Here is a 144,179-nt window from a genome sequence, read left to right on the forward strand (position 1 = left end):
TGGTAATTGGTATCACATGGTATCAAATGTATTGTCAATTGGTATTTACAGTCAAAGTATGGTGTTGGTGTTGTCTAATGTTGCTAGGAAAATATTGATTTATATGATTGTTTTTCGTGGTGATATTGGTGTCATTAGAATTATACCAAGTGAAGAACAAATTGATTTTTTGGTCTAGGCATACATTGGTGAGAATCCCTCTATGTTTGTCAAAGTGTTGTACTTTGTTGACAATTGATGGTGTCATGCATAGGAAAGGTTGTTCTTGTTGCTAGAGGATAGGTGTATGTGTCTAGGTAGGCATTGTTATGAATGTAATCCTAGTTGAGACTCAGACCAATAGGAATCATTTTCTCATGGCTTAGTTGCACAAGCATGTGTTGTTTCAGCAAGAGATCCCTCTTGTTTTCTTGAGGAAAATATTGGGAGTGAATACTCTTTTCCCTTCTATTCAATCTTCTTCACAGGAAGCTGCTTGGATTATATCATAGGTACCTAAGGTTTTTCAGCATAAGAAGAAGCAGTTGATAGGTCCATAGGATTAAAAGACAACGGAAGATTGTTGACAGGGGAAGCAAATTAGTCTCTTTAACTTCCATGTCAAAGGGGGAGAAGTATTGTTGATCAAAGACAAGATGGTAAATGATCAATGGAAAATCAAAGGGAGAAGTGTCAAGATGGTAATGATCAATGATAATGATGTGTTTTTATCGCGTGTTTCCATTAATTCCAAAGGGGGAGATTGTTGGAAATGAGTTTTAATTGATGGCAAAGATGATTGATAGTAAAGTCAATGGAAAAGAATTGGAAAAGGCAACTACATTGCTAAATATGTTGTCATTGGTGGCCAAGGAAAAGATGATTGATGGAAATGAAATAGAAAAAGTGGCATAGGAAAAATCAAAACCTATGGGAAAGGTGGGCAATGAAAAATATTTGCATAGGCAAAGCAAATGCAAAGGCAATGACAAGGAGTGAAAGGTAAAGGCAATTATAATTTGTAGAGAACTTTGAGCAAATTCTAGATGTGTAGATAAGATCATATGCAGATGCAGGTTACCCAGTTGGATAGATATTTGAAAGAGCTTTCCAACGGTATTTAGAATTCCCAAAATTCCCTCCTGGATTGAACGATAGAGCTAGTTAAAGATCTATGTCCCCAAAGTCAAATAATAGAGTTAAAAGGAATTTGGAGGAGATTTGGGGCATAGCCAACTTTGGCACATTTCCAAAGTGTAGCGGAAAGGATGTTGGATCCTCTAAGAAAGAGCTCTAGGTAGATGTGGAAGACACGTTCACAACAAAAAGCATTTTCATTGGAGCTAGAGGAGGAGCGATATGACGCCATCGTGACAGTCATACCACGGAAAGTTCACCCCAACGTAAACCTTTTAGCGCGCAAAAGGGATGAACCAGGAGAAGGGGTCTAGGACATGGTAGCATGATGTGGACCAATTGAAAATGAGCAAATTTCCCCACTTTGACAGCGCAGCCCACTGAGGGCTAGCCGGGAAGTTTGTTCGAAGAGCACAAAGGAATAGACTAGGAGTAAAGCATTGGGATACGTGGTGGCTTTCTGAGGGCACCAGAGATAGTTTGTTCAATGAGCTTCGTGGTCCTGAAAGTGGTTTCTTGCACAATATGATCATGTATATCAATGACGGAGAGATACTCCAGGGCCACCTCTCCCAAAACCACAATCCACCCAAGAGTGGTGCCAAAGACTAAAGACTTGAACCCGACAGTTTTTAGAGAAACGAAATAACAAAGGAAATGGTCGCAAAACAAGGCCTCAGAGAACCCTTTCTCTCTCCTCAGGAATAAATGTGGTAGCTCGTGATTGGCTAAGACAACCTCAAGTGGTGATGTCATCATGGACACATGGCAAGCAAATTCAAGGTTTTTGGCACCCGAATGGTTGTTTTCTAGCTGACAAGTGTCACCACTCAAAGGTCGACACGTGACAGTGGTGACGTCATTATGATATCATCCCAGAGGTATGACCCCAACAATTAATAAAAAGTGCAAAGGGAAAGAGCAAGGAGGAGTTTATCAGGACACGATGGCAAGTTAATAGAGAGACAACCAATTAGAAAGGTGTCGGGGGAACCCCGCAGGATAGCTAAGCTCACAAGACCCAGCTCGACGACTTTTAAAAGGAGTAGCTAAGGAAATCACCAGAAATAAAAGTGTTGGGACATGTTACCACTAACAGCGCACAAGCAGCAACCAATTACATTGGCATCGGGAGAACCCCACCAAGACAACTCATCCTATAAGGCAGAGCCCAACAGGTTTATTATGGTGTGCACTGTGAAAGCATCAGGCAACGGGTACTGAGAAACGGAGGATAGATAGTAGGAAAGTGATAGCCAATTAAAAAGGTGTAGGGCGGTCCCCACGAGACACGTCAACCCGATGATGGTACCCCAGCGCGTGAATAAAGGGGCACACAAACAAAGTGTCAGGATAGATGGGGCTACGGGCTAAGCACCCGCACAAGGCCTTATGCAACAAGTAAGGACTCCGGGCACGAAGGATATAAAGAGCCATGAAGGCTCTTGGAGTGCCTAAGTGCCAACTTCTTGGCTTGATTCGCTTGGAAAAAAGACCAGGGGTGAGATAAAATAAAAGAGCCAAGATATAGAGAGCTTCGGCCTTTGGGTTAGTGGTTGGTCATTTCATGAAGAAACGTGACCAATGGCATGGAGTCATTAACACAAGGTTTTGGCCCGCGTAGGGCTTGATAGGGCTAAGCACCCAAAGTGCTTAGTTGGTGGTCCCAGAGACCCGATCTTATGGTGGACAATAGGAAGGTGCTAACGACAAAGGGGCTTAAGGCAAAAAGTGGCAGAACTGATAGTTTTGGAAATGTTTATGGTTTTAAATTAGTAAAAACAAAAACAAAAATGCCTACGAAGGCCCTCTCAGCTACAACAAAGTGTTGTGCCTGACAACATGTTTTGGTGATAGCGGCATGGGCCCGATAGCAAGCATGAACAATTAGCAACATGTAAAAATGCTTTGTAGTCTAGCATAGAAAGAAAAGTTAGTAGCGTTTTGAAAGGGTCGTGATGAATAGTCATTAACTCTGTTAAGTGACAGATAAGAAGAAGATCTAGCAGTTAATCCAAACATGAATACCAATGCAAAATGAAAATAGTAGGAATGAGTTGGAAGCTTATTTAAAGTGATAGTTATGGCAGTTTAGAGGTAGTTTTGGCAATCAGGCCAAGTTTGGAGATTCACTAAAAATAGCAGAAGCTCAACTAAGTTTTGTTAAAAATCCAGAATTGCAGAAATAAGCAACAAACAATAGAATTGAGCAAAGAAACTCATTGATTGAGTTACATATCAAAGAGAAGAATTAAAAGATAAAATTGAGCAGTACAAAGACAAAAAATATTAATTCATGCAGTAGATTTAAAGGCAAGTCAGCTAAAGATCCAATTTAAAAATAGCAACGCAAAATTATTTAAAAGCAGAATTCAAATAGCAAAGTGTGTGTGGTGCTGCAAAGGTTAGGGGTTATGTGTGAGAGCAGTAGAGTTGTCAATGCAACATAATGGTGAGTAGAGCTTGGTGATATTATTGGTGTTTTTATCAGTAATTAGAAATTGCTAAAGATGAAAGTGTTTTTATGGTAACTCTGGGGAGCAGTTGCAGTAAGCAAAAAAAATTAGTTATGAGATAAGTGGCATATAGGCCTAAGTTTGAAAATGGGTGAAAGATGGATCAACATGGTTCGCAAGTGGTAAGCTTGCATACCAGGGGTAGCAACTCCTTCTAGCGGGTTCTAGTAAATCTTTGGGGGCAAGAGTCCCTTTCAGCAAAGATTGATAAACAAGTAGGGGCAGGAGTCCCTTCCAATGGGTACTCGTAAACGAGCAGGGGTAGGAGTTGTTGGACATCGAGTTCAACGCTCCTCGTGTGTTTCATGGCATGGACTAACCGCCTCTCGTGGATCCTAAATCTGACGATTGTAGCTGAGACTAACACCTACGAGTTTTGGTCTAATGACAATCGTGATCCCAACAAGTGGTATCAGAGCGACAGATCTCGAGTTTGAAACTCACCTAGCTCGCGCTGGGGGGTGATTGTTGGACATTGGGTCCAGCGCTCCCTGTGTGTTTCATGACATGGACTAACCACCTCTCGTGGATCCTAACTTTGGTGATTGTAGTGGAGACTAACACCGGTAGGTTTTGGTCACAACAATCATGATCCCAACAGGAGTCTCGTCCAGCGAGTACTAGTAAATGAGCAGGGTTAACAATCTGTTTCAATGATACTGATAAACAAGCTGAGATAGGAGTTCCTTTCGGTAGCAGCTGATAAACCTACAAGTGATAGCTTCTGGGGTCGTGATGTAATCAAGTCGAAGCTTGTAATAAAAAGAATATTGTTGAAACTTTAAATAAAAAGAAGATTAGTGTCTTGTGTATATGTTTCTCATCCACTTGATGTTTATGATGTTATATATGATTGAGGTTGAGTTGTGTTGTTGATCCATGAATAATTGTTAAAGAGATTAAAAAATGAAATTTGTGAAGAATTGTATAGTTTGGCCACACTACTGATTCATCCCCCCTCTCAGTAGTGCTCTAGTTTCCATTGTTTCTAATAGTAAGAACTCCCAACTCAAACAAAAGGTTCTTTTGGAATTTCACACCTCTCCTATAGTAGGGCACTCGGGATTTTTAAAAACTTACCACAGGGTCAAGAAGGATTTTTTTTGGGATGGACTTAAATCTAATATTAAGAAGTTTGTGGCAGAATGTTTGGTTTTCCAACAAAATAAAGTTGAGACAATTAAGACCCCAAGTGCTTTACAACCATTAGTCATTCCAAGTTAGTGTTGGGAGGAGGTCTCAATGCATTTTATCATAGATCTACCCAAGTCCGAAGGAAAGAGTGTCATATTAGTGGTAGTTGATAGACTTACCAAGTATGCACACTTTTGTGCATTATGTTAGCTTTTCAAAGCTAGTATTGTCGCTACTACATTTGTGGAACTAGTTCAAAAGCTACATGGAAACCCAAAGATTATTCTAAGTGATAGAGATCTCATTTTCACTGGAAATTTTTTTACAGACGTATTTTCTTGTCTTGGTACTCAATTAGCTCATAACTCATCTCATCATCCTCAATCTAATGGGAGAACTAAGATAGTGAACAAATGTTTGGAAGGATATCTTCTTTGTTTTGTATCTCATAAATAAACACAATGGGTCAATTGGTTACCTCTCACGGAATGGTGGTATAACAATTCCTTCCATATCGCAACAAAAATGACCCCATTTATGGAGCTTTATGGATATAATCCACCATCCATCACACCATCTCTAAGAGACAATTCTAAGGTTCAAACAGTGAAAGATCACATTTAGCATCAACAACAAGTTCTCCAACTCTTAAAGGATAACATGACTCTGGCACATAATCGAATGAAACAAAAAGTTGATCAACATCACAATGAAATAAGTTTTGACATGGGTGATTGGGTATTTTTGCGGTCGCAACCATACAAACAAATGTCCCTCAAGCAAGCTAAGGAGGATAATAAATTATAACCCAAGTTTTATGACCCTTACAAGGTGTTGAAAAAAATTAATACTATGACATACAAATTGAAGTTGCATGCATCTTCACAAGTACGCCCAATTTTCCATGTTTCATGCTTAATAAGGCTATAGGTGACAAGCTCCCAGTTCAAACTAAGTTGCCAAAACTTGACGAGAAAGTAAAAATCATATTGGAGCTTGAAGCAATCACGGAATCAAGAATTTGACAACTACGAAATCGATCGATTTCAGAGTATCTCATTAAGTGGAAGAACTTCCCTATTGAAGATTCCACATGGGAGGATGATTATTTTATACATAAGCATCTAAACTTACTCAAGCATTGAGGACAACATTTTTTTGAAGGATAGTAGCATGTTAGGTCCCTATAATACTAGTTTAACCCCTATATTGTTATTGTGTGCCCCATAGAAGCCCACTATTGTAATTTTTGTTCCCTTATGTTATTATAGTTATGTAGGCCCTAATTATATTTTGACCCTTTAGACTCCTATATATACCAAGGAAGTCTTGTCATTTGAATAATTCAAGAATTATTCATTTATGTGATGTAAAGGGAGGTTTCTCCCTCGAAGTGGCTTATTATCAAATCATTGATATATATTTTCTTATGTTTCTGTGTTATTTTGATCTCGATACATAACACAACTGCTGAAGATAATAATGAAGAAGGGACGACAACCATAGGCTAGATCATTACTTTCTCTTTTGTTATATGTTCTGCAAATATGTATTAGTTATAGGAGTTTTCTGGAAGATATATAAGTGTAATCAGTTTAGGAACAAAGCAAGCAAGAAGTGTAATAGAAACAAAGATATTTTTTGAACTTGACAAAATATATAATCAAAAGAATCTAGTGAATATGTAAAAGGACCTGGCCTTGAAACACATTTTTTATAAATACAATCATAATTGTTTTGTTGAAAAAAAAAGTAATGGAATATATTGGTGGTATACCTCGAAAGAATGCATAAGGCATTTTTTCCCTTATTACTCTCGAGATATAAACATCTAGAGTAGAACTTGGATATAATGTTGATGTTGCCTCATTATCTACACATAACCTTCTTAAACCCAGGGAAGTGATATTTGTTGCAGGTGGGATTAAGACTAAAGAGAAACCTCCTGCTAATTGTGATGAATATATCAATGAGTTGCTTGTTTCAGAAATTAAGAAGGTTTCGATGACACTGTCGATATGCCAAGTTGTTTGACTCTTGTTCATAAATCAAACTTTTCCCCTATAGATGAGAACTTTGTGCCTTATAACTCTCCTCATCATAAGAATTAGAGATATTTTCCCAGGAATTAGATTTCTTGGAATAGTTGTGACCATACTTTCATATCTTTGCATAAGTGTCATGAAAGGATGGATCGTGGATGAGTATGGACTAGCTGAATTGATTGTGGATGGATTAGTTAATGGTCATGGAATGCTTTGAGTGGCTGCTTGAGGACTTCATATAAATGTGTCTCCCCAGTTATTCGGTCATACAACACTATTATTTATTGCAACTAAAGTATTGATAGTGGTAGAATGAGGATTGACTAAAGATAATAGTTGATTGAGTTTTGACTGGGTAGTTCATCAAGTGTGCTTTGATTGTTTTCTCAATTTTGGGAGTGTTATTGAAGTTATTGATTCAAATGACTTATTGAAAGATTGTTTAGTGGGTCATGAATTCGTGTAACACCCCACCCCACATTTACCCACTTTTACAATCTCTCCAGGGTAAACATGAGCTACAATTATGATGCATGACCCAACTTCCAAGATTCGGTTACGGAAATGGGGTCCACTTGTCCAAGACTTATTGCAATAGCCAAGGACACATGATCACCCAGATGTCAAACAAGTTTCACTGGTGACCTTTTCCCTGAGATGGAACCACATTTTGACCTAGCTTACAGCCCAATCACACGCGTGAAGACCAGTCAATGCAGCCAAAGGGCTCCAGCCACACACATAACCCATCCTCCATGGGGTTGTGGCTAAAATTTCCTCTTTTTATGCTTGTGGCCACAGACTCAATCCCAGAATTTTAGGGCTAGACTATAGGCCAACTACCCAGAACTTTATCAACTAGGGTCCTGAGTCTTCTCATCCTATTTCTCATCTATGTTCTTGTTCAAGCTTGTCAAACACATGTTAATAATTTAGACAAACACTTTGTAAACGTAGTACCTATAGGTCATGAAAGCAAAATCTAGTCATTGTTTCATTAGTTTCATCAGAGGTTCATCAAGAAGGTTAGTTGCCCTCTCATACTAGTTGTAACAAACACATATTAGGTCATGTATTCATATAAACTATACAATAGCTTGTCAAACCATGAGCAATATCAATAATAAGAGTGCATCATATCAGAAGAAATATATCATGCATGTAACCAACATTTAACCAGAATGAAGGTATGACAAACTAGTCATATATTCACACAATAAGCCAAAACTTGTGCTCATTGATCTCATTAAAGAATAACACATAATAACATATGCATAGTACCAACCAAGTCAGGGACTTCCATGTACCACCCAACCATAGATTGGGTTGAACCAAATATTTATTTCAACCAATCACCCCCATGCCATATTCCAAGCATGAATGTGGGATCACATGGGATAAACCAAAACATAACCAAACAAGGAATCTGTAGGAAAACCACCTCCACCCTCAAGACACAGTGATTTCACCTAAATCGGTCCATAAATCACCAAACTAATACAAGCTTGGATGCCTCATTATTTCTTCACCATACCTAGATGAATTTTCTTGTCTCCACCCACATGTCAAGAGATTCCAAAAGAAAACCATCTCCACCCTCAATCGTTGGGATTTTCCTGAGACCACCTCAACCAAGATCCAAAATCCACTGAAAATACAAAATCAACCAAATAGGGAACCCACTACATCATGGCTATCCAGGAAATGGCATAAGGCAAGGTTGTACATGACTGTCAATCCAGGAAAATCCCATGCCAATGACAGCAAAAATGACCAAAAAAACCAATGCATGAATCATGCATTTGAATTCTAGCAAGATAATCAAGCATGCACATTGTTACCTACAAATCCTTGGTTATTTTCTACCCTTGCTTGCTATTGTCCAAATATTCTTCTTGGCTACCCTCGATTTCCTGTTACGTTCCTTGCGATACTTGCTTGTCTCTTGCTTGTGTCCAAGTGCTCTTCTCCTCTCTCTTGCTTTTTTCCAAAGTGAATGCTAGAATGTTATTTCTCCCATATTCTTTTATTTTCCTTCTCTTATTTTTCATTTTCCCTTGCATGGAATTTTTTCATTTACCTTTATTTCTTTTGCATCCTTGCCACATGCCCTTGCTAGCCTGTAATAAATAATTTACCATTTATTTTCTTTTTCCTCTTACCAATGCCATTGCAAATTTCCATATCCAGTGGATAAATAATTAACAACAAATGGATCCCAATGGAATGCTTTTTCCCTCATTCAACTTGGAATACATGTACCATTACCTTGGTTTTATTTTTTCTTTTATAATGTCCATTTATATACATGGAAATTCAACTCGGGGTTGTTACAATTTGTGCAATTGATTGCCTTATGTTGTTGATAGATGTGATTATGTACTACTATGATTGGCAAACACTATTGGATTCAAAAATAATGATGTTCTCCTGTCTAGTCAACTAATCGACTAGGACTTTGCATTAGACAACAATATGAATTGGATTACGACATCTGAATGTTCGTGTTTTCAAAATTCTTCAGAAGTGTTACTATACTAGATTATCTATTGAACATCCAAATACATTTAAGTGTATTAGATAGAAATTGGTGTAGGTTTTAATCCTGTACAAATAATTCTTGCAAATATATTCTCAATAAAATAGAAAAGATTCAATAAAAAACACACATTAACACAAAGATTTTATCATGGAAATCCAAACTCGGAAAACCAACAAGATTTTTCAATATATTGTCTTTACAATGTTACAATAGAATATGTATATGTTGTAACATTAATAAAACCCCAATAAATTATCACATAATACATCGCTCTGCTCTGAGACCTAGCCGCTGCTCTTCTGCGCCCCTGCCTGGCTCGGCCCTCGGGCTGCTTGCGCCGCTGGTCCCCTGCGGGCCCTTCCCTTTGCGAGGCGCTCCCCATTACGGTGTCCTGCGCGCTGAGGTTCTATTGGAGGCTTGTTGTAACAGAGATGGCTTGTGGGGTTTGACCAAGGTTGTTGGGTTGCCGCCTCAATGGATCCGCCCCCTCCGCCTCCCTCTTCTGATGCAGAAGCCTTCCTTAAGCTCCTGGAATCCCTGCCAAAGAAGAAAGCTTCAGAGGCTGCGAAATTCGTTAAACGCTTGGATGACATTCCAGAGATCTCGCTCCCCCCTGAGGGTCCGATCAAGGTCGCCCTTTCGTTGGCTGAGAGAGCTCTGGTTGGCCAGTTCACGGGCCTCTGGCCCTCCCCCAAATCCACGGAGAACTGGATTGCTAGAAACTGGGCTCCCCTGATTAAGAATGGTGTCACCTCGTATTTCCTGGGGAAGGGATTCTTCATGTTTGAATTTACTGACAAAGAGGACAAGGATCTGATATTCCGCAACGGGCCTTACTTCATGGGTCCTCAAGGGTTGTATCTCAACAAGTGGATGCCTGATTTTGACCCTTCAGTTGACGTTCCCACAGCCGTTCCTGTGTGGGTTAGGCTGCCCAACCTGCCTGTGCATTGCTGGAACTGGGAATCCCTAAAGCACATTGGCAACACCTTGGGCAAATTCATCGATCGTGCAAATCACAAAGATCAATTCGACTGTGCAAGAATCTGCGTTGAAGTTGACCTGGAGGTTGGCTTGCCCGAGGCAGTAAAGATCAGGGTTGGAAGCTGGTCCCATGTCCAGAAGCTGGACTATGAGCAGCTCCCGTTCAAGTGCAGGAAATGCCAGGTCTATGGCCACTTCGCTCGGAACTGTCCAAAGAATACTGAAATGGAGAAAGGCAAGGATGAAGGCTGGACCCAGGTTAAAAGATCCAAAAATGCCCACAAAGCCAATCGACCAGGCAACATGAAAGGCAATGGTTCGCAGGCTGCCCCTAGCAACCAAACCCCTGCCATGGAAGAACAAGGAAACAAATATATTCTGTTAAGCCCAGCTACGGAAGGTCCCCTAGAACCAGAGCTGCAGAAAGAAGGATCGATCCCCAAAGAACCCCCCATGGAATCAATACAGGTGGAAAGTAATGAAGACAGACCAAAAGAGACTCCCATTCTAGAGACAGAGGAGGTGCAAAGCTCGGAGGAATCAGAAGAAGAAGGCGAAATAGAAACTTCGCAAACCTCAGCCAGAAGATCATTGAGAGGTCGAAAATCTGCGCGGGAAAAAAGAGAACAAGAGACCTACAAAGACAAGCTCCAGGGCAGTCAACCAACCCTTGAGAAGCTTTTGGCAAATACTCCGAAGAAGAACAGAAATCAGCCTCCGAGCTCTAGGGGAGCTCATCCTTCAAAATGCAAGTGATGAAGATCGTCTCCTGGAACTGCAGGGGTATGGGGAGCAGAAAAAAAGAAGAAGCTATAAGAAGTCTGATAAGAACAGAACTTCCCGACCTACTCCTCATCCAGGAGACTAAAATGGAGGACTGCGCCTTCCTTCAGATCGGCAAGAAGCTGTGGAAACAAAGCGAAGGTCTAGCAGTATCAGCTCGAGGTGCTTCCGGTGGACTAGGTTCTATCTGGAATGCAAATAAATTCATAAAGCTCAGAGAAGTTAAAAATATCCATTGGTTGTTCACAAAAATCCATCATATAGATTCAGATATGACATACTCCCTCTTCAATGTGTATGCTCCCGTCAGCTCAGCAGAGAAAAAGCATTGTTGGGATTCCATTAGGAATCTGGCAGATTCTGAAGACTTAGCCAATATTATCATCGCAGGCGACCTTAATCTAACACTATCAGCAGCTGAAAAACGCGGAGGAAGCATCGTCAGGGACCCGGCGCGGGAATGGGTTGAGGACTTGCTGCTCGACTGGGATATGATCGACATCAAGCCTTCGGCTGGGAAGTACACATGGACTAACAAAAGAATCGGACCTGGCCACATCGCTGCAAGGTTAGATCGATTTCTCGTCCAAAGCTCTTTTCTTCTTCTTGGTCTAGAATCTAGAATGCATATACTCCCTTGCAGTGTTTCCGATCACCGCCCCATTAAACTCGAGCTGTTGGCTCATCTGGACCAAGGTCCCATTCCTTTCAAATTCAACACTCACTGGGTCAAGGAGCCGTCCTTCTTGCCTCTGATAAAAGAAATCTGGAAACTCCCTGTCAAAGGCTCTGCATTCTTTGTCTGGGAAGAGAAACTCAGGAGAGTTAAAACTGCTCTAAAGTCCTGGGTAAAATCTTTACCAAACCCTGCTGTGGAAAGGAAAATGATCCAGGAGCGCCTTGATTCGCATCACTTGGCATCGGAAAACGCTGAGATCACTAAAGAACTGATCGACAGGGAGGCTAATCTTCAGCGCATGTTTTTTAAGGCCAGCTTGGCAGAGGAAGAGTTTTGGAGACAAAAATCCCGTAGTCTCTGGCTCAAGGCGGGAGATAGAAACTCTTCTTTCTTCCATAAGCAAGCTCAGGCCCGAAAATGCTTCAACTCTATCTTAGAAATCAAAGTGGAGACCACCATACATAGAGACATCAGAAGCATAAAAAACGTTGCCTTCACCCATTTCAAAAATCTCTACAGTGAAGAAGAAGCTGCCGATCTCCCTCCTTCCATCGTGAATGAGGTGCCCTCCCTGATAACCGAAAGAAATAATCAGTTCCTGGATGCTGAGATCACTAATAATGAAATTAAGGCCTCTCTCTTCGCTATGGAACCGGACAAGGCCCCGGGCCCTGACGGTTTCACTGCTGGCTTCATCCAAACCTGTTGGCAGATAGTGGAGAAAGATCTTTGCAGAATGATAAGGAAATCCAAAGAGTGCCAGAAAATTGGGGGAAGCACCAATTCGGCCTTCCTGGCCCTCATTCCCAAGGAGAAAGGAGCCAACTCATTCAGCCGGTTCCGCCCTATATCTCTATGCAATATAGGTTACAAGCTGATCACGAAAGTTATTGCCAACAGATTAAAAACCATTCTGCCGAATATCATACCTGCGAATCAGGGAGGATTTATCAAGGGAAGACAGATTGTGGACAACTTTGTCCTGGTCCAAGAGGCGATCCACTCCAGTATGGTCCGTAAAGAGAAAGGCATGGTTGTCAAGCTAGATCTAGAAAGTGCCTTTGACAGAGTGAGACACAGCTTTCTTTTCGAGGTCCTGCACAAATTCGGGTTTGGTTCCAAATTCGTCAATTGGGTTAAGGCCTGTATCAGTGAGCCCTGGATAGCCCCTCTGGTGAATGGGAGGGCCTCAAATTTCTTCAAAGCCTCCCGTGGTTTGAGGCAAGGGTGCCCATTATCCCCCCTTCTCTTTGTCCTTCAAGCTTCCGTCCTCAGCTTTCTTCTGAACAAAAAGCAACAGGATCAAGAACTAATGGGACTGAACATTGCGAGAGGTGTTAACAACATAAATCACGCGTTATTCGCGGACGACTCCCTCTTGCTGGGCGCTGCTTCTGTGTCCTCAGCTAAAAGTTTCAAAGAAGTGGTCGAAGATTACTGCGAAGAATCAGGAAGTAAGCTGAACAAAGGCAAATGCCATATCTACTGCTGGAATACCCCTGCCTCCACATTGCAGGCCATTTCCAGTTGCTTTGGTTTTGCGGCTTCCTCGTCTTGGTCCTCCTTCAAGTATCTAGGTCTCCCTATCTTTTTACATCGCGCTGTCAACAGAGATTGGCTGCCCCTGCTTGAAAAGTTCGAATCTAAGATACATTCCTGGGGCTTTAACTGGCTTAATCTGGCAGGTAAGTCAGTTCTAATAAAAGTTGTCCTCAACAGCCTCCCCATATATCAATTTGCAGTGATGCTAGCCCCTGCTGGTATTATGAAGAAAATGGAGGACCATATCAGAAAATTCTTTTGGAAAGGTGGGAAAGCCAATGAAAAGAAAATCCCTCTATTAAGCTGGATTAAAATCTCCATGCCCAGATCGGAAGGCGGACTGAACTTTAAGAACATTAGAATGCAAAACTTGGCGTTGGGTGCAAAATTGATCTGGAGGATTATAGCCCCAAAGCCGGGGTGGGCTCAGATCGCCTTGTGGAAAAAGTACTTCCGTGGGCAGAGGAAAAGGTGTCTTGATCAACCAAGAGCAAACACTGGCTCGCCTATCCAAAAGCTTTGTGCAAAATCCTTCTCCCTAATCAATGATCACGCTCACTGGATCCCTGGCAATGGCAAGCAAATCAGAATTTGGGAGGATCGTATTATGGGCTGCGACCCTCTGGCTGATGATAGATCCCTGTCTGCGCTGAAAGATTGGATGCATAATTCGGGGTTCAATACTCTGTGGGACATATCTAAATGGGAAAATGGATACTGGCTCAGCTGGATAAATTTTGAGACTCCTCAGTCCCTAACCAAAGATCTGCCTATTTTCTTAGACTTCCTCAATGGTAAGGCCCCTACGTGCAGCAGAAAGCAAGACACTTGTGGTTGGGGATCGTCGACTGGGTGCTATTCGGTGTCCCAGGGATACAGGCAGCTGCTATCGCATCCTCATGTTCCCTCAGACCCGAATCCATGGAAAGGAGTCTGGCAACAAAGCTCGCTTCCAAAAATTGATTATTTTTGTTGGCTTCTCTGCCACCAGTGCATTTTGACGGACGATAGACTCCTCAAAAGAGGCTACCATGGCCCCTCTCGTTGTTCCTTGTGTGGTGAACAGTCAGAATCCGCTGCGCATTTGATGCTGCACTGCAATTTCGTGGCCAAACTCTGGAACGCGGCCTTAGGCTCTTGGCAGGCGGGCATCACTCTCCCAAACAACATTCCAGAGTTGTTCTCGAACTGGAGGACGTCGTACCCTGGAGGCTCTCCCCAAAATGGTCATCTCAAAACCACCTGGTGTATCCTCCCCAAATTAATCTGTTGGTTCACCTGGTTAGAAAGAAACCAGAGGATCTTCAGGGATAGGAAGAGAGACCACAATACTGTCTGGATTAAAATTAAAACTCAGCTCAAGGAATGCGTTGGGGAGCAGTTGGATGGGGCAGGTCTGAGCGACCTCGATACAGTTTGGAGTGACTCCCTGGACCTCCGTTTCAACGAAATTGCCAGGCCCTCTGTTCTCCCTAAAGACTGGCAGATCCGTCTTAATGCCTCTGATTTCTTGGTTTTTTGTTCAAAGCAGGCTCACGCTACCCTCTTCTTTGATGGGGCTGCCAAAGGCAACCCGGGCAGATCCGGTGCAGGTGGAGTTGTCAAGAGAGCGGATGGCAAAATTGCTCTCAGATTTGCCTGGGGAGTGGGCTTAAACACCAGCATGCAAGCTGAAGCTCTGGCCCTCTACCAAGGACTGAAGCAACTTATATCCCTCGGAATCAGTGATGCAATAGTGATGGGAGACTCGCAGACTATTATAAAAATTTTCATAGACAGCTCTACCCCATCAGATCTAAGATTGTCCAGGTTGATCACCAGAGCAAGAATCCTATCAAACTCCTTTCAGAGTTTGAAATTCTACCATGTCAAGAGAGAAAATAACAAAGAGGCTGACGTTGAAGCTAATAAAGCAGCCCTTCTCCCCCTCGGAATCATCCTCAGAGACGGAGAAGAAAGCCGGGACCCCATCCCTTAAACTCCTGGAGATTATGTTTTACTGTCTCTTGCTGAAGCAGTTTGTTTGCATCTTTAATTTGGGAAAAATAGAGGCGGTTGCCCGGAAACCATATTGTAAAAATTTCTGGTGTAGCATAGGAAAAGAGACCTCGGACCTGAACAAAGAGCTCTCTGAATATTGCTCTGCATATTGTAATCAGAATTATGGCATTTCGACCAGAAAGTAATACATCTCTCTAACCGTTTCTGTTAAAAAAAAATAAAACCCCAATAAATTAACCTTGGATTAGAATACAACAACAATTCCTTTGACTGGACCTACAAAACCATTGGCAAAACCATCATGCACCCAAAAATCACTAAAAGTGACAACTGTTAAAAATGGACGCAAAAAATTGCCCAAACAATTTTGGGTCACTTCCTTGAACCCATGCAAGGGGGCTACCGCCCCCTTAGATACCCCATTTGAACACCCATGTTCATGTTTCATATAAATCGCGTAAAGGCATTAGTTGTGGAAAGAATATAATACATACCCAACAATTGGAAGTAATATTCACCTCATCACTAAGTTTATTTCTAATGAAGGTTTCTATAAGCAAGGCTTTCCTTAAGTGGACTTTGATCACACAAGTGTTTCCATTAGTGAGTTAATATTAGTGGATTTAGGTGGGAGGGTAAGTAATTAGTGGGTTTGCAGTGTTAATGGGTATTAATGTTTTTCGGTGGGAGGGTTAGCACCAAAGCTTCACATAAAACTACAACTTCAAAACATGGTTTATATAAACTTTAATTCCATTATAAAAGGGAAACATGGAATCATGCATTAAAAATACCAAAAAATGTTATATTTACTGTTTATAATGATTGTGATGGTTATTTACATATACATAGATCAACTTTGGTCTATCTAACCTTAGAAAGGTAAGCAATTCTTTGGTTTGCTTTAATTTTGTTTTTATGTGAGAAGAGTTTAAAAAAACATCTTTAAATCACCCTAGTTTTGATGAGTTTAAAGTTTAGGAAGGTTGGTGTTGAAATAAATACTTTGTAATTGAGATCTAATTTGTGTGTATGCAAGACATTTTAAGAGAAGGTGTTTTTCATCTCCAGCCCTTTTTAGTGTCACAAAGATGACAAATCCTTTCAATCCATGGCAATTTAGGAATTGTCCAACACCCTATTTCACTATGGATATCATGAGAGTTTGTTCTTATATATATATATATATATATATATATATATATATATATATATATAGGAACAAATAGCATTTCATTATAATGACTGGAAATGGGCTAGGTCCCTTACAAAATTTAGACTTGTTCTATCTGCATCTTCCCTCTCCTTACATTGAGTATGGACCTTCTTGCTACCCCTATTATTTACATATTTTCTATTGGGAAAACTATAGCTATATATTCTCAAAAAAACTCCTGCATATTCTATACAACGATATTGCATAAATGGAGATTAAAACAAACACAATCAGATACTTCCAGTCTCGGCATCATCACCTGCAGGCTCTCCCACAGACTTGTTCAGTTCCTCTGTTTCAATCTCTTCTTCTTCCTGAACCCTCGCAACGGCAACAACAACATCCTCGTCTTCTTCTAGAGCTCTTGTAGCGGCCTCCTCGATATTATCAGCGTTAATGACCGATGAATTTCCAATCCCAAACACTTCCTTTAAAAACCAACCATGGTTGTCTCCACCATGATTTCAATATTATCAACCTTCTGCTGGACACTTTGAACATCCATGCACAGACTTTCCATGGTTTTTTGCATTAGTTCCGAGTCTTTACCTAGCCCAGATAATTGGGCATAAATTACCGCCATGTTTTTGTTCAATTATTTGACAAATTCTGTTATGAAACCAGCTCAAGAAAAGATAGAAAAGAGAGATCAACACCTTAGAATTCAGCCTCTTCGAGGGGGCAACCTCCTTTACATTACATAAATGAACAATTCTTGGATGATTCAAATGACAAAACCTCCTTTCTATATATAGGAGTCTAAGGAGTCACAATATAATCCAGCCGACCTAACAATAATAATATAAAGCCACAAAAATAACAATAGAGGGATTCTATGGGCACATTAATAACAATATGGGGGCAATGGGGGCACAACAATATAAATAAGGGGTATAACTACAATAGTAATGGGGTAATCACTAGTATTATAGGGACCCAACATGCCCCTCTCCTTCAAAAAAGTGTTGTCCTCAACGCTTGAGTAGTTCTGGATACTTCTGCATAAAATTCTCATCCTCCCATGTGGAATCTTCAGCGGATAAGTTCTTCCACTTGATAAGATACTCTGAAATTGATCGATTTCGTAGCTGTCGAGTTCTTGTTTCTATGACTGCTTCCGGTTCCAATATAATTTTTCCTTCCTCGTCAAGTTCTGGCAATATTGTTTGAACTGGGAGCTTGTCGCCTATAACCTTCTTTAAACATGAAACATGGAAAACTGGGTGCAATCGAGAAGCTGCAGGAAGCTCCAATTTGTATGCCATAGTACCAATCTTTTGCAACACCTTGTACGGACCATAATACTTTGGTGATAATTTATTATCCTTCTTAGCTTGCTTGAGGGACATTTGCTTATATGGTTGTAGCCGTAGGAATACCCAATCACCTACATCAAAACTTCTTTCACTGCGATGTTGATCTGCCTGTTGTTTCATTCTATTCTGTGCCAACACGAGGTTATCCTTTAAGAGTTGGAGGACTTGTTGTTGATGTTCGATGTGATGTTCCACTGCCTGAACCTTAGAATTTTCTCTTAAATATGATGTGATGGATGGTGGTTGATACCCATAAAGTGCCATAAATGGGGTCATTTTTGTTGCTGTATGAAAGGAAGTGTTATACCACCATTCAGCCAGAGGCAACCATTTGACCCATTGTGTCTGTTTATCAGATACAAAGCAACGAAGATATCCTTCCAAACATTTTTTTACTATCTCAGTTTGCCCATCAGATTGAGGATGATAAGATGAGCTATGAGCTAACTGAGTACCAAGACAAGAAAATAATTCTGTCCAAAAATTTCCAGTGAAAATGGGATCTCTGTCACTTACAATAATCTTTGGGTTTCCATGTAGCTTTTGAATTGTTTCCATAAATGCAGTAGAAACTGTACTGGCTTTAAATGGATGTGATAATGCACAAAAGTGTGCATACTTGGTAAGTCTGTCAACTACCACCATGATGACACTCTTTCCCTCAGACTTGGGTAAACCTGTGATAAAATCCATTGAAACCTCCTCCCAACGTTGGCTTGGAATGGATAAAGGTTGTAATAGACCCGGTGTCTTAATTGTTTCAACTTTATTTTGTTGGCAAACCAAACATTCTGCCACAAACTTTTGAATATCTGATTTAAGGCCATCCCAAAAAATTCCTTCTTAACCCTGTGGTAAGTTTTTAAAAATCCTGAGTGCCCTCCTAAGGGAGAAGTGTGCAATTCCATAAGAATCTTTTGTTTTAGCTGGGAATTCTTACAGAGGTATAAGCGATCTTTGTACCATAACGAATCATTTTTCCAGCTAAATGTATCAGACGTACTGGAATCTTGTTGTAGCTTTCGAATAAGTGCCCACACTTCTTCGTCATTCTTCCATTCCTCCCTTGCTTCATTTATCCAATCTGGTTGGATAATAGAAATAGCGCACAACAATGCTTCCACATCCTCATCCTTTCTTGAGAGTGCATCTGCCACCACATTTTGCTTCCCTTTTTTGTAGATGATTTCAAAGTCATAACCCAACATCTTTGTGACCCACTTTTGTTGCTCTTCAGAGGATAATCTTTGTTCTAAAAAGTATTTAAGGCTATCATGATCCGTTTTTACCTTGAAGTGTCTTCCCATTAGGTAGGGTCGCCATTTCTTAAGTGCATGGAGTATTGCCAACATTTCCTTCTCATAAATAGCTTTTCTTAAAAACTTTCCCTTGATTGGACGACTTTCAAAAGCAATGGGTCTTTCATCTTGCATTAGAACAGCACCAATTCCATTTCCTGAAGCATCACATTCCACAATAAAGGTTTTTGTGAAGTCCGGTGTAGCTAAGACCGGTGCTTGGCACATTGCCTCTTTAAGATGTTCAAAGGCCTTTGTTGCTTCCGGAGTCCATGAAAATGCATCTTTCTTCAATAATGTTGTTAGAGGTGCTGCTATTCTCCCATAATTCTTAACAAACTTGCGATAATACCCTGTCAACCCAAGAAATCCTCGCAGATGCTTTATGGATGTGGGGATTTTCCATTCCTTAATGGCTTTAATTTTGCTAGGGTCTACCTTAACTCCTTCATGAGATACAATATGACCCAAATATTCCACCTCCTGGACTCCAAAAAAACATTTGGATCTTTTGGCATATAATTGTTTCTCCTCCAATAGTTGTAGCACCCTGTCAACATGTTCAACATGATCCTTCCAAGACTTGCTGTAGATTAGTATATCATCAAAAAATACTAACACAAATTTTCTAAGGAATGGTTTGAAAATTGAATTCATCAAACCTTGAAATGTTGAAGGTGCATTGGTAAGGCCAAAAGGCATGACCAAAAATTCATAATGACCCTCATGAGTTCTAAATGCCGTTTTCGGAATGTCTTCAATCTTCATTCTGATTTGATGATATCCTGAACGAAGATCCAACTTGGTGAAGTAAATTGATCCATGCAATTCATCCAGTAATTCATCAATGACAGGAATGGGGAACTTATCTTTAATAGTGAGCTTGTTGAGCTCCCTATAATCCGGACACATGCGCCATGATCCATCCTTCTTGTGCACCAATACTACTGGAGCAGAGAAAGAACTTTGACTCGGTTGAATTATACCAGCCTCTAGCATTTCTGCAACCATACGTTCAATTTCACTTTTTTGGACATAGGGATATCTGTACGGCCTGATGTTTGGAGGAACACTTCCTGGAATCAGATGAATAGCATGATCATGATCACGCATAGGTGGGAGACCTTTGGGAGTCTCAAATACCTTGGAATGATTGTCCAGGACTTTTTGGAGATCTGGAGAAATAGATGATTCCAATGTGGAAACATCTAGCGAACATAATTGTGCAATTACACCTCTTTGCTCCTTTTTTAGAAGCTTTGTCATGCCATTAGAGCTGATTATCTTTCCTGGTTTCCCTGCAATACCCCTTAATTCAACTTCCTTTCCTTCCACAGAAAATTTCATGAAAAGTTCTTGAAAATTAAAAGCTATTGTACCCAAGGATTGTAGCCATTGGACTCCTAGTACAACATCAGCACCTCCCATTGGAATGGAAAGCATTGGGCTAGTCAATACATATTCTCCCATGGATAGCTTGATATTATGGCACTTTCCAGAACAATTTATTGTTCCTCCATTTGCAATCATCACTTGACACTCTGGTGCTGGATATAGGAAGCAATTCAATTCTTTTGCTACCCTACAATGAATAAAATTGTGGGTGCTTCCTGAATCAATCAACACTATTACCTTTTTCTTCTTGATTTGTCCTTCTATCTTGATGGTTTGAGGAGTGGTAATTCCCGCCAATGCATTACAAGATATGGTCGGATTTATTTGTTCTTCATCTAGGCTTTGTTCCTGGAATATATCCTCTTCTTTTGACCTTTCTTGCTCCTTTTCTTCTTCCTCTTCACAATCTATGTAGAATAATTTCTTCTCAGCACACTTATGACCTTTTGTGTATTTGCTATCACAATTGTAACAAAGCCCTTTTGCTCTTTTTTCTTCCAATTGTTGTGGTGTCAACCTTGTAGGTTGTGGAAGACTATGGGCAACAACACTTCCGTCTTTATAGTTGTGAATGGTATGCTTCCTAGTTGCCATAATTTTGCTTTCCATTTTTCTTGCTAACCTGAATGCCTTCTCTAATGAATCAGGTTCCCAAAGGCGCACATCATGTTGGATATTATCCTTTAAAGACCCTATGAACACATCAATCCTATGCTCCTCTGGAATATCTTTTACCCTTATGTTCAATTTTTGGAACTCCTCAATGTGCTCCATTATTGAACCCTTTTGTTTGAGACTTATCAATTGGCTAAAAAAAGTGTTGCTTTTTGTATCCTCATAATGTGCTATCAATTCTTCCGTAAAAATTGCCCAAGTGATAAATTGTTTACGAGAACAAAGCCATTGATACCATACAAACTGATTTGGTTCCAAATATAAAGTTGCCATACGTACCTTTTGTGTGTTTTGCACATTATTGAGATCGAAGAATTGCTCCATCTGTAATATCCATGTGGCGGGATCCTTGCCATCAAACTTCCTCATATCGATTTTGGAACATGGTGAGTCTTCGATCCAACATTAGAGTCTATGGAATCATGATTAACATTTCTTTTGTTCTCATCATGAGTTTCCTTTAGTACTCTTTCACCCTTAGTGACCATTTCTTGTAGCAACTTATTCATATTTATCTTCAATTCTTCCATCTTATCATCCATGCCATCAATTTTACCGTCCATGCCATTCACCTTAGCTTCCATGCCATCCATCTTAGCTTCCATGCCCTTTATCTTAGATTCCACGCCATTTATCTTAGCATCTGTTAGCTTTTGTGAGCGTGACATTTGTTGCACTTGTTCTTGTAATTTTGATATATCATGTAGCATTTCTTCCTCTTCTTCATGAGTCATGCTAGAGCTTTCAGGTTCCTTACTAGGTGTTTGCATTTTCTTTCCTCGGGGCATCAGTTACCGATAATAATGCTTTACTATGCCCTTTGAATTCCTTCAAACCAAGCTTATGCAAAAATTTAAAAAAAAACTACACACCTTTTTTTCTTTGTAGAAGCCTGATATTGAATCTGATGTATCTCTGTAATTTCGAATCATCCAGTTCTGAAATTTTGACTTGTAGTAGCCTTCTATGTCCTCTTTCCAATGCCACTAGTCTGATCCAAATTGGATTCTCCAAGAAAGAGTTATGCACAATCTCCCGCAGTGACCTTATTATAGACTAGTTCAGTAGAGCGAACTTGTACGAAGTGCCACGTGTCACTGTTTCAACCTTTGACTCTAAAAAATATATAAACGAAAACTAAAGTCCGTCCTCTTTCTGTACCTTCTTACGAAATTTCAATCCGATGCTCAGAAAGAAAGTTATGACGATTTTCCCCAGGTCACCTGTTTTGAGTGTAATTCAGGAGTCTGCAAAAAGACCAACTTCCTCAGATCATATCTTCGAAAATATCGCCCGAAAAGCTCTGAAATTTGGGCCCAAGGTTCAGCGCGATTTCTTCTCAAATGGGTTTTTTTTGCGACTTCTGAAACGTCACAGAAAAAAAGTTATAGCGAAAATGCCACGATGACCTGTTTGGAGCAGCGAAACCTTAGAATCCAAAGCTCTGATACCAAATGTTATGAAACCAGCTCAAGAAAGGATAGAAAAGAGAGATCAACGCCTTAGAATTCAGCCTCTTCGAGGGGGCAACCTCCTTTACATTACATAAATGAACAATTCTTGGATGATTCAAATGACAAAACCTCCTTTCTATATATAGGAGTCTAAGGAGTCACAATATAATCCAGCCGACCTAACAATAATAATATAAAGCCACAAAAATAACAATAGAGGGATTCTATGGGCACATTAATAACAATATGGGGGGCAATGGGGGCACAACAATATAAATAAGGGGTATAACTACAATTTTAATGGGGTAATCACTAGTATTATAGGGACCCAACAAATTCCTTAATCACTTGGTTGCAATAGCCCTCCACCAGGCTCTCAACTCTTACATGCCCCACACCATGGCCAAATCCTAAGCTTCCAGGACCAGATCCTCCCCCACTGCCATTTCTCGCAGATGACATTTTTGCAGCAAGACGCTTCTGCACAATGAAGATCTTGTGGTTAACTGACCGGAGCCAACTGAGGTATATAACGACCTGATCCATCCCGATATTCCTCCCAAGCTTGTCTTTCATAAATACGAAACAATGCAGAGTCTTTTCAATTCCTATTCCTTCCATGTTTTCCATCATCCGAAACCAAAATCGAGCAACAATGGTTCCTTCATCCCCAAGGGAATCAATTATATTGCAAATTTTGGTGAGAAAATGATGCCTCATCACCCACCTATCCACATACATGAATTGTCGTTCGACAGCACCACAACTGTGAATTAACTCACCACCTACTGACCTTGTATCCAAGATACAACGAAGGTACCTCGGGGGACTATCCTTCTTAACTACCATCGCACTAAGATGCCTTGGAGAGATGGCCTCCTTAACTACTCCCTTAATGCTATGACGACCCATACCCCTAGTATATAGCGTCATCCAAAAGCCTTCGATCATGGGATGGGACATGATGTAATATGATGGTTTATGCAAATTCGACCGATTCCTAATATAACTCTCATGTTAGCTTGATTGTCCGCCAGATGGTTGTTGGCGCGCAACACGTGGAACAAGTGAACTTTCTCAATTATTTTTAACATGTATGTGATCCTTACCATGATTGAGGATGTTTCTTCTTCTAGGTGAGTGACATTCTTGAGAAGATTATTACATTTTTGGATGATTAGCTTGGAATCACCCACTATATTCAAAGTTTTGAAACCTTTATCCAAGAATATTTTCACTCCTTGCCAAAGTGCAAGAGCCTCAACCTGATTATTGGTTGTAACACCAAGTCCCCATGCGTATTTTACTTATGTATTTTCTTTGAGGTTGATTATTACCCCTCCCACTCCAGCCTCCTCGGGGTTACCTTTCGATGCTCCATCAAAATACAATTGTTTGTTCCCGACTTTCCTTTTCCATTCAGTGAATTCATCTCCTTTCAATCTAATACAATATTTCGGGGTTTCATGAGATCTTAAACAAGGGGCTTTTAGAGTGGGAGGGGAGATCCTGAGCCAGATTTTTTTGGAACTAGATAATTCTTTCATGTCTGAAGCATCGAAGCCTCGAGAAGAAATGACCTCAAATAGAAGTGTCAATCCTTTAATTGTAGCAGTTTCAAAGCTATGACGCTGATTTTGAAAGATAGCCTGGTTACGACACAACCATATCGACCAACACATATATTTAGGAAATGCCATCCAACAATGCCTTAGCAAAGGATTTGGAGAGCAAGGGAATTTTTTTCCCAATGGATAAACATATCACTCCAATCATCAACAATTTGGGGAACAAGGGCCAAAGGAGATAGAGCATAGTTCCAGACTTCCCACGAGAAAGGGCAGTGACAAAACAAGTGCTTAATTGATTCCTCTGCATTGCCACACAATACACACCTGGAAGGACCACTGATTTTCCTCTTTTTTAAGTTTTATGTTGTCAGAATTTTCTCATGAACCAACTCCCAACAGAAGATGTTTATCTTAGGAAAACCATCACCATTCCAAATTCGCCCCCACAGATTAGAAGGGAGAAGGGTGGGCACAAGATTGGATAAAAGGCAATAGCCATCCTTAATGCAATAATTTTTGCTTTTCCTCCCAACCAAACACGCTTGTCCAGTTTGCTCGTGATTATAAAAGCTAACCCAAAGAGGCTTTCCATCAGAAGATTCCACTCAGTGTGAAGGTGATCAGGTAAATCTAGAGAGAGCCACCCACACCACATGTCGTGATCATCCCAGCAAGAGATGTCCGCAAGATGGGAGAACCCATGCTCAACTAGCCATCCAGAGAGAGATGGGTCTATACCATTCATAATCAATTTCAATTTGAATGTGTTTCCCATTTTCAAGGAACCAGCCAAGATGATTCAGGATGAGAGAGGATGAGGCTTTGCAGAGTCTCCATATTTTTTATCCTTTCCTTTCCCAAGATTCGTCCTCCAACCTTGTGAGGTGATTTTTATGGAAATATTTCCTAATAAAGGCTTTTTTCCACCACTCATTGGAGTTCGAAAGGAGCCTCCAAACTAGTTTTACCCCCAACACCAAGTTCATTAATTCATGATCCTTTATTGCCAAACCTCCCAGCCTCTTAGGTTACTTTACTAAATTCCAATTTACAAGATGGAATTTGTGCTTGTTACTCTTTCCTCCTTGCCATAAGAATTTCTTGGTAAGCTTGCTTATTTGTTGATTGATGTAGCCTAGTGCTAAGAGGCCAACACCTAAATATACAAAAAGGGAGGAAAGCACCGATTTAATAAGAGTGACCCTCCCTGCCAAGTTGAGCCATCTAACACCCCAAGACTGCACTATTCCCTGATGTTTCGAAGTACATTCCCCCATTCTTCCACAGATAATTGTTTTAGGGAGATAAGAATCCTGAGATATTTGAAGGAAGAGTGATGAAGATCCATCGGGATTCCCAACAGCCAGCCTATCGCATTCAGCGAGTCCCCTTGGCAATTCCAACCAATTAAACACATTTCAAATTGTTGATAAAACCCCTGGAGAGAAGGAGGAACCCATCAAGATTTTTTTAAAATCTTGATGCAATCGCTAAGGAGGCTCCACCAATTAGAAGAGTATCATCAGCAAACTGGGAGTGATTAATTCCTCTAACATTTCTTGCAATGCTGAGACCCGGAAGGGATCCATCCAACCACCCAACCTCAAGGTTGCTACTAAAAAATTCAACCATGATTATGTAGAGAAGAGGGGAGAGGGGGCATCCTTGTCGCAACCCACTTGAAGCGGCAAAGAAAGGCCCAGGACACCCATTGATAAGAGGGGCAATCCAAGGAGATCCAATACAAGCTTTGATCCAAGAGATAAATTCAACATTAAATCCTAATTTTTCCATAACAAGAAAGAGGAAGGAGTGATTTACCTAATCAAAAGCATTTTCCATATCCAGTTTGATAACCATCCAACTTCTCCCTCTTCATTGCTTGAGTGCATTGCTTCCTGTACCAGGATGATATTATCCAGAATATTCTGGTGTTGCATAAACCCACCCTAGTTCTCAGAGATAATGGAGGGGAGCAAGGGTTTAATTCTGTTGGCAATGATTTTCGTCAGAATTTTATAGGAGGAGTTGCAAAGAGAGATAGGGAGAAATCTGGAGAAGGAGGTAGGATTGGCTTCTTTTGGGATCAGGGAAAGGAAGGCAGAATTGGTGCTACCCCCCAGCTTCTTTTTGACTCTGGTGTAGTTCAACATTTGAATTAGATATTTTTTAATAACATTCCAGAATAAACGATAAAAAATGATAGAAAAACCATCTGGTCCTGGAGCCTTCTCAGGTTCCAGATGCCATATAGCATTGTGAACTTCATCTTCTAAAATTACATCAGAAAGAGACACATTAGAGAGCAGAGAGACAACCTGGGGGAGAGCCCGAAGGAATTTAGGAGCTCCATCAGAAGAATTGCACTTTGGATTGAGGAGAGATTTGAAATGATTGTATGCCTCCTGTTTAATTTCTGAAGAGATATTGATTGTCTGCTCACTCTCCACCTTTATTTCCTTGATTCGTTTCATGTTCTCTCGAGCCATTGCTTATTTGGGGAAGAATGAAGTATTAGAGTCTCCAGCTTTCAACCATAGATTGCGATATTTGAGCCTCCACAAATTTTCTTCCTGCCTGCTTAGACTGAATATCTGAGAGGAGAGATCTTTTTCTTTTTGAATATGTGATTCTTCAATGTGACTTTTCTCCATCATATTATAGTGTTCTTCTAGTTCTTGGACTTTTTCTTTCCTTTTTTTCCCTGGAGGCTGATAGTTTTCTTTGAGCCACTTCCTTAATTCATTCTTGACGTTTTTTTAGCTTAGATTCCCATACAAAGTTGGGGGAACCTTGTATTTGTCGAGTCCATGATTGCTTTATCATATTCCCAACTTTTTCATCTAGGCACCAGTCTGCATTAAATTTAAATGGCAGTGGCCCAAGGTTTTCTACCTTTTCCATGGAGATCATAATGGGGCGATGATTTGAGTCTCCCAGAGATTCGATAGACGAGGAGAAATCCAAACCATTAAGGAGCCAATTGTTGTGCAACAAGAACCTATCTAGATGGGCGACAATGAAATGATCACCGACTCTTTTGTTCGACCAAGTGAAATTCCCAGACTTGGGTTTGATATCAATTAGATCCCAACGTTCCATAATTTCCTCCATTCTATCTCGGAAGGAATCCCTGGCCGAAGATCCACCTCTTTTTTCTGATGCATTCAGGACTGTGTTAAAGTCCCCTCCCATTATGCTGTTAATGTGGTGGTTCCCTTCCTTTAACGCCTCTAAAGAGGCCCAAAAATTTGCCTTATTAGTGTGCAAAATTGGACCATAGATGTTTATGAAGGATATTTTTTTCCCTGTCTCCTTATCTTCCAAAAGAGCCATTATCCAGGATTTTGTCTTTATTTCCTCTACCAGGGTAAATTTGTTGTTCAACCAAAATATTCCTAGGCCTCCTGAAGCTCCCCGTGAGGGCTGAGCTGACCCCGTGTTGTCTCTCCAGAATTTTCCTGCTGCTTTCATAATTTCAGCTTCTTCTAACTTTGTTTCCTGAAGAAATACTACTAAAGGGGATTCTTGTTTTATTAAGTCTCCGACTGCTAGGATTTTTGTAGGGGTTCCTAGCCCCCTTATATTCCAGGATATAACTTTCATTAATTGGGGGTGGGGGAAGAGCGACCACCATCCTTACCATCTTTGATTGGTTTTTCCCTTTCAATAGTTCTGGAATGACTGTTTGATTCCCCAACTTTTTGTTTTGTTTTGCTTCCCTTTCTCTCTGTGTCCTTTTATTTGGCCTTCCAGCTTTCTTATTGGAGTCAGTTTCCTGGCTGCTGCACTCATCAACCCAGGTTAGAGTTTGGGATAAGTTCCAAGTTACCACATGATCCAGACCTTTGTGCAAACTACTTGGTGGAGCTTCAGGGATAGGAGTAGACTTTGGTGGGGAAACTTCACCCCCACCCCTTTTGGGCTATTTTATGCTACTTCTCCCTCTTCTCTTTCCTATCTCTCATCCACGATTGTTTGGAGAGTTGCTTCCATCTCCATGTCCCCAATACTTAGCACTTTGAATGGGTTCGAAGAGGAAGGAACCAAATTAGGGAATCACAAGTTTCAAGGTTTTAAAAATGCTCCTTTGCCTTTCAGAGATTTCTTGGGCTTTTGCCACTGCTCCTCTTGTGCTGCTTGGACTTCCAAACTTTTATCGATTCCACTTTTGGAGCAGTCTCTGGCAAAGTGACCGTAATCATGGAAATGCCTGCATTTGAATGGTATTTGTTCATAGTCTAATACTTGTTTGTGCTTCCATTTTCCCAAATTTGAATCGATTTCAGCTAGAAGTCCTTTCTCCAAGTCTACTTCCACACAAATTTTAGCACAGGCAAACAGAGAGCCTTTTGGTTAAGCCTTGTCCAAGTATTTCCCAACTCCATTACCAATAACCCAAAGGAAATCATTGCTCTAGCAGGAGATAGGAAGACAAGGGAGCTTGACCCATACTAGAATGGCAGTTGGGATGTCCTCATTGCAATTGAAATCCAGAGTCCATTTATTTAGATACATCCCTCTGGAGCCAAAGAAATATGGTCCATTGCGAAATATGACCTCCTTATCCTTTTTATTTTCAAATAAAAAGATAAAAAAACCATTACCAACAACAAAGAGAGAAATTTCACCTATCATCATAGGAGTCCATGTTTTCTTTATCCAAGTCTCCATAGATTTAGGAGAAGGCCACATACCAGTAAATTTCCTGATTAAAACCCTCTCAAAATATACCAAAGAAATACGCTTAGCATCGTTTGCCAAGGAGATGTCCTTCACCTCTGAGTTCTTCTTGAAGAATTTGGAAGACACGGCCACGACAGGTCGAGGGCGCTTCGAAAGGGAGGCCACTATTGATTGGAAGGAAAAGTCAACATCCAGAGGGGGAGGGGGGGAGCCCCCTCTGCTGCTACCATTCGAAAGATTGCAGGTTCAAATCGATTCCCGTCAGAAGCGCAGCCCAACTCGCAACCTTTGGAAAAGTCTCAATATCCTTGTTCTTATATTAGCAATATTGATTTTCTTCTTTACACTAGTTAGAACAAAGATATTTTTTAATATTTTAAATTAGGGTTGATCACCTTATTAATAATATCCTATTTTTTTCTCTTATCCTATGATTCTTTATTACACCACAATTTTTTTCTTAACTTTAAATGTAATAGTATTTTTAATATAGTTGATATTTTGCAAAGTGATATCTTCCTCAATTCCCCATGTTTTAGCCAAGACTTGGCATATTTATTCTAACCCTGCTTGAGTTGTAAGTGGTTTTGAATAGAGTTGGAAGTGATCATAGGAAGCCTTTTGTCATCCATGTTGTTTATCTGGTTCTTGTACATTGGGTACCTAGTCATACCCATTGCTCTCAATGGAGAGAAGGCTCATTTTATGAGGAGGACCAAATAGGGTGTATTGCCTTTAATGTTAAGATTATAAGTTATAAAATGCTTCTATCTTTGCTCAACATTTCTCCACGATTTCCTAGAGATGTTGTAGCTCCAAGCTTCACAACATATGAGATATTAGGAGTGACAAGAGTCTTAAAGAGGAGTTTCTTTTTATCACATAAAGGTCTACTGATTTATAATTGTTTTTTAAGGCCTAAATAAGCTTGCCACCCTCCATTCATCATTTTCTCAATGCTATAGTTCCAATTAAGTTTGTAATGAAGATAACTTCCAAGATATTTATATGACGTCACTTCCTCCAGGCTATTATTGTCATACAGGAAATTAGCATAATTGAAAATTTTGAATTAGGTTATCATTACTTTTGTTTTGTCACCATTAATAGCCACACCCATATTAGAGTATAAATTCTTGATAATTCTTACTTACTTATTAAGATCATAGAGAAACCTAACCATAAGAATGGTATCACTAGCATAGAGAAGAAGGATGATAACCATTTCAACTAACATCATGCTCACACAACCAACTTCTTCCAAACAACCCTCTATATATGCCAAAAGGGGTAGGGGATGAGGAACAACCTTGCTTAACTCCTATATTAAAGTTAATTTCTTCTCACTAGCCTTCTATGTTCTTCAACATGACAATTCTATTCTCACACAACTTTATCACAATAGTTCTCAACTCGAAAGGAAATTTTATCACTTCTAACCTATTACAAAGGTTAGTTCTAGAGACCATGTTAAATGCCTTACTAAAATGAATGAACCAAGAGATAAGATTAATTTTACTATTATAACACTCCTTTGTAATGATCCTTAGTGTAACAAAGTGGTCCACAATTAAATAGTAGCTCTTGAACATGGCCTGGACTTCAACCCTTTTTCCCTAGATTTTTAGCCACATGTTGATTTATTTGCTAAAATCATTCCATAGAACTTGGATAACTAAGACCTTATATTTAGAGGGGTTGTTTTTATATTTTGTTTTAACGATAGGTGTACTGAGGCTTTAAGTCCATGTTTTAGAGAAATTCGACTTGACTTCTAGGCTAAAGAGCTTGTAAATGTGAGGAATGGGAATAGGTCCTCCAATTTAAAAGATTTCTACTTGGTAGTGTTCATTAACCTTACTTTCCCTTTTGTGAGCCGCTTAACCTCAAATTTTATGTCTTCTAAAGAAAACACTCTAAAAAAGATCTGAGTGTTGTCCATGACATAAAAAGATTCATAAAACAATTTAAAATAGGAATTTCAATCCCTTAAGGAAATCATAGAGGTACTCTCCAACCCATTATGGAAGAGATGTTGTAATGTCTTGCTATGTTATGTTATCTAAACATTTTGACTTAGTCAAATTACATAAAAATAAAGTAAAATAAAATAAATAATAAAAGAAATAGTTATAATTATTAATTAAAACATTTTGATAAGATCAAATTACATAAAAAAATTAATAATCATAATTAATAATTATTAATAGTTAAACCAACCAAGATCCTTAACTCTAGATCCTCAAGCATGGAGAGGGATTAAATCTTTTGAGGTGTAAACCTTTCTATTAAGCGGCAAGAGGGATCAAATGTCTCAAGGTGCAAACTTTTCCTCACATTTTGCATTCAAAAAAGATGTTTACACCTTGAGAGATTTGATCCCTCTCGACCTTGAGAGATTTGATCCCTCTCGATGCTTGATAGATCCAGAGTTAAGATGGATCTAGGCTGGTTTAATAAAAAACAAAAAGAAAAACTTCTAATTTTATTATTGAATATTATATTTAAATCAAATACAAACATTAAGTAATAATATTTTTTAAATATAATAATATTTTAAAATAATATTTTTGTTTGCCAGGTTATGTGAGTCCTGAGATTATTGACACACCTAACTTGTGGCTTGAGTAGCCACGACCCAAGGGCATCTAAGTCATCAAAATCGCTTGGAGATTGCACCCAACCTGAGCTACACCAATCCTTATCATGGCTAGATTTTTGCCCATAAAGTTTCAAACCGATGACCTTTACACTACAAAGTGCCTTAATAGAACACCCTGTCACTATTTGCTCCACGTCCTAGGGGCAATACTATTTTAAAATATTATTTTTAGATTTTAAATTTGTTTATTTTAGAATAAAGCCTCCAAAATGTTAATTTAATTATCAATAATTTTTTCCCCTCGGAAAAATAGTAATTTTATTCAAAGACAAAATTACATGTTGTAGATGCTAAAAAGCATATGCATACTATCTGTTCCTGTTTTCACAGAAAGCATAAAAAAATAAAAATAAAAACTATTCTTTTCTCCCTTTCTTTTTTTCCACCTTTCGCCAACCTTCAGCGTTCGGAGTGACGGTTACTTAATTATCAATAATTATTAAATAGAGAATAAGAATTTAACCTCCACAAATTTTAACGATAATAAAGATAAAAAATTGAAATTAATATGAAAAATAATTATACCCCTTTCACTTTTTAATTTAATTAAAAAATTATTATAATAAAACTTTTATCCAGGTATGTCATTTATAGGAAGTGGAGACTGAGGTGCGCTTCATCCTTGGATGCCCTGTCTACTACGAGATCAGAGGAATGTTTCATTGCTTGTTCAGAGATTCTCGGATCCTCGCCGACTTTTTCAAGTACCCCGATTAGAGATGTTTGACCCTATATTTGCAAGAGGCTTTTAGGTTTCGAGCGCATATTCTTCAATCTCCCATCAACCCAGACCCCATATAGAGGATCACGACATTTTTCAGAGTACTACCTTCAGACAGGGGCACCAAGAGATCGATTGATACCAATACGTATGCAGACTCCAGATTAGTGAGGCTTTGTGGGACCTCGCCCTACCACATGAGATATCAACAACAATTCCATCTCAGATTTGTTCTTGGGATACAGACTAGGTCCTCCAACGTTCAACAGTTTGTGAACCCCCCAGGGAACGATTTAGTGGACGACTCTGCACTTGCCATCGGCTCTTCATCGGGCCAACAAACTTTGTTGAGTTTTTTTAGTGTTATTCATTCAACCTCATATGTTAGGAGAGATGGGTATGATCCTTAGACCTATTAGCTTCTGGATCTTCTCCACTAAGGCTAGATGTTGATTTACTTCATGCATTGTATCTTTTATAGAAGACCATTTGGTTCTCCCACTTTGTACATACATCAACGTACTCAAGAGTCCCTTTAACCTACTTTGTAATCATTAGTTAAACATAAATATAATTATCTTATCTTATCCACTATATCTCCCTTTCTATATATATAATTTATATATTAATTCTTTTTATACTTAATAATAAAAACAATAATTCAAAATAAGATTAATATTAATAAAATTAGATTAATTTTTAAAATTCAATAATCCCCGCAACCACCACTTCTAAACAATTTTCATCTATGGGACATTATCACCATAGCCCTACCAAGATCGTTCGAAAAGTGTACATACAAACAATTAGCAATCGCTAATCAGATGCAAATAGCATAATACCTTTATCAAGTATAAATTGAAAATGTAAATCAATGGAAAATCGTTTTAGAATCGTGGTTTGGTCTCGAGTTTTAACAACCTCGATCAAAGGAACAGAAAACACTATTCTGATCGGATTCAGCTTAAAAACTAAGCAGGGAATTTATTGTTCTGTATATCAGTGAACAATGTCTACATGATTTTGGTTTTGAATTTTACCATTCCGATCAGAAAGAAAACACTCGCGGTATTTGGTTGGGATGGTAATTTTCACCGTTATTGTTTGAGTTTGAGTATAGAATGAAGGTCAGTTTAGAAGGTAAGCAGGTGATTTTTGTTCCATATATGACTGAGCACGTCCCCACATACCATGAATGGATGAAGGATCCCGCCCTCCTACAAGCAACTGGCTCAGAGCCCCTTACACTAGAGGAAGAATATGTCATGCAGCAATCCTGGACAACAGACCCACAAAGTCTCTCTTCCTCGCAATCTAATTCCGTGTTTCCATTTGAATTTCCATTAATTTTTGCTCGGAGTGATAACAATCACAATTGAATGTCTACAGAATGCACATTCATTGTACTGGATAAGCAGAGAATTGAGGGAGACTTCGTCCATGGGGAACCCCATGTTGAAGGTGTTTTTTAATCCCTTGATTTCCTTTTCTTTCTCTTCTATTTTCTATGGAATATAAAAGGAGTAGGTAGATCCATGCTCATATCTCTGCATTCAAATGATTCCCTGTGATTTATTGATTAACATCATTACATTAGTATAATTAGTCTTAAATGAGTGGAAAAATTGTAATCTGTGATAAGTAGCCCTAACTTATCCTTTTATCCCATTTTTTAATGTTGTCAATATTCATAAGCTCTGAAAGGAATTTTTCACTAACATACCACGAACCTACCATAAAGCATTGTCTACCTTAAAACCACCATTCTTCTAACTGCATTGAAAACTTTACCAAAATACTTAACATTAGCGACTAAGCCTACAAAGTTGTTGCTGCCCATCTCCTTCTCTCGCCTTGGTACCCTGTTATTCTGGAATTGATAGCTCAAGGATAAGGAAATTCTTCTGCATTCCCAAATCCTACTGGCTTACTTAGAGTCAGTGCATTGATGCCGTATATGTTAACAGAGACCTGACCAGGATACCCGTTAGTCAGTCCGTTGACGTTACTGTTTCTATTCTCATTCTCCTTCCCATTCTCTATCTGACAATATATTAGTACAGTACCAATCAAGTTAACATGCATAGCATAAACCGGGAGGAGGAGGGTGTTAATGTTTCTTATTCCCCCCCAAACCCCTAGCCTGCATATATAGAAAGCTTTTTCTTTTGTCCTTACCTATAGCAGTTATTAACTAAGTCATTCTATGGTACAGAATGCTGTACTCAATGACAGTTCAAGGCCTTAATATTAAGAGCTGCTGGTAATGATGGGTAATTGACCTGGCATCATCATTGCATTTCTTTTGACAATATTAAGACATTCCTCTTCGTGTGAGAATTTCCATGATCCTCCATTTCTGGTTTTGGCATTAAAGCCCTTTTATCGGCATCCTCCATCTCACCACTTGACCCTAATTACCTGATTCCACAATCCTAATCCATACCACAAATCCTCTCACCTCCTCATGCTGACTTCCCGCTGACTTAGAAATTACCTACCTGGTAACCAATTGCAAAAATGAGGCAACTTATAAACATTGGCCACTTCCTGTAGGGCTTGCCCTGAAAATGAAAAGATAATTTCTCCATCACATCCATTGTCCATTCAGCACATGTGATTAAGATAAAGTTGGGATTGATGATTATGATGGATTGACTTGCATTGATGGAACTAGAAGCGACATCCTTTTAATTTCTATAATTATGAAAATCTCTGCTCCGGTTTCCAATATTCACCCTTTGGTAACTTGTTTTTCTTAGTACCTTCCCAAAAATATTTAATTTTCTTTGAAGTCTGCTCCTGCTCTGCCAACCTATATCCTAACTTGTTCTGTTCATTTTAACATGAAGAAATTATATTTCTGGGATTTCTGAGGCCAAAGCTTCTTCCTTGAGCATTGCATGAAGTCCCCTATAAGTATTTGCCATAGTCACCAAAACTTGGGAGAAGACATGTTTTGTCCAGAGAGTCAAACTTTTTTTTCCCCTTGGAAAAATCGTAATTTTATTCATGAGACAAAATTACATGTTGTAGATGCTAAATAGCATATGCATATGAGTTGTTCCTGTTTTCACAGGATACAAAAAAATTTAAAAAATTACAGTCTGCCTATTCTTTTCTACCTTTCTTCTTTTCCACTTTTCGCCAACCTCCAGTGTTGGGAGTGGATGTTACAATGGCCAACTGATTTTCATTTGGATTTATGGGGTATTCTTTGTCTGAGTCAGAGCCTTCTGATCCGTGAGCTTGTTTGCTTCCACTTACTTCCACTTGGGTCTCTTGTTGCTGTGGGAGGTTGCAGAGATTGGTGGGGTGTTTCTCTTCCTTTTGTGTGCTGTTCTGGCCCTTTTGAGCATCTGATTCTGCTTTGTTTTCTATTGTTTCTGCTATTTCTGCTTCTTCTTCCAAGGGGTTCGTATACTGCCAACCTTTTGGCTTTTTCTGTTGCTTCTTATTCCATTTGGGGTCTTTTTTGGCCAGTGGGCAGGCACTATGGAGGTGGCCTGTTTGTAAACATCCACGACATCAAAAAGCTGTATTTTCGTAGTCTAATGGTTGGGTCCACTGTGAGTTGTTGAAATTCAATGTGATACTGTCTGGTAATCCCTGGCTGAGATCTACTTCAACACATATCCTGGCAAAAGTAAATATTCCCCTTGTAAGTCTGTCGTCATCAATCTTTAGGAATTTTCCCAAGGAGTTCCCAATGGCAATTAATACATTATGATGCCAGAAGTGTAATGGGAGGTTATGCATCCTAACCCAAACTGGCATTTTTGATACCACCATAGTGTTGGCATCGAAATCTGGGAACCAAGGGGTCATGAAGAGCCCAACATTGCCCCAGAACCATGGTCCCTTATTAAGGATATGTTCTCGTTCTTGTGCTGTGTTGAATCTGACTATGAAAAACCCCTTGGGACATAGATATATTTCACAATTTGGTGACCATGCAGCATGTATCCATTGGTGCAAAACATCAGATTTTGGCCAAAAGCCATTAAATCTACATATAACTGCATTGTTATAGAGATCTGAATATAAGCCATTTACCTCAGGCATTGAGACTGTGAGGACAGGATTCTCAGGTTTTTGTTCCACGATGTAGGGCCCTGGTAGATCGGCCATTGTTGCTGGTTTGGTTTGTGCTTTTGCCTTTCCTTTGACTGCATCTTTAAAAGAGCCTGTGCTTCTTGTGCTGGTTCCAGAACATCCGCCCCGCAGACGTAGATTGATTATGATAGTCGAATCTTTTACAATGCCATAATCCTGAAGCGTGTGGTTATCCTGCAGGCTGTGTCCTGAATAAATCAGATTTTGACTGCTTGCTGGTATACCGTGGTGAAACTGTATTTCTTGCCTTAAGTCTTGAATCCTCATCCCCTTCCGGAGCCTCCAACAGAGATGACTGCCTTCCAACGTTTTGATGAAGATCTGTATCGAGTCTGCCTCTGTAGCGTGCCTGGCATTGCCCTTTGTTAGATGCCCGCCTGCGCATTCCATGAGGCCTCCCAGGTAGGGCTTTGCCCATCCCAGTGCTGTGTCTATGCAGATCTTATCATCAGTGAGATCCTGTTCACGGTTTGGCAACCAATCTGGCTCTCTTTTACGCATGGTTGTTGCCGTGTCAGTAACGGGAAGGGGCTCCATGGGGCATAGTGGTGATAGTTCTGAATACAAAGCGCCCAGACGGATACCCCAGGCACACTTCTGCTCTGCCCAGTCCACCAGAAAGAATTTTCTTTTATCATTTGTCATAGAGCCGTCGAGCTGGTAGAGGACAGGGAGAAAACAGTTGTGATCGACCGGATCTGGCCAGTACATGGGCCGATCTACCATCTGGCTGCCCTGATTAAAGATCCCTTGTTCAGATCTATAAAAAACACCTCGTTTCAGAAAGGGAGAGGTTGTCCATGTCCATTGTGGAAGCCCCATATCCTCTTCTACATCCGGCTTCCCAATCTGGCTCTCTTTTACGCATTGACGGAAGCCCCATACCCTCTTTTGCACTGCCATGACCATCGAGGAGGGTTCCCCTTTACCCTTTATCCTAGGGTCTACTAGCCGATGGAATACAGGGGAAAAAAATCCAAAGAGTCAAACTTGATTAGGAACTCTTCAAATTTTCGTGAGTCAAACCAGGGCAAAGACTCGACACCGTGAAAAATACAAAGAAATATAGATTTTCATGAAAATAATAATGTTTTTTTAGATTTTACATGAGAGACTATGTTGATTCTAATTCAAATTTACCGTATATCACAATTTACAATCAAGTTCAAGCATCATAATTCATATCTATTATCGTCATTAATCCATCAAGATTCAATATGATTAAAGGTCACTTGGACTATGCCTCATGATTCAAGAATGTCAAATCATCAAATTTCGTTACCAGTCCCAATAGCCTAACTTGTTCAAAGAAATCTTCACTGTTCTTAGAAATCTCCAGGGGAAATGGATAAGAATGGTAAAACTGTGAGACGAGTTCGCCCTTTTTAGACTCTTTGAGTCTCAAGTTATTGGCTAACTCGGTGAGTGATTGAATAACTTGACGAATTTTAGTGACGTGGTGAGTTATTGAATAACCTGGTGAGTGTTTTGGGGTGAGGGCAAGTTAACCCAGAACCATGTTTGACCTACCAGTTCTGGGATGAACTGACCTGTTTCAGCCATGCGTTATTCGAACTCTGTGAGTCCAGGGTTGACTCACTTAATCCTGTTAGTATGCTATTTTCACATTTTTTTCATAAATTTATGAGCCAGTCGTTTTCTAGCCATTAACTTATCAACAGATTTTGTTCCTAAGCCATATATTCTATGTCATTAGCTGTTGCATGTCCAATTCCAACTGCATATGTTATAACTTATGAGATTGGCTCACTTGCTTATTCCTGCCTTTAGTTTCCCTTAGCAGCCCTGTCAAAATTTAGGCTGTATCAGTCATCATCTAGGATCTTATTGTATGTGAGGACCTTCCCATCTTTGTCGCTCAAAACTTGCTTTTCAGTAGGTTCTAAGTCATTCTCATCACCCTCTAGTAAGGGAGATGTCTTTCAACTTTCCTCTCTCTCTATATATATATCATCCACATCACCTTCTAGTAAGGGATATTTGTTTCCCCTCTCTCTATATATCATCCTCATCACTTTCTTCTCCTCTTTCTCCCTCTCTACAGTTTATGTATAGTTCAACATGTCATTTTGCTGGCAAGAACCTCATCAACAAGATGAAAGATAACCCCAACCAAGGTTGCATGGAGCGAGAGCTTATTTTCCAAAAATCCTCAGGAGTGGAGCATCTTGGGAGTCTCTCTCTCTATCTATATATATATAGAGAGAGAGAATATATCTGTTACACGGGAACCGTTCCCGAGAGGCGGGAAACCCGTTCCAATGGTTCCCGCGCTCCTGGGAGCTTTGGAACTATATGGGAACGTTACCTTTTCAGCGGGAATTGCAATGGGAGCTAGGGAAAGTTCTGTGAGCTTTGAAGACTGTTTTTTTTGGAGTTCCGACGTTCCCTGGTGTTGGGGAATACAAAGCTTGTGGAGAAATACGCTGAACTGCCCACAAAACATGAGCCTATGTTGAAACCTTCGCAAGAAGAAAGGCCAAAGACATCCTTAACACTGCTATCCTTAATTGAGAAACTGGAGCAATCTCTTGATGGGTTAAGGAAGTGCGTGGCACCTCGATGTAAGGGCGATATCTGGGATGTCATGCTGATGAGTATTTCTTTTGCTGTTTATGTATATTTATTGGAGAAGATTGTGTGTGCATATTGTATGTGGCAGTCAATGCTTAAACATTAGAGTTGCTTTTCTTTTTCTCCTAAGAATAACTAGAGAAACATATGTAGAACTGTTCCTTTGTGTTTTTAAACCAGATTGTTTCAAAGACTGATCACTGATAATGAACTTGACATTTTATATATATAAAAGGGAGAGACTCAGGGAGAGAGACACCCAGAGAATATATTTATATGTGAGATAGATTATATATTTAAATTGATTTTAATATTTTAATATTTTGATTCAATATTAATTTTGATTATAATATAAATTATATAATTAAAAAAATATTTTTAATTTTTATGTTTTTAAATTTTTTATTATATAATATTACTGCTCCCGATTAGCCGTTTCCTGTAAATTTTGGAAAAACTTCTAGCAGTTCCTGACACCCGTACCCAAGTTCCCAACGTTCCCACATTCCAGAAACTCATGCAACATATATATATATATATATATATATATATATTTCAGATTCGAAATATACATAATGCAGTCCATAAGGATACTGAATTCTATACCTGGGAGGTATTTACTGTCCATGACTTTTACAAAAAAGAAAACAAGAAATCCTCAAAACTGTAGGAATAAAACAGACTGTAAAAACAGTTCTTCATGAAACTAAAAATGGAATTCCATTCCATTGATCTCTTGGTCATCCCAAAGCTCATATTGTCCAAAAGATCCAGCTGGCAATTGTAATTGTTTTTTTGGAAAGTTTGTCAGCTTGTTCATTCAATTCTCTGTAGATATGCATGTAAGAGGTCCTTTCAAAATTCTTCATCTCAAGAGTGATTTCCCAAAGGATATGATTGATATTTGGAACATTTACTTCAGCTTTTCTGTTAGCCCAATCAATCACAAGTTTAGAATCACCCAGGGGCCAGAACATGTATCTTTTTTACTCCAAGATGACGAGTTGTGTATAATAGGATTCATAAACTTGTAAATCCATCCCTAGTATTGGTACCTCGCCTAGGAGCACATATGAGGAGGTAATGGTGATTTTGATTAATAAACAGTACTGCTCCAATACCACAGTGCAGGAGATCTCCTTGGCTGGCGCCATCAAAGGAACCCCATGGAATATCTTTGTTCTGATCTGGTATTATAGGAATCCGAATTTTCCTCCTTTTAGGCTCTGTTTTAACTTCTTGACCTGCTTTTCTATGACACCACTTGTACTTTCTGGTGGAATAAACTTGTTATGAAAAATGGCTTGGTTCTGGGGCCACCATATATTATTGACAAATATAGCTGGAAAGGCCTGGAAATTTTGCACAGATCGGTCTGATATCCAATCCTGTGTGCACTCTTCAAGGGACAATTTTTTCCATTGAGTTGAGGAAGGAGAAAAAAACTGATATAAAATACTCCAAATTTTATCTGCATATGGACAAGTAACAAAGATGTGAGAGATGGATTCTGCCTCAGACTGACAAAGTGTACAGCTGTTAGGTCCATTACATCCTTTTTTTCAAAAAGTTGTCCTATGTGATTAATTTATTGGATAAAGCCAGCTATAGAGATAGTTTACTCTTGAGAGGACTGCTGTGTTTCTGTAAGTACTGCCACCACCATCTAGGTGGCTGGGCTCATAAATTACCTATATGTGCCTTATAGCCCAATTTTGCTGTGTATTCGCCATTGGTGGGGTTTTTGGACCTAATTAGATGATTTGGATCATCTTTAATCAATCCGAAGGATACTAACAATCTTAACTATCCATTCCATTCTGTTGCTTCTGGCTTGAGGAGTGCCAGTTGCTCAACTGATTTCCAGGCCTGTCTTCCTAAAGGAATACCAGATTGAGACTTCACATCGGCTAGCACATTTATCCCAGCCAGTCGCAATAAATGAATGCAATTTGGTGAAAGTCTAAAACTCTCACCAGCCCCAGCCCAAGGGTCAATTCCAATGCGCACAAGCAAATTACCCTCAGCTCAACCTCAACGTTGCATTTAAATAGAGGAGACCTCAAGTCATTTGAGACACACAACTCTTATGATCTCCCTCTCTCCACTCGTTTGGGTTTGTCTTCTCTCAAGGAAGATGTAGTGGAAAGAGTCATCTAAGAGAGCCCTAGACGCAGTCATCAAAGGTGCCTTAGCCGCAACAAGAGGAGCCTTATCCGCAGCAAAAGAGGAGCCCTATCCGCAGCAGGAAGAGCCCTAAACCTCAGTGAAGAAGGAGCCCTAGGCCGCAACAAGGAGTCTTAACATAGCGTAAAGAAGCTTGGAAGGACAACGTGTTTTCTGTAGGTGACATCGTAATGAAAGAGGCTGTTCAAGACATGTTTTGAGGACTGTTTGCAAGATAGGGAGCCGCAGTCATAAGGTGAGGCTGTGTGTTGACAAAGTCTCCCCTCAAGACTAAGAACATATCAACGTAGGGCTGAATTGTGTATACGTTTGGGTGCTACCAAGAGCAGTTAGCTAAGCCGAGATCTTCAGGGAGGCAACGACGCTGTTTGGGTGTCATTTGAGCAGGCCGAAATCTACAACTAGCTGTTGTGCTAGGCTGCAGGCCATAGCACACAACTAGAGGTTGTGTTAAGAGCAGTCTAGGGTGGATAGAACCTTTGGAAGGCAGCTTGGCATGAGAGAAGGGTCTCCAAGGTAAACCACAGTCCTAAAAAGACTTATCTCCTGACTGTGTGGTGGAACTAAGGCTACAGGACATGCCCTAACCAATAATACAACTAACCACTGTACTAACATGTTGCAACAGTGTTATGTGAAGGGCTACTAGATTGATGAACTCCTAAAGGGTATGCTACAACACTCTTAGTGATTGTTTGAAGACTGTAATAAGGATTCATGGCTGCATCAAGTGCCCTAATTAGAACAATCATTATGAACAGAATGATGGACTTACTGCTGCTGTCATAAAATATCAGTTTTATATATTTGTACTATCTCTCTCTCTCTGCTGAACTATTAAAGAATATAAGAAGAATTGATCAAGGTTTTCCCCACATTGGGGTTTGTCCTTGGCTGGTGCCACATCTTGTGTCCTCTTGTCTTGGCTTGTCTTCTACTGTTTATGTTTATTTTCTATCTGCGTTTTACTATCATGCTGATGTGATTGCTAATCTGGTTTTTGATATTGGGCTAATAAGAAAACTGAAGTAAATTGCTCTTAAGCATAGAACATACAAAAAATTAACAGTAATTTTAAGCTTTACCTTAAAAAAAGGGTTTGGTAAATTTTGGTCACTTGAAGGTTAACCGAAGATTAAAACTTTGTTATTTTAGTACATTTATGTTTTACTTTTACCAAAAAGATGCGTTAATTTTCTCTGTTAAATTTTTTGTAAGATTAAAACTTTATTTTGCATAACATGGAGTAAATCTTGTTGACACCTAATCATCAGGATTGGGTGAATAACTGAAATTGATGTAAATAAATAATAGAGAATATGAATAGTCACCGGGAGATGAAATGAATAGTCTCTCCCTCATGTATATAATAAACACCAACCTAAATGAAATCAACGAATTGTTTTTGAGGAGTTACTGCCTGGTCTGACATGGTATCAGAGCCAACGCCATTTTTGGCTTCCCTCTGCTTTGTAACTCCCTATTCTGGCTATGTTCTGCCTTGCATACAGAGTGCTGCTCCTCTGCTCTTCTCTGACCATTTTTATTCATAATCACCTGCATATAATACGCTGCTCTGCTCTATAATCTTCCTTGCATGCGCTGAGTTTTCTGTCAAACGTAATACTGACTGACAAATCCTCCAACGCCTCTGGCAACATCCAGATATTCCAGATGTTGGGAGTCGTAGGATTGTACACACATATCGTAGGATTGTATTTTCTCCGGCAACCATAGAAACAGAGGATCCGTCGTTGGAAGCCACCAGTCGCAGCATCCTCTGCTGCTCAAGGTGCGAGATGGCGAGTCGATCGCGGGTGGAAGCGAGGAGAATGTTTCGGCAATGGTAAAACCAAGAAGAAGAGAACTCAAAGAGTGGTTGGCGAAGGGTTGTCTTCGCTGTTCCTGGAGAGCGTTGAAGTGGAAGAGTGGTAAGCCTGGATTTCATTTTGTTTCTAATTGATAGAATGGTGCAAGCGTGGAGTGTGTGTTGGAGACGGAGACAAAGAGCCAAAATAGCCTACCTCAGACAAAGAGCTCACCATTTGGGAGAATAAGAACAACAAAGCCTATGCATTAATTGCAGTGTTTGTAAGTGAAGAGGTGAGTCGCCATATTTCGCCATTTTCAATTGCTTTCGAAGCCTTACAAAAGCTGAAAGAACTCTATGACTCACATTTTGCACTTGAAGTTGTTCAACTCATGATTAAACTCTTCACTCTTAAGTTGCAAAATAATGATCCTCTTGCTCTTGCATCTGAAGTAAAATCTATAATGCATGATATGAAAGCCACTAACGTTGAATTGGATATTCCTCTTATCGCTTTTCTCAAGGCACTTTATCCTATTTACTCCAATTATCTTGAATCATTGCAAGCAAATGGAAATTTCAAAGATATTACCTTTGACTCTTGTGAAAAAAATCGCTGAAAGAGAGAAAGCTTTTGGAAAGAAGACAACCCCTGAATCTTTTGAAGAGGCTGTGTGCCTTGCTCATAAAGAAAAGAATCCTGCTCAAGATTCTTCCAGAGGAAGAGGTGGTCGAAGAGGAAGAGGAAGATATTTCAGAGGCAGTGGGGCAGACACTCTTAAGGAGAAAAGTCAGATTTGCATTGCATACGCTGCAAAAGAAATGGATCACATGATGCCTCTACATGCAAGTTACCTTGGGACAAAATTGAGCAACAAAGAAACCAATAGAAAGGTAAAACTAATGACACAAACAAAGGTAAAGCACCTGAATCCACTCATTATGTTGTGGCACAATGTAATATCGGAGTAAATGAAGATTTATTTAATGCTTCACTTGCTTCTTGGAAAAATGATTGGTTGCTTGATTATGGAGCAACTTGCCACATGACTCATAGAAAAGATTTTTTTGAAGAATTTACAGACAATGTTGATGGAGCAGTATACTTTGTAGACCAATCAAAAATCAAGCCATCAGGGCTTGGCATTGTTAGCTCTGCTATAGGTTGCTGATATTCAAGGAGCAGAAGTGAGCTCAGTCCTTGGTTTTGCTAAAAGGAGGCCTCTACCAGTCATTTTCACCTTCCCCGTTACCTCTCGCACTCTCCTTTCATCCCCATATCCTACGCCCTTTCGTTAAAAAAACAAACACATAAAACCCCATTTTCTTAAGCCTCGGGCGCTTAAACCTATGAACCCGCGCCCATACAACCACCCGCCTTCACAAACCCTCCGCCATGATCATAACCGTTGATCAATGTACCCCGATCTAACGGTCCCCGCTGCATCCAATGAAGAACCCGCTCGATTGAGTCCCCACCATCCGATCGTCTCCATCGCAATCGGATGGCGATCGCTTCCCCCGTGCCCGCAAAACAATCGTGCGATAACGCGCGATGAAAAGCGGTTTAGCCCGTACCCCGCCGCCACACGTCGCACGATAATTGGGATCGCGCACCCTCGTACCTTTACCGCCCATCGTCCGTAAGCGGTGCGATCAATATCGCTCACCGCCAAAACCACTTTTCCCGCCCGATAACCTCCGCGCACCTTCGACGCCCGATGACCATTGGATCCGTCTGCCCGTGATCCAACGACCTTCGCCCACTCCGCTTCCATACCTCCCGGTACTCCTTGCCAAGCACTCCCCGCCGTCGATCTGCCCAATCTAACGGCCGATCTTCCTCCTCCATTCGTCCCGACTATCCACGTCCTGGAACTGTCCCATGCGCCCGAAGGATGAAGGTGGCCAGTTACCTGTACTCGGCGCAGTAGCTCCTCAACAACTGCATTCATCAGGGAGGATGGCCGAGAAGGAAAAGGACAAGCCTCGAGCAGATAAATGCATTTAACAGTTATGGAATTTCATCCATACGACACTCCACCTGCCCGAGAAGGACAACAGAGCACCTGAGAAGATCGGATTTGTTCACTGAAGCAGGCAAATTGCACTAGAAACTCCATCAGGCAGTTAAAGCGGTTGGTGGTCAATTATGACCTCCCCATACTTAGAATGGCCGAGTGCCTTTGTATTCAGACTCTATAAATACCCAGAAACAAGATGTAATCAGGGTTGATGGTTGTTGTTTTGATGTAAGGTTCAACTTCTGGAGACTGTAACTGCTTTGATACTTGCAGCGTCTTGTCTTCATTTTCAGCTAATACAAGCTTCTTTTGCTGTTAATTGCTCACTTTCCATTTCTATTCTGTTCTAGGCTGTGCCTGATATGCATTTTTCCTGAACTCTTGATGTATAGCATTAGAGGAGCTGTCATCCTACCTCTGTGTTTGAATCTTGCATGTATCAGTGAATGTGTTAATCAGGTTTCTTTTCACTTAGTGACAGAGAGCTGTCATCCTGTCTGTGCACTAGGGAATTAGATTTGCAGACCTCTTTACTGGTTGCAGCCGGCCATCACAGGGTCCTGTGCATCTGCTGGTGTGGTCAGTATTCTCCATATTCACCCAATCCTTAAACTATGAGTAATTGGTGGTCTAAAGCCTTGTAGTCTGGAGTGTTCACGCATGTCTGGAGTCAAGCAAAGTAGGAGTGGTTATCTGGCTTGAACAAGCATCATTCCTTCCATTCATCCATTTCCAACATTAAGTTGAGTTTGTAATGTTCCTGAGCATCTCCGAGCTACAACCTAGGAGAGTTTCTTGGGGTGATAACATTAATTGGCGCCGTTGCCGAGGAAAGGAGATTGAAGCTCATCTTCCTCGGGAAACGACATAGTTCCATGTTTTGATGATAGATAAAGTCTGGACACATTTCTGGTTGTAATCATCTATCTGGCGACTCTATTGGAGAACCAACCTAGTGGCAACTCCACATTTCAGTTTTGGCTCAGTTTGTGAGGCATACCCGGAGAAATCCTCAGAAATCACCAGCTGACCCAGTGCCTGACCCTGAGAAGATTGCTAAGCAAGGGAAAACATCACAGAAAGGAGCATCAGGATCAGGTAAGCCTAAGAAATCTTATGCATCTCTGAAAGAAAATATTATAGCTGAGGATATACAGTTTGAAGATTTAGAGCCCAGCATTGTTAGTCAAGAAATACCTTCAGAGATTCATAGAGCTCCTTGTTCAGTCAGTTCCCCTTTGGATCTCAGTCCAAAGAAAGTCTCCCATACAGTCCATCATATTCCTTTGTGTCTGTCATCTATTTCATTACTTCCTACCATTCAATCTGCCAATATCCTTCCACCTATCCCAGTCATGGTAGGCCAGCAAGCTCCCACAAAGATGGAAAGAATCATAGCTGCTAGGTATGGACCCCTGGTCTTGCTTGTTCCTTTGAATGCCATGCCTGCAAGAGAATATCAGAAATATATGCCCAAATTCACTGGTACAAAGGGAGTAACAGCTGAAGAACACCTTGAATCTTTTTATAGTTATGCTGATAACCTAGATATCGGTGAGGATGATGTGTGGATGAGAGTGTTTGTCCAAAGCTTTGATGGAGAGGCTAGAAAGTGGTTCAGAGAATTGGCCCTTTGGTCTATTGCTGATATTGAAGCTTTGGATGATGCATTCTTGAAGCAATGGGGAGATAGGAAAGATCTGCTCTATTACCATACAGAGTTTGGAAACCTAAAGAGGGAGAATGGGAAATCATTGCCTGATTTTAATAAAATATTTAACCGTATGTATAGTAAGATACCAGCTGAAGTAAAGCCTACCCCCACCTTTGCCAAGCTCACTTATGCTAATGCTTTTGACTCGGATTTCTGCCTGCTTTTGAGAGAAAGAAGATGTGCCGCTCTAGCTGATATGCAGGATGCAGCACTGGAGGTGGAATCTAATATTATGGCTGCAAAAAAAATTAAAAGTCATGCTGATAGAAGGAGTTAGAGAAGTGGGGCTTCTTCTTCCTTTGTTTCATCTTCAGAACTTAAACTAGATAAAATGGCTAAAATGATAGAGTCATTGGCTGCTGAAGCCTGAGATATCTAAGCTGAAAGTTGAGCAGAGCTCTGGAAAGACAACGTTTCAAAACACATTTGTTCCAAGAAATCCAAATCCATTTAGAAGAGCAAATGAACAATTGCAAAACATTCAAAGGGGTAAAGAAGCAAATGAAGAACAAAAGGTTAAAGCTCCTTTCCAAAATGTAGTCATGGAGGGGGAGCAGTTTGAAGAAGATGATGAAATTCATTGCATGGAAGATAAAGGTAGTGCTGCCTTTTTGACATTGGCTGCATATGAAGAATCATTACTACAGGACCAAACCCGTCAAGAGTGGGACAGAGAGGCTGTTCTGTAGACTGGTGAACAACGAAGATATAACCTGAGGTCAAAAGCAAACAATGTCAAGGAGAGTCATGCCCAAAAACATGCTGTCCAGGCAGAGTCACAAAATTTCAGATAGAAAAGACCAGCAGCTGATCCAGTCATCCTCAAAGCACCAGCTCAAGAGGTAAGAGGTCCTGATAAGTCCCCTTCTCCTTTCAGCTTTGAGTCAGAAGCCCAGAAGTTAAAAATGTCTGTGCCGCTAATAGAACTGGTAAAGAGTGAAGTTTTTAGAAAGCCTATGCTTGAGGCTCTTGAGCTAAAAGCCACACAAACCTCCACTGACTATGTCAATTTGCAAGATGATAAGCCTGCAGTTGTGTTTAGCCCCATGATCGAACTTGCCGATAATAATTCTCCATCATTTTATGTCTCCCTGACCATTCATGACAAAATCCTCCACAATTGCCTGCTAGACACAGGGGCCAGCCACAATCTGATGCCTAAAGCTGTCATGGAAGAGTTAGGCCTTGATATCACTAGACCTTATCATGACTTATTCTCATTTGATTCAAGGAAGGTAAAATGCCTAGGATTAATCAAAGACCTGGCCATTACCCTCACTCAGTTGCCCATGAAGAACATGATCATGGATATTGTGGTAGCAGATGTCCCTCCCAAGTTTGGCATGCTGTTGTCCAGAGGGTGGATTAAGAGACTAGGTGGGACATTACAAAATGATTTATCTTATGCCACTGTCCCAGTCTTTGGAGGGGAAAGCAGGAGATTGTACAGAGAAGCATAGCTGGCCTACATCATCAGTGATGAGAAGAATCCTTCTAATCATCCCATATATGTCGTGGACACTGACTTTGGAGCTTGTATTCTCCAAATTGAAGAATCCCAGAAGGCCTCAATACAGATCAAGAAACCAGTGAACCAGGCCGAGGGAGAGCAAGGAAGTCAGGTTTGGGAAATGTTCTTTGATGGAGCATGTTCTAAGGAAACTGCAGGAGCAGGAGTGGTGCTGATATCTCCAGAACAAGAAAGCACACATCTGTCTTTTAGGTTGGCCTTTCAAGTTACCAACAATATAACAGAGTATGAGGCTCTGATATTGGGTCTCAATGCAACTAAAGATAGAGGAATCAGAAACATAGAGGTGTTTGGAGATGCTGATCTTATCATTCAGCAAGTGAATAAAACATTTCAAGAAAAGCACCCAAGGCTGAAAGCATACAGAGATGAGGTATGGAGACTTAAAAATTCTTTTGATAATTTTTGTATCTCATACATCCCTAGAGTAAAAAATCAGCTTGCCGATTCCCTTGCTTTGTCTGCTAGCATGTTTATCCCTCCCATGCCTCCCAGACTAGTTTATGAAGTCCAACTAAAATACAGACCATCCTTGCCTGATAATGTCCAGCATTGGAAAGTCTTTGAAGATGATGATGAAGTGAATAGATTTCTGCAAGTCATTGATGAATTTTCTGGAATGCAAATTGATCAAGAGAATGAAGACTTGGAAGAAAATCCCCAATCTCAGCTTAGAAATAGAATTGGTAAAGATAGCATTGTCCAACTTCCTAGCAATCATATACCTAAGGGTCTGGTTCCATTAGAAAAGCTGTTTGACCAAATTGATGTGCCTTCTAAGGTTGCTAAAAAGAAGACCAATCTGCAGTCTGTAAGCATAATATAGGGAGTCCAGATCAGCCCAGATACATAAATCTGTCCACCCATCTGTCTGCTGCCCATAATGCTGAATACTGCAATTAAATGAAGCAATTTGCTGATGTCTTTGCCTGGGAATATAGTGACTTGAAAACATATGACAAAAGATCATCCAGCATAAAATCCCTTTAGAGAAAGACACCATCCCTTTTAAGTAGAAGTTGAGACCAATAAATCCTTTGCTCCTTCCTCTGATTGAAAAAGAAATAAAGAAGTTACTCGCTGCCAAAATCATAGTCCCTCTCAGATATTCAAGATGGGTAGCCAACTTAGGGGTAGTTAGGAAGAAAAGTGGAGAAATCAGACTCTGTGTTGATTTCAGAAACTTAAACAAATGTTCTAAGAAAGACAATTATCTTCTATCCAAGATGGAGCATTTGCTGCAGAAAGTCTCAAGAGCCAAAGTAATGTCTTTTTTGGATGGATTTTCAGGGTATAATCAAGTTGCTGTACATCCGAATGACCAAGAAAACACTGCATTCACCACTCCTTGGGGCACTTTTATGTATTCCAAGATGCCTTTTGGGTTGATGAATGTTGGAGCCACCTTTCAGAGAGCTATGGATATAGCATTTGTGGGAGAGAAGGATAAGTTTGTCCTTATCTACCTAGATGATATAACAGTGTACTCCAGCAACCATCATGACCATTTGCAGCATTTAAAAAAAGTGTTCCTGAAGTGTAGAAGGTTTGGGATTTCAGTCAATCCTAAAAAGTCACAGTTTGCTTTAGAAGAAGGCAAGTTGTTAGGACATGTTGTTTCTGCTACAGGTGTCAAAATTGACCCAGAAAGAGTAAGAGCAATACAAACTTTGTTTGTCCCGAGATCAAAGAAAGACATCCAATTCTTTCTGGGCAAAATAAATTTTGTGAGGAGGTTTATCCCAAATTTTGCAGAACTTGTAAAAGCATATTACCTCCATGTTGAAAAAGGAGTCAGACATCAAGTGGACTGATGCAGCAAGAAGATCTTTCGAGTCCATTAATAAAGCTATTATTGAAGCTCCCACTTTAAGAAGTCCAGGTTACAGCAAAGAGTTCCATATATTTTCATTTGCCTCTAATGACACCCTTGCAGCAGTTTTATTGCAAGCAGATGAAGAAGGCTCAGAGCATCTAGTGGCATTTTTTAGCAAAACATTAAGGGATGTTGAGCTGTGGTATGATATCATGGAAAAACAGGGATATGCTTTTATAAAGTCTTTGAAAGCTTTCAGAATTTACATTCTGCATTCCAAGATAATTGCATATGTACCCTCTGCTTCAATAAAAGATGTGCTAACGCAGCCTGATGCCGATGGAAGAAGGGCTAAATGGATTGCAAAGTTAATTGAATTTAATATAGAATTGAAGCCCACCAAGCTTGTCAGAGGTCAATGCCTTGCCAAATTATTGGCTGAAGAAAATTGTAGAATGCTGGACATAAATCTCATGAGCACAATTTCAAAGAATGGTCAGACAGAAGAAGAAGCAGCTGAACCAGGGAAAGGACAGTCATTGGTAGAAAATCTAGCTTCTTGTGATTGGTACTCTACAATAGCTCAATTCTTGCTGAAGCTAGAAATCCCTCCAGGTCTTAGTGCAAGCCAAGCTAGAATTGTTAAGCTCAGGGCAGCAAAATATTGCATTCATGAAAATCTGCTCTATTGGAGGGACCCCTCTGGAATTCTGCTAAGGTGTTTAGACAAAGAACAATCCATTGAAGTCATGCAGCAATTTCATTCCAGCATATGTGGAGGGCATCATTATTGGAAAACTACAGCCCACAAAATCCTTAGAGCTGGGTATTATTGGCCCACCTTGTTTGCTGATGTCTTCTCATTTGTTAAATCATGTGACAGGTGCCAAAGATTTGAAGGGAAACAACAATTGAAGTCCTTGCCCTTGAAACCAATACATGCAAATGGCCCTTTTCAGCAGTGGGGCTTGGATTTCATTGGAGAAATTAATCCACATTCCAGTGGCCAGCACAGATGGATCTTAGTAGCCACTGATTACTTCACTAAATGGATTGAAGCAATCCCTTCCAGGAAGGCTGATCATAATGTGGTCATGAAGTTTTTGACAGAGCATACCTTCACCAGATTTGGTTGTCCACATAAATTGGTCATAGACAATGCCGCAGCCTTCAAGGCAAAAGAATTGGTGGACATGTGTGACTCAATGGGCATTAAGCTGGTTCATTCCATCTCATATTACCCTCAAGGCAATGGTCTAGCAGAATCTTCCAACAAAATCCTTATAAGGATAATTAAAAGGCTACTAGAAGACAACAAAAAGAATTGGGATTCTAAGCTCAAGTATGCACTGTGGGCTGACAGAGTAACCACCAAGAAATCCACAGGGAATTCTCCTTTCAAGCTGGTATATGGCGCTGAAGCTGTGTTTCAAATTCAGTTAACTCTCCTTATGGCAAAGTTCCTACAAGAAGAGTAGAATGAGAAAGAAGACATGGCAAAAAGGATCATTGATTTAGCAGAGGTACATCAAATTAGAGAACAACTGGTTGAAAGTTCAGCAACACATCAGCAGAAAATCAAGGAAGTTTTTGACAGGAGGACAAAATCAGATAACTTTCAGGTGGGAGACTTGGTTCTGAAGTGGGATGCACTGAAAGAGAAGAAAGGCAACCATGGGAAGTTTGATGCTTTCTGGACAGGGCCTTTTATCATTTCTGAGATCCAGGGGAACAATACCTTCATGCTACAAAGCAGGGAAGGGAAGACAGTTTTTGATGGCCCAGTTAATGGGTGTTTTCTGAAAATTTATGCTGCTTAAGGTCTTCTGGCCTTAAAATTGTAAATATGTTGTTTTATCAGTTTTAGTGTAAGCTCAATTAGACTCCATTCCCAATGGAACACTAGGAAATTTTGCTAATTTGTTTTTCACAGGAAAGGAAATGATCTGCAGTTCTTGAGACCTCACAGGGAGGATCTCATCCCTAGAAGGAGCCAATGTTATCTTTGCTACAGGTTGCTGATATTCAAGGAGCAGAAGTGAGCTCAGTCCTTGGTTTTGCTAAAAGGAGGCCTCTACCGGTCATTCTCACCTTCCCCGTTACCTCTTGCACTCTCCTTTCATCCCCATATCTTACGCCCTTTCGTTAAAAAACAAACACATAAAACCCCATTTTCTTAAGCCTTGGGCGCTTAAACCTATGAACCCGCGCCCACACGACCACCCACCTTCACAAACCCTCCGCCATAATCATAACCGTCAATCAATGTACCCCGATCCAATGGTCCCCGCTGCATTCAATGAAGAACCTGCTCAATTGAGTCCCCACCGTCTGATCGTCTCCACCGCGATCGGATGGCGATCGCTTCCCCCGCGCCCGCAAAATAATCGCGCGATAACGCTCGATGAAAAGCGGTTTCGCCCATACCTCGCCGCCACGCGTCGCACGATAATTGGGATCGCGCGCCCTCGTACCTTTACCGCCCATCGTCTGTAAGCGGTGCGATCAATACCGCTCATCGCCAAAACCACTTTTCCCGCCCGATAACCTCTGCGCACCTTCGACGCCCGATGACCGTTGGATCCGTCTACCCGTGATCCAACAGCCTTCGCCCACTCCGCTTCCATACCTCCTGGTACTCCTTGCCAAGCACTCCCCGTCGTCGATCTGCCCAATCTAACGGTCGATCTTCCTCCTCCATTCGTCCCGACTATCCACATCCTGGAACTGTCCCATGCGCTTGAAGGATGAAGATGGCTAGTTACCTGTACTCGGCGCAGTAGCTCCTCAACAACCGCATTCATCAGGGAGGATGGCCGAGAAGGAAAAGGACAAGCCTTGAGCAGATAAATGCATTTAAAAGTTATGAAATTTCATCCATACGACACTCCACCTGCTTGAGAAGGACAACAGAGCACCTGAGAAGATCGGATTTGTTCACTGAAGCAGGCAAATTGCACCAGAAACTCCATCAGGCAGTTAAAGTGGTTGGTGGTCAATTATGACCTCCCCATACTTAGAATGGCCGAGTGCCTTTGTATTCAGACTCAATAAATACCCAGAAACAAGATGTAATCAGGGTTGATGGTTGTTGTTTTGATGTAAGGTTCAACTTCTGGAGACTGTAAATGCTTTGATACTTGCAGCGTCTCATTTTCATTTTCAGCTAATACAAGCTTCTTTTGCTGTTAATTGCTCACTTTCCATTTCTCTTCTGTTCTAGGCTGTGCCTGATATGCATTTTTCCTGAACTCTTGATGTGTAGCATTAGAGGAGCTGTCATCCTACGTCTGTGTTTGAATTTTGCATGTATTAGTGAATGTGTTAATCAGGTTTCTTTTCACTTAGTGACAGACAGCTGTCATCCTGTTTGTGCACTAGGGAATTAGATTTGCAGACCTCTTTACTGGTTGCAACCAGCCATCACAGGGTCCTGTGCATCTGCTGATGTGGTCAGTCTTCTCCATATTCACCCAATCCTTAAACTGTGAGTAATTGGTGGTCTAAAGCCTTGTAGTTTGGGGTGTTCACGCATGTCTGGAGTCAAGCAAAGTAGGAGTGGTTATCTGGCTTGAACAAGCATCATTCCTTCCATTCATCCATTTCCAACATTAAGTTGAGTTTGTAATGTTCCCGAGCATCTCCGAGCTACAACTTAGGAGAGTTTCTTGGGGTGATAACAGGCACAATCAGGCTTAAATTGCCTAGTCTTCCAGACTTCCTTTTGCATCATGTTCTATATCTCCCACAGCTGAAGAGAAACTTGCTGTCCTTGGTCCACATCCGCCAGCAAGGTCACTCCATTCATATGTTTGATGGCAAGCTCGAGGTGAGAAAAGCATCTGACCACTCACTTGTCATGAGGGGAATAGAAGAAGAAAGGCTTCTCAAGCTGCAAGGTACCTCTACTCGTGCACAACATTTCTCATACAATTCTCATTATGAAGAAGGTACACTTCCATCAAGTTTATTATGGCATGCTAGATTTGGACATTTGAACTATGACAGCCTCCGCTTGTTGAAAAAAAATGGTGTTGCTGGTTTGCCTACAATTGCTAGGAAATTTAAGCAATGTGATGCTTGCATTCTAGGAAAGCATAGCAAACAGTGTTTTCATGATTCACATTCAAGAGCACATAGAAAACTTGAATTCATTCATTTAGATTTATGTGGTCCAATGCCTGTTCCTTCTGCAAATGGAAATAAATATATGATGACATTTATTGATGACTACACCAAAATGTGTTGGGTTTATTTATTGAAGAACAAATCTGATGCTTTTCAAACATTCAAGAACTTTCATAAATGGATTGAAAATGATGCACAATCTCATATTGGGTCTATTCGCACTGATAATGGAAAAGAATACACATCAAATGAATTTGAAAACTATCTCGGCCAACATGGGATCAAACATCAAACAACTGTGCCTTATAATCCCCAACATAATGGTGTAGCTGAAAGAATGAATAGGACAATCTTAAATATGGTACGCTCCATGCACTTCTTCAAAAATATAAAAATAATGTTTTGGGCTAATGTTGTTCTATGTGCTGCATATATAAAGAATAGATGTCCATCTAATGCTATTAGAAACAAGACTCCATATGAAATGTGGTATGGGCACATTCCTTCGGTAAAGCATCTCAGGGTCTTTGGTTCCACCTGTTATGCCTTGATACCAAAGGTACATAGAAACAAACTTGGTGCAAGAAGTCGTAAGTGTATCTTCCTGAGGTATTCAAACACCTCCAAAGCATACCGTTTCTATGATGAAGTCAATAAAAAGTTTGTTGTATCTAGAGATGTAATTTTTCTTGAATCATCCAAAACTGACAATGTTGTTGAGCGGCAACTTGATCGCTTGGATAGATTCGCAAATGCAAAATCATTTCAAGAATTTGATAATCAGATTCCACATCTTGAAGGGGGGATTCCTATACGAAATCAACATGTGGAATCTTCTTCTGAAGAACTCTATCCCCCGCATGAAACTCCAACAACGGATGATGCTTTAAGTGATGTGATTGATAGAATTGGGAGACTCAATCTTGATTCAGTGCCAACTCAATCAACGGAGCAGCCTGGACCATCTGAGAAAGGTCCTCCAAAGTGGCTGATAAAGACACTTGAAAGTGTTCATCCTGATGAGGTTGGAAAGCCAGGAACTAGAAATTCAAACTGAAAAAATGGAGGTGATGTAGATGACTCTGATTCACCTGTTGATATGGATGTTTCTTATGATTGTGAATTGAATTTGTCTACAGATTTCGAACCAACTTCCTTCAAAGAAGCTGCTTCTCATGATGAATGGAAAGAAGCGATGCAAAAGGAGTATGATGCCCTGATAAAGAATGGCACTTGGAAGCTGGTTGATCCTCCATTAGTAACCAAACCAATTGGCTGCAAGTGGGTCTACAAGAACAAGTATAGAGTTGATGGCTCACTTGACAAGCACAAAGCCAGGCTTGTGGCAAAAGGTTTTGCACAAAAGAAAGGGGTCGATTATGAGGAGACTTTTGCCCCCACAGCAAAATGGGCTACCATCCGGACACTCTTTGCCCTAGCAGCTCAGAACGGTTGGAAAGTCCATCAAATGGATGTAAAAACTGCTTTTTTGAATGGAGATCTAAAAGAGAATGTTTTTATGTCCCAGTCTGAAGGATTTGTTGTGAAAGGACATAACATAAAGTATGCAAACTTGTGAAATCCTTGTATGGCCTCAAACAAGCACCGCGAGCCTAGTATGAAAAGCTAACTAAGCATCTTCTGAAACTCAATTTCAAACATTATGATCTTGATGATGCAACTTTATTTGTCGAGAAAGTTGGCAAAACAGTTGTATATCTTGTAGTATATGTAGATGATCTTTTGATAACAGGGAACAATGAAAGCTACATTGCATCCATAAAGAAGGAATTGGGGAAAAGTTTTGAAATGACTGATTTGGGCTATGTTAATTACTATCTTGGTATTGAAGTAACTCAACATCCGAAGTCCATATTTCTTTCTCAAAAGAAGTACATTGGAGATCTGTTGAACAGGTTTGGCATGACAAAATTCAATCCTCTTACTACTCCAATGGAACAAAACTTAAAGCTCACATCTATTGAAGGAAAAGAATTTGAGGATGCAACAAAGTATAGACAGCTTGTAGGAAGTCTCAACTACCTAACTACTACCAGACCAGACATTTTGTTTGCTGTTGGAATCCTCTCCAGGTTTATGCAAAAGCCTTGTGAGGGACATTGGTCTGCTGCAAAAAGAGTTCTAAAGTACTTGAAGGGAACTCAAGACTTTGGAATCAAGTAAACACAGGTGGACGACTTCAGCTTGATTGGATACTCTAATTCAGACTTCAATGGAGACAAAGAAACTGGGGTATCTACTTCAGGATATGCTATGAGTCTTGGATCAGGAGATGTCTCCTGGAGATCACGCAAACAATCAGTTCCAATAGATTCCGTAACAAAAGCAGAATACGTGGCAGCAGCTGATGCAACAAAAGAAATTGTGTGGCTCAGGAAAATTCTTGAAGATTTGCAGGTAAAACAAGTACAATCAACTCCACTCATGATTGACAATACCTCTGCAATAAAGTTGGCCAAGAACCCAAAGTTCCATGATCGAACGAAGCACATCAATACTAAATATCATCTGATTCGACATCATGTTGAGGCCAAAACAATCCATCTCCGCCATTATTCCATGAACGAGCAAATTGCAAACATCTTCACCAAAGCGCTTGGAAGAGAAAAGCTTGAAAGATTCAAAACGATGCTTGGACTCACGAACATCCCTTCAGATTAAGGGGGGGAATGTTGACACCTAATCATCGGGATTGGGTGAACAACCGGTGATAATTGTCCCCAATGTTGATTTGAAAACTGAGTTATGATGGGTTTTCCCACTATTTAAAGTTTAGGTAAAATTGAGGTCATAGAAATAATTTACTGTTGGTGGTTTTTGGGCTCAGGTTTCGACAACCGTTGGTTTTTCCATTGGTATTCTATATATAATTTAAACCAACAGAGGTCCATCTTAACTCTGGATCTATCGACTGATGAGAGGGATCAAATCTCTTGCGGTGCAAACCTTTCCTCAAGTTTTTCATTCAAAAAAGAGGTTTGCAACTCGAGAGATTTGATCCCTCTTGGCGCTTGATAGATCTGATGTTAAGATGGATCTACACTAGTTTTATTGAGTATGCCTTTGGGGAACAATGAAATAGAAGTCCAATAGACATGTATACTTTTAAGAACTGCTTTAACCAATAACAAGCATCCACCCCTGGATAAGAGTCAATTTGTCCATACTCCAATGCACTTTTCCACCTTCCTATAAAGCCATAGCCAATCTTTGAATCTATAATTGTTTGCTTTTGACAAGAAGCTTAGGCACTTAACTCCCTAATTAATGGATTTATCTAAAACTGGAAGAGGGCTTGTATGCATCTTGAACAAGAACTAGACAGGTTGAGGATCATGCAAGAATTTTGGATATTAATAACCATCCTTGTGATTATGGTGAAACGATCTAGAATGTGCTTTAAAACTTGAAAGGAACAATGGTTTCCCGAAATAAAAAGGGAAATGTCGTTCACAAACAAAAGGTGAGAAATGTCAACGATGCTAGAGAGGCTGACCCCCTTTATCTCTTCTTTATCAACGGCATCATGAATGATATTATTGAGGGCTTCCGTGACCAAAAGGAATTGGAGGGGAGAGAGAGGGCATTCCTTTCTAATCCCTCTATAAGCGCTAAAGAAGGGGAAGGACGTCCATTAATCAACACTGCAAAACTAGCCTATTATGAGGAATTTACGATTGCAGACAAAGGTGAATTCCCTAGACCTAGTGGATTGGTCTAGAACAACAGAAGACAAAGAATATAGAGTTTTCCTTAGAGAAGTTAGAGAATGAAAAGAGGCCTACCTTGAATCTGTAGCAAGCTTCTCGTTCCTCCTTGCTTGTAAGCTCCAATTGTAGCTCCAAGTGCTATAATTAGAACCTGCACACACAACTGAAACAAGCAAAGGATCTACAACAACCAAGTAACATAATCTAACATCTCTATTCAATGAATCAACAAGGCATTGAAATACATGAGTGCAAACATAATACAACACATATAGGAAAACAAGATACTCTTTGTATTAATAGAAATAGGAGAGAGTTTACAACCATAAATAATAGCTGATCTTGTAGAAGTCTCCCCAAGTTGATTTGTCCTTCCTTCCACAAACCATACCTCAATATAAACCCTAATGCATGAAGATGATGACTCCTTTAGGTTCAAGGCAGCAACATAAGGGCACAATCAATCTCCAAAAGCCAACCCTGATGCTATGGATGGCTGTAAATTTATAGGAGAAGGATGGTAGTTTAGGATTTACCATTATGGGCTTGAGATCCACATATGATGGGAGGATGAGCTCAAGGGATAAGAGGTGAAGTCTCCAAGGTAGGATCAGATAGGATTCGAGCTCTTATCCATGGTAAATAGTTAAAACAACCTTTGGAAGCTTCTAGAAGAGGAAGCTTCAGAATTTTTTTAATTTTCCTGAATTTCTATAATCAGCGCACCTACAGAAAGGAGCAATTAGTGCTGACCAGCATTGTTGCAGAAGGGAGCAATGCAGGTGGCTAAAGGGACAGGGTGCACTAGGGCTAAAAACATTGATTTTGAGCAATTAATCCCAGAAACTTAGACTTTTTGGAAAGGTCATGCTTATGGCTTTGTGAGGGGATGATGACAACATGTTCACGGATGTTGATTGATTTGGTTTGTAGGCCTATTGACTATATGTGACAAAATGGCCTATAACAGATTGTTGCCTAAAGTACAAAGTATAAAACAACAACTGATGACTGAAGTGCTTTACCTTGTGACAACTCTGGATCAAGAACAACTGGTCGAGATCATCATCTGTTACAATACATTTTCATCATGATGTCACTGCTGAGGGAGGCATACCCATGCTCAACACATAAGCTAACATTACATGTACAATCATCAAGATGTTTGTCCACCGATGACAGAGAGTGTACTGATGCTTGGATGACTCTCTATATGTTCATGGCCATCATGCTTTGTAATCTTGCATTAGTTTTGAAATCGTAACCCGGATGGATGGAGCTAGATCTGGGGTCTTCTATCTCGTTCACTCAATCATCCAATGTACGAGTCTAACCATGTGACTAAAGGAGCTGGAGTCGAACATGGCAGACACCCTCTGATTACCGGCCAATGATGTAAGCCGTTAATAGACACGAGAGAAACCACCGATAATGTTAATGGCTCTCAAAGTACCATAGTACAATTCGTATGGTGTGAATGAATGAGTTGAAGTCGAACACCACACAAAATCTTTCGGTTGAAGGCTAATGATGAAAACCTGTTTCCAAGAGCGAGGAGACTTGCCATTGATGTATGCAAGCCCCAAGGTACCAAAGGGAGTTTCAAAGTCAACTTCCTGGATAATGTTAAATGAGCTGATGTCAACAAGAAACGACCCGTCGCAGGAGGGCCTTGATGTATCCCCCATCAACGACATGAAATGGGTATCAAGATTTTGGAGACAAAATGATGTTGATGTGGAACTGGTTCAGGAACGACAGAAATGAATGAAGGCTTAGGAGTATCATAGCAGATATCAATTGAAGGACTTCTCTTGAACATATCGACGACACTTTATGGAGTTGGCAGCATTGACCCAAAACTGAATGTAGAAGTTTTGATATGGTGTGATCATAACATTCAAAACCGGAATCGGCGACTGGTCTGGTCCACCTAATAAACTGGGTTTCAAACCGGAACCAGTCAAACTGGCACTGGTCAGATCTCAATGAATCGGTTTAAAAAAAAATACATGAAATAATTCATTTTAATGAAAAGAAACTAGTTTTAAGATTTAAAACCATGATTCCAAACCAATAGAGACAAAATGTGCAAAGTTTGCTCATCTATATACCATGTAAAGGTGAATATGTCAAAATGGCACCGAGTGCAATACATATCATCGACAAAATACATAAGCAATGAGGCTCTAAATGGCCTATAAAGTCCAAAAACAATGCTACAACCTACAAGCTATGGGGCCATTGGCCTACTACATGACTACAAGTCTACATATCAATGATCAACATGATCATCCCTCGTCATGATCAAACTCATCACCACTACTAGACATGGGATCATCAACAGGAGCTACATAAACATCATTTGGATCAGAGTCTGAGGATGCCTCAGCCTTATCTGCAATCTCAAGTGTAGCAGTAGCACCAGTAGCAATAAAAATAGACCTAATGGAAGCACGAGTTGGTCGAGTTGCACGACTAGTGCCTTCCATTGGTTGTTTTCCTTTGCTTGATTCGGCTACTAGTTCTGGTTCCAATGGCACTACCGAATATACATTGGGATCAACCCCCCCTTAACTCCATGTCAATATCAAAATCAACTTCAAACTCAGCTGGTTCAGTCTCCTCCACCCATTTTGATGTTGGATCAATATCTTTCAACACAATGAGATCTGGATCAGGTCTTCTGTTCATTAGTTGGTTTCGTCTTAGTCGAAGGTTGTATTGCACGAAGACAAGATCATTTAACTATTTTTGTTCCAAATGGTTTCTCTTCTTCGTGTGTATGTGCTAAAAAACAGACCAGTTGCGCTCACAACTTGAAGCATTGCAAGTTTAGTTGAGGACTCTAATTGCAAACTTTTGCAATTGAGGACATTTGCCGCCAAATGACTCCCACCAATGTGCTGCAAAGAAAAGGACATTAGTTAGTAACTTAGTTCATTTCATTACTTATTTACAAGCATTTACTGTTTGAATTATAAATTTGTAAACAATTGAACTTTAAAAGAAAAATAAATTGGAATTGCTTACCTAGTTGATCCACATCTCTTGCCATCTTTGCCAAGTTTTTGCCAAAGGTACCTACTGCCATACTGAAAAGAGTAAGCTGTACTGGTCAGAATGGTTAGGGTCCATTCACCCAAGCAATCATACAACCCATCTTTGACCTCCCCACTGTGCAAATATCCTAGCCGAGCTCTATAATGATACTTTGGGTTTAGGAAATACCCAACTGCATGTGTAGGACAATGGAGTTGATTGTTCCATTTGTTATCAATGATCTCCCAAATATGCCCATATTTAGCTAATTTATCCTTGTAAGCTGCCTGTATCTGCTCCTTTGCTTGATCCATAGCCTCATAGATGTAGCCCATGGCCAATTTTTCCCCATCCACCATTCATAGCACCTTAACAAGGCGCTCGCCAATTTTCACAACCTTTGCAGACTTTTCCCAAAAATAATTGTCAAAAACTTTCTTTTTGGTGTCTTTGCCATCTTGTCTATGAGCCCACCAAGATGAAGTCCATTCATCAGAAGAAAACATTTTCTGCAAGTTTTTTGTTGAGAATTAAGACATTGCAACTTAAGGAAGTGAGTTTCAAATCTTGTAATTGCAGGCCTAGCAAGCTCTTTGCCCCCAATCTTTTTCCTCATTAGGCTCAATGCCCATGAGTGGTTGTATATGTATTTTGTGATGGACTTGGCATGCTCTATAGTGTTTTTTACACACTACACTTTGCCTATGTCCTCAAGCATGAGGTCTATGCGATGTGCAACACATGGAGTCCAAAATATGGTCTTATATTGGGACTCTAGCATCTTTCCAACAAGAACATAGTTTGAGGCATTATCTGTGATGACCTGCACAACATTCTCCCCCCCACTGCCTGAATAATCTCTTCCAAAAGCTCAAATAGAAGGGTTGCATCTTTCACTTTATCAGATGCATCAGCTAATCTAAAAAACATGGTTCCTTGAGGGCAAGAAACAAAGAAATTAATGATAGTGCAGTTCTTTCCATCGGTCCATCCATCTAACATGATGGAACAACCTGTTTTGGCCCATGATTCTCTATACTCTGTCAAATACTCATCGATGCAACAAATCTCTTTTTTGCAAAAGAGTTCCCCTCAAGTCATGCACACTAGGGCCTTTGAAGCCCTTTCTTGTAGCTGTAACAGAGTCCCACATAGCTTAGTAATAAGGTGAACAAACAACATTAAATGGGATATCTGCATCATACCACCATCTAGCAATGTATTGAAATGCAAATTCTTTGCATTGGTTTTTCCAATGGTCATCCAAAGTGGGTTGACATTGAGTTAGACTTGGTTGCGAGGAAGTGGGATTATCAGAGGTAGTGGTGGCAGAGGTTGAGAATTAACTCTAGATGTTCATCTTCTTTTTTCCTTTAGATTGTTGGCCTTGATTATAAGACCCAAGAGCAGGAGGAGTATAGTGAAAGGGGTCATTGGTGGAAGGGATAGAAGAGGAGACTTGAATCTCAAAATCATCATACCCACCATCCCTGATGGCTTTTAAAATTTCCTTCTTCCTTGCAATATCTTCTTGGATAGCCTTGTCCCTAGCCTTATTCTCCTCAAAGTTCTCAAACTTGGCAAAGTATTTTGCTCAAATATCTCCTATCGCTTTCTTTGGTGCTCGACATGGCTTTACTTGGCCTCTCATCCCAACCAAGTGTTGTTTCAACCTAAGAATACCCCCCGCCCCTCCTATAGATTTATTGCAAAATTTGCAGATCATTTTTCCATCAATCATATCACAATGAGCCCATGTAGTGACCTTGACTTTTGGAGGCATGGTGGCTAGAAATATTTGAAATTTGCAATTGAAGGAAATCTACAAATTAAAAAAAATTGCGGCTAAGTAAAATGGAAAACCTAAGATAAATTTGGGAAAAAAAATGGGGCATATTTAACCTACAAAATTTAAGATTGAAAAGTAACTATTGAACTTGAAATTTGATAGCATAGAACACATAAAAAATTAAATACATGCAGTGAAATATGAATTTTTTCAAGTGAAAATCCTTACGTGGAAATGCAAACTAGCTCCCTTAGTCTCATCTTGAAGATGCCAACTCCACTAATAACTCCAAACTAGCTCCAAGTCCAACTCCAAGCCTCCAAGATGACTACTCTAGCAAAAACTCAACACTCTCCAAGCTCCCAATGAAGCTCACAAAAACTCCAAATGAGATGTGTGAGGCAAATGAGAGGGAAGACATCCTTTTATTGGCTTGGAGGGGCTGTTTTTGGGGGGAAACAACCTTAGTTTCCCTCAAAACCACCTCAAAAACCATGAAAGAGGGGTTCGGTGGGTCCGCGGTCGACCTAGCAATGAACTCGCTGGTTTATGACGGAATTGACTGGTTTATGGGAAAACTGAGTGGTTTATGCCCGATTTGACGAAAACACTAGTGAGGAGGGCGAATTAACCCGATTTTCCAACTAGTTTGGTGGCCTTTGCTAATGAACTGACTGGTTTGATCGGTTCACGATTCGAACCGACTAGTTTTGAATACTATGAATATAACCCAACAATACTATGCTTGAGTAGACAACTCGATTTCTAAGATTTGAGGCAGTAATGACCTCTACAAATATACCCTCAGTCCACATAAAATAAGAGACAACTCATGCCAAAAGGAGAGGGTTCTTGGTTTGCAAAAAGGACATGAAAAACTACTCTTGTGGTGATTTTCAGCCCCTTCAAAAAGTGCCTTCAATCAACACTTGATAGATAGCAAACTTGCCCCCACTATTTTTAAAGCTCGAGCCTCCTTCAAGTATAATATTCGCAGCCTGTTTACAATAGAGAAATACGGCTAGAAGACTAGGAAACTTGGTATGCATTCAAAGGTGGTCTTGACCCAAAAATAGATCGGATAACTCGTCCCCCTTTTGTGGTGAAACTCAACCCTTACATCAATGTAACTCGACCAACAGTAGAAGAATAAACTTGGCCTCCATTGTTACAGCCAGGCGCTTTAACTTGGCCCTCAAAGTGTGACCTTGGAACTCAGCCCCTCAATAGTTATGTTTAACTTGTATAAGAGACATAGAGCAATAAAAGTAAGTTCATAAAATCAACTGATAGCACCACTGATTTGCTCCTTCTGCAAGTATCTTCTTCTCGTTGAAGCACAATGACGAAATTTGAGTGATCCGGCTCCCAAAGTAGCTAGTGTGTATGATTTCAACACCGAAACTAGCAACTAGAATGAGGGTTTCCAAAAACCTTAGACTCTTCCTGAAGAGCTCTTCAAATTTCTTTTTCTCAAGTGGGCAAATGCAAGAATGAGAAGAGACTTGTCATTTCCCTTTTTTTATAATTCACTTGACCCTTTTGCCACCTTTTTACCTTTTTCTCCAATTAAATAATAAAAAACACTTTTCACTTCTTTTATTTAATAAAGTGACTTTTTATTAACTAATTAAAGTCACTTTTAACTTCCAGAAAATGCTTAATTCACCACCATGATCACACCGGCCACCAAAAGCCCCTTTTTATCATCCTGTCTCGTAGATCTTTTCGTTCCGTTTCTAACGAGCTATTACACTAAGGTGTTCCTCCATATAATCAACCCAAAATCGTACCTTAAGCGTAAATAATGTTTTATGGAAATCGTCAGAATGCAACGAAACCAAGATTGCGCTGTGCTGAATTGATCTTGTTGATGAAATATGGCAAGTGATCCCAGTCGAACCCATAAAACTCCTCCAAAACCCTCCGGGTCCACCAATGGTGTAATCTTGCTCCTACAACCTAGCTAACACAAACTGTGGGAATCCCCTCTAACCGCATCATAAGGCAAACCTAAAATTCAGGAAATTACATAATTCAGGTCACTCTTTTTCTTTATGTTTGCTTTGGTGTGATGCTGACAATTTTCCACACCGTTTTTATAAATAAGACTGGTGGCATATTCCAGAATGATATATACGTTAGTTATCCCATGTTGGTGCAGTGACGATATTGTAGAAATAGGTTTTTTGGAGCTGCTTTTAGGATGGGACTCTGTTGACCACTACGTGTCAACGACCCATAGTAGTACACCCCCTTTTTCGCAAAAGGGATAGCGCTTGATCAATGTGTTCCTGCCATCCAACTATCATCGTTAGCCTGAGGATCATGTTATAATGTAAACCCATTCTGCATGTGTATAATGTAAATAATCTCAGCAGATCTGTGTCGTGTATGTAATTACCTAGGTAAACCTACTTTTCTGGTGACGATCTACATTCCAAGAGGTTTTTTGTCTCACCGATCCATTCTCGGATGGTCAGCAGAGTTTTCCTTCAGCCTTACCCCAAAGTCGGAATGGATTTTGTTATTGGGATCTTAAGGGAGTCCTATTATTCTAGATCGAGTCTATGTAAAAGTGATTTGGGAATAATCCTAACCATTTGGTTAGGTTATTTTATTACAAATTGCTTGGTCTACTGGATTATATTTGTGTCGCAGAATTGGGTAGTCTGTGAGGGTTTTTTGCAAATGGGTTTTCCCCCTTGAAATGTAAAAAATGTAAAAATCATGATGTAAAGTGTCTTGAGGGTTGGAAAAATAATTTATCCCTTCATAGGTTAATTAATTAAATTTTCTGGTCAAAATTAATTAAAATCCTAAGCTAGAAATTTAATTAATTCTAGGTCCTAGGTAAATTTAAATTCTCCGAAGGCAAAATTCGTCGGTCCTTAAAAATTAAATTTTAAAGAGGTTCAGGGACTAAGGTAAATTGATTATTTTTGCTAAATTTTAGGCCTTTGGTCCCTCGGGTTAAGTCAAAGTCAAAATTTTGAGGAAATTAATTCAAAAATAATTAAAATGCATTTAATTAAAAGTTCGAATTTCCTCAATAATTTAAAATTTCGACGGACGAGATTAAAAGAAATTTTGATCTTCATCAACGGTCGAGATTGCTTTGACGAGGATCACTCGAACTAGCCGTTGGGGGATTTATCTTTAAATAGGAGGTCATTTGTCAGTCAGTTCATCCGATCTTTTGATTGTGTACTAAGCGAAAAGCTCTCTTGTAATCTTTTTATGAGCAATAAAGAAAGACTTTGGGGTTAAATCTCTACTGGTGTCTTTGCTGGTGTTACTCTTCGTGGAAACACTGTAAGATGTGCCATTTTCATGCATATATTTCTTTCTAGCCATTGATCATAGCTTTCTGAAGAGCGATTTGAGTACAGGTATCTTGCTCAGTCGCTGGGGTTTAAATGATAATTTAAGTTTTGAATGTAATAGCAGGTATCGCTATTTATCTGAATCTTATTATCTTTTTTTCGCTCTATGTTGATGGTTGAATTGAGTTGTGCAGGAAAGTCTTGATTTGTAGATGTTCGGGGAAGTCCTCGGTTGAACCAGCCAACTCCCGATCCGTGTTTTCTGAAGAGCCCAGCTTAATTTGATCCCGGGCTTATCATAAGATTTTTTTTTTATGGGTGATGCCTGAAGGGTTTTGAGCTCAATACCTCCTCTAAAATTCATTTTTTTTTAATGCTAAAACGATAGATTTGGCTTATGAGAGCCTCAAATTACCAGATATAGGAGGGGAGTTGGACTCACACTCCCTAGTTCTGATAGATCTGCCATTCATGTACATAGATCTGTAATTATTTTTGGTTTTCTGACTTGGGTTTTAGTTTTTTTTGGGTCATTGTATATATCGTTGGGGTGTTTCTTGTTGTCCTGCAGCTGTAGATCTGAAGCAAAAAACTGTGCAGAGCCCAGATTTAGGCCATGGAGGGTAAGATCTGGATCTCTGGGTTCTTCAACAGTCGTTTTCCAGAGATATTATTTAGATATTGTGCAGTCCAGGGTTCAAATTTAAATTTAGATCTGAAAATTTTAAAGGGTTTTACTGGTAAATCTAAAGCAGATGTATAGAATCTTAATCTAGTAAATTTATCTTCGGTTCTTGGGCTACAGTTTCTCTGCTGCCTGGGGTTTCCTAAGTAGAAAATTTCGAATTCATTTTCACTGTCATTTTCTGGAAATTTTCGAAATTATTTTTCCTGTCTGCGTTTGGGTTTTTAAATTTTTTATTTTTTATCTGGAAAATTTATAAGGGTTTCTGGCCATCTATCTGCTGCTTGGGGTTTCTGGGTTTGTTGTAAATTTTCGATTTTTTTTAGAAACCCTCTATTTTTTGCTCTCTCCAGATCCTCAAACCCTCGTTGGCAGCCATATCTGCGTTTCGAAATTTCATCCATCGCTCAGATCCTAGCCTGCAATCCTCAATCGCAGTCTCCTTAATCCACTCCTTTCTGCTGCCTGTAGCATCCCTTTGTCGTCTTTCCCTTCCTCCTAAATGCCACAAGCAGCTCCATGTTCTTCTCCTCAAACTCTCACGTAGCTCCGTGCAGCTCTCTCTTCCTCGCTCCCCTTGTCCCCTCCGCGATCTCCTTCCATTTCCGCTGCCATACCCCTTCGGATTTCCTCACCTGCCATCACAGTCCCTCCATCGCAAACCTGCAGTCACTCCGTCGTTCCCCTTCCCTCCATTCAGCCTCATCCCCGTGGCTCCCTTCCGCAGTCTCTCCCTTGCCGTCCTCTGCAAACCATCGCTCCCAGATCCACATCCATCCTTTATGCGTATCACTACTCCCTTGTCAAGCAAACCCTCCCACGTGCATCTCTCCATACAACTGCAGTAGCAAACAACGATAAACAACAAAAGGCTCTCGAAATTTATGTATGTGGGTAGTTCTTTTGGTTTGTATATTTTTTTTTCTCGGTAAAGGTTAAATCTATTGATAGAAAGTATAGTACAGCAGGAAATTACAGCCAGGAAACGCAAGAACACAGGCAGCCGGAAAGGATATGCTATCCACCTCGGCTCCTAGAAGAAGAGAGAAGAGAGTAGAGCTGAGCAAGAAGTAAGCAGAAGAACCAGGGAGCAAAAGCGTAGCATAGGATTCTACCCAACATGGGAAGAGTCAACAATTCGGCACTTTTTCCCTTTCTTTTTACCAACTTTGACCCAATCAGGCGGGCAATGCTGAACTGGCATGGTTTGCAAACTGAGCTGGGCAGTCTGAGAGTTTTCCTTATCTGAATCCGAGGTAGAAGATTCATGAATTCTTTTCTGAGAGAGTGGCTGGACAGACATATTTTCGGGCTCAACCGAGGGCGGATCCTGTGCCATCTTTGCAGCTACTCCTTCCTCATTCTCCTCCTCTTCATCCGAGCTGAAATCAAAATCGTCCATGGGGGGAGGGTCATGAGGCTTCCAACTTTTGGATTTCTGCTTGGTGTTGGCTTTCTTCTTTTGGGCAGGCATCGAGGGACAAGAGCTCTGAAGGTGCCCTGTGTTATGGCAGTTGCGGCAGCGGAAGGCTGTGTTCTCGTAGTCCAAGTTCTGAGTCCAGTGGAAGTCTCCAATCTTGAGATTGATCTTGTCCGGGAGACCTTTGCTCATGTCTATTTCTGCACAGATTCTGGCAAAGGTGTATAGGCCCTTTTCCCCTCTAGACGTGTCTGTGTCTAGAAAGCGGCCTAGAGAATTACCTATCCCTTGGAATACTGCAAAGTGCCATAGGTGGGCCGGGAGGTTAGGAAGTCTGACCCAGATTGGGAGCTTGGTGATGATAGCTGTAGATGGATCAAAGTCTGGGAACCAGGGGGTGAGGAATAAACCTGCTGAGCCCCAAAACCATGGACCTGCTTTTAAAGCTCTTTGGTAGTCCTCATCAAAAGCAAACACTGTAATGAAAAAGCCCTTTGAGCATAACAGAACCTGACAATTGTTGGTCCAGTTAGAGTGAATCCATTGGTAGAGGTCTGCTGTGCGTGGCCATAGCCCATTGAACCTGCAGATAATGCCATGCTCTGCATACTTTTGGGTTTGCTCATCCAGCGTTGGATGCCCGATTTCAATGGAGGGGGTTTCCTCCAGTTTGTCCACCAGAAAAGGTTTGGGAGCCTGAACTGGTGGAACTGTTTTTTCCTGCTTCTGTGCATGGACTGCATCTTTGTATGAAAATGCCTTGGCTGAGGATGATTGTCCTACAGCTCCCCCTCTTAGACGAAGGGCAATATTAATGGAAGCATTTCTCTTAATGCTGTAAAAAGAAAGAGGGTAGGGATCCTCAAGTTGTTTACCTTCGTGGAGAAGTCGTTGAGCTGCCGAGGGGATTCCCAGCTTGAGATCCAGAGCATGCTTGAGGTCCTGCACCAGATCCGAAGAGTTCACCCATTGTAGCAGAGTTTTGCCAGAGATGAGCTTGATTTGGATCTGAAACGTGACAGAGAGATCAAAGTTCCTCTTTCCTCTGCAGATCTGAGACAAAGGGAGGCAGGAGCTTTGCTGGGCATTCTTTTTCTGAACCTGCCGTAGGGGCATGAGAGGAGATGGTGGGAGTATTCCATCATTATTGAGACGGTCGATGTATCCCGCTCCATCAGGCCTCCATAAGAACCATCGAGATAGATCCCGGGTTCTGAGGGGATTCTGAAGATTAAAACCAGAGTTCTGGCTATTCTGGAGGGACAGAGGAGGTAATAATGAAGTTGAGCAACCTTCCGGATCACAGAATGTCTTCCCATTAGCCGTCATCTGAGGAGAAGCGTGAGAGTAATCCGCCTGATCATCCTTAGCCATCACATTTGCAGTCTGAGGGGGGCGGCGGGTGCCAGAAGCAGCCACAGAGGGCCGCAGATTGGCAACCCCAGAAACCCGAATGGAAGCTAAAGAACAGAGGGGGGCGCTCAGCAGATGATGAAATACCTGCAAATCACCGTAAAAGGAAAGAACCAGCGCCCTGTGGCTGAAACGCGCGCCTTCATCAGCATCAGAGCCGAGCCGAGGCCTGGCGGCGGCCGAAGGAAGGGAGGCAGCGTCCAGGGATTTAGGGTTCATCGCTCCAGCTCGATCGTCTTATCCTTTTGGTTTGTATATTAGTATAGGGTTTTGGTTTAATTTTTTTTTTTTTGGTTTAATTTCATTCAAATAAAGCTTAAGTTAGGATTCATTAAGTTTCAAAAAAGAAAATTTCGATTTGATTTCGTTTGCATTTCATTTTTATTTTAAAATTAAAAAAAAATCTAATATTTTTAAAAATCTAAAAATTGAAAAATTAAAAAATCTAAAACATTCACAAAGTTAAATAAAAAAATCATAAAAATCTAAAAAACTTTTAAAACCTAAAATTCTTAAAATTTAAAAAAAATCTCAAACATTTAAATTTTTTTAAAAATTTAAACTTTGTGATTAAGGATTTAAAATAAATTAAAAGATTTGCACTTAAACATTAAATTTTTTAATGTGGCCTCTACGGCCCATTAAAAATTCGATTTATTTAACCCTTTGATTCAGTTCGATTTATTTATCACATTGAAATTCTTGCCTAAGGAATAATTAAAATTTAATTTTGAAGTTCTTTAGTATTATTTGGTGATTAAATGCTTTTTTGATATTTCTCTATGGTCAAGATGCAATAAATGTTTTAAATATATTGGCTATAGGAGAAAGTTAATTAATCCTAGATCTGGGCAGTTAATGAAAATCATTTTAAATCTAGATATCTTGCGTGATGCAGCTTTTGGGTGTTTGTATTGATTATTCATGATTGTCATTATTCGTCGCATATTGAAAATTGTTTTGGATAACTTGTTTTCTTACTCTATCTGCGGTTAATTGAGCATAAAGGCACTAGTCTATAATTGTTTCTATCTTGTGGTTGTGTCTTGGTTACATTAGCGTTTAATCTATTCATCTGAATTAATCGAGATTCATTTAGATTCATCAAGTTGTCCATCATTAAAATCTCCTAGAGCCCGTGATCCACAGGCTTTCTCATCCATTTACCTTAGTGACTACCCCCCTTGACTTGTCTAGGAGAGAGTCTAAACGGAGTGAGTAAGGATCAAGTGTGACAACCCTTACTCTGAGCGCTGTCGCAGTGCTTAGACACTTTGTGCGACAACATTTTTTGGCACCGTTGTCGGGGACATTTTATTCTTGGCATTTCAACAACATTCCCTTATCATTCTTCTCATTTCTCATCTTTTCATTTCAACCAACAACGACAACATTTTTTGACTCCGTTGCCGGGGATAGAGTTATTCTGTCCTTGGTTTCTCGACATCGTTTTAATCATCTCATATTTTTCGCCATTCATTAGCTGGTCAAGCGACACAACGTTTCCTGGCGTCATTTGATCTTTTCATCACCCTATCTTTTGTCATATCATTAATCGTTTTCATCTGCACCTTTAACACTTGGACATTTCGGTTTGTTTCTTGTTTGGGTGGCGACTTCACTTCTTCCATTTATTATTTCTCAGACAAGAAGCCCTCTCTTATATCCGGTTGTTTGTTGCCTTTTGGATCCTAGAGTTAGATTCATGTTCAAGTGACGACTCCACTTCTTTCATTTCTTACAAGAATTTCTACTAGAAGCTCACTTCTTGTGGATCTCTTGATTTTCTTGAGAAGGGGTCTCTCTCTATCATCCATTTGGTCCCTCATTATTCCTTCAGGAAATTCATCATGGATGATTCATTTACCCCGTGTCATTTTAATGATTTTATCCACAATATTTCGGAAGTGGCCATTCATAAATTGTCTTAGTTCTCAGTTGGTGATTCACTTGCTGTTAGAAAGCATCTATGCAGGTTTACTCATACAATACTCAAATATTGTAGTTCTCCCCAGTATGATCATGAAGATGTCAAAATGCGTCTATTTGCCTTTTCTTTAGAGGGTGATGCTTTGAATTGGTTTAATAATTGTCCTAAATATTCTTTCGCTTCTTTACAAGACATCATCAATGCTTTTACATATAGATATGGTTATCAAGGTAGCTTGCCTTGTGCCCCTAAAATTATGCAACAAAATGAAAGTGATCTTGTGAAGGATCCAATTGTCAATGAAAGATTTCAAGACAATTCTCCATATCAAAATGTGCCATCCACTTGTACCGTTGCAAGTCAAATCCATGACAGTGGAAAAACAGGGACAAGTTGTCAAATCAGTGTCGACAATGAAAGGGAAAATGATAAGCAAATTATAGAAGAACTAAAGCAGTTGGTTAAAGACATGTAGTTTAGTCAAACGCAGTTGGTAAAAAATATGGAGCTTAATCAAGAAAAATTGTAACTGATTACGTCAAGGATATGAGAACTTTATACACTCAACTGGAAAAACGTGATGAGGAGATGGAAATCATGAAAATTAAACACTCTGATCACGTAACCACTGTAGTAGAAAAGTGTGCTTAGAATATGGAGGATATGAGGACCGACATGTAGAAGGAAATGGAAACCATGAAAGCTAATCATGGCAGAGAAATTAATTCTATGCAAAGCAAGTTATTAACTATGGATGAAGAAATGACCATCATGAGATTTGATTATAATAATCAGTTGGCTACCATGCAAGCAAATCATAAGAAAGAGATAAACTATATGCAAAACTGTTTCATGGGCATGAAAGCAAAGAATGAAAAAGTAATAAAAGATGTGGAAGCTGGTCAGATATGTCTTCAGAATAAGTTATGGACCATGGAGAAAAACCATGCCAAGGAAGTCAGTGCTATGAAGGTTGAACACTCTGGCTAGATGGATGCCATAACAATACAGGTATCGAAAATTCAGCATCGGTCAGAGGATGAAAGAAACAAGGAAATGTCAACAGATCAAAAGCCTCCTTGTCTGCTGCAACAAGCTCCATCTAATTATGTGGAAGTCATTTGTTCCATTGAAAAGTGGCTAATTGAAGGTGACCCAGATAAAATGGAAATTAATAAGAATCAGGTTGATGCTCACATGGTTAATCCACCAGTCATAAAAGATCAAGTTATAACTCATCACACCCGTGACACTGATCCATCATTCTTGACAAAGCAGATGCAGAATGAAGAAAGACATGTCATGCATATCTTACATACTTCATCTGAGAGTTTTGAAATAGAATGTTCCACATCATCAGTGATACAGCTTGCCACAAAGAAAAGACGCAAGAGAAAGAGAATGAGAAAGCGATTTGATGCATCAGATAGCCACGAGCAACTTGATTTTTGGATAGGAAGAAGTCCTACTGTATGCAGAACTGGACAAGGCACATCCAAGAAACAACCGACAAACATATTTGCCTGAAAGTAGGCAAATGCTTAGTATGCACTATATTGAACGCATTTGATACCATGGGGCATCTTTGTATTGTATTTCTAACCCTACACCTTGTCCTTTCAGCATTTCATTTCTATTTTAGGATTAGATTTACTTTTCATGTTACTAGATAGTTAATAAATGAAGAGCTTATATCTTTCCTATGGTTAATGTTATATGATGATTTTGAATGGACGCTACTTATGTTATATTATGTGTTGCGTGGATGTAGATTCTAGATTCTCACATTCCTCCAGTGCAGCAACGTGTCCCCAAGTAGAGTCAGATGTTGACCATTACGTGTCAACGACCCATAGCAGTACACCCCCTTTTTCGCAAAAGGGATAGTGCCTGATTGATGTGTTCCTGCCATCCAACTATCATCGTCAGCCTGAGGATCATGTTATAATGTAAACCCATTCTGCATGTGTATAATGTAAATAATTTCAGCAGATCCACGCTGTGTATGTAATTACCTAGGTAAACCTACTTTTCTGGTGATGATTTATATTCCGGGGGGTTTTTTGTCTCACCGATCCATTCTCAGATGGTCGACAGAGATTTCCTTCAGCCTTACCCCAAAAGCCAGAATGGATTTTGTCACTGGGATCTTAGGGGAGTCCTAGTGTTCTAGATCGAGTCTATGTAACAGTGATTTGGGAATAATCCTAACCATTTGGTTAGGTTATTTTATTACAAATTGCTTGGTCTGCTGGGTTATATTTGTGTCGCAGAATTGGGTAGTCTGTGAGGGTCTTTTGCAAATGGGTTTTCCCTCTTGAAATGTAAAAATATGTATAAATCATGATGTAAAGTGTCTTGAGGGTTGGAAAAATAATTTATCCCCTCATAGGTTAATTAATTAAATTTTCTGGCCAAAATTAATTAAAATCCTAAGCTAGAAATTTAATTAATTCTAGGTCCTAAGTAAATTTAAATTCTCCGAATGCAAAATTCGTCGGTCCTTAAAAATTAAATTTTAAAGAGGTTCAGGGACTAAGGTAAATTGATTATTTTTGCTAAATTTTAAGCCTTTGGTCCGCGGGGTTAAGTCAAAGTCAAATTTTGAGGGAATTAATTCAAAAATTTAATTAAAAAATTCGAATTTCCCTAATAATTTAAAATTTCGACGAATGAGATAAAAAGAAATTTTGATCCTCATCAACGGCGAGATTTCTTTGACGAGGATCACTCGAACTAGCCGTTGGGGGATTTATCTTTAAATAGGAGGTCATTTGTCAGTCAGTTCATCCGATCTTTTGATCGTGTGCTACGCGAAAAGCTCTCTTGTAATCTTTTTATGAGCAATAAAGAAAGACTTTGGGGTTAAATCTCTGCTGGTGTTACTCTCCGTGGAAATACTGTGAGATGTGTCATTTTCATGCATAGATTTCTTTTTAGCCATTGATCATAGCTTTCTGAAGAGCGATTTGAGGATAGGTATCTTGCTTAGTCGTTGGCGTTCGAATGATAATTTAAGTTTTGAATATAATAGCAGGTATCTCTATTTATCTGAATTTTATTATCGTTTTTCGCTCTATGTTGATGTTGAATTGAGTTGTGTAGGAAAGTCTTGATTTTTAGATCATCGGGCGTTTGGGAAAGTCCTCGGTTGAACCAGCCAACTCCTGATCCGTGTTTTCTGAAGAGCCCAACGTGATTTGATCCCGGGCTTATCATAAGATATATATCTATATATATATATATATATATATATATTTTTTTTTTTTTTTTATGGGTGATGCATGAAGGGTTTTGAGTTCAGTACCTCTAAAATTCAAAAAATTTAAATTTTTTTTGTGCTAGATCGATAGATCTGGCTTTTGAGAGCCTCAGATTATCAGAACTGGGAGCGGAGTTGGACTCACACTCCCTAGATCTGATAGATCTGCCATTCATGTACATAGATCTGTAATTATTTTTGGTTTTCTGACTTGGGTTTTAGTTTTTTTTGGGTCATTGTATATATCGTTGGGGTGTTTCCTTTTGTCCTGCAGCTGCAGATTTGAAGCAAAAAACTGTGTAGAGCCCAGATCTAGGCCCTGGAGGGTAAGATCTGGATCTCTGGGGTTCATCAACAATCGTTTTCCAGAGATATTATTCAGACATTGTGTAGTCCAGGGTTCAAATTTAAATTTAGATCTGAAATTTTTTAAGGGTTTTACCGGTAAATGTAAAGCAGATGTATAGAATCTTAATCTAATAAATTTATCTTCGGTTCTTGGGCTAGAGTTTCTCTGTTGCCTGGGGTTTCCTAAGTAGAAAATTTCGAATTCGTTTTCACTGTCATTTTCTTGAAATTTTCGAAATTATTTTTCCTATTTGCGTTTGGGTTTTTAAATTTTTTATTTTTTATCTGGAAAATTTATAAGGGTTTTTGGCCACTTATCTGCTGCTTGGGGTTTCTGGGTTTGCTGTAAATTTTCGTTTTTTTAGAAACCCTTTTTAGAAACCCTCTATTTTTTGCTCTCTCCAGATTTTCAAACCCTCGCTGGCAGCCATATCTGCGTTTTGAAATTTCATCCATCGCTCAGATCCTAGCCTGCAATCCTCAAACGCAGTCTCCTTAATCCACCCCTTTCTGCTGCTTGTAGCATCCCTTTGTCGTCTTTCCCTTCCTCCTAAACGCCACAAGCAGCTCCATGTTCTTCTCCTCAAACCCTCACGTAGCTCCTTGCAGCTCTTCCTTCCTCGCTGCCCTTGTCCCCTCCGCGTTCTCCTTCCATTTTCGCTGCCATACCCCTGCGGATTTCCTCACCTGCCATCGCAGTCCCTCCATCACAAACCTGCAGCCACTCCGTCGTTCTCCTTCCCTCCACACAGCCTCGTCCCCGTGGCTCCCTTTCGTAGTCTCTCCCTTGCCGTCCTCTGCAAACCATCGCTCCCAGATCCGCATCCATCCTTTCTATGTATCGCTGCTCCCTCGTCAAGCAAACGCTCCCGCTTGCATCTCTCCATACACTTGCAGCAACAAACAACGATAAACAACAAAAGGCTCTCGAAATTTATGTATGTGGGTAGTTCTTTTGGTTTGTATATTAGTATAGGGTTTTGGTTTAATTTTTTAATTTTTTTAATTTTTTTATATCATTCAAATAAAGCTTAAGTTAGGATTCATTAAGTTTCAAAAAAGAAAATTTCGATTTGATTTCGTTTGCATTTCATTTTTATTTTATGATTTTTATTTTAAAATTCTAAAATTAAAAAAAAATCTAATATATTTAAAAATCTAAAAATTGAAAAATTAAAAAATCTAAAACATTCACAAAGTTTCAAAAAAAAAATCATAAAAATCCAAAAAGCTTTTAAAATTTAAAATTCTTAAAATCTTAAAAAAAATCTCAACATTTAAATTTTTTAAAAAATTTAAACTTTGTGATTAAGGATTTAAAATAAATTAAAAGATTTGCACTTAAACATTAAATTTTTTTAATGTGGCCTACGACCCATTAAAAATTCGATTTATTTAACCCTTGATTCAGTTCGATTTATTTATCACATTGAAATTCTTGCCTAAGGAATAATTAAAATTTAATTTTGAAGTTCCTTAGTATTATTTGGTGATTAAATGCTTTTTTGATATTTCTCTATGGTCAAGATGCGATAAATGTTTTAAATATATTGGCTATAGGAGAATGTTAATTAATCCTAGATCTGGGTGATTAATGAAAATCATTTTAAATCTAGATATCTTGCGTGATGCAGTTTTTGGGCGTTTGTATTGATTATTCATGATTGTCATTATTTGTCGCATATTGAAAATTGTTCTGGATAACTTGTTTTCTTATTCAATCTGCGGTTAATTGAGCATAAAAGCACTGGTCTATAATTGTTTCTACCTTGTGGTCGTGTCTTGGTTACATTATCGTTTAATCGATTCATCTGAATTAATCGAGATTCATTTAGATTCATCAGGTTGCCCATCATTAAAATCTCCTAGAGCCCGTGATCCACAGGCTTTCTCATCCATTTACCTTAAGGACTACCCCCCTTGACTTGTCTAGGAGAGAGTCTAAACGGAGTGAGTAAGGATCAAGAGTGACAACCCTTACTCTGAGCGTTGTCGTAGTGCCTAGACACTTTGTGCGACAACAAAGTCCATGCAGTCCACAATTAACATTTCCTGTGGGTATATCTATGGTTAGATTGCTGACAATTATCATTAGTAGATATGCGATCCTTTGTTGTGGTGTGATCCCCATCCTTATTCATGAATGACCACAACTGCAGAATTATTCTAACTTTTTGGCCACGTCTTCTCCTTCTACTTATCAACATGTTGCATATTTTGTTGTCTAAAAGTATGTGCATGTCTCATGGTGGTGCTTTTAAGGTCTACTGTCTATTCATCATGCAGTAAACATTTCATGCAATGACATATATATTGGCTTCACTTTACTTTTGTACTGAACACAACATTACTTATTACACCAGTTCTGAGAACCATACTGTTTATGGTTTAAATTCATTGCATTGATGTTGTTATCACTCCTCTGGATCTCCAAGGCTGAGGAAGAGTCCAGTTGATGTAACCACAGACCAATCTTTTGACTTGTTAGCTAGCCCTACCAAGCTGGAGGGGGCTCTCTCCAAAGGATCACAGCCAAGAGGGCTGGATGAATTAGGGTTTTAGGCTAGATTTGTTTGATTTGATTTGGTTGGGGTAGTCATTGGATGAGTGAATTAGGTCAGAGAGTGAACTAGGTCAGGGCAAAAGAGAATCAAAATTGCAGACATCTGATGGGGCAAGGTAGGCAAGTTACTTTAACACTTTGTAGTATAGTGATGAAATGGTTTAGACTAGTGAGGTGCTAAAAAGAGCATGAGAACCATGAATTCTTTTTAAACTGAAGAAATGAAACAATCTATGATGATTTTCCCAAAACAGAGCATACAAGATGAATTTTGCTTATCACACCTTGAAAATCAAACATACTTAGAGTGAAATGGATCATGAGAGGTACAAAACATTCATACATATGAAACTGAAGAAGAAACAATATCAAAATACCATGCCACAGGAATCCCACCAAAATAGTTGCAACTCATACAATATATTCCATGCCAAAGTCTAAAACACTAGTACAACATCCACTTGAGTCCAACCTGTAGAATTACTGAGAAATTACATAATATAGGCCTCAAACCAACTCATCCTAGCCTCAGGGGTCGAATCCATGAGAGGAGGAGCAGTTGCAACAAAAACTGAAACGATAGTTAGAGTGTAGGGTGGTCAAAGTGACTCATCCCTAACTTAAGTGAACTCATTCATTACAAATCATAGAGGCCATTTACCTAATGTATTTACCCTAGGTAACAGTAAAAACGAAATAATTACATCATCCTTATCAATTACATCAGTAAAACACTGATTTCCCATAGGTAAAAATCAAATTTGGAGAGAAACAGTGAAAAACTAGGCCAACTGTCAAACGCGCAGTGCCAGTGTCAAACACGTAGCGCCATGTTCAGACCCACTTTTTCCTGCCTTCCCGGTGTCCAAATTGAGCCCAGGATAGCTCGTTGGAAATCTTATCCTATCTAGTTTCCAAATCTACCTTTAGTTTGCAAAATGGACTTCATTTGACCCTCCAAAAATGGATACTCCCAAGACTGGTCAAACGCGTAGCGCCTGGTCCAAAAATGAGGTAGAAACATGATTTTTGGTAGTTTTTTTCCTTTTTCACCTGCCAGTTTTGCATTCCAAGGCTGGAAACATGCTTTTTGTAGATGTCTTGGTCCTTCTGAATCCACTGGTGGCTTCCATTCCCCCAAAAAGTCCCTCAAAAAACACAGAAAAGACAATATTACAAAAAATGAGCCAAGAGTCTTCAAAATTGGTCAAGGAGCTGATGTTTGGTGTGGCTAGGCTTGGAGTGAAGCCTCTGCAAGTATGTCAAGCTTCTCCTTCTATTTTTGGTGAGTTAGGGCTTCAATTTTTGCCTTTGCTGCGAGTTTTGCCCTTGCATTTCTTTCTCTGCTAGCATGGTGTTTGGCCATTTTCACTTGAATGTTGTTGTCCTTTTTAGATTTTTTCAATAACTTCTCCAAGTGATCATTGATGGCCTGAAACCAACCTTCCTTGTCTTCTTTGATCATATCCAAGAATTGATCATCAAGCATAGCTTCATCAACTATCTCTCTTTGCCTTTGCCTTTTAAGTTCCAGGGATGTTTTCAAACCTCTGGTTCTAGGCCTGCTTCTTGGTGCTTGTTCATCTTGCTCTTCAAGCAAACCATGCTTCTCAAGTGTCTCTTCTAACAAAACCTTGGCTTTTTCTACCTCACTGTATGGTTTGTTTTCTTCTTCTGCCATGGTGTTTTAATGTCAAACCCTAGGGAGGTATTAGGTTGTTGGAATGTGGTTTTTTGAAAGTAAGGAGTGGGGAAGGGGAATTGAATGAGATGGGTAAAGGGATTTATGTAATGGAGAAGGGGATAGGGAGTATTAATATGATGGATTTGGGGGGTGGGGTTTGGGAGCCTAGGTAGTTGTAGCACCTAGGGCTTAGGGTTTTGGGACAAAGGTTTAGAGAGTATTGGGATAAAGGGTTTAGGAAAAGGGAATGAAAGTGTAGGGGAGTGTATGAAAGTGTATGGGAGTTGAAATTTGGGAATTGAGAGTTCAAGGGTAGTTTTTAGGGAAATACTAGGGTTTATATGTGAGAATAACACCAAATCTTCAATCAAATATTTAAAATACTTTGGGAATGATTCTATGGGGGAAAAACATGTGATTTGCAGTGGTTACTTACTTGTAGGAGGTTGAATGCACTTTGGTGGAACTGAGGAGGCAATTTTGGCTCTCCTGGACAAACGCGTAGCACCTGAAGGGAACGCGCAACACCGACTTCAAATTGACTTTTGAGTGCCTTACCGAAGTCCAAATTGAGTCCATGATAGCTCGTTGGAAAGGTCTCTCTCTTGGCTACACAATGGACCTATCAAGCACTGAAAATGATCAATTATAGTCCCTGAAAAATCAATTCTCCCAAGACTGGTCAAAAAGTGCAGAATGAGGGTGCAAAAATAAAGTGTTCTCTTGCAGGAAACTTTTGGAGGTCTTACTTAACTCCAAATTGAGCTCAAGTTAGCTCATTGGAAAGCACTTTCTCTCTAGTTATCATTTGACTCATCAAGCAAGTCATTTGGACAATCTAGCTAGAAGAAAATTTGATTTTCCCAAGGTCACTCCAGAAGTGCAACAACTCTCTTGTAGCAACTGTATTTTTGACATTTCTCCAAAACCATGACACCTATGTAAAAACTGAAGGAGGTTTTTCATGCTTGGCCTATGATGGACAAAAACCTCTCTCACTTTTGTAAAATTCATCTTTGTTTGGTTGGAAACATACTTTGAAGCAAAACTGACCCTATGTGTGGCAAATGATTTGTCCCTTGGAATGACTTCTTGAAAAATGATGGAGACATGATGTTTATGAGTTGGAATGGCTTCATACTTGCTGAAATGACCTCCCTTAGGCCTCCTCTGCTCAGATGTCTTTGATTCTATAGCCAACCCTAGCTCTGTGGGAGAGGAAATTAGGGTTTAGTGCTTGTGGAAAATGATGATTTGGACACCCTTGGGAAAAGACAACTCCCTTTGGCATTCACTTAACCCTTTGAAACTTTACCCTTTCACTTGACTATTTCCTTTGACAAATTGATCTTTTGATGGTCTGGCATCTTCGGAACACTGAGTTAACAACTTGGGAACCTTGTACTTATTACATTTAAATGACATAAAATTACAAAATGAAAATTAAAAATATTACATTTGAACTCAAAATTACATGATGAAATAAGCATTTCTCTTTACAAATCATCTTCACATGGTGAAGAGATGTTATTTGATCACCCTTTACTTGTTGGTCTTATGCAATGGAATGGAGTTTTATTGGAACCTTGGAAACCCTAATGACCTAATGGGACCTTGAATGACCAGACTCCATGTTGACTTGACTGACATAAAGACATGATGAAATGAGCTTTTATAGTCAATGTATGCTCAGCAAGACATATGACGGTGGGCCAGCAAATATAAATTTTTGAGAGGGGATGGGGTTTCAACTTGGGCTACCATTAGTGAGTAAATTTTTGAATGAGGACCCAGGGGGAATGACAAAAATTTCAGAATGGGACCTTAATATGATATGAAAAGAGGAGTTTTGATCACTGATGGCAGTATGCAAACACTGACTCTAACAGATGTCATTTATGTAATGATTGCATCAAGCAGTCACTATGGTTCATTGCTATTATTTACAAAGCCCAAGAATCGACATAATATCATTATCAGCTTACCAGATCTAGCAAGTTACATACTGTTAATTAATTACATTACTAAATGACTATTTCTCACCATTTTATGACTCTGTGCATGACTAGTGTTGATCCACACTATCTTTGCATTCTCAGTAAATACAGCAGTCTGATGCATGATTATTATTCTGTTTTAGTCAATATTTCTTTGTGAGGTTTAGGCATTACATATTGTTGTCAAAATGACATTATACTGCATTTGTATTTGCACACTGTTTTCCATTCTCTCTATTTTTATTGCTGGTTGTCCTAGAACCGTTAATAGCTGACTTTGGCATGTCTGATGGTTTTACACAAGACGTGCCTAGGAATATCACACGACTATTATAGAAGAAATTATGGCTGGGCAAATTTGGTTCTGGGATAATCTTTCCTTGTGTTATGTCTGCTTATTTGGCACCTAAAAGACAATTTTGTGCATGCATTGAGAAATTTAATTATTTTGTTTTGTTTTGTTTATCCTTTCTTTACATAAACATGCCCAAAGCATGGGGAGAATAAACAAAAAGTTGTTTTTTGGTTTCAGCCATGGCAGGTGATGTCAACCTTTACATGAATGATATTGATGATTTCCAAACAGCAGAGATTGAAATTATGATCGCAGAGCCACAAAGGTACTTCTATACATCCTCATGTGTCATTTCTCCAAATGCTATAAATATGGATGTCATAAATCCACTATAAAGTTATTACATTTTCCTGGTTTGAGTGAAAGGTCTATCATTGAGAAAACAAGTAAAACAACAAAAGAGATACTTATCCATCAATAATGTTAAAGTTTGATTTTTGGAGGAATAAGAGATGCGTGTTTCTGGAAAGCAATATACCTTTGAATATGATACAATAAATTATAATGGACAAAAAATATGTACCGATGAGTAGTGAATAGAATATTAAAACATATTACAATTTAGTCCTCCACAAGCTTTTTGGAGCTGACAAAGCATGCAAAAACTGCATTTAATATGAGTTGTGTAGAATTTAGACCGCACAACTGAAAATTCATGAATATTTGTAGGAAGATAAAGCTACAATTTGTGATTTATGTCTCTTCTTCAGATCAATTCTCCATGTTATGAAAAAGTTTTGGAATGCTTGAAGCTTTGCTCTTGCACACCAAAACTTACAGGGCAAAGACTTATCATGCACTACATGCTTTGAGAAACACACCCAAGCTTATAATTATCTGTGATACCAACAGAGTGTTAAGGGAACTCTGTAACCTGTCATCATCTGAAAATATCTATGCTGAAAAGACCCAAAGGTGTCCAAAGAATTTAAGTGGAAGTGCAGATGTTACCTCATACAACTCCTCTCACTTTGAGTTAGTGCTTTACTAACCTCTGGGGATGTCCCTAAGTGATTGAAGGCTTCATTGATGAACTTTTGGGGGTATGTTTGACCTCAAATGTGCAAGAAAAGCTTCTTGTTTTACTCTAATAAACTAAGAAATCTGCAACTAAATTGTTAAATCAGCAAGCTTAAACTTCAAATTTATGTTTATATGTGTTAAAATAAATTGGACAACGTGCTATAATTTCCTCTTATTTCTGCACTTATGTTGCATAACGACAAATTAAGTTGGCCTTAAATGCAAGGAAAACACTTGAAATCAAGGTTTTACTGTTGGTTTTAAGTATTGCTCACATTAATTTGCAATTAAGTTCAGAAAAAACAATGATATTCAATGTATTTTTCCTTAAAGAGTCGATAATTCAGCTATGTTTTTTATTTCACCAGTGCCTTGTCCTTAGTTTGAGTGGCAACTTATGTGCTTTAGTGCACTTCAATTTAACCTGTGCCAGTTTTATTTGCAGCAGCACAAAAAAGTTAAAACACTCTGCACCTTCACCTAACTGACATTATTGTGTGCTTCATTTGTATTTGTGCACCTAGATTTCCCATTAATATTTCTAACAATTACTCAGTGAAAAACCGTCCATCTTCATTCCAAGCATTGCTCTAAACTTCACTCACTTTTCTTTCCTTTAAGCTTTTGTAAAGATGTTTGCTGAATTTTCAGGTCTTTCTTTTACAATTTAATCTGGTCTACCTTAAATAATGATTATGAATTCAATACGGTCACTGCTCTAATGTAAAATTGCATTCCTCACCCCAGCTGAATAACACCTTGATTGTCACAAAAGATAAAGAATAGGCCACCCTTGTGCCAAAACAGTGTCAATCAATAATCTCCTCAGCCAAACTTGTTCACATGTTGTGTTGAATGCACCTTTGCACTTGGTCTCTGTTGAAGATAAAACAATTGTGCATTGCATGTTACTACGCTAACTCACAACAATTTAATCAACATGGAATGCAAAAATAAAGTGGATTTCTTGTTGTTCATGCATCCAGCCCAGTCATAATCTATGAAGCCAACCAACCCCAAACCAACATCACATTGGTAAAATTCAAATCCCCAACTGAATGCGCCTTAATATATCCCAAAATTCTCTTTTCCATCGTGCAATGCTTTCTTTTAGGTTCTGCCATGTACCTCAATACTGGGCCAATTGCATGACAAATATCTATTCTTGTTATGGTAAGATATATAAAAATTTATAACGTCTGTAAAGGTTTGCATTTACAACTTTCCTTGATTCATCCTCAGTAAGCTTTGTTGCAGGGTCTATTGGGGTGTTATATTGCACTGTTGTTTTGAATTTCTTGACTAGATCACCAGTGTACTTGGACTGAGACAGGACATTCCTCTATATTTTTGCTAGAGTTGCATGCCAGAATAGTAGTTTAGCACACTAAGGATTGTTATCTCATTAGTGTAGTAGATCATCTTTCGCTGTTTTGTTCACTGTTCGCTCTTCAAAATTAAATCATCAACGTATAAAATGGTTAGCCATAAGCCTCCACTTTGAAAGGTCTCCACATAGAGATTAGGGTCTGTATCACTTCCCCTGATCCCTCTCCTTTCTAGGCTATGTGAATCTAGGTGGTTGTTCCATAAATGCTTCCTTATGAATCCAGCTATTTAGAAAAGCACTTTTTACATCCATCTAGTGAACTGTCCATTCATATTGGGTTGCCAGTGCTCACTATCCATATGGTTGTCATCTTCGCTACAGCTGCAAAATTTACCTCATAATCCAGTCTTTCTTCTGTGCTTGGCTATCAACTTTGCTTTAGATTTATCAATTGTCCCATCTGATTTGTACTTGGTTTTGAAAATCTGTATGAATCCGATAGCCTTCTCATCTGTAGGTAATTTCACTGAACTCAAACCTTGTTTCCCTTGACTAGAATCCAACTCTTACTGCATAGTTGCACATTATTCATGCTTCTCACCTACCTCTTCATAAGTCTAAGGTTCATTTGTACTTAAGAATTGCTGCCAGAAGTGCAGGGTTATAACCATAGGTGAAATCTACGCTTTCTGAGTGCTCCTATCTTTTTGTCTTCCTACCATCTAAACTTTTATGTTCAGTGCTGAAATTGCCTTTACCAACTTGGGTGTCTTTACCAACATCTTTTTTTGTGAGAGCTCACCCAAAATTGACCAAGGGCGATCCTAAGGACATTCATTCAGTGCCTATGCATATATGGAGGTTGGATGATAGAGCCATCTCTTAGCTCCAGAGAATGCTCAAAATGAAAGTCCATCTTTAGGCCAAGTGTTGGGTATGTGTTATATTCTTTGCACAACTAAACCCATGCACATTGTATGTGCCAAAAGCAGTAGGGGGTCACAAAGGGGGCAACAACCTGCCTTGTCTGATAGTAAAAAAAAACTTTTGGGTCGTTTTTTGCGTTTGGTTTTGGTGGTTTTGAGCAGAGTTTTCGCTTTTGCCAGTTTTGTGGTGCGTGGTGTTTCAGCCCATGGTTTTCTAATTTCAATTAAGAAATTAAGGTTGTAATCTAATCTGGGTCAAAGGATTATGGGTTTTTGATGCCGCATGATCCTATTGTTGATTTTCTAGTGCTAATTAGACAAGCACAATTTTCTGTTGAAGAATGTAACTAGGTTTGGTCTTTATAATTGTACTTGAAGTCAAAATGTAATATATGTGTCAAAAGAAAAGCAAAAATAATTTTATTATTATTGAAATTGACTTATTAAAGCATGGTTTTCATGCTTGGGTCAAATGTATAGGTCAAGTCTCCATTGTAGGCTTTAGGTTATTGTTAAAGTCAATTTGTGAAGACTTCTCCATCCATCAAAGTCTCCTTCTTGTTGAAAGAATCTCCATCAAGTCGGCTTCCATAAGGTAATTGCATGTCGGCCTATATAAACACAACTGTTCAAATGCTCATGTTGGCTCCATTATATTGGACAATCACTATATATACAAGCACTGGATCTTCGCATTACAACATATCACAAGTTCGGATTTCAGAGAACAAGTTCGGTGCTTTGACACAGATTACAAGTTTGGATCTCAAAGAAGGTTGCGGTGAAGTTTTGATGATATCAGTGGAAAATTTTCGGTGATCTCAGAGATAATTCATTGACATTCTTGGCATATAGAATGCGGATTGCAGTGGAGATAGTCCGGTGATGTATCATAGTAACTCGGTGCTATTTTAGGCTCATAGTTTCGGTGTTACTACAGTGATCACATTTCGGTGATATTACAATGATATTTTTCGGTGCTATCTCATTGCTATCACAGTGAATGTCTCAGTGATGTAGTCTCGGTTCTTTAGTATCTCGGTGCTATCATATTGTTATCACAGTGATAAGATACAAGTTTAGTGCCATTTCAAGGATCAAAGCGTGAAGAAGAATGACTGCTGCAGGAGCTATAGAACTGAAGAATGACAAGGTTGACCTGATGGATGGAGGTAATCTTGAGTCTAAGTTGTAAGGTTCTTGGTCGTCTCATCTTGAATCTATTGAAGGAAGAATTTTGACTGGGTTTTCCCCTAGATTGGGGTTTTTCCCTGACAATGTGCCTACATCTTGTGTACTCTTCTATTTGTTGCTTGGCATTAGTCTTGATGATAAGAAAAGATAATTAGAAAGAACAAATAATAATAATGAAAACATCACAAGATAATGTCATAATAAGAGAAAATCGTTTTAACTGCCACTCTTGAATTTCTCAACATGGTATCAAAGCTATGGTCAAGGTCTAAGGCAGTTTGAAGAACACTTATACATATTTGACGCATTCTCAATAAGAAGTTTTGTTTGCATTTGTCTTAAAGATCGTGACAATTAAATCAAGATCCCTCAAGGTGACAACACTGTGATATTTCAGTGCTGCCATAAAGAGAGATTTTCGGTACCTACATAGTGAGACAGTTCAGATCTTTCTAGAGATTGGGTTCTTAGTATTTCGGTGAAGATACAGTCTCAATATTTCGGTGGAGGCACAATCTAAACATTTCAGAGTAGGCACAATATTTCGATGATGGCACAGTTTAATGAAGACACCACTTCGCTATATATTACAGAGATGATTTCAGTGACCACAGAACTCGCACTACAATGGAGACTCTCGATGATATATCACTATAAGGAGATTTGGTAATATCACAGTGAAGTAGTATTACAATGAAGGAATTCGGTGAAAATCACAGTCAAGAAGAAAAAGGATTCTAGTATGCCTCAAGTTCGGACCTATTCAAAACATCTTCAGAGATAGGTAAAGTAGTACATTCGGTCTACAACTACTCAAGGTACGTATGTTCATAAGATTTTAAAACTCTTAAGTATCTAATCTTAAATGGTTCATATGATCCTTGTTCATAGATAGACTAAGATAAAAATTGTAATCCCTAGATAACATACATCCTTATCTTCTAGGGTTTACATGTAATCTAGGATGTCAAATAAAAGGTCCTACTGATGATTGAAAGAATGAACAACTTATCATAGGATTCCATCCTCCATGATTATGTAGAAGATCTAACTTGAGAAATTAAATTATGTCCTTGGTATCACATGTTGTGCTTGTAAGTATGTACTACAGTTATAAAAGATGATGGCTTAATTCAAAGAGAATACTTCAAGGAATCCTTACCAGGTTTTCCAAGGAACATCTCCAGGTATGTCTCAAACTATACTCCTTACAAGATTCTCTTAAAAGTATGATCATCTTATTTTTGAAGTTTACATTACTAACATTGTTATGTCTAGCTACCTTGAATCATAAATATTCTTGTTTAGGGTGATTCATCTTTTGATAAATCTACCCTCCCTACATCCTTGATTGTTCTTATAGAACCCTAGATAGGTTCTCTGGAAAACCCGAACCTATGGGTATGATGAAAATGAATGAAAACCTAATCTATTGAGGGCTATTGATGGAGTCTAAAGAAATTGCTATTATGTTTGATATATTGATGATGTCATGTTTGGGGTTTTGGTGTGATTAGGAAAACCCTAACTTGTTAGGGTTGAATGATGTTGTCTGAAATCCCGAACCTTTGAAATTTTGGTAAAGTAGGGTTTACTATGTTATGAATTGAAACCATAGATCCTTAGGGTTTGGTTGGGTCTATAAGAAAAACCCTTGTTATGTATTTAGAGTCCTAGGAATGAAACCCTAGGTATGTGTCCATTTGGTTGAAACCCTAGCCTATTCTAGGTAGGCATATGTCTAACATATTAATGTTGTCTGACATATGATGTGCTTATGATATGATGATGAATTCCTAGATATGAGTGTTGATCTAATTATTGTTGGTCATGAGTCCTAGGGTTTGGAAACAAGCCCTAGTCAAAGATTGATGTTCTAGGATGATGTTGTTTGGTAAATCTAGGGTTTTGCAGCTAAACCCTAGTAGTAGTTAAATTCTCTAGTATGTGTGATATGACAATCTGGAATCTATCTATATAGTGATTGTTGAGATTGTGTAAATAAGAAATCTAGGGTTTACATCAAACCCTAGTAGATGCTAGTCATGATGTTGATTAAGCTGTGATTGGTTTTGATTGTTGGAGCTCATGTATAAAATCTAGGGTTTACATGAAATCCTAGTAGGGAGTATAACATATGAAATTTGAAAATTGTTAGATGTATTAATCTGATTTGTTTCTAGCGTTTGCTATGTGAAAGATCATGTCATGTCATTAAAAGGAATATTGAAACCCTAGTTATAATGAGTTTGATATCTTGATGAGCTATTGAAGTATAGTCTCTTGCTGATTATGTTTGTAAAATGCTTCCATTATTATAAGATTTTGATATGGCTAACTTCATGCTTCTATAGTTTTGGTTGTACTTGCTATCTAAGTTGTGCAGGTACACAATCTTCAAGGTGGTGAAGATGATCGAAAGAAAAGTTGATGTGATAAGCATGATATGAACGGTGATGGTAATGATAACTCTGATGAGATGAATGGAAGCCATGAAAGATTCTCCATTGTCGAAAAGAAGAAGTTGATCTCCTGGGTTAAGAGGGAGCTTGGATAGAAGAGATCTCCCTTAGTTTAAGAGGGAGCCTAGATAGAGAAAATCTCCCTAGTTGAGAGGGAGAGCATAGTTTTGATCGGAGAATGAATTTTGAAGGATATGTTGCTGTATGTGAAGTTGAAAAGGAAAGATTTGGTTGATAGGCCTACTGTGTTGAGAAGCAACATCAGGAAAACCCCGAAGGTTTGTGTTTATTTATGAATATGTGAAAGTATATTATTGATTGGGGTTGTGTTTGTACAGGTAAATCTCTCGAAGGTTTTGATAGCATGCTGGTCACCGATCAGTTTGATTGGGAGAGATTTGTTGGATCAAAGAGAGGCTTTGTGATTGAAGCGTTGCTTGGGAGGACATTTAGTCGACACTTTGTGTTGATGTCTAGGTCCCAAAGTAGGGAGGGTGGCATGGGTCGTAAATTTTTGACCATGTATACGCACTTAGGTCCCTGTGTTGATGGTTAGCAAGCCTGATGGTACCTAGAGAGGTTGAAAGCTTGAGTCCATCTTAGTCCCACGCGGATAGATTGCCTAGGTCAGGAATCTAGTTCGTGGCATTGCGGTGCCTAAACTGTTGAGAGACCAATGGATAGATTGCCTTGGTCAGGAATATAGTCCATAGCATTGTGGTGCCTAAACCTCTACGTAGATGATGTGTTGACATCTTCCATGTACCTCTATGGTTATATGTAAATATGAATACCTCCCTAGTTAAGAGGGAGTGTTGAAGAATGTAACTAGGTTTGGTCTTCATAATTGTACTTGAAGCCAAAATGTAATATATTTGTCAAAAGAAAAGCAATTTTCTTATTTTTATTATTGAAATTGACTTATTAAAGCATGGGTTTCATGCTTGGGTCAAATGTATAGGTCAAGCCTCCATTGTAGGCTTTAGGTTATTGTCAAAGTCAATTTGTGAAGACTCCTCCATCCATCAAAGTCTACTTGTTGTTGAAAGAATCTCCATCAAGTTGACTTCCATAAGGTGATCACATGTCGGCCTATATAGACACAACTGTTCAAATGCTCATGTCGGCTCAATTATATTGGACAACCACTATATATACAAGCACTTGATCTTCACATTACAACATATCACAAGTTCGGATTTCAGAGAACAAGTGTCGGTGCTTTGACATAGATTACAAGTTCGAATCTTAGAGAAGGTTGTAGTGAAGTTTTGATGATCTCAGTGGAAAATTTTCAGTGATCTTAGAGATAATTTCGTGACATTCTCGGCATATAGAATGTGGATTGCAGTGGAGACAGTTCGGTGATGTATTAATGTAACTCGGTGCTATTTCAGTCTCACAGTTTCGGTGCTACTACAATGATCATATTTTGGTGATATTACAGTGATATATTTCGGCGCTATCTTGTTGCTACCACAGTGAATGTCTCGATGATGTAGTCTCGGTTCTTCAGTATCTCAGTGCTATCATATTGTTATCACAGTGATAAGATACAAGTTCAGTGCCATTGCAAGGATCAAAGTGTGAAGAAGAATGACTGCTATAGGAGTTATAGAACTGAAGAATGACAAGGTTGACTTGATGGATGGAGGTAGTCTCGAGTCTAAGTTGTAAGGGTCTTGGTCGTCTCATCTTGAATCTACTGAAGGAAGAATTTTGACTGGGTTTTCCCCTAGAGTGGGGTTTTGCCCTGGCAGCGTGCCTACATCTTGTGTACTCTTCTATTTGTTGCTTGGCATTAGTCTTGATGATAAGAAAAGATAATTAGAAAGAACAAATAATAATAATGAAAAACATCACAAGATAATGTCATAATAAGAGAAATCGTTTTAACTGCCACTCTTGGATTTCTCAACATTTTTTGCAACTGATAATTACTTCCAATGATATATGATATTACTTTAGCATGTCCCAGAATATCATTAAGCAATCACACTAAGAAAATTCAACTGTAAATGCAATAAAAACAGTGAAGATCACAGTAGAATAACCATGCACAATGGATACCAAATTTTTGTCATGGGGAACCCAAACTCAAGAGAAAACCCAACAATCTTTTCTAGGAGAAATTGCTCAATTCAACAAAAGTACAATTTGATATTTACAAGTCAAACTTGGTCACCCAGACCAAAAATATAGCATTGGTCAAACCTAGTCAAACAAGCTAAAATTCGGCCTTCTACAACAACAAATTAGTTCGGTCAAACTGCCCAAAAATACTCATTGAAATAGTCAAACAATGCGGCCCACATGTGCGAGGTCAAACTCAATCAATCACAGGTCAAACAGATCACAAAGCATCTCAGTCAATGTAGGTCAGATAAACCTTGAAAACTCAGTCAACACTGGTCAAAACAGACCTCAGACAATCTTGATCAACATTGGGCAACATTGGTCAAACTTCGGTTGTCTCAGAAAATTTGGCTCCTTAGAAAGTTTGGCCTCTTCCTTAGATTGTTTCCCACATGTGAGAGAGAAAATGTGAGTGAGAAAATGAGAAGCTCAAGTCTCTTTTTATAGTGATTTTAGGGTCCCCAAGTGGCACGTCTCTTGGTTGGGCCGACCTGTACTTTTGGGGCCAACTTGAGCAAATTAAATTAAATTTTCTTTCATGAGCTGATTTGTGTAGCTAGGGAATACCTCCCACAACTATCCAAAAATCAACACTCCCTCTTAGCTAGGGAGGTATTCACCTTGAATTCCTTAGATGTCCACTTTGCTGAAAATTTATCCATCCCAAGAAAAGATTGAATGACCCCATTATGTTAATGTATCCATCCACTCCATGTTCCATCCCAAAATCACATGGAAAGCATCCTGCATCAACATCTAGTGACCCACTAGCCAAATACCCCTCAGCGATATGGTCAGGTACTCCCTGACTACGGTAAATACAAAACTAGTCTTGGGTCACCAACTAACCAAGTCACCACTTGGAACTAGGTCAATTCTCCCTAACCAATGGTAAAACTCTGGGCCCATTTACCAATCCCCCATGTTGTCACATGGCACTTGAATGGTAAAAATACTTGCCCGATGCTCTAAGGCACTCACTTTACCCACTAGCCAAGTAACCCTTGACAATATGGTCAGAACCATCTGATCGGGGGAGCACTCTGGGCCCTGATGCTAACTGGGCCATTCTCCCTAGCCACATTATATGGCACCTAGTCAACACCCTTGACCTAGCGAGAATGTTTGCCCTGTTGCAACAACATCAACACTCCCTCTTAATCAGGGAGGCATTCTCAACCACTCCAAGCTTGTCCCTGAAATATACAAACTTCATTTGGGACAGAGGTTTTGTGAGAATGTTAGCAACTTGCTTGTCCATAGAAATGTATTGGAGCCTCACTGCTCCCTTTTGTGCCATGTCTCCGATGTAGTGGTACTCGATCCCAATCTGCTTCGACCTGTCATGATCTGATATTCACCCTATGAGTGCCATCAGTGAAAGATTTATTAAACTAAAGGTATTACAGACTCGTGCTGGTGTGTGTTCTGTGTTATTGAAACAACGGATCGATTCAGATTGCCAATACACAGACAATAAAATGGAAAGACAGCAGAGAAATACAGTAAGCAACACAAAGACACAAACAATTTTTAATAAGGAGTTCACCCTATTCTCCAGGTCTACGTCTCCAGTCCAGCTTCAGTGGTGGCCTTGTTTTTATTGCGTTTTTCAGCAGAGAAATTGCAATACAGGGACTCAATATGAGTTCTCCTGAAGCAGATTTTGCTTGGCAGGGTGGTTCTTGGATTCCCCAAGCCACTTGGAGTACACAGACTCTTCTTCTTCCTACCAAATCTGTGACCTCTTGGTCTACAGTGGAAAGAGCCAAATGTGATGCTTAGTCCGAATAGATTCCTCTATGGGAAGGCTTGAATCTTCAAGCTCTCTGGTGCTCGACGCTGCCTGTGGTCAGCTCGGCCCTCTGTCTCTTCTACTTGGCTTTACTGTTCTCTGTGTTCAGTCCTCCTCTCAGGGTTCACTGTTCACTGTCTCTCTTGGTCGCTTGGACTCTTCTCAATTCTGACTCCAAATCAACTCTAACTGATTCGACTGTCTCTGTTCATGGCTTTAGCCATTCGATCCCTATGCCTGTTCGGTTCCTCTTCCGCCTGTGCCGATTCACCTTCTGCAGCTGCGCTTGGAGTTCCCTACATTCGGCGTCATCATGAATGCTTAGGGAGTGGCCACTTGTCCTCCTCTAAATGGCGCCAACATGCTTCGTCGGTTCGTTTCTTCAGTTACGCCGTGGATGCGTTCTTCCTCCACTGTGGCGGTCAAACGGATTCCAAATCCCTTTAGAACGCGGCTTAATTCCCTGTCGATTCCGCTTCTTTCCATCAAGTGCAATCTCAGCCGTCCGATCTGGGCCCTCCAGATCCGACGCCATACGCACGTTTCGCGTGGTTGACTTGCTCGACCGATAGCGCGCGATCAATGGCGGTTTTCTCTCACCTCCGCTTGCCACGCGTCGATCGGTGTATGGAATCGCTCTGCTCCTGTCCAAAACCTCTTACCGTTTAAGGGCGCCCCGATCAATACTGTCGGTTTCCAGAGCGCGGGTCCCACCTCTGTACTTTAGCGCTTTTACCTTTCTGCCCGTGGTCCTCCGGTTCCCAACGCGACCGAGTGCTTGGGCTTCCTCCATTTTGGCCCTGTTCGCCCAGGCGCTAATCGCGCATCAAAAACCTCGTTCTTTTCCCATTACGGGGCTCCTAGGGGCTACTTTGGCCTCTTGCGCAGTCTCCATGGGCCTCGGTCAGCGCGCTTTGACTGAGGTCCTCGTCGTTCCACGTTGGCTGCCATTGCCATTGGTTCAGGGTGTTTTTGATACTGTTTTGGATTTCCTTAGAGATTTGTTCGACCTGATTCAGTCATGGTTCTTGACAGTCTTTCTATGGATCCAATTCGGATCACGACCTCCCTACTGAAAAATATTTTGGATTACCAAAAGTTGGTTTTCAAGCATCGACTAAGTGAGGATATTGTTTCTTCACTTGTCCAATCTCAATCCACTTTGCGCTGCTCGGCTTTGAACCTTTGAGCCCAATCCTGAGGTACTCAACATCTCCCCTGTACGTTGTCCTCACCTTCCTGTCCAATACGGTGTCTTCTTGCAACTCATTGAGGTATTCAAGTAGCAGGTCATCAATAGAAGGCAATTGACTTTGCTTTTCAGGGTCCTCAATCATTGAAGGTTCAAACAATCTCAAACAACCTGCATTTACGACTGAGTAGATGTGCATGTAAGCTGGTAGATCAAGGCAAAAAGCATTTTCACCAATTTTCTCAAGTATCCTAAAAGGTCCATACCTGATAGGCTTTAGCTTTTTACCTTCACCTTGCATTCTGTCCTCACTGATATGCAGCCAGACTTGGTCTCCAACTTGAAAACTATGCTCCATCTGATGCTTATTATCCCTAGCCTTGTACTTGGCCTGACTCTTTTCTAGCTGTTCCCGTACTCCCTGATGGATCTCTTAGATCTGTTCAATGAACCTGGTTGCCTTGTCCACTTCACTGTGTCCATCAACCATGGTATCTTTACCAAAGACAAAATCCAAAGGAGACCTTGGTGTGAAACCAAAGCAGGTCTCAAAAGGAGATCTCTGTGTAGAAGAGTGTTTGGCTTTGTTGTAAGCATGCTGCACATAACACAAGTTATCATCCCAAAGCTTAGGATGTTTACTGCAATATCCTCTCAGTAACTGGATCACAGTCCTGTTTACTACTTCTGTCTAGCCATCTGTTTGTGGATGAAAAGCTGTGCTTTTCTTTAATTTGGTGTCCATCAGTTCCCATAGACTAGACCAAATCTTCCCCACAAGTCGGGTGTCTCGATCAGATACAATGGAAGTGGGTAATCCAAAATGAACCCATATATGTTCAAAGAACAATTTTGCAGTCTGTTCAGCTGTGATCTGTTTACTACAAGGTATCAAAATACACATTTTGCTGAACCTATCCACAACAACATATAGATAATCATGACCTTTCCTAGATTTAGGCAATCCTCCAACAAAATCCATGGAAACACTTTCCCAAGGGTGAGAAGGAACTAGAAATGGAGTGTACAAGCCTAGTTTTCTATTGCTGGGCTTGCTTTTAGCACACATGGCACACCCTCTTACATATCTAGAAACTGTCTCATTCATTTTCAGCCAATAGCAGAATCTTTGCAGCTGTGCAACTGTTTTGCTTACCCCAAAGTGACCTGATATCAGAGAAGTGTGTGCTTCCCTAATTATCTTTATCCTCTCAGTTTGTGGAATGCAGAGTTTCCCACAATGGTATAAGAGTCGGTCCTTTATATGATAGTCCAATTCTTCTACTCTTTTGCCTTGACTGAAAGTTGCATATACATCTTTAAAGTCCATATCCTTAGCATATTGTTCTATGTAGCTTTTATGTAGCACAAAATTATGCTTAAGTATGGTAGATGCATTTATAATGGGTCTAGATAACATGTCTGCAACCTTGTTATGTATGCCCTTTTTATATCTGATGACTAAGTGAAACTGTTGTAGAAAACCCATCCATCTGTAATGTCTTGATTGTTGCAACTTAGTTTGGGAGTGTAGATATTGAAGTGGCTGATGATCAGTATGTATTATTGTCTCTTTGCCCATTAAATAATGTTTCCACTTTTTCACACTCTGAACTAATGCATACAATTCTTTATCATATGTAGGATAGTTAACTACTGCAGGATTAAAAGTCTTAGAATGATAACATATGGGTTTGCCGTGCTGTGTCAACACTGCTCCCATGGCATAGTCACTGGCATCAGTTTGGATCTCAAATGGTCTTTGTAAATCTGGCAGTGCTAGTACAGGTGCTGTACTTATTTTCTCTTTCAAGGTGTCGAAGGCTTTCTGATGTTTGCCTCCCCACTGAAACACCTTATTCAATCCTGTTAAAGCATGTAAGGGAGCTGCAATCAAGGAGAAGTTAGAGATGAACTTCCTCCAATATTGTGCTGCTCCTAGGAAGCTTCTCACTTCTGTAGCAGACCTGGGTTTAGGCCAGTTCACAATGACTGCCACTTTAGAGGGATCTATTTTCAATTCACCTCCCCCTACTATATGACCCAAGTAGTTTAGAGATGTTTTGCCAAATTCACATTTTGAGAGTTTAACATAAAGTTTTTCTCTTTTCAAAACATCTAATGTCTGCTTAACATGCTTTAAATGTTCTTCTCATGTTTTACTAAAAATTAGAATGTCATCCAGATACACAATAACAAAATTATCAAGAAAAGGTCGGAGTACATCATTCATTAATCCAATGTCACATGGTTCGGGTTCGAGTTCGGGTTCGACAATGATTAGGTTCGGTTTGAGTTCGAATGTTTTGATGAGGTTTGTCATTAGGTTCGTCTATATATATTAATTTAAAATTAATTATATGATAAAATAGTAAGAAATCAACATCAGTAAATATCAAAAATGCTATCACAGACATGGAAACTCCAAGCATAAATTACAATCTTGAGTTACGACAGGAAGTTATAAGTTTTGATCAATGGACTTGGTCAATGGCTATGAGGTTCGCCGAACCTCAAATTTTTTTTTAAGGTTCGCCAAAATTCGAACCTCAAGGTTAAAGTTCGACGAACCTTGTGACATAGCATTAATCTCATGAAAGTAGCAGGAGCATTAGTTAAGCCAAAAGGCATAACCAGCCATTCATACAATCCCTGCTTTGTTTTGAAAGAAGTCTTCCATGCATCTTGCTTTGCAACTCTGACCTGATGGTATCCACTGTGCAAATCCAGCTTGGTGAAATAAACAACTTCTTTTAATTGATCTAAAAGATCATTTATGCGAGGAAGGAGATAACGATTTTTGATTGTTTTTTTTTTTTTTTTTTCTGAGTAAAGACTAAATCTATTAAGTGATGAAAATATAGTACAATCAAGCCTGGAAACAGGCTTACCAGAGAAGCTATGGAGCTGAAGGTGATAGGGAATCAACCTTGCTCCAAATAGACAGATCAGGGACAGGTCATAGAAGCATAGGATTACAAAGGAAGGTACTAATCAAAAGGCTACCCCGAAGGGTTGTTTCCTACAAATCGACCTTTTTTGCCTTTTTTCTTGCTCACTTTTATCCACCCAGTGGAGTTTGGCTGTGTCATGACAAGTTGTAGATTATTTTGTCCTGAAGGCTGATCATCCTTGTCAGAGTCTGATGGCGAAGAGAGATGGGTACGTTTCTGAGAAATCTGCTGGTTAGAGGGAGCCTCCTGGTGAGCTGAGGGGGCGTCCTTCGGAATTTCCTCATTCTGTAGATCAGCTTCAATTTCCTCATCAACCTGCTCATCTGCCTCAGATTCCTCCTCCTCCGAGCTCGAGAAGTCTAAATCGTCCAGTCGACGGGGTAGTTCAAAAGGATTCCATCTCTTGGATTTGGGCTTACGATTCAGATTCTTCTTTTTGTCTTTGAGCTGTGAACATGTACTCTGAAGGTGCCCTGTTTGATGACAATGGCGACAGCGGAAGGCTGTGTTCTCGTAATCCAGTGGTTGAGTCCAATGGAAATCTCCAAACTTGAGATTAATTTGATCCGGCAATCCTTTGCTGATATCTATTTCTGCACATAGTCTGCCATACGTGTAGAGTCCATTATCCCTTCTTGAGGTGTCTGTAGCCAGGTATCGTCCCAAAGTGTTTCCAATAGCTAGGAAGACAGAGAAATCCCAAAAATGTGCCGGAAGATTCGGGAGCCTGACCCAAATGGGGATCTTGGAGATGACTGCTGTAGAGGGGTCGAAGTCAGGAAACCAGGGGGTTAGAAAAAGCCCAGCTGAACCCCAGAACCAAGGGCCTCCCGTTAAGGCTTTCTGGTAGTTTTCGCTTGATTCAAAAAGCACCATGAAAAAACCTTTTGAACATAAGAAGATTTTACACTTTTTAGTCCAAGAGGTATGGACCCATTGATAAAGATCTGCTGTGCGAGGCCATAAACCATTAAATCTGCAAATGAGTGCGGATTCTGCAAAGCTCTGGTAGCGGCTTTCAACCTTGGGATTAGAGAAATCGATGGAGGGAATTTCCTCTGATTTGTCTACCAGAAACGGCTTTGGAGCTTCATGTGGCTGGGATGCCTTTGAAGAGAACTGAGGTTGGGCAGTATTTTTGCGTGCTGCATCTTTGTAAGAGAAAGAAGGGGCAGAGGAGGTTTGCCCAAATGAACCACCTCTTAGACGGAAAGAAACCCCAATAGACGCGTCCTTTTGAATGCTGTAAAAAGAAAGAGGAAGGGAATGCATAAGCTGCTTACCCTTATACAGCAATCTGAGGCAGGAGGAGGGAATCCCCAGCCGGCATTCAAGTTTTTGCAGAAGATCCTGCACTAGATCTGTTGCGCAAACCCATAACATTGTCGTTTTGCCGGAAAGGTTAACTTGGATCTGGAATGCATGAGATTCTTCTGGTAGATCCAGCTGGTTGTGGCCGTTTTCCTTCCGGGGGAGCAAACCAGCAATATCTTGGCCGATCTGAATGATGAGAGCCCGATCTGCATGATCAGCTGCGGCGATCTCTAGATCTGGCCATAGCGGGGGCTGTTCTGCCTTCTGGGTGACCGGATCTGGCTGATCTTTGTCAGATCTGAGTCGAAAACCGTGTTTCGGAGAGCTGGTAAATGCCCCATATCCAAACAGAGACCATGCAAATGATGAGATCTCCTGCTCTGGTTTGTGGCCAAAGCGCCCGGATAGCTGTCCAGCCGTAACCAGAAGAACGAGTGCAGATCTGCTGTGAAGGCGTGATGATCCCGCGCTTTGCTTGCTGCGGCTGCCCTGAAGGCTGGGTTGGAACGGTGCGTGAAGGAAGTCTGCCAGAGCCTTCTCCTTTTCGTTGTGTTTGCAGAGATTGTTACAAACAACCGCTGAGGCTTCCTGTCCGCCATGGCTGTCGTAAACAACGATGGGAAAGCTGAGGGAAGAAACCCTACCCTGAGCGGCCGAGGGCGAAGATCGTATCACTTGCTGGTAATGTCCGTATAGAAGCGATGCGATCTCGATTTGAAAGCGAGAAATTGCAGCTTTCGAAGAGTTTTTAGAAGATCCGAGGCCTGCGTATGCAACCGCAGCGGAAAACCTGTCGGGATATGCCATTGCAGAGCTCTCAACCCTTTTAAATACTTTAAATTGATTTAAGAACCAACGATTTTTGATTGTTATCTTATTCAGTGCTCGGTAATCAATGCACATTCTCCACGAGCCATCTTTATTTCTCACCAAAACGATTGGTGACCCACATGGTGATGTGCTAGGCCTAATGAGGCCCTTCTCGAGCAACTCCTGCACCTGCTTCTTGATTTCAACATTCTCTAAAGCAGACAACCTGTACATCCCAATGTTAGGCAATGGAACATTTTGCTGCAAAATAATATCATGTACTATTCCCTTTTTGGGTGGCAGACCTTTAGGTTCTTGAAACAAGACATCATACTCTGAAACAACTTTTTCTATATCAGCTTGCTGTTTAGCATTACAGCCCTCAAACGCATTGGTTTTATCAGGTTTCTTTTCCTTTACAACCATCAATAAGAATTGTTTGCATGAATTAATCATTCTTTTCACCTGACCTGAGTTTATGAGAGTATAATTATTCTTGAGCTTATGAGCTCTTACAAAGTATTCGATTCCATCTTTAACCAGTAGATACTTGTTCTCAGCTCTATAGAAAATAGCCTTTCTATCATACAAGTAAGGACTTCCTAAAACAATTCCACATATATCCAAAGGAATTATGTCTAACTCAACCTCATCTACAAATGCTGACCCAAAAGAAAACTTGAGTTTGCACTGTCTAGTCACTTGTAGTTGTGCTTTATCATTCAACCATCGTAATGGGTATGGTTTCTTGTGAGGTGTTGTTGCTAATCCCAATTTCTTTACAATTGCTTCAGAAATCAAATTTACTTGAGAGCCACTATCGAACAAAGTATCAATCTTTTGATTATTGGAAATAACTCAAATATGGAAAAGCTCATGTCTTTTTCTCTCATTTTCTTCATCAATAACAGATTGAGCAGAATTACTAGTAGATGCTTCAAAATTCTTACCTCTTATACCTGTGGTTGCTATAGTTGTTTCATCTCCTGAGTCTGACCCCAAGTCTCTTTGAATAGCTGCAACTGTGTTCTTCTTCTTGCCCTCGTACTTCTTAGGTCTCAGCTCTGGATGCAGAATCCAACAATGCTCATCATCATGCCCCTCTTTTTTACAATGAGTGCATGAAGCTTTGGCTTTCTGTGCAGTGTTAGCCTTCCTTGCTTTCCACTTCTGTTTTCTTTTCTCCTTGCTCTTGCTTACAGTGGGTTGGGATGGTCCCCCAACTTCTGGATTGCCATTCTTTCCTCTAGCCTCTAGATGAGTAGCTTGTACAGATACCTCATCTATACTAGTGGGATTAAACATGAGGATGGTATGCCTCATGTAGCTGTGTAGACCACCAATGTACTTCAAAAGAGTCTCTGGTGAGTCTAGTGAGATACCCAACGTCACTGCTCTCTTTCTGAACTCTTGAGTATACCCTTGTACACTTTGCCCCTTCAACTGTCAAAGAGTTTGCCAACTCATCATGGCTTGCTGCATGTAGGCCAATGGATAGAACTATTTTCTGATTGCAGAAACGAAGTCACTCCAGACAGAGATGGTCTTACCATGGCTTTTCATATCAGCTTGGGTTCTACCTTCCCACCAAACCAAGGCAGTGCCTCCTAGGCGTAGGCTTGCCAGCTGAATCTTACTCTTGTCTGAGTTTATGTTCTGTACCTTGCAATACACATCAATTTGTCTAATCCAATTGTCCAATTTTTCAACATTTAGCTCTCCATCATATATGGGCAAATCAAATTTAACATATAACTTAATCAAAGATGCTTCTTTATTATGTACAGGGCTATTAGGAGGTGTGAGAAAGTTTTCCTCTTTCCCCTTTCCTTTGGAGTTGTCATGGAAGTGAGACTCATCTTCTTCTTTCTCTTGCTTAGAGCCTGATGCATCTTCCACCTTTTGCTTTCTAAAGTCTCTGTACATTTCTTCAACCATAGACTTTATAGCTAGGAAACTCTCTATGAATTGAGGGTCTGGCCCCATAGAACTTTCTTCTGACATGGTCTTTCGAGGATAGACTCTTCCAATTTCAGGATTAGTTTCCACCAACTCTCCTTCTCCTAATTTGAGCTTTGATCTTGTGAGCATTCACAGCTATACCAACACAAGCTTGTCTAACCTTACAACCTTGAGCTCTGATACCACTTGATCTGATATTCACCCTATGAGTGCCATCAGTTAAATATTTATTAAACTAAAGGTATTACAGACTCATGTGCTGGTGTGTGTTCTATGTTATTGAAACAACGGATCGATCAGATTGCCAATACACAGACAATAAAATGGAAAGACAACAGAGAAATACAGTAAGCAACACAAAGACACAAACAATTTTTAATAAGGAGTTCACCCTATTCTCCAGGGCTACGTCTCCGGTCCAGCTTCAGTGGTGGCCTTGTTTTTATTGTGTCTTTCAGCAGAGAAATTACAATACAGGGACTCAATATGAGTTCTCCTGAAGCAGATTTTGCTTGGCAGGGTGGTTCTTGGATTCCCCAAGCCACTTGGAGTACACAGACTCTTCTTCTTCCTACCAGCTCTGTGACCTCTTGGTCTATAGTGGAAAGAGCCAAATGTGATGTGCAGTCCGGACAGATTCCTCTATGGGAAGGTTTGAATCTTCAAGCTCTCTGGTGCTCGACACTGCCTGTGGTCAGCTCAGCCCTCTGTCTCTTCTACTTGGCTTTACTGTTCTCTGTGTTCAGTCCTCCTCTCAGGGTTCACTGTTCACTGTCTCTCTTGGTCGCTTGGACTCTTCTCAATTCTGACTCCAAATCAACTCTAATTGATTCGACTGTCTCTGTTCATGGCTTTATCCATTCGATCCCTATGCCTGTTCGGTTCCTCTTTCGCCTGTGCCGATTCACCTTCTGCAGCTGCGCTTGGAGTTTCCTGCATTCGGCGTCATCATGAATGCTTAGGGAGTGGCCATTTGTCCTCCTCTAAATGGAGCCAACATGCTTCGTCGGTTCGTTTCTTCAGTTATGCTGTGGATGCGTTCTTCCTCCACTGTGGCGTCAAACGGATTCCAAATCCCTTTAGAACGCGGCTTAATTCCCTGTCGATTCCGCTTCTTTTCATCGGGTGCAATCTCAGCCGTCCGATCTGGGACCTCCAGATTCGACGCCATATGCACGTTTCGCACGGTTGACTTGCTCGACCGATAGCGTGCGATCAACGGTGGTTTTCTCTCACCTCCGCCTGCCACGCGTCGATCAGTGTATGGAATCGCTCCGCTCCTGTCCAAAACCTCTTACCGTTTAAGGGCGCCCCGATTAATACCACCAGTTTCCAAAGCGCGGGTCCCGCCTCTGTACTTTAGCACTTTTACCTTTTCCCAACGCGACCGAGTGCTCGGGCTTCCTCCATTTTTGCCCTGTTCGCCCAGGCGCTAATTGCACATCAAAAAACTCGTCCTTTTCCCATTTCGGGGCTCCCAGGGGCTACTTTGGCCTCCTGCGTGGTCTCCATGGGCCTCGGTCAGTGCGCTTTGACCAAGGTCCTTGTCGTTCCATGTCGGCTGCCATTGCCACTGGTTCAGGGTGTTTTTGATACTGTTTCGGATTTCCTTAGAGATTTGTTCGACCTAATTCAGTCATGGTTCTTGACAATCTTTCTATGGATCCAATTCGGATCATGTCATGGAAAATTGGATTTTTTGAAAGCTTTGGTTTTTACAATGTATCACGATCGTCTCTAGCACCGGATCAAACAATCTTGCGAGCAGCTTCCGAAGCCATACTGCTTCACAACTTGCCAAACTCGCTACAATATTCTCATCCTTTGCAGTGCTGAGTGTGACAAATGTCTGCTTCGTGCTCATCTAAGATATCATAACAAAACCCAAATTTAAGCAGCATCCTGATGTGCTCTTCCTGTCTTCGTCACTTCTTGCTCAATTAGAAGCTGTGTATCCCTGCAACTGTACTTCACCATTTGAGACATATCTCAATCCATAATTGATTGCACCTCATAGATATCTCAACACATGCTTTGCTGCAATCCAATGTACATGCCTAGATTCCACCAGGAACTAGCTCAAGTGTTCACTGCAAAGCAAATATCAAGTTTGGTATTAACCATATACATCAAGGATCCAATCAACCATCCAAACATAGAGAGATCCACCAAATCTGAGTCAGAGCCTCTCAACTTTAGATTGATCACCATGGGAGTAGCCATGGACTTGCAGTCCATGATCCCAAATCCTTGAAGGATCATAATAATATACTTCCCTTGAACAAGGAATATCTCACCCAACTTCTACCACACTTCTAATCCCAAGTAGTAATGCATCAAACCTAGATCCTTCATCTTGAACTCAGAGGTCAACTCCCTCTTACACTGATCAATGAGATTTTCTTCTCCCGTTAAAAATTAGTCATCAACATATAATAACAAGATCACAGGCTCACCTTTAACAACCTTGTAGTAAAGATTTGGATCAACATCACTCTTGGTGAAACCAAGACTCATCAGGTATCCATCAATCCAAGAATACCAAGCCCGAGGTGCCTGCTTGAGTCCGTACAAAGCCTTCTTCAGTCTACAAACATGAGACTCCTCCTCATGTACCTCAAAGCCCCGAGGTTGCTCTATGAACACTTCTTCCTTAATCACTCCATTGAGGAAAGTGGTTTGCACATCCATCTGATGCAATTTCCAAGCTGTTGACCACTACGTGTCAACGACCCATAGCAGTACACCCCCTTTTTCGCAAAAGGGATAACACTTGATTGATGTGTCCGTGCTGTCCAGCTATCATCATCAGCTTGACTTCCAAGATGTTATGTAAACCCTTTCTGCATGTGTATAATGTAAATAATCTCAACAGATCCGTGTCATGTATGTAATGACCTAGGTAAACCTACTTTTCTAGTGACGATCTCCATTCTGGGAGGTTTTTTGTCTCATCGATCCATTCTCTGATGGTCGACAGAGTTTTCCTCCAGTCTTACCCCAAAGTGGGAATGGATTTTGTCGCTAAGATCTTAAGCGAGTCCTAGTGTTTTAGATCGAGTCTATATAAAAGTGATTTGGGAATAATCCTAATTATTTGGTTATGTTATTTTATTACAAACTGCTTGGTCTGCTGGATTATATTTATGTCGCAGAAATGGGTAGTCTGTGAGGGTCTACTACAAATGGGTTTGCCCCCTTATGATGTAAAAAATATGAAAATCATGATGTGAAGTGTTTTGAGGGTTGGAAAAATAATTTATCCCCTCATAGGTTAATTAATTAAATTTTTTGGCCAAAATTTAATTAAAATCCTAAGCCAAAAATTTAATTAATTCTAGGTTCTAGGTAAATTTAAATTCTCCAAAGGCAAAATTCGTCCGTCCTTAAAAATTAAATTTTAAAAGGTGTTGACTCTCGAGATTAAGGTAAATTAATTATTTTGCTAAATTTTAAACCTTTGATCCCTGGGGGTTAAGTCAATGTCAAATTTTTGGGGAAATTAATTCAAAAATTTAATTTTAGAGTTAATTAAAATGCATTTAATTGAAAAATTCGAATTTCCTCGAGAATTAAATATTTCGACGGATGAGATTAAAAGAAATTTTAATCTTCATCAACGGTCGAGATTGCTTTGACAAGGATCACTCGAACTAGCCGTTGGAGGATTTATCTTTAAATAGGAAGTCATTTGTTAGTCGATTCATCCGACCTTTGAGTTGTGTGCTTAGCAAGAAGCTCTTGTGTAATTTTTTTTCTGGATAATAAAGAAAGACTTTGGGGCTAAGTTTTGCTGGTGTTACTCTTCATGGGAATACTATAAGATGTGTTGTTTTCATGCATAATTTTTTCTAAAGCCATTGATGATAGCTTCTAAGAGTGATTTGAGTACATGTATCTTGCTCAGTTGCTAGTGTTTGAATAATAATCTAAATTTTGAACGTAATAGCAGGTATCTTTATTTGTCTGAGTTTTATTATTGTTTTCTCGCTCTATTTTTAATGGTTGGATTGAGTTTTGCAGTGAAATCTTGATTTTAGATCTTCAGGCGTTAGGGGAAGTTTTCAGTTGGACCAACCAACTCCCGATTCGTGTTTTCTGAGGAGCCTAGTAGAATTAATCTCGGGCTTATCATAAGAACTTTTGTAGGTGATGCATGGAGGGTTTCGAGTTAGCACCTCCTTAAAATTTAAAAAATTAATTTTTGTGTGAGAAATTGATAGATCTGGCTGTTGAGAGCCTTAGATTATTAGATCTGGGAGCGGAGTTGGACTCATACTCCTTAGATTTGATAGATCTACCATTCTTGTGCATAGATTTATAAATTTTTTTGGTTTTTTGACTTGGGTTTTTTCTGGGTTTTAGTTTTTATCATTGTATATATCGTTTGGGTGTTGTCTTGTTGTTGTGCAGCTACAGATCTGAGGAGAAAATTTGTGCAGAGTCCAGATCTAGGGTCTGGAGGGTAAGATCTAGATCTCTGGGAGTTTATCAACATAATTTTGTAGGGACATTATTCAAAAAATTTTGTAGTCCAAGGGTTTAAAAAGTTTTAAATTTGGAAATTTCATAAGGGTTTAATGGATAAATCTGAAGCAGAAGCATGTCATTTTAAAATAATATTTTATGGGAAATTTTCTTAGGTTTTTGGCTACCATTTTTCTCTTGTCTGTTGCCGTATTGAGCCTCCAGAAAATTTCGAAATTTTTTTGTGTTGTCTGCGTTTTGGGGTTTCTGGAAAATTTTGGATTTCTTTGCTGCATCTGCTCCTTGACCTCCTTGCTGCTGCGTTTTCCTCCACTTATGCATTGCTGCCAACGTTCTATCCCTCACTGCCATCTCTCTCAGTCCGTCTAAACTCTTCCGCGCATCCCTTTGGCATCTCACAGTCCCATCTCTGCTCCTGCCCGCAGATTCTCTCCTCTGCGTGAGACTGCAGCTCCGCATCCTAGCACCGTTGTTGTGGCTTCCCTATCCGCTGCCTCATCCTTCTCCGCAGCTCGCACTTTCTCTGTTGCGTCCTCCTCTCCTCCGTTGCTGCCATACCCCTGCGTGCATCTTATCCCTTCCTGCAATCGCATTCCTCTCCGCTGCTTTGTTCCCTCTCGTCCGTCGACCTCCTTGCCGCTGTCAAGCTTCTCCAAACCTGCACACAACAAAACAAATATTCGACTTTACATTTTATTTATTTATTTGTTTGTGTTTTGATTAGGGTTAAGTTTTAGTTTTATTAAAAGTTCAATTTTTTTTATTTGGTTGTTCTCGTTTCCTTTTTTATTTTTGATTTTGTTCCTTTTTTGTTTTAGTTTTTCAATTATAATTCATGACTTTGATTTTTTTTTAATTTCATTTATTCTTTATTTTTGATTTTGTTTTAAAAAAATTAAAAAATCTTAAAAACATTAAAAAAATCTAAAAAATCTAAAAATAAAAAAATTAAAATTAAAAAAACACTAAAAAATATTAAAAAATTGGGGTGACTTTAGAATTCCTAAAAGAATTAAATCAAAAGGTGATTTGCGCTTTCACATTAAAATTTTTAATGTGGCCTATGGCCCATTAAAATTTCAATTTATTAACCCTTTTTGATTTGTTTTACTTTGGTCACATTAAAAATTTAATCTCTTCATTTTACCACATTAAATTATTTGCCTAAGGGATAATTAAAATTAAAATTTAAAGTTCCTTGATGTCATTGGTGTTAAATGTAAAATTTTAATTTTTGTGGTATTGATTTCTCTATTGGCAAGTGTGATTAATGTTTTAAAAAATTATATTGCCTATTGGAAAATGATCAATTATTCTAGATCTCGTTATTAATGAAAAATAATTTTAAATCCGGAATCATTTCTTAGCATTTAAATTTCATAATTTTTCATGGGATTTAATTGCTAGAATATATTGCAGTTTTGGGCGTTCGCATTTAATCATTCATGGTTGTCACTATTCATCACATCTATAAACTACTCTGGATAACTTGTTTCTGTTTAGTCTATGGTTAATTAAATATAAATGCACTGGTCTATAATCATTTCTATCTTGTGGTTTTGTCTTGGTCATATTTTATTAAGATTTATCCATTTCGGTTAACTATGACTTGTTTACATTCATCAAGTTGTCCATCTTTAAGTCTCTTAGAGTCTGTGTTCCACAGACTATTATCATTCGTTCACCTTAGGGACTACCCCCCTTGACTTGTCTAAGAGAGAGTCTAAATGGAGTGAGTAAGGATTAGAGTGACAACCCTTACTCTGAGCGTTGTCGTGGTGCCTAGACACTTTGTGCGACAACACAACCCATAATAAAAGCAATAGAAATAATAGTTCTAATAGAAGTGTACTTGGCAATTGGAGCAAATGTCTTTTTTATAGTCCTCTCCCTCTTTCTGGGAGAAACCTCTTGCCACGAATCTTGCTTTCTACTTATCTATGTTGCCATCTACCGCATGTTTGATCTTGTATATCCACTTGGAAGGCACCACTGACTTCCCCTCAGGTCTCTACACAATTTCCCATACATCATTCTTCATGATGGACAAATATTCCTCCATCATGGTATCCTTCCAAACTTGCTAGCTTGCTGCCTCCTCATATTTGGATGACTCATAATCAATGATGTGACTCATCAATGTTGCATATCTTGAGTAATTCTTAGGATGTTTGCTTTCCCTGAAAGCATAGTTTTAAAAACCAAAACCGGTGACTGGACCAATCCACCTAATAAACTGGGTTTCAAACCGGAACTGGTTAGATCTCAATGAACCGGTTTTAGAAAAACACATGAAATAATTATTTTTAATGAAAAAAACTATTTTTAATATTTAAAACCATGATTCCAACCCAATAGACACAAAATATGCAAAGTTTGTTCATATATATACCATGTAAAGGTGAATATATAAAAATGGCACCAAGTGCAATACATATCAGCAACAAAATATATAATCAATGAGGCTCTCAATGGCCTCTAGAGTCCAAAAACAAAACCTACAAGCTATGAGGCCACTAGCCTACTACAAGTCTACTTATATGATATTAGCGATCAACATTATCACTTGAAAGTTGAAACTTCTCATCATGATCAAACTCAGTTGGTTGAGTCTCGTCTCCCAAAATTTGCAACTGCTTGAGTCACAAACTTCTCTGCTGGTTCAGTGCAATGTTGCACGAAGTGGGGACGTTTTTTGGAAGTGGATTCACGAAATCTTCATTTCCCAAAAATCTACGAAGCGAAGCATTTACGATATATATATATATATTTATATTTTTTTGCATTTATATTAAAGCAAATCCAAAATATCAAAATTGTTGTAGAAGACATGAAAACATGCATATTTTTACATAAATCAAGATAGATATGACATCCATTGTACATCAATGATTAATTATTCCAGCATCAACCATCTAGAATCTAGATTCCTCTTCTCTTGTCTAGCCTTTGCCTCTACTTCGATTCTCTAGGGATATTAGTCAACATTGCCCAATTTTGATCAAACGACCTAATCCAAGCCTTATAATATGGTAGAGAAAGCTTAACATGTCTGATCAATGATTTTGACTTGAGTGAAGGGTACATTTTTGCTAAGGCCGTGACAAAGGAGTTCAACAATCAACAACGCCAACACTGGGGTACATATAGTGCCCGATGCTTTTGACTAAATGCCAATCGCATGCCCTCATACATGATATAATCCAATGAAACACCACAATCCCATTGATCCTGAAAACTGTTAAGTCTGCTGAATTTTGAATGGGATATGAAACTTTGTTTTCTCCATATGAAGTCTGATGAGGTTGGAACCACTCTCAAACATCTTGAGTCATTTCATGGTAATGTTAAAAATTTAAGTAAAAGGATGAAAATGAAAGATAAAGGAGAATGTCACTTTTACTCTAAGAATTTAACATTACCATTAGGGAGCATCTAGGAACCATCTAGGGAGCATCAAGGGGCACCTTGGGAGTATACGGAAAGCATAGTTCCTCACATAATATTTAGAAATTTCCAAAACAAAACAAAAAGCCCTGCCAAACTGCGTGAACTGTCAACCTTCTCTCGGATCCGCATACGATCTGCGGTGGATACATGCTCTAACCTCCACGAATCTGTAGCCGATCCTTTCTAGAACCGCATATCTGATTTTCCAAGAATTGCCAAAAAAAGGTGGAACAATGGATCCGACTTTCGAATCCACGGTTCCGCCAGAGGATCGGTGGTGGATCCATATGGGATGCGGTTTTGCCTCCTGATCCTTGGGGGCACAGTTCCTGCAACTATGGTTTAGTGACTTGAGTTTCAAACTTCTGAAGGTATTCTGCCCTAATATGCCCTATTACTTCATTTGGTGCTCCACATGGCTTTACATGGTCTCCTATCCTAGCCAAGTGTTGCTTGAAGCTGGAAATACCCCCTCCTTCAATAGATTTTTGGCAATATTTGCAGAGCATTTTGCCATCAACCATATCACAATGAGCCCATGCAGTATCCTTAGCTTTTGGAGGTATGCTGGCTACTACTTAGCTCAAACTCTCTGTTTTTTCACTACTCCAACAAAAACTCAACTCTCTCCAAGCTCACAATGAAGCAGTGTTGAAAATATCGGTATCGGCAAAATATCGGCGAGGGTCTAGAAAACATCTTATCGGCAATATCGGCGAAAATATCGGCAAATATCGGAAAGCATAAAAATATTTTTTTCAACTTTTTAAACATAGCCGATATTTTCGAAATATCGCGATATTTTCGAAATATCACGATATTTTGCCGATATTTTGAAAATAGAAAATATCGCGATATTTTCTCGGCAAATGAGATGTCTGAGGCAAATGAGAGGGGATACCTCCTTTTATTGGCTTGGAGGGGTTGTTTTTGGAGGGAAACAACCCTTATTTTCTGTCTAAACGACCTCACAAGCCTCCAAAAATGCCTCTGGTGGGTCCGCGGCTGGCCGACAATGAACCGATCAGTTTATGCCTAGTTTGTCAAAAAAAAGGGCAAATGAGGCTATTCACTGGGTTTTTTGACCGGTTCGGTTGGTTTGGCCAATGAACAGGCTGATTTGACCGGTTTCCGGTTTAGACCGACCAATTTTAAAACTATGCCTGAAAGTGCCATGGGGAGTTGCATGCCCCTCTGCATCCTGCAATGTACTTTGAAGCCATGACGACCTCTTCTTGGATTCTGGACCAACCCTAAGTGGGTCCACTGGCTCAGTGGGCCCTTCTGACTCTTCTTGATGATCTAAAGGATGTTCCACATGTATAGAAGGACCTAAACCCACATCCTTGGGAGCTTCTTGCTCCTCATCATCAATATCCATGTGAGATCCTTTGGATCTCCAGTAGGTTGCATCCTCATCAAAAGTAACATCCCGGCTAACCTCAACCTGCCGTTGTCCTGGAACATAAATCTTGTAAGCCTTTGATGTCTCATTATATCCAACAAATGTTCCCTTCTTCCCAAAAGGCTCCAACTTCGTCCTCTTCTCCTTGGGTACATGAATGTAGACTGGACAACCAAAGATCCTCAAATGCCTGACCTCTGGTTTCTCACTTGTGAAAGCCTCTTCAAGAGTCTTATTCCCAAAGATCCTGTTAGGAATTTTGTTTTGAACGTAAACTATTGTTTTGGATGCCTCTCCCCATAAGAGCTGGGGTAAATCTCGTTCATGAATCATTACCTTAGTAGCCTCCACAATGGACTTGTTCTTTCATTCAACAACCTCATTCTGCTGAGGGTTGTAAGGAACTATCAACTCCCTCTTAATCCTTGCTTCCTTGCAAGAAGGAAATGAGGTCCTTGGAAATATACTCTCCTCCATTATTTGACCTTAGAACCTTGATCTTCTTCCCTGTCAAATTCTCTACTTGAGCCTTAAACTCTTGGAACCTGCTGAATGCCTCATCCTTGGTGTTCATGAAGTAGATCCATGTTTTCTGGGAGAAATCATCAATCAATGTCACATAGTATAAGAAACAACCCAAAGATGATACTGTCATTGGTCAACATACATCTGAATGTATTAGATCCAAGAACCCGTTAGGCCTACTTTCACTACTCGGAAAAGATCCCTTGACATTCTTGCCAAGTGCACAACACTTGGAAACTCCTTCATGCTCTACTTGGAGCTTTGGAAGACTTGTAACCATCATCCTCAATGTTGGCAAATCCTTGTAGTGTATGTGAGAAAATATTCAATGCCATAACTCACATAGATTGGTGTTATCATGTACCAATGCTTGAGTTGATTGTCCCAGGAGTCTATACAAGCCTCCCTCTCGAACACCAATCACCTTTGCAGAATCTATGCTTGAGCCCTTATTCCATACAAGGACTTTTCCATCAACAAATGCAACTCTATACCCTTTGTCTTCCAAGGATGAAGTAGAGATCAGGTTCTTTTTCAAACCTGGTACATACAACACATCATTTATATGAATATTTTCTCCTGAATCCAACTGGAAAGATGTTGACCCAACACCTTTGATTGCATACTTGGTATTGTCACCAAGTTCCATTTTCTGTGTTGACTTCCTCTCTACCAATTCTGTGAGACTGTCATGGTCACCTGTCATATGTTTGGAGGCACCACTGTCCACTAACCAAATGTCACTGTGATATGCAATAGTGCCTATAAGGGCAGAAAAGAAGAAGTACTCCATATCATCTGTACTGTCATGCCTGGATCTCTTCTGATGTGAATGCTCATCATCATTAATGTCTGCTGCAGCAACATGTTGCTTGCCCTTCCTCTTCCTATCATTCTTCCCTCAGGACACTTGTTTCTATAGTGACCAAACTGGTGACGACCGAAACACTAAATCTTTCACATATCCTTCTTTTGATCCTGTACGGGAGCAAGTCTTCTACCTGTATTCCTTTTATGAAATTTTCCAAAATTTCTTCTTCCTTTACCATTCTTCATATGAGTTGCAAATGCTTGGGACTCATCATCTTGAGGTCTCTGAATCTTCCCCTTTGATACTAGCCTAGATTCCTCTTGGATACAACAAGTCCATAATCTATCAAACTTTGGAATTTCTGTTCTGCCACAAATGCTTGATACAAATGAATCTTATGAATACAGAAACCAATTAAGGGTCACAGTCACAAGTTCTGATTCATCAATATTTTCTCCAATGGCCTTGAGCTGATCTCTCAACTAAGAGATCCTCATGAAGTAGGAAGCCACAGTATCTAATCTAGACATCTAAATATCATGAAGTTGATTTCTCAAGGTCATCTTCCGACCAATGTGGTTCACTGCATACAACCCTACTAGGGCATCATATATTTGCTTTGAAGTCTTCAGCCTAGCAACAAATGGAATCAAATGATCTTTGATGGATTCAACAAGAATCCTCTTGGCCTTAGTTTCCATCTTCTTGTGCTTGGCCTTTCCCTCATCATCCTGAGGTTCAATAATATTGCCTTCCACATATTCCATGACATCATTCTCTTCAAGAATGAGATCCATTCTGGTCCTCCAAGCCCTAAAATTTGTTGCACCTTCCAGCCTATCTTCAGGCTTGATAGAGGGAGCCATCTAGTCAAGGATTTGGTCACAGATCAGATTGCAGAATAGGTGTCTTCAAGGGGTGATCTCAATGGCCTTTCTTCACCAAAGCTCTGATACCATGTTGATTTTCTAGTGCTAATTAGACAAGCACAATTTTCTGCAACTGATAATTACTTCCAATGATATATGATATTACTTTAGCATATCCCAGAATATCATTAAGCAATTACACTCAGAAAATTCAACTATAAATGCAATAGAAACAATAAAGATCACAGTAGAATAGTCATGCACAGTAGACACCAAAATTTTGCCCTGGGAAACCCAAACTCGGGAGAAAACCCAACAATCTTTTCTAGGAGAAATTGTTCAGTTCAACAAAAGTACAATCTGATATTTACAAGTCAAACTTGGTCAACCTAGAAAAAAAATATAGCACTGGTCAAACCTGGTCAAATAGGTCAAAATTCAGCCTTTTGCAACAGCAAATCAGTTCGGTCAAACTGCCCAAAAATACTCAGAGTCAAACAGTCAAACAATGCGGCCCAGACATGCAAGGTCAAACTCGATCAATCATAGGTCAAACAGATCACAAAGCAGCTCAGTCAATGCAGGTCAGACAGACCTCAGAAACTTGGTCAAAACAGACCTCAGACAGTCTCAGTCAACACTGGTCAATGCTGGTCAAACTTTGGCTATCTTAGAAAATTCGGCTCCTAGTAAGTTTGGCCTCTTCCTCAGATTGCTTCCCTTGTGTGAGAGAGAAAACATTTGAGTGATGAGTGAGTGAGAAAATGAGAAGCTCAAGTGTCTTTTTATAGTGATTTTAGGGTGCCCAAGTGGCACGTCTCTTGGCTGGGCCGACCTGTACTTTTGGGGCTGACTTGAGCAAATTAAATTAAATTTTCTTTCATGAGATGACTTGTATAGTTGGGGAATACCTCCCGCAACTACCAAAAATTAACACCTATATCTCGTATCATAAAAAATGAAGTTGATTGATGATAAGAATTAGAGTTGCAGCTCCAAACACTTTGTTGGTTTTCCTGGTTTGGGTTTCTAGGGTAAATCTTTGTGTTATATCTGTGATTGCCATTGTTTACATTTTTGTTTATTAAGAATTTGTGTAATGTATTATTGTAAAGGGTTTAAAACTTACACCAAGACCCTTCATTGGTGCAATTCAGGGGACGTAGATGTCCTCTTTGATTACCTACTTTAGGTCTTGCTTAGGCAATATGAGGTAACTTGGTGTGTCAAGTTAGCACCTTAAAGAGGGAGACAATTTGGAGAGATGACCATGGACTGAAGTAACCAACAAGCCTCTAAGAATCAACAATAGATATGACTTGGTGGGATGGCTGAGGTAATGGCCTTAGAAGAACAAACTGCTACATAGGGATATTAGTCACTCCCAAAGGCCAAGACCCCAAAGGTCTAGACTTTGTGACGGATTGAGACTAATTAGAGGATGTCCTTGAAATATTACATGGAAACTATTTTGATATTATAAATGAATGGCATTTCTAGTAAGTCCAGTGTCAAATTGAATCATAATATGAAGCAAAGTATACTTTGGGTAAGGCGGGTGCTACCTTTTAAAGATTCTCTTATTATTTTAATCAAGGGTAGTGTTCAACCAATGTTATTGGAACTAGTGGGGTTGGACGGGAACTAACTAGGCTGGACTGGTTCACACTTCACACTTTAGAGGAACCAAACTAGTTGCTGAATGGGACTGATAGGCCGATTCAAATCTGGACTAGTTCTCGTCCATTTAGGCCACAATTGTAAAAACTGAATGGTTTGAACTAGTAATTAGTCAAACTGGTTGATCAACAACCTTTAGTCAATAACCCAATAGAAAAATATGGTTTGAGTGCTGGTTGGAACCTAACCAGTACCATTCGGCCTGAATCGACTAGTTCTGCTCCAAACTGTTCTGGTCCAATCTCACATCTGAGGAGAGTCTGGGACACGGTTGATGCAGAAGTATCCTCATGATCGCTAAAAATCGAATTCGTCAAATGTTGATGCAAGGTGTGCCATGTCAAAGAGCTCGACGAGAGCTTTCCAATGACACTTGAATGAAGTCAAGTTACAACGTTATGAAGTTTTCGGAAAATAGGAAAAATGTTTGTTGGGTGTGCCACATGGCAACACCATAGGGGGACATGTGGCAGTATGAATAGTATGGATGCTGACATGGCATGATAGAGTGTGACACATGGTAGGTTCTATTGATGTGGCCGATAGGTGGCAGTATGAATAGTATGGATGCTGACATGGCATGATAGAGTGTGACACATGGTAGGTTCTATTGATGTGGCCGATAGGTGGCAGTATGAATAGTATGGATGCTGACATGGCATGATAGAGTGTGACACATGGTAGGTTCTATTGATGTGGCCGATAGGTGGCAGTATGATGCATGACAACTAGCCCTATTTGAAGGTGACACGTGGCATAGGCTACTGACATGGCAGGGTGAAGTGGCACCTACATGGCATCGAACTTGGCAGCTAATGTGGTAGGTGTTGACAGGGCATGCAACATGGACCAATCAGAGGTTGCCACATGGCAGTCCTGATTGGCTAGGAAGGTCGCCACATGGCAGTCCACAAGAAGCTCTTCTTAAGTACATTGGAGGTTTGCATAGTTATCTTTGACATACCATCCTTATGTTCAATCCTGCTAATTTGGATGAAGTTTGTGTTCAAGCTACTCATCTTGAATCTAGGGAAAGAATGTCGATAAGAGTTTCACCACGAAACCTATTCAGTTAAAGGAAGGAAAGAACAAAGGAAAGGAGAAACTGACAGCCACAATGGAGAAGGAAGATGATAAGTTTTCGTGTTCTCATTGCAAGAAGGAAGGTCATGATAAAGATCATTGTTAGAGATTGCTTCCAGAGCTTAGGCCCAAATGTTTCTGAGATCGAAAGGGTAAGCAAAACATGGTTGTGACAGTCCCAACAAGATATGGGGTCCAACTCAGGTAATGAAACAAAAATCACAGTTGTAGGTGTTCAGGGTACTCATCCTAGTTTTAGCTGTACCACTCACTCACCTAACTCTGAAAGGAAAAGAAGTGAGCTCTTCCATATCAGAGTCATAACAAAGCATACTAAATTTGATACGCTTTTTGGTAGTGGTTCTCAAGTAAATTTCATTTCTGAAGCAATTGTCAAGAAGTTAGGCTTGGTAACTAAACTTCATGTAAAACCTTACCCTTTGGGATGAGTGTGTGATAATGCAAAGTTGCAGGTAACTAGACAGTGTAAACTCAAATTTGCAATCACCATTAAATTTATAGATGAGGTTGAATTGGATGTGGTACCTCTTGATATTTGTGGAATTGTGTTGGGAAGCTCATATCAGTATGATAGGAAGGCCATTTTCTTCAGGGACAAGAACAAGCACTGCCTCTTTAAAGAAGGGATTGAATACATTGTAAGAGCTCACTGCATGAAGACTGATCTGTTTCTTGTGACTACAGGACAACTGAAAAGGCTTGTGAATGCAAGCAAGATTTTTTCACTCATGTCTGCAAAAGCCATTGAAAAGTGTGATCTTGAATATAAAAATGAAATAGTTAAGTTTGTGTCTAACCATGAAGTGCTTCAGGATTCACCGAAGTTGCAACATGAGAATTCCCTGGAAGCAAATATCAGGGATTGTGTTAAGAAGATCAGAGACATTGTTAATTCATTTTCAGTAACATCTATGTGTTCATTGTTACTGCTAATGAGTTGTGCCTGCTTAGTAGTTGAGATGATGAATGCAAATAGTTGTGAAAGAACGAGAATGAGTAGGTATGTTAACAATATTGTAATAGTTTTCATCCTTGTTATTCAATTTGTTGTGATGAATCAAATGTTTGGACAAGTGGGGATGCAGAACCCTCGGGCCTCACTTATTTTCTGAAAATTAAGACTTTTGGTGGTGCAAAAGTTCCAGTGGGTAGGATTGATCCAAGAGGATCCTCATGATCGCTAAAAATTGAAGTCTTCAAATGTTGATGCAAGTTGTGCCATGTCAAATGAATGTCGTATGACAAGTTATGGTGTTCTGAAGTTTTCGAGAAACAAGCATGACATGAGGACACATGAAAGTAGAAATAGTACGGATGCTAACGTGGCAGTATGTTTGCTGAGAAGTGGCATGACAAAGTGTGACACATGGCAGGGTTTGTTGATGTGTCCAACAGGTGGCAGCACCAGGGATGGACATGTGGCAGTATGGTGTTGACGTCAAAGTATGGTGCATGAAAACTTGGCCCTATCCAAAGTTGACACATGGCATAGGCGACTGATGTGGTAGGGTGAAGTGGCACCTATGTAGCATCCAACTTAGCAACTGATGTGGCAGGGTTTGACAAGGCATGCAACGTGGACCAATCAGAGGCTGGCATGTGGCATCCTCCGATTGGCCAGGAAGGGTCTAAAAGAACTGTGAATGAGTCACTTGGGTAGTTGGAACCCGCAACCTGCTTGCTGCTAATCAAACGGACTACCGTTGCACCACACGAAAATCGTTAACATGGAGAGTTTGAAACCTATATTTAAGGTTTATAGGAGGCTGTATAGGCAAAAATGGAGGTCCGTGGATTCAACCCTGTGACCTTTGGGATACAATGCCAATGACCTTTACCACTAGAGCAAATGTAGGACTTATGTGTCACCATAGGAAACCTATATTTGAAGTTTGTTGTAAGAGGTAATGCCACATGGGGAAGGCCGCAGGCTTGAACCTGCGATCTCCCTGCTAGGAAACCAATGCTCTAACCACTACGACACAACTATGTTCTGCGTTTGGAAAGTGAACACAATATGCTTTTATTTTGTATATTTTCCGAGGATTACAAATTGTAAAACCCTGCAAGATCGACCCCGGGTCTGTTCTTTTATAAATGATATATTCTGCCAATGCACCAAAAGGCCATTTGGTGCTAGAATGGTGAATCTAGAATGCTTTTAAGCAGAGTTTTTTTATATATATTATTGATATATAGATGGGTTTCGAGCCTAGTTATGGCTGCAAGAAAGGGGGAAAATGGGTTTTGAAAACCACTACCTTAGCAGGTGCCAGGAACCTTTATATCTGTTTGAAGACTTGGAAGTGTATGTAACATCAAGATTGGAGAGTAATACAAGCGGTCACTCTATTGGAAGCAGGACCTGGAGATGTAGCCTGAACATTGGGTGAACTCCCTTATCAAATTTGTTTTTTTTCTCTCTCTCCCTCTCTCTCTCTTTCTATTTCTCTGATGTTTATTCTTCATTTTCAGACTTTAATTGCTCATTAAGCTTCTTAATTGAGTTAATTTCATTCACCCTTAAATGAGATTGCAGAGTCATAGATTTTCGGATCAAGTTGGTGGTTTTTCATGTGGTTTTGGAGGAAACTAGAGGCTGATTCCTCCCAAAACAGCCCCTCTTGGCTTAAAACCAACACTCCCCCTCCTAAACCTTGAACCTAAAAAAAAAGACCTAATTCAACCCTAGCAACGTTGGCAACCAATGGTAATGTTAAATTCTTAAAGTAAAAGTTGCATAAATTTTTAACATTACTATTAATTGTGAAAGAACACTTAGATGGTGTTTAGGGGGGCAGGGGGTGGTATTCATAGAGTGGAAGAACACTCAGATGGTGTTTAGAGAATGTTTCATTGTGGATGTTGGTCATAATTAAGATGAGCAACCAAATGCTAGCCTTTGTTAAGGATGTTCTGGCAGAAAAGGCCAAGCACTTACATTTTTGATGAATTTATAATATTGGTTGTAGCATAAATTTTTTGGAGTCTGGACTCTAGAGGCCATTTAGAACCTCAACGTTTATGTGTTTTTTACAGATATGCATTGCACTCTGTGCCATTTTGCTGTATTCACCCTTACTATATTCATAAACAAACCTTGCACATTTGTTGTTTAATGATTTGGATTTTATACTATATAATGATGTACATAAATATGTGTGTGTGTGTGTGTTAAAATTTGCATATTTTATTGTTTTTTAGTTCATTGATTCTTCACTGAGTTCTCTGGTTGGTTCCAGTCTGGTCCCAGTCTTAACCCCAGCTGGGATGGTTCTGGATCCAGTTCTGATAAATTTGGTCCAAACAAAAGACAATATTAATAGAGATACATTATTTCAGAGATTTTTTGCCCATTTGATTTCTTTTACAGTATTCAATGGAAAGTTTTAGGTCCTTGCTTTGACCTTCTTTTATACTTTTGTCTTAGTCGCGGGAGGGGACTTGGAAAAGAATCTGTATTGCTGATGATAGCTTTTGCTGTTGAACATCGAGACATCCATACATTTCGAGCCAAAATTGGAGAATCAAATGTGACATCCCTTCATCTCTTTCGAAGTTTGGTAAGTTATCTGTTTGGAGCTTTCTTTTTATTTTGATCAGTAATTTTGATTTTGATGAAACCATGGGGAGCTACAAATCCCAACTCTGCATTAATGGATTACAGAACCTCTTTACCATTGGGGGGCGATAGTGATTTGAACCTTGCACCTCTCTTATGCATGAGAAATGCCTTTACAAATTCACCATGGCTTGTCTGTAAGGTATATGACATATATATTCTAATCCGTTGGTGTTGTCAGAGTACATGGCTAGCTAGATCTTCAAAATGTGTAATTGGTATGGCTTCCTGAGGTTAAATAGTCACTATACATTAAAATATCTATACTTTTGTTACATAATGAGGTTTCAACAAAATTTTGTTGTGGTTATAGATCATATTTGCTATCTAAAAGCTGATGTTTTTAGTAGGAAGTTTATACCTATGATCATTTCCTGTTTTTATGGGCAGGGATTCAAAGATATTACTTATAGTGAAGTTTTTAAAGAGGTAAGCACTTGCTTGTGTTTCCATCACTGCATATTTATTATTTTGCGTTTGTATTTTCTGAGTAATTTCGTCTCTAACTCCTTGAATTGAATTCAAATTAACTGGCATAATATAATCTCTAAAGATGCAGAAAACATCTCTGCAAGTTCTACTACTTATGCTATGATTGTTTTGCTCAGTTCCATTTTTCTTCAAAATTCCCAACAGTAGATTCTATTTTCATGGGGATGCATCCCTGCCCCTTGGGGACCTGTCCCCCCTCCCATGGGACCTCATGATGCCTTGGGGATGTCCACCAGTCTCTGAGATGCCCCCACCCAAAATCAGGAATAGTTCCACGATGTCACAGATGTCCCTTGATAAAACTGGGAATGACTGGGCATCTCTAGGGCATACATCTCAAAAAGAGTGCCAAAACAGCTGTTTTGGGATCCACTTGGCCGAGCATGGTCTAATCTATATGTATTATGTAGCATAGTTTTACTACATAATACATATACATTACACGTGGGCCCACCGTAGTCCAGCTTGGCCATTAATATAATTTTAAAATAATGCATTAACCCAGAAAAATAATTCCCTTCTATGCATTTGCTTATATAAATAGCTCCTCTCTGCTTGAATTTGTGTATATAAAGTTATAAACAGCTCCTCTCTGCTTGAATTTGTGTATGTATAGTTATAAACAGCTCCTCTCTGCTTGGTTTTTCATTTGTTTTTTGCTCTCTATCTGTGCATTTGGTATTTGGAACTTAGGGTGGAGTCTGTCAGTTGTTTGGAGCTTTCTCAGCTGTTTGGAGAACAAAATTTCTGCTTTGAGCACAGTCACTGCTGCCTGGAGGTGGAAATTGTTGTTTGGAGCTGAGTTTGCTGGAAATTGTTGATTGCACATATTTTGATTTGGAAATTGGACTAAGTACTAAGTCACACTTGCTTATTTCTAATAACATTTGTGACTTTATGGTGTCAAGAGTGCTAAAACATTTGGTTGATTATGTGTCTTTCTACTTCATTATTCATGTTTAATTTTTAAGATTCTTCTAAATAAATTCTTGGGAAATTTGAATAATTTTTGGAACTTTTTCATTTTTGTTTTGTTTATATATATATTATTGCTCTCCCCTAAAAAATTCTGGTGTGCTGTGGCCATCCCCCCATTTTCTGTTCTGGATAATTTATTTCATTGCCCTTGTAGGTGACACTGGAATTATCAGCAGATGATAGCAGGTTCAAGGAGCTAAGGAATTTGGTTGGCAAATTGAAAGTTCTATCATAATCTTTTATTATAATTCACAACATCCTTGAATAGCAAATCTGTTTAACATATATGCAGAATATCGAGTATACATATTACAAAGTTAATCCATTTTTTTTAAATAACTCAGAAGGATTGCTACAAGTTGTGTCCTATAAAAATTGCTATGCACTGAAGACAACTTTGCTAAGCAGCTAGGTTATTGTGTTACGTGGTGTTTTTGGTTGAGCACAAACATTTTGTCCATGGAGAGCTCAAAAGATGTAAAAGTTACAATGGTTATAATAGTGATATCCCATGATTAATTCCTACATCAATATTCTTGATCTCAAATTGTCTATCTAATTGTTGCTCAATGTCAAGGTGCATTTATACTTGTCACTGAAAAGTTACGAACGACATGAGAATGCTAAGATTTCTACTAATTACATAAGGCTTCCCTTAAGAGACATGTAGTCTTTTTGTTTTGAAGAAATAATTCTTTTATTAGACAGTAGTATGGTATATACAAATACAGAGGTAGAATCATCCATCTCACTGCAGTCAAAGTCAAAAGTGAAATCCTTATCACTTTTTCAGCAAAAAAACCTCAACAGTAACTTGGGAAGCCAAATCATCAAAGGCCATCTTTCAACAAAATGCTGCAGACCCTACCATACCCTCAAAAACATGTACATCAAATCCTACAGAAGCATCGATCCAGTCACCACAACACTTACCCAACACAAGTGACTTAATGCCCCAGTCACTTGAGATATATTCACTTATGTAAACATGTATTTCACAGGAAGCCTTAAAGAAACAATTAAATTTTGATGTCAGGTTTATCAAGGTAGTTTCTACTTTTACAATGCAGGCAGTTTTCCTGAAATAGCTTCACATCTACAAGGCTAAAGCAGAGAAGCCTTTTAAATTGTCAGTCTTCATGGGGTGTTTATACTCATCATAGTTTTGCATCAAATGTGCAATTGTTCACTTTGGTTTAACAGGTTCGGCAGTGGACAACCATTTCATGGTTGATAGTCCACTCTGCAGCCCAGTGATTGTTTGCTGGCCAAGTTAAACGAGTTTGATTTACAATTTTACATTATGTTGTCTCTACAGGTAATCCTGCATCCAGATAGAGGATGGGGTTAAGTGCTTTGCAAATTTGTTATAATTAAAAGTTAAGATAGTATATTACAAAGCAAAAACTGCTTTGAGCGTTTAAGTATGGGAAAAAGCGACAGGATCGATACAAGGGAGATGAGAGGAAAGCGCAACTACAAGTAGGTCTTCTCATCTTCTCATCTTATCTATTGCTTATAGGAAAAGTCTAAAACACTTTAAACTGTTGTTCTAGATACAACTACTTATCTAGGGAATTAGTATTTATCCTTAGATACCAAATTCTCTAAAACAAATTGGCGACTCCGCTGGGGATATGAGGATACTTCCTTATCTTGTAACAACCTCGTTAAAAAATGAAACAAGGGTCAAGGAGGACAGTTCGTGGTCTTGTGTCAATCTCGTTAAAAAATGAAACAAAGGAAATGAGGATAGTTCCTGGTCTTGTATTAACCTCGTTAAAAAATGAAACAAGGAGTATGAGCATAGTTCCTTGTCTTTTGTCAAGCTTGTTAAAAAATGAAATAAGGAATATGAGGATAGTTCTTTTACTGTGTCAACTTCATTAAAAAAAGAAATAGGTCCATGAGGATAGTTCCTGGTCTTGTGTCAATGTCGTTAAAAAATGAAACAAAGAACATGAGGATAGTTCTTTTACTGTTCAACTTCATTAAAAAATGAAATAGGTCCATGAGGATAGTTCCTGGTCTTGTGTCAACCTCGCTAAAAAATGAAACAAGGAACATGAGGATAGTTCTTTTATTGTGTCAACCTCATTAAAAAATGAAACATCTCCTGTGAGCATAGTTCATTGTCTTGTGTCAAACTCGTTAAAAAATGAAATAAGGAATATGAGGACAATTACTTGTCTTGTGTCAAGCTCATTAAAAAATGAAACAAGGTCCCCTGGAGCAAAGTTCCAATTCAAGTCTTTGACTAGATTCGTAAAATCCCAGTCGAGTCTTTTACTTGATCTCAAAAATGAACCTTCATTCCATTCGCGTGATAGCCACGAGTTGTAGGTGAATGTAATGAAGCTTGGGGGGCATGCACCTAGTGGTAAAGTTAAGTTTCCCTGTAGGTTATGTGAAGGGAATCACCCCATTCACCTTTGTCCCTATTTGGATGAAGCCAAAAAAGTGTTGGATAACCGTCCTGCTTTGTCGCAGCGACTTCCATCTGGTTACAGGAGACTCTCCCTTTCATCATGCTGGGGGCATGTAAACCAATTCCAAACAAAATTTTTCCTCGTTCCAAGCTTGTATAAAAATGAAACTGAATCCAAGCATAGTTTTTCGTTTCGATCTTGTGTAAAAATGAAACTGAATCCAAGCATAGTTTTTTGTTTCGAGCTTGTATAAAAATGAAATTGAATCCAAGCATAGTTTTTCGTTTCGAGCTTGTGTAAAAATGAAACTGAATCCAAGCATAGTTTTTCGTTTCGAGCTTGTATAAAAATGAAACTGAATCCAAGCATAGTTTTTCGTTTTAAGCTTGTGTAAAAATGAAACTGAATCCAAGCATAGTTTGTCGTTTCAAGCTTGTGTAAACATGAAACTAAATCCAAGCATAGTTTCCCATGGTTCAAGCTTGTGTAAAAATGAACCCATCTCCATTTTAACCCTTGTGATTGCCATTCTATTAGCCTCCTTCATCAGATGAGCCTTGGTCGTTTTCATCCCATCGCCACCATCCCTTTGGTTGATCATATGCTTTCACTTGGTTGTTTTACACATTTTGAGGAACAGTTGCAATGGGTGTTCTTATTAGCCAACCTCTTCACATAAATCAACATGTTTTGAGAAGTTCCAACATCACCGGAACCAGTGGCTACCCTAGACACCACTTGTTCCTCAAAATGGAGTTCTCTTTAAGCTCTTTTCAGACTCTCGAAATATGAAAAGATTGCCGAACGCTTGTCCTTTTCAGCTCGTTAACGGATTGAAAACGACATCTTTCTTGTATTATTTTATGCTTTTTCAGGCTTGAGAGATTAATTTACGAAAAAAGAACTTGTGGAGTTTTATTTTTGTCCCTTTTCAAACTCTCTAAACATGAAAAAGAACGAGTTATCATTGTCGTTAAACTCATTAAAACATCAAATAGCGACAAACTTGTCCATCTAGACAAGATCGAGTTTCACCTTCGCTAGAATCGTTAGAACATCAAATAACGATGGATTCGCCCGAAGGGTGAAATTATACAACAAGCATATATTATCCTCCTCAAGCTTGATAAAAATAAAGAGATACTGGTCAGCAATCACTGGGGGAAATGGCAAAAAGGGGAAAACCACTTTATGGTAGTAGGTCGCTCTTGAACATGACACTTTCACTCCATCACTGTGACTATTTGGGTTGGGTTATTAGCTTGATGGTTATCACACCGTTGGTCTATCATACCATCCATCACTTTGTTTTGGGTCAATCCCACCAATTCATTTTAGTATTGCGGACATGTTAAAGAGAAGTCATTCAGTGAAAATTCATCTTTTGCGATACCATAAACCTTCATTTTCATGACCGCCATTCCTGAACCTTTTGTCATCAGTCAAATTCCATTTCCAAAATCACTACACTCGTTTCGTGTCGCTAATGTGGGATACATCAAGGCCCTCCTATGACGAGTCACTTCTTGTCGACATCAACACATTATCCAAGAAGTTGACTTAGAAATACCCTTCCAGTACCTTGAGGCTTGCATACATCAATGGCAGGTTTCTCACTTTTGATGATAGGCATACATCAACGGTCCTCGACCGAAAGACTTTGTATGGTGTTCGACATCAAAACATCAATTCACATCATGCAGAATGTACTGCAGTACCTTGAGGATCATTATCATTATCGGTGATTTCTCTCGCATTTGTTAACAACTTACATCATTGGCTAGTAATCAAATGTTGTCTTCCCATGTTCAACTTCAGATCACGTATTCACGTGGTTAGACTTGTACTTGATTGAATGATTGAACGAGATAGAAGACCCCAGATCTAGTTTCATCCATTCGGGCTACGATTTCAGGAGTACTAAATCATATGTGCAATGGCTTTACATTGATGGTCACTCTGATCATGGGTCTATATCTGTAGACGACTGTTTATGTACATGTAATGAAAGTTTATAAGCTGAGCATGGGTATGCCTTCCCTTAGCAATTCATGAAAAATAAAAAATCATGATATATGTATTGTAATTGATGCAGGTCACCTTCCACTTTGATACCTCATTATCACAGCGTAAAGCATTTCATTCGACATTGGCATTTTTCCGACTTTATGCTTTAGGGGTAGCTGTTACAGATCCATTTGGGCACATCAAATCCCAACATCTAGATCAGTGTTTTAGGGCTCATCAAACCCTAATTTCAATTGCTTCATGCCTTAAACAAGTCACCCCTTTGAATGCCTCCTTCCCAGATAGTTTCATGACTTGAAGACATCCAGAAATAACCTCTAGAGGGACCAACGCAGGTAAGCCCTTGTAAAGGTGTGCTGCAGAGTAGTTGAGTCCACTGCCAAGGTGCTCTGCAGAGCACTTAGGCTTCCTTTCACCTGCGCTGGGTGAGAATGAGCAAAATTCACATAGGGTTTGGGGAATATTCTTATATTTTGGAGTCATCTAGAAGGTTTCCTCACTTATCAACTATTATGAGCTCGTAAATGGATGAGGAATGAGTTAAGGTGCATCCTATCCTCTCATCCCTTCGTCCATGGAACTAATTCTAAGTATGGAAGGCCATTCAATGCCACCATTTATGACAAAACCTCCTTCATCTTCCTCTAAATTAACCACTCATCTAAGTGATCAGGGGCTGGATTATGTTGAATTGTAAGGAGATAATGTTGCTATGAGATTTGGCTTTGAAGGAAGTATTGTAATGCTACAAGTTTGTCATGCTTTTGATGTGATGTAGATGGGATCCAAGCTGGAGGAATAGCTTTGAATCAGACACCAATGGTTGTAATTCCTTCTTCTATTTAATAAAGTGTTTGAACCTTTCTCCCATATGTTTGTATTGTTTCATAATGCTTATATGTGTGAATTGTATCTGATTCCTTTCACTTATATTCAATAGATCGTGTGCTTTGATCGATTCTTTGTTTTTTGTTGTGTTTACAGGTACTTCTCAAGCGTATTAAGTACGAGAAGGAGCGACAGGATCGATACAAGGGAGACGAGAGGAAAGCGGAACTACAAGTAGGTCTTCTCATCTTATCTATTGCTTATAGGAAAAGTCTAAAACACTTTAAATTGTTGTTCTAGATACAACTACATATCTAGGGAATTAGTATTTATTCGTAGATGCCAAATTCTCCAAAACAAATTGGCAACTCCGCTGGGGATATGAGGATACTTCCTTGTCTTGTGACAACCTCATTAAAAAATGAAACAAGGGTCAAGGAGGACAGTTCGTGGTCTTGTGTCAACCTCGTTAAAAAATGAAACAAAGGAAATGAGGATAGTTCCTAGTCTTGTATCAACTCTTTAAAAAATGAAACAACGAGTATGAGCATAGTTCTTTGTCTTCTGTCAAGCTTGTTAAAAAATGAAACAAGGAATATGAGGATAGTTTTTTAACTGTGTCAACCTCATTAAAAAAAGAAACAGGTACATGAGGATAGTTCCTGGTCTTGTGTTAAGGTCGTTAAAAAATGAAACAAGGAACATGAGGATAGTTCTTTTACTGTGTCAACCTCATTAAAAAATGAAACAGGTCCATGAGGATAGTTCTTGGTCTTGTGTCAACCTCGTTAAAAAATGAAACAAGGAACACGAGGATAGTTCTTTTACTGTGTCAACCTCATTAAAAAATGAAACCACTCCTGTGAGCATAGTTCCTGGTCTTGTTTCAAGTTCATTAAAAATGAAACAAGGAATATGAGGACAATTCCTTGTCTTGTGTCAAGCTCATGAAAAAATGAAACAAGGTCCCCTGGAGCAAAGTTCCAATTCGAGTCGTTGACTAGATCTCGTAAAATCTGAGTCGAGTCTTTTACTTGATCTCAGAAATGAACCTTCATTCCATCCACCTGATAGCCATGAGTAGTAGGTGAATGTAATGAAGCTTGGGGGGCATGCACCTAGTGGTAAAGTTAAGTTTCCCTGTAGGTTATGTGAAGGGAATCACCCCATTCACATTTGTCCCTATTTGGACGAAGCCAAAAAAGTGTTGGATAACCGTCCTGCTTCACCGCAACGACTTCCATTTGGTTACAGGTGACTCTCCCTTTCATCATGCTGGGGGCATGTAAACCAATTCCAAGCAAAGTTTTTCCTCATTTCAAGCTTGTATAAAAATGACACTGAATCCAAGCATAGTTTTTCGTTTTGAGCTTGTGTAAAAATGAAACTAAATCGAAGCATAGTTTTTCATTTCGAGCTTGTGTAAAAATGAAACTGAATCCAAGCATAGTTTTTCGTTTTGAGCTTGTATAAAAATGAAACTGAATCCAAGCATAGTTTTTCGTTTCGAGCTTGTGTAAAAATGAAATTGAATCCAAGCATATTTTTTCGTTTTGAGTTTGTATAAAAATGAAACTGAATCAAGCATAGTTTTTCGTTTTAAGCTTGTGTAAAAATGAAATTGAATCCAAGCATAGTTTGTCGTTTCAAGCTTGTGTAAACATGAAACTGAATCCAAGCATAGTTTTCCATGGTTCAAGCTTGTGTAAAAATGAACCCATCTCCATTTTGACCCTCGTGATTGCCATTCTATCAGCCTCGTTCATCAGATGAGTCTTGGTTGTTTTCATCCCATCGCCACCATCCCTTTCGCTGATCATACGCTTTCACTTGGTTGTTTTACCCTTTTTGAGGAACAGTTGCAATGGGTGTTCTTATTAGCCAGCCTCTTCACATAAACCAGCATGTTTTGAGAAGTTCCAACATCACCAAAACCAGTTGCTACCGTAGACATCATTTGTTCCTCAAAATGGAGTCCTCTTTAAGCTCTTTTCAGACTCTCGAAATATGAAAAGATTGCCGAGCGCTTGTCTTTTTCAGCTCGTTAACGGATTGGAAACGACATTTCTCTTGTATTATTTTACGCTTTTTCGGGCTTGAGAGATTAATTTACGAAAAAGAACTTGTGGAGTTTTCTTTTTGTCCATTTTCAAACTCTCTAAACATGAAAAGGACCGAGTTATGATTGTTGTTAAACTCGTTAAAACATCAAATAGTGACAAACTTGTCCATCTAGACAAGACTGAGTTTCACCTTCGTTAGACTCATCAAAACATCAAATAGCGATGGATTCGCCCGAAGGGTGAAATTATACAACAAGTATATGTTACCCTCCTCAAGCTTGATAAAAATAAAGAGGTACTGGTCAACAATCACTAGGGAAAATGGTAAAAAGGGGAAAACAACTTTATGGTAGCAGGTCGCTCCTGAACATGACACTTTCACTCTATCACAGTGACTATTTGGGTTGGGTTATTAGCTTGATGGTTATCACACCGTTGGTCTATCATACCATCCATCACTTTGTTTTGGGTCAATGCTACCAATTCATTTTAGTGTTGCTGACATGTTCAAGAGAAGTCATTCAGTCAAAATTCATCCTTTGCGATACCATAAACCTTCATTTTCATGACCACCATTCTTGAACTTTGTGTCATCAGTCAAATTCCATCTTGAAAATCACTACACTCGTTTCATGTCGTTAATGTGGGATACATCAAGGCCCTCCTGTGACAAGTCACTTCTTGTCGACATCAACACATTATCGATGAAGTTGACTTAGAAACACCCTTGCAGTACCTTGAGGCTTGCATACATCAATGGAAGATTTCTTGCTTCCGACGATAGGCATACATCAATGGTCTTCGACCGAAAGACTTATCATGATGTTCGACATCAAAACATCAATTCACACCATGCAAAATGTACTGCAGTACCTTGAGGATCATTATCATTATCAGTGATTTCTATCACATTTGTTAACATCTTACATCATTGGCTGGTAATTAGATGGTGTCTTTCCATGTTTGACTTCAGATCACATATTCACGTGGTTAGACTCGTACTTGAGCGAATGATTGAATGAGATAGAAGACCCCGGATCTAGTTTCATCCATCCGAGCTGCGATTTCAGGAGTACTAAATCATATGTACAATGGCTTTACATTGATGGTCACTCTGATCATGGGTCTATATCTGTAGATGGCTGTTTATGTACATGTAATGAAAGTTTATAAGCTGAGCATGGGTATGCCTTCCCTCAACAATTCTTGAAAAATAAAAAATCATGATATATGTATTGTAATTGATGTAGGTCACCTTCCACTTTGATACCTCCTCATCACATCGTAAAGCATTTCATTCGACATTGACATTTTTCCGACTTTATGCTTTAGGGGGTAGTTGTTACAGATCCATTTGGGCACATCAAATCCCAACATCCAGATTAGTGTTTTAGGGCTCATCAAACCCTAATTTCAGTGGCTTCATGCCCTAAACAAGTCACCCCTTTGAATGCCTCCTTCCTAGATAGTTTCATGAATTGAAGACATCCAAAAATAGCCTTTAGAGGGACCAACGTAGGTAAGCCCTTGTAAAGGTGTGCTGTAGAGCAGTTGAGTCCATTGCCAAAGTGCTCTGCAGAGCACTTAGGCTTCCTTTCACCTGCGCTGGGCGAGAATGAGTGAAATTCACATAGGGTTTGGGGAATATTCTTATCTTTTGGATTCATCTAGAAGGTTCCCTCACGTATCAATTCCAATGAGCTCGAAAATGGATGAGGAATGAGTTAAGGTGCACCCTATCCTCTCATCCCTTCCTCCATGGAACTAATTCTAAGTATGGAAGGCCAATCAATGCCACCATTTATGACAAAACCTCCTTCATCTTCCTATAAATTGACCACTCATCTAAGTGATCAGGGGCTGGATTATGTTGAATTGTAAGGAGATAATGTTGCTATGAGATTTGGCTTTGAAGGAAGTATTGTAATGCTACAAGTTTGTCATGCTTTTGATGTGATGTGGATGGGATCCAAGCTGGAGGAATGGCTTTGAATCAGACACCAATGGTTGTAATTCCTTCTTCTATTTAATAAAGTGTTTGAACCTTTCTCCCATATGTTTGTATTGTTTCATAATGCTTATATGTGTGAATTGTATCTGATTCATTTCACTAATATTCAATAGATCGTGTGCTTTGATTGATTCTTTGTTTTCTGTTGTGTTTATACGTACTTCTCAAGCGTATTAAGTACGGGAAGAAGTGACAGGATCGATACAAGGGAGATGAGAGGAAAGCGCAACTACAAGTAGGTCTTCTCATCTTCTTATTTTATCTATTGCTTATAGGAAAAGTCTAAAACACTTTAAACTGTTGTTCTAGATACAACTACTTATCTAGGGAATTAGTATTTATCTGTAGATACCAAATTCTCTAAAACAAATTGGCGACTTGGTTGGGGATATGAGGATGCTTCCTTGTCTTGTGACAACCTCGTTAAAAAATGAAACAAGGGTTAAGGAGGACAGTTCGTGGTCTTGTGTCAACCTCGTTAAAAAATGAAACAAAGGAAATGAGGATAGTTCCTGGTCTTGTATCAACCTTGTTAAAAAATGAAACAAGGAGTATGAGCATAGTTCCTTGATTTCTGTCAAGCTCATTAAAAAATGAAACAAGGAATATGAGGATAGTTCTTTTACTGTGTCAACCTCATTAAAAAAAGAAACAGGTCCATGAGGATAGTTCCTGGTCTTGTGTCAACGTCTGTTGGGTCCCTATAGTACTAGTGATTACCCCATTACTATTGTAGTTGCATCCCTTATTAATATTTTTGTGCCCCTATTATCCCCATATTGTTATTACTGTGCCCCATAGAATCCCTCTATTGTTATGTTTGTGGCTTTATATTATTATTGTTAGGTCGGCTGAGTTATATTGCGACTCCTTAGACTCCTATATATAGAAAGGAGGTTTTGTCATTTTAATCATTGAAGAATTGTTCATTTATGTAATGTAAATGAAGTTGCCCCTTCGAAGAGGCTGAATTCTAAGGCGTTGATTTATCTTTTCTATCTTTTCTTGAGCTGGTTTCATAACATTTGGTATCAGAGCTTTGGATTCTAGGGTTTCGCTGCTTCAAATAGGTCATGGTGGAATTTTCGCTATAACTTTTTAACTTTTTTTTTTTTGTTTTCTGCGACATTTTAGAAGCTAAAAAAAACCCATTTGAGAAGACATCGCGCTGAACCTCGGGTCCGAATTTCAGAGCTTTTCGCGCTATATTTGAGGAGATATGATTTGAGGAAGTTGGTCTTTTTGCAGACTCTTGAATTACATTACAAACAGGTGACCTAGGGAAAATCGTCATAACTTTCTCTCTAAGCATCAGATTGAAATTTCGTAAGAAGTTACAGAAAGAGGATGGACAATAGTTTCTTGTAGATATTTTTCAGAGCCAGAGGTCAAAACAGTGACTCGTGGCACATCGTACAAGTTCGCTCTACTGAACTAGTCTATAATCAAGTCATTGTGGGAGATTTCACATAACTCTTCCTTGGAGGATCCAATTTGGGTCAGACTGGCGGCATTGCAAAGAGGACACAGAGGGCTACTGCAGGCCGTAATGTTAGAACTGAATGATCAGAAAGTACAGAGATACATTAGAGGCAATATTGAGCTCCTACGAAGTGAAAAAATGTGTGTAGATTTTTTTAAATTTTTGCTTAAGCTTGGTTTGAAAATCTATTTTGAAGGAATTCAAAGGGCATAGTAGAGCATTATTATCGGTAACTGATGCCCCGAGAAAATAAAATGCAAACACCTAGTAAGCAACCTGAAAGCTCTAGCATGACTCATGAAGAAGAGGAAGAAATGCTACATGATATATCAAAATTAGAAGAACAAGTGCAACAATTGTCACTCTCACAAAAGCTAACAGAAACTAAGATAAATGGCGTGAAAGCTAAGATGAATGGCATGGAAGCTAAGATGGGCAACTTGAAGATAGATTTGAACACAAATTTGAAGACGGGCATGGCAGATTTGAAGACAGATTTGACAAATTTTCTACAAGAAATACTTACTAATGGTGAAAAGGTAGTAAAGGAAACTCATGATGCGAACAAAAGAAATGTTAATCATGATTTTTTAGACTCTAATGTGGGATCGAAGACCCACCATATTCCAAAAATCGATATGAGGAAGTTTGATGGCAAGGATCCCGCAACATGGATATTACAAATGGAGCAATTTTTCGATTTCAATAATGTGCAAAACACACAAAAGGTACGTATTGCAACTTTATATTTGGAACCAAATCAGTTTGTATGGTATCAATGGCTTTGTTCTCATAAACAAATTATCACTTGGGCAATTTTCACGGAAGAATTGATAGCACATTATGAGGATACAAAAAGCAACACTTTTTTAGCCAATTGATAAGTCTCAAACAAAAGGGTTCAATAATGGAGCACATTGAGGAGTTCCAAAAATTGAACATAAGGGTAAAAAATATTCCAGAGGAGCATAAGATTGATGTGTTCATAGGGACTTTAAAGGATAATATCCAACATGATGTTTGCCTTTGGGAACCTGATTCATTAGAGAAGGCATCCAGGTTAGCAAGAAAAATGGAAAGCAAAATTATGGCAACCATGAAGCATACCACTCACAACTATAAAGATGGAAGTGTGGTTGCCCTTAGTCTTCCACAACCTATAAGGTTGATACTACAACAATTGTCTTCCACAACCTATAAGGTTGATACTACAACAATTGAAAGAGAAAAGAGCAAAAGGGCTTTGTTACAGTTGTGATAGCAAATACACTAAAGGTCATATGTGTGTTGAGAAGAAATTATTCTACATAGATTGCGAAGAGGAAGAAGAAAAGGAGCAAGAAAGGTCAAAAGAAGATGATATATTCCAAGAACAAAGCCTAGATAAAGAAGAAATGAATCTGACCATATTTTGTATTGCATTGGCTGGAATTACCACTCCTCAAACCATCAAGATAGAAAGACAAATCAATAAGAAAAAGATAATAGTGTTGATTGATTCAGGAAGTACCCACAATTTTATTCATTGTAAGGTAGCAAAAGAATTGAATTGCTTCTTATATCCAGCATCAGAGTGTCAAGTGATGGTTGCAAATGGAGGAATAATAAATTGCTCTGGAAAGTGCCATAATATCAAGCTATCGACGGGAGAATATGTATTGACTAGCCCAATGCTTTCCATTCCAATGGGAGGTGCTGATGTTGTACTAGGAGTCTAATGGTTACAATCCTCGGGTACAATAGCTTTTAACTTTCAAGAACTTTTCATGAAATTTTCCGTGGAAGGAAAGGAAGTTGAATTAAGGGGTATTGCAGGGAATCCAGGAAAGATAATTAGCTCTAATGGTATGACAAAGCTCCTAAAAAAGGAACAAAGGGGTGTAATTGCACAATTATGTTCGCTAGATGTTTCCACATTTCTCCAGATCTCCAAAAAGTCTTGGACAATCATTCCAAGGTATTTGAGACTCCCAAAGGTCTCCCACTTATTCGTGATCATGATCATGCTATTCATTTGATTCCAGGAAGTGTTCCTCCAAACATTAGGCCGTACAGATATCCCTATGCCCAAAAGAGTGAAATTGAACGTATGGTTGCAGAAATGCTAGAGGCTGGTATAATTCAACCGAGTCAAAGTTTTTTCTCTGCTCCAGTAGTATTAGTGCACAAGAAGGATGGATCATGGCGCATGTGTCCGGATTATAGGGAGCTCAACAAGCTCACTATTAAAGATAAGTTTTCCATTCCCGTCATTGATGAATTACTGGATGAATTGCATGGATCAATTTACTTCACCAAGTTGGATCTTCGTTCAGGATATCATCAAATCAGAATGAAGACTGAAGACATTCTGAAAACAACATTTATAACTCATGAGGGCCATTATGAATTTTTGGTCATGCCTTTTGGCCTTACCAATGCACCTTCAACATTTCAAGGTTTGATGAATTCCATTTTCAAACCATTCCTTAGAAAATTTGTGTTAGTATTTGTTGATGATATACTAATCTACAACAAGTCTTGGAAGGATCATGTTGAACATGTTGACAGGGTGCTACAACTATTGGAGGAGAAACAATTATATGCAAAAAGATCCAAATGTTTCTTTGGAGTACAAGAGGTGGAATATCTGGATCATATTGTATCTCATGAAGGAGATAAGGTAGACCCTAACAAAATTAAAGCCATTAAGGAATGGAAAATCCCCACATCCATAAAGCATCTGCGAGGATTTCTCAGGTTGACAGTGTATTATCGCAAGTTTGTTAAGAATTATGGGAGAATAGCAGCACCTTTAACAACATTATTGAAGAAAGGTGCATTTTCATGGACTCCAGAAGCAACAAAGGCCTTCGAACATCTTAAAGAGGCAATGTGCCAAGCACCGGTCTTAGCTACACCGAACTTCACAAAAACCTTTATTGTGGAATGTGATGCTTCAGGAAATGGAATTGGTGCTGTTTTAATGCAAGATGAAAGACCCATTGCTTTTGAAAGTCGTCCAATCAAGGGAAAGTTTTTACACAAAGCTATTTATGAGAAGGAAATGTTGGCAATACTCCATGCACTTAAGAAATGGCGACCCTACCTAATGGGAAGACACTTCAAGGTAAAAATGGATCATGATAGCCTTAAATACTTTTTAGAACAAAGATTATCCTCTGAAGAGCAACAAAAGTGGGTCACAAAGATGTTGGGTTATGACTTTGAAATCATCTACAAAAAAGGGAAGCAAAATGTGGTGGTAGATGCACTCTCAAGAAAGGATGAGGATGTGGAAGCATTGTTGTGCGCCATTTCTATTATCCAATCAGATTGGATAAATGAAGCAAGGGAGGAATGGAAGAATGACGAAGAAGTGTGGGCACTTATTTGAAAGTTACAAAAAGATTCCAGTACGTCTGATACATTTAGCTGGCAAAATGATTCTTTATGGTACAAAGATCGCTTATACCTCTGTAAGAATTCCCAACTAAAACGAAATATTCTTATGGAATTGCACACTTCTCCCTTAGGAGGGCACTCAGGATTTTTAAAAACTTACCACAGGGTTAAGAAGGAATTTTTTTGGGATGGCCTTAAATCAGATATTCAAAAATTTGTGGCGGAATGTTTGGTTTTCCAACAAAATAAAGTTGAAACAATTAAGACACCAAGTCTATTACAACCTTTATCCATTCCAAGCCAACGTTGGGAGGAGGTTTCAATGGATTTTATCACAGGTTTATCCAAGTCTGAGGGAAAGAGTGTCATCATGGTGGTAGTTGACAGACTTACCAAGTATGCATAGTTTTCAAGCCAGTACAGTTTCTACTGCATTTGTGGAAACAATTCAATAGCTACATGGAAACCCAAAGATTATTGTAAGTGATAGAGATCCCATTTTCACCGAAAATTTTTGGACAATTATTTTCTTGCCTTGGTACTCAGTTAGCTCATAGCTCATCTTATCATCCTCAATCTGATGGGCAAACTGAGATAGTAAACAAATGTTTGGAAGGATATCTTCGTTGCTTTGTATATGATAAATAGACACAATGGGTCAAATGGTTGCCTCTGGCTGAATGGTGGTATAATACTTCTTTCCATACAACAACAAAAATGACCCCATTTATGGCACTTTATGGATATCAACCACCATCCATCACATCATATTTAAGAGAAAATTCTAAGGTTCAAGTAGTGGAACATCACATCGAACATCAACAACAAGTCCTCCAACTCTTAAAGGATAACCTCGTGTTGGCACATAATAGAATGAAACAATAGGCAGATGAACATTGTAGCGAAAGAAGTTTTGATGTAGGTGATTAGGTATTCCTACGACTACAACCATATAAGCAAATGTCCCTCAAGCAAGCTAAGAAGGATAATAAATTATCACCAAAGTATTATGGTCCGTACAAGGTGTTGCAAAAGATTAGTACTATGGCATACAAATTGGAGCTTCCTGCAGCTTCTCGATTGCACCCAATTTTCCATGTTTCATGTTTAAAGAAGGTTATAGGCGACAAGCTCCCAGTTCAAACAATATTCCCAAAACTCGACGAGGAAGGAAAAATTATATTGGAACTGGAAGCAGTCACAGAAACAAGAAATTGACAGTTACGAAATCGATCAATTTCAGAGTATCTTATCAAGTGGAAGAACTTATCCGCTGAAGATTCCACATGGGAGGATGAGAATTTTATACAGAAGCATCCAGAACTACTCAAACGTTGAGGACGACACTTTTTTGAAGGAGAGGGGCATGTTGGGTCCCTATAATACTAGTGATTACTCCATTACTATTGTAGTTGCATCCCTTATTAATATTGTTGTGCCCCTATTATCCCCATATTGTTATTACTATGCCCCATAGAATCCCTCTATTTTTATTTTTGTGGCTTTATATTATTATTGTTAGGTCGGCTGGGTTATATTGTGACTCCTTAGACTCCTATATATAGAAAGGAGGTTTTGTCATTTGAATCATTGAAGAATTGTTCATTTATGTAATTTAAAGGAGGTTTCCCCCTCGAAGAGGTTGAATTCTAAGGTGTTGATCTATCTTTTCTTGAGTTGGTTTCATAACAACGTCGTTAAAAAATGAAACAAGGAACATGAGGATAGTTCTTTTACTGTGTCAACTTCATTAAAAAATGAAACAGGACCATGAGGATAGTTCCTGGTGTCTTGTGTCAACCTCGTTAAAAAATGAAACAAGGAACATGAGGATAGTTCTTTTATTGTGTCTACCTCATTAAGAAGTGAAACAACTCCTGTGAGCATAGTTCCTGGTCTTGTGTCAAGCTCGTTAAAAAATGAAACAAGGAATATGAGGACAATTCCTTGTCTTGTGTTAAGCTCATTAAAAAATGAAACAAGGTCCCCTGGAGCAAAGTTCCAATTCAAGTCTTTGACTAGATCTCGTAAAATTCGAGTCGAGTCTTTTACTTGATCTCATAAATGAACCTTCATTCCATCCACCTGATAGCCACGAGTAGTAGGTGAATGTAATGAAGCTTGGGGGGCATGCACCTAGTGGTAAAGTTAAGTTTCCCTGTACGTTATGTGAAGGGAATCACCCCATTCACCTTTGTCCCTATCTGGATGAAGCCAAAAAAGTGTTGGATAACCATCCAGCTCACCGCAGCGACTTCCATTTGGTTACTAGAGACTCTCCCCTTCATCATGCTGGGAGCATGTAAACCAATTCCAAGCAAAGTTTTTCCTCGTTTCAAGATTGTATAAAAATGAAACTGAATCCAAGCATAGTTTTTCGTTTCGAGCTTGTGTAAAAATGAAACTGAATCCAAGCATAGTTTTTTTGTTTCGAGCTTGTGTAAAAATGAAACTGAATCCAAGTTTCAAGCATAGTTTTTCGTTTTGAGCTTGTATAAAAATGAAACTGAATCCAAGCATCGTTTTTCATTTTAAGCTTGTGTAAAAATGAAACTGAATCCAAGCATAGTTTGTCGTTTTAAGCTTGTGTAAACATGAAACTGAATCCAAGCATAGTTTGTTGTTTCAAGCTTGTGTAAACATAAAACTGAATCTAAGCATAGTTTCCCATGGTTCAAGCTTGTGTAAAAATGAACCCATCTCCATTTTAACCCTCGTGATTGCCATTCTATCAGCCTCGTTCATGAGATGAGCCTTGGTTGTTTTCATCCCATCGCCACCATCTCTTTGGCTGATCATACGCTTTCACTTGGTTGTTTTACCCTTTTTGAGGAACAGTTGCAATGGGTGTTCTTATTAGCCAACGTCTTCACATAAATCAACATGTTTTGAAAAGTTCCAACATCATCAGAACAAGTTGCTACCCTAGACACCAATTGTTCCTCAAAATGGAGTCCTCTTTAAGCTCTTTTCAAACTCTCGAAATATGAAAAGATTGCCGAGCACTTGTCCTTTTCAGCTCGTTAACGGATTGGCAACGACTTCTCTCTTGTATTATTTTACGTTTTTTTGGGCTTGAGAGATTAATTTATGAAAAGAACTTGTGGAGTTTTCTTTTTGTCCCTTTTCAAACTCTCTAAACATGAAAATGACCGAGTTATCATTGTTGTTAAACTCGTTAAAACATCAAATAGCGACAAACTTGACCATCTAGACAAGACCGAGTTTCACCTTCGCTAGACTCGTTAAAACATCAAATAGCAATGGATTCGCCCGAAGGGTGAAATTATACAACAAGCATATGTTATCCTCCTCAAGCTTGATAAAAATAAAGAGGTACTGGTTAGCAATGACTGGGGAAAATGGTAAAAAGGGGAAAACCACTTTATGGTAGCAGGTCGCTTTTGAACATGATACTTTCACTCCATCACCGTGACTATTTGGTTTGGGTTATTAGCTTGATGGTTATCACACCATTGGTCTATCATACCATCCATCACTTTGTTTTGGGTCAATGCTACCAATTCATTTTAGTGTCGCCGACATGTTCAAGAGAAGTCATTCAGTCAAAATTCATCCTTTGCAATACCATAAACCTTCATTTTCATGACCGCCATTCCTAAACCTTGTGTCATTAGTCAAATTCCATCTCTAAAATCACTACACTCGTTTCGTGTCGTTAATGTGGGATACATCAAGGCCCTCCCGCGATGAGTCACTTCTTGTCGACATCAACACATTATCCAAGAAGTTGACTTAGAAACACCCTTCCAGTACCTTGAGGCTTGCATACATCAATGGCAGGTTTCTCGCTTCCGATGATAGGCATACATCAATGGCCTTTGATCGAAAGACTTTGTATGGTGTTCGACATCAAAACATTAATTCACACCATGCAGAATATTCTGCAGTACCTTGAGGATCATTATCATTATTAGTGATTTCTCTCGCATTTGTTAACAACTTACATCATTGGCTGGTAATCAGATAGTGTCTTCCCATGTTCGACTTCAGATCACATATTCACATGGTTAGACTCGTACTTGAGCGAATGATTGAACGAGATAGAAGACCCCAGATCTAGTTTCATCCATCCGGGCTGCGATTTCAGGAGTACTAAATCATATGTACAATGGCTTTACATTGATGGTCATTCTGATCATGGGTCTATATCTGTAGACGAATGTTTATGTACCTGTAATGAAAGTTTATAAAAAATCATGATATATGTATTGTAATTGATGCAGGTCACTTTCCACTTTGATACCTCCTCATCACATCATAGAGCATTTCATTCGACATTGGCATTTTTTTGACTTTATGCTTTAGGGGGCAGCTGTTACAGATCCATTTGGGCACATCAAATCCCAACATCCAGATCAGTGTTTTAGGGCTCATCAAACCCTAATTTCAGTTGCTTCATGCCCTAAACAAGTCACCCCTTTGAATGCCTCCTTCCCAGACAGTTTCATGACTTGAAGACATCCAGAAATAGCCTCTAGAGGGACCAACGCAGGTAAGCCCTTGTAAAGGTGCACTACAGAGCAGTTGAGTCCACTGCCAGGGTGCTCTGCAGAGCACTTAGGCTTCCTTTCACCTGCGCTGGGCGAGAATGAGTGAAATTCACATAGGGTTTGGGGAATATTCTTATATTTTGGAGTCATCTAGAAGGTTCCCTCACTTATCAACTCCTATGAGCTCGAAAATGGATGAGGAATGAGTTAAGGTGCATCTTATCCTCTCATCCCTTCCTCCATGGAACTAATTCTAAGTATGGAAGGCCATTCAATGCCACCATTTATGACAAAACCTCCTTCATCTTCCTATAAATTGACCACTCATCTAAGTGATCAGGGGCTAGATTATGTTGAATTGTAAGGAGATAATGTTGCTATGAGATTTGGCTTTGAAGCAAGTATTGTAATGCTACAAGTTTGTCATGCTTTTGATGTGATGTGGATGGGATCCAAGCTGGAGGAATGGCTTTGAATCAGACACCAATGGTTGTAATTCCTTCTTCTATTTAATAAAGTGTTTGAACCTTTCTCCCATATGTTTGTATTGTTTCATAATGCTTATATGTGTGAATTGTATCTGATTCCTTTCACTTATATTCAATAGATTGTGTGCTTTGATCGATTCTTTGTTTTCTATTGTGTTTACAAGTACTTCTCAAGCGTATTAAGTACAGGAAGGAGCGACAGGATCGATACAAGGGAGACGAGAGGAAAGCAAAACTACAAGTAGGTCTTCTCATCTTCTCATCTTATCTATTGCTTATAGGAAAAGTCTAAAACACTTTAAACTGTTGTTCTAGATACAACTACTTATCTAGGGAATTAGTATTTATCCGTAGATACCAAATTCTCCAAAACGATTAGGGTTTAAAGATGTTTGTTTGAGATCTCAAACCTTTAAAGTTTTTATATTGTAGGTTTTGCTTTGCTATGTTATGAAACCCTAGATTCTTAAGGTTTCACTGGGTCTATAAGCAAAACCATTGTTATAGAGTCTTAGGAATGAAACCCTAGGTATATGTCTATTTGGTTGAAATCCTATGTACTGTTCTAGGACAAGATATGTCTAATATATTAATGTTGTCTGACATATAATGTGCCTATGCATGATGATGAAGTCCTAGGCATACGAGTTGGCCTATTTGTGAATGGTCATGAATCCTAGGGTTTGGAACTAAGCCCTAGTCAAAATTTGTCTTTCTAGGATGATAGTATTCTAGGGTTTTGAGTTAAACCTTGGTAGAAGTAAAAATCTTTGATGACAATGTGATAATGTGAGATTTGTATCTGAGTTTTGGTTGGGATTGATGTTTGATTGAAAATCTAGGTTTTGCAACTAACCCTAGTGGAAGTTGGTCATGTTAATGACTAAGCAGTGATTGATTTTGGTTAATCCTTTTATATGAAATCTAGGATTTGTATGAAACCCTAGTGAGAAGTCTAACATATGGATTCTGAAAGTTGTTAGATGCTTTGTAGATCTATATTTGTTTGAATTGTTTCTAGGGTAAGCTACATGTTGAAGTAAGGTATGTCATACCTTTGGAAGCAACATTGAAACCCTAGATGGAATGAAAGTTGTGATGAAGTAGACTAGGGTTTATGACAAAGTCCCTAGCAAGATGTTGAAGAGTATGTTTCTCTTGGTTATAATTAAGTTTGGGTATCTGATATATATAAAGTCTAAATGCTTCTATTGTTATAAGTTTTTGATATGGCTAACTTCATGCTTCTATAATTTTGGTTGTACTTGCTATCTAAGTTGTGCAGGTACATCATCTTCAAGTTGGTGAAAATGATTGTAAGTAAAATTGATGTGATAAGCATGATATATGAATGACTCTGATAAGAATGATGGAAGCCATGAAAGATTCTTTGATGTCCTAAAGAAGAAGTAGAACTCCCTATGTTAAGAGGGAGTCTGGATGAAATCTCCCTAGGTTAAGAGGGGGCTTAAATGAAAGGAATCATAAGAGGATGGTTGAGAATATTCCTTGTATAAAAATAATTTCATCCTCTCTGTTTAAGAGGGAGTGACATATATGATTCTCTACTTCATGTGTCATGCACTAGACTAGGACTAACAACCTAAGTTTTAGTGAGAAGATGAGTGAGTGTCCATAAGAGGTCGAGTTCCCTCATATATATAGGCTTTCAAGGAGGACAACATGCCCTAATGAGGTTGACTTCTTAGTTGCTAGGCCGACTTGGTCTTGGAGAGTATTTTGACACTTTTAAATAAAATATAATTCTTTTTACAAGTTACAATGTGCCCGATGGGGTCTTCTTCATATGTGTTAAAATTGGCAACTAGGGCCAAACTCCATGTGGGTCATCTTATTTATGGTCGCTAATATTTTTCTTGGATCCCTCTCATTGAGAGGTGTAGGATTGATCTAAAGATCATCCGATTCTGATAAGTATTCATGGAGTTATGAATTTACTTGTGTTATGGGACAATTCGTCAAGGTCAGCCAACAACCAAATAAACCCCACATGTGCTCAACATTTTAGTATAAAATGAGATGACTTGAGAGTCATTTCACGCTCACTTCTCTTGTTTTCTCTCCACTTGTTTTGGGTTTTAGTTTGATAGAAATCTAGGAGGAAGAAGCCCTAGACGTTGGAGGAAAGGAGGTTGCAACAAAGAAGACAAGCCAACAAAGCCATGGAAGGAACCTCTATGCTGCCCTAACGCTGACCTAAAGAAGCCCTAACCGCAATCCTAAGGAAGCCCTAGCCACAACAAAGAAGACATGCCAGCAAAGCCATGGAAGGAACCTCTACGCTGCCCTAACGCTGACCTAAAGAAGCCCTAACCGCAATCCTAAGGAAGCCCTAGCCGCAATGCTAAGGATGCCCTAGACGCAATCCAATCAAGTGCAACACATACCTTGGAGAGTAGCTCGTTGGAAAGGAAAAGAAGTTTGTTTTGGGCCACAACAAGGGAGGCAAGACCAACGGAGAATTCAGGGACTGTTTGGCCGCAGCAAAAGGAGGTAGGCCGAAGTTGTTGGTGAGGGTTAGACTACCCAGAAATTGCAGCGTAGGGTCTCCACCCCTCTTAGAAGGGTAGCCGCAGTAAAGGATGGCACTTTTGGGAAGATTGAAAGGTTGTTAGGGACTATGTTTGAGTACCCTAATCAGTTTTGAATTGTAACAGTCAAAGGAACCTAGAACAATGAGTTGTAGCATGCATTTTAGGTACCTGGCATGTGTACAACAAAGGTTTGTGGTAGGCCACAGGCCTAGCCACTCCTAAATAGGCCAACATGGAAGTGTTAGGCGCTGCCATATGCCTAGAACAACAACATGAGGAGGCAACCATGTTCAAGGTATGTTTAGGGCATGATTGTTGGGTTGCTGTAGGTTAATGGGACAACAAGCAATCATAGCTAACATTGGGACAACATGTGTGATAGCGAGGTACAATAGTGCTAAACATTGGGACAACATGTGTGACAGCAAGGTACGACAGTGCTAAACATTGGGACAACACATGGGATAGCAGCAAGGTATAGCAAGGTTAAGGGGACAACAACAAGGTATAGCATGACTGTTAGGACAACAACTACAACAATATATCTAGGCAGCAGTGGCAAGGGACAATTGCATAGTAAATGGGACAACAAAGGAATGCTAAGGCAAACATGGGACAACAATAAGCATGGAAAAGCATGGACATCATGGCAAGCATGGACAACATAGAAAGCATGGTGTTGCAAGCACATGAGACATGTTGTATGTCAACATGGTTCAGTATACCACATGGGACAACAGTGTGGCAACATGATGCTGCTATGGTACATGGGACAACTCTGGTAGCATGGTACAACTATGGCACGTGGGACAACATTGCATCATAAGGTGCAACAGTATGATGTGTACAACACAGTCATGAGGTCCAGCATTGTGAGGATGGGTGCAGCATGGTGCAACACGGTGAGGTGCAACATGGTGATGAGATGTCACAAAATGATAGGTGAAGGAGTCACCTTAGAGAATTAGTTGAAGCAACATGTCTTCAACTGATTTCATGTATCATCTTCTTAGAGATGATATATGCTCTTATCTGGATAAGTCAAAGTGTTGAATTTTGTTGTAAATGTACTATCTCTCTCTCTCTCTCTCTTTGCTGAACTACTAAAGAAAATATAAGAAGAATTGATCAAGGGTTTCCCCACATTGGGGTTTGTCCCTGGCTAGCACCACATCTTTTGTCCTCTTGTCTTGGCTTGTCTTCTACGATTTATGTTTATGTTCTATCTGCAGTTTACTTTAATGCTGATGTGATTGTTAATCTGGAAAAGATATTGAGCTAACTATGAAAATTGAAATAAATTGCTATAATCATAGAACATACCTAAATTAACATGGTATCAGAGCTGAGGTGAAGACAAATCCCAAGCAAGAGTGAAATAGAAATCACCGAAGATAGTTGGGAAAGGACAAAAGGCTCAATGGGTTCCTCGTCCCCCTTCAAATTCACCAAGGGTGAAGTCAAAGCAGAGAATATTATTAGAATGGCACAGCAGAAGCTTTTGATGGCCTACCTTAAGATCACTTCAATGGGAAGTCTGGATCTCAGGGTAGAAGGAAAGACAGATGCCTTGTTTGTAATAAGTTCGGCCATTATGCAAAGGAGTGTTCGAATGGTAGGGACACATCACTTGATGATGATAACAATCATTCCAGGGACATCTTCAATGATCATAGGAATTACAGGTAATGCAGATCATCAAGGAAACGACCGACTCTTCAAGAACAGGTATGAAGAATCAAATGTTGTTTTTGATAAGATAAAGAAGAGTTATCTTGTATTGGCCTCTCCTTCAGATTGTTTGGGAATCTGGCTTATTGATTGTAGTGCTTCAAGGCACTTCATCGGATAGAAGGGTGCTCTCTCTAAGTTAGTAGAGATGGAAACAATCATGGGATTATACTTGGAGCTCATGCCACCTATCCCGGAAAGGGTGTAGGGAATGTTACCCCTCAATTGAATGAGGGTAACTCGATTCATTTAAATAATCTCTTTGGTGTACCTGCAAGAAGAACCTGGTGACCTTTTCGGAAATGGAAGTCAAAGGCTTCAGGGTGGAATTCATCGATGGA

At 39.4% G+C, this 144,179-nt stretch overlaps 1 protein-coding gene across 2 annotated transcripts; it reads left to right on the forward strand.

The window, feature by feature from the left end:
* Positions 1–33,179: 33,179 nt before the first annotated feature.
* LOC149224791 (Acyl-CoA N-acyltransferases (NAT) superfamily protein) lies at positions 33,180–120,849 on the forward strand. Of its 2 annotated transcripts, none has more exons than XM_089386261.1 (6): positions 33,180–33,476; positions 33,726–33,797; positions 81,980–82,067; positions 118,663–118,795; positions 119,245–119,283; positions 120,479–120,849. In XM_089386261.1, exons 1-6 carry the CDS (start codon positions 33,458–33,460, stop codon positions 120,557–120,559), a joined length of 432 nt encoding a protein of 143 aa, XP_089242387.1. In that variant the 5' UTR covers positions 33,180–33,457; the 3' UTR covers positions 120,560–120,849. The 2 variants fall into 2 exon arrangements, with proteins under 2 accessions (XP_089242387.1, XP_089242386.1); XM_089386260.1 differs by having other exon boundaries at positions 33,199–33,632.
* Positions 120,850–144,179: the final 23,330 nt, after the last annotated feature.

The sequence above is a fragment of the Pinus tabuliformis genome, chromosome Q, assembly GCF_031772625.1.
Source record: "Pinus tabuliformis cultivar Carrire ecotype Pingquan chromosome Q, CPIR1, whole genome shotgun sequence".
In the NCBI taxonomy this organism is placed as follows: Eukaryota; Viridiplantae; Streptophyta; class Pinopsida; order Pinales; family Pinaceae; genus Pinus; species Pinus tabuliformis.

Bases quoted from the DNA above. Each gene is read 5' to 3' on its own strand.
- LOC149224791 (XM_089386260.1), top strand. From the start codon at position 33,458: ATGAAGGTCAGTTTAGAAGGTAAGCAGGTGATTTTTGTTCCATATATG. The intron at 33,633-33,725 runs GTCTCTCTTCCT...GAATGTCTACAG, and splicing joins CTGGACAACAGACCCACAAA to AATGCACATTCATTGTACTG. The intron at 118,796-119,244 runs GTAAGTTATCTG...TTTTATGGGCAG, and splicing joins TTCATCTCTTTCGAAGTTTG to GGATTCAAAGATATTACTTA.